Source organism: Cucumis melo, chromosome 12 (assembly GCF_025177605.1).
Source record: "Cucumis melo cultivar AY chromosome 12, USDA_Cmelo_AY_1.0, whole genome shotgun sequence".
NCBI classification, from domain to species: Eukaryota; Viridiplantae; Streptophyta; class Magnoliopsida; order Cucurbitales; family Cucurbitaceae; genus Cucumis; species Cucumis melo.
The window spans coordinates 5,671,487-5,815,665 of NC_066868.1; the positions used below are offsets into that span (position 1 = coordinate 5,671,487).

Sequence of the window (144,179 nt, forward strand, 5' to 3'; positions counted from 1 at the left end):
TTTTTTAGGGCATATTTGACCTATTCTGTTTTCCTTCCTATCAAATTAAATCAAAATTTTCTAGACAATCAAATCAGATTACAATTTATTTATTTAACATAAAGATCAAATCACAATTTTTTGGCATTTACTATTATTATTATTATTATTATTATTATTATGATTATTATTTATTACATTTAAAAGAAAAAATCGAGTAATCCCCACAAATTGAAACATTCAAAACTCAAAAGGACGTTTTATAGAATTTGTGAACGTTGCAAGCAAATGATTGTAAAAACCTACATCTTACACTTTATTCCTTCGTTTTCTATCTAAAACATTGACATCAATCATAGTTTATTCACATTATTTCAAGAATTTAATAAACTACACCATTAAAATGTGGTCAATCAATAATAAAAAAAAAGATAAGTATGCTCAGATTTCTCACAATTCAAACTAATAGTAATAGCAAATAAAATGAAACAATAGGTAAAAAAGAAGGCTTATCAAAATTTCAGTGTCTTGATAAATTTGTCTAGCCATATGCACAAGTTTGGGGCGGCAGAACAAGTAAGAGAGTAAACTAAGAAAACAATAAGCTAAGTGGGCAAAAATCTTGGGGCAGCAGAACAATAAGCTAAGCTAAGGTAACAAGTAAGAGCACCTGATGGAGCTTGTAGCGATAGAATATAGGCAAAAATCAGAAGAAATCTGGTAGTGGGTTTGGCAAGAAAAAAAACAGAGGGGGGAGGCTGGTGGTAGAGGAAAGCTGGCGGTGGGGGAGTTCAATGAGAGTAAGAAAATAGGAAAAAGTGGAGTTTCGGTTAATAAGAAAGTCGAAAAGGGGGGGGGGGGTTGGTGAGTATTAAATTTAATTTGTTTTGTTTTGGTGATTTCATATACGATGTTCTAAACTTTTGAAATTGTTTGAAATAGGGCCCGAAGACAATTTCTTTATTTTTGGATGTTTAAGGATTTTAAATAGGTTTTATGAAATCTTATATTTTGATTAAATGTCTTAGTAGTAAAGTAATGACCTCAGCTTAGTCTAAAAAGTTGGGTCGTTACAATAATGTCTTCATACACTAAGATACTATCCACGAAGTTGCCTATCTTTGAGAATTCTTTACAACGTCAATAGTACATTTATGAATATTGTAAAACTTTCGAACAATCCATAAAGAACTATTCTTATAAATAGAGAATCTAAGAAACCATTAATAAGAAGTGTGTTTGCAAGAAAGTTCAAGAGAAGTTTGATTGGGGTAGATAGTCGTGAACTCAAAATTATGTTGAATAGCAAACAAATATATAGCTTTCTTCAAGGCATCTTTGCTATTAAAAATTAAACCTTCTTTTTATGTAGAAGTTTACAGCACACGAATCAAAATCTACTAAGTCAATGACATTAGATGTGCAATCAGAAGTTCTTGATGAGGAAACCAAAAGAGGAAAATTTGATGAACAAGATGAGACATGGTTGATAATAGAAACATGATCAGAAAGGGAATTGGAAATAAGGGACAACAACCACAACACATCTTTATCTTCAACAATTAGTAATGACATCAGAATTGCTGCAACAATCATGATACAATGTAATTCTAGAAATTAAATATTCATAAGAGGGAAAAAAAATTAGATTGAATTAAATAAACAAGTTGGTTGAAAGATGTGTTTAATGAGACATGCACTTCACCCAAATGAAAGTTATGATAAAGGTAGTTTTCATCCCCCTTTTTCCGACTTTCTTACTAACCGAAACCCCACTTTTTTCTATTTTCTTACTCTCATTGAACTCCCCCACCGCCAGCTTTCCCCTACCGTCAGCCTCCCCCCTCTGTTTTTCTTCTTGCCGAACCCACCAGATTTCTTCTTGCGAATACCAGATTTCTTCTAATTTTCACCTACGTTCTGCCGCCACAAGCTCCATCAAGTGCTCTTACTTGTTACCTTAGCTTAGCTTATTGTTCTGTCACCTCAAGATTTTTGCCCACTTAGCTTACTGTTTTCTTAGTTTACTCTGCTCTTACTTGTTCTGCCGCCCCAAACTCGTGCATATGGCTAGACAAATTTATCAAGACGACACTTAAATTTTGATAAGCCTTCTTTTTTACCTATTGTTTCATTTTATTTGCTATTACTATTAGTTTGAATTGTGAGAAATCTGAGCATACTTATCTTTTTTTTTTTTTTTTTTAATTTTATTGATTGACCTCATTTTGATGGTGTAGTTTATTGAATTCTTGAAATAATGTGAATCAACTATGATTGATGTCGATGTTTTAGATAGAAAACGAAGGAATAAAGTGTAAGTAGTAGGTTTTTACAGTCATTTGCTTGCAACTTTCACAAATTCTATAAAACGTCCTTTTTGAGTTTTGAATGTTTCAGTTTGTGGGGATTACTAGGAGATCTCTTGGTAATAGTAATAGGCTATATCAGTAAGGGCATAGTGATAATTAGCTACAAGTACATTGGTTATAAATAAGATAACATTGAGTTGTTCGACAAGGTTATAGATAAAATAATTAGCTATAGGTGCTTTGGTTATAAACAACTTACAAATAGTGATAATTAGCTAAAGTGTCAACATTGATCATTTTTAGAGATTTTATGTATGGTTTTGAGTTAGAAAGATAGACTTAGACATATTGTAAGTTGTTTTGAGTTAAAATGAAACATTGACACTTTTTAGGTCTTTTTTAGGTCGGTTTGACATTGAATTATCTCTTATCCATTTAAGCTAATATTTTGTGGTAATTCCTACAGGGTTAACTTTTTGTCCATTCTATTTGAAGATTAATAGGGATTGGATTAAACTGAAAAATAGATTTTCAAGTGATTATATTCTTGAGGTTGCTCAATTTATAGAAGTGGTTAAGTGTCTTGTAAATGATGTGGGGAAAGCTAGGTGCCCATGTAAGTATTGTCAAAATTCAATGACACAAACTTGGACGGAGTAGAGCGTCATTTATTTATGTATGAAATATCCTCTGTATATAATAAATGGGTTTATCATGGAGAAGCAACGAACTTAGCTCGATTTGAATGGGGTGCTACTTCATCAAAAGGTGATAGATTAAGTAGAAAATCTAATGTTAGTGACGCGAACGATGATATTTTAGGTCTTTTACTTGATTTGCAAGGATCAATGATAGCAAGGGAAGAAAACTTTGATGATGGGGATGGTTTTGATGATGAATTTCTAGAAGATGTCAATGAAATTGATACTAGTAATGTTTTTAAGGAGTTGATGAATAAAGCACGTAACCCGTTGTATACTGGATGTACAAAATTTTTCTCATTAAACTTTTTGGTGAAGTTAATGCATATCAAGGTTTTGAATTATTGGAGCAACAAATCATTTGATATGCTACTAGAATTATCGAAAGATGCATTTTCAGTTAGTACATATTACCTCAATCATTTTACGAAGCTAAGAGAAATTATGTGACTTAGGGTTAGGATATGATTCCATCCATGCTTGCAAATATGACTGTGTACTATTAATTTTGTAATTATCAAAGTTGTCTAATATGTGGTGAATCTCGATATGAAGCAAATAAAGGAAAAGGAAAGAAGATTCCAAATAAGGTTCTGTATCACTTTCCATTAATTACAAGGTTGAAACGATTGTTTTTATCAAAACATATTGCTTCTGAGATGAGATGACATAAGGATAAATGAGTCGACACAGAGGATGTTTTCGACATCTAGCGATGCTGTAGGATGGAAGCACTTCGATAGAGAATGTCCTCAATTTGCTTCAGAGCGAAGAAATGTTTGTTTAGGCTTAGCTTCAGATGGTTTTAATCCGTCTGGGAATATGAGTACTGCATATAGCGTGTGGACAGTAATGCTTATACCATACAATTTTCCCCCCTGGAAGTGCATGAAAGAATCTAAATTTTTCATGTATTTGCTTTTACTTGGACCCAAATCTCCTGGAAAAAAGATTGATGTATATTTTAGCCGTTAATTGATAAGTTGAATGAGTTGTGGAATAATGGTGTGCAAAACTTTGACCATACAAATGAGGAGTACTTTCGATTACATGCATGTTTGTTGTAGACCATCAATGATTTTCCTGCATATGGTGACTTGTCGGGATGGAGTACGAAAGGATATCAAGTATGCCTACTTGTAAAGAAGATACATCATCGTTTGGGATAAAAGAAAAAATATCTTTTGTGGGACACCGATGTTATCTTCTTTCTGATCATATTTGGTGCCGAAGTCGACAACATGATGGAAAACCCGAATGCAGGCCTCCACCAACTGTAATGAGTGAAGATGAGATCTTACAACAAATAAACTCCATCAACTTTCCAATGTTAAGTAAGCATTCATTCAAGAAAAATAAGAAAAGAAAGCGTATTATTAATTGGAATAAGAAAAATATATTCCTTGAACTTTTGTATTATGTGTGATAGATGAGAAATAGATGCATGGAAGGTATATTTTCCTTAGTTCAAATAATTGTTTTACATGAATATTGTGTACTTCTTATTATCACTACTTTAATTAGAAAAAAATGAGAGACAAACAAAAGAAGTCCCTCTGCTATCAAGGTTAACCATGTCACTTGAGAGAAGTCATTTCTCCAAGTTCGACATGAATTGGTATGATGCATTGTAATTATCTTTCGTACTATTGTATTAGTCTTTTTTTAGTAATCTTATTTGCATTCTTTTTATAGAAAAAGAAAAAGCCTGTGATGTTGATGAGGTAGAGGTATTCCGTGAAACACACTTAAGTGAAAAAGAAAAGTGGATTAATGATAAGGCAAAAGATGGAGACGTAAGTTTGTTTTATCATGACTATGTAACTTCATATGTTATTAAATATATTTAATCTAATTAGATCTTTTATATAGTTGGAAATGCAACAAATTATTGCAGAGTCAACTAAAGCTGGTGCTCAGACGATCTTTAGTACGAAGGCATGAAAAATTTATTAGGTAGTCGCTCAATGCAAACTGTCAACCTAAAAGTGGTGAATCGTTAGGTAGTAATGTGTCATTTACACGTGAGAAAGAGAAGAATGAGATGGGAATACCTTAAAGAAGCAAATGAAAAGTTTACATATGAATTTGCAAAATAGGAATAAAGGTGGGTTGACATAAAAAAAAAGTTGGATCTAGGAGAGGAAGAGGAAGAGGAAGATGATGCATCTTCAAACACTTAGGTATTTTTCTAAACTAAAAATTAAAAGATTATATTGTTAAAACATGTCTCAATTATATTATATATGACTATCCTGCAGTTACGGTAGCCAATCATGCATACATTTTACATTTATTTTGTACTTGAGTTGAAATATTTTGTGACTATCCTATAGTTACGGTAGCTAATCATGCATATAATGACATTTCACAATTAGGTTTTTCGATGGTTCGTAGAAGTATCATTTTGACAATTTTTAGATTTATTGTAGTTGGTTTTGTGTTTTGTGATCACACTTACGCATTTGAAAGTATATGACATTTTTAGGTCTTTGGATACTTTATTCATTTGAAACAAGTAGTTAGAGTTAAGACACTTTTTAGCACATTTTTTAGTTAGACTTTAGTTTCAAAGTCGAATTTTGACCAACTTTTGATGAATGTTTGTCGATGTTCCTTACCTGCCAACTTTCAACTACCGTTTTTTGATGATCGCTGCTAACAACATCTTATCACCATTTTTGACAACTTCTTTTCGACAACCATTACCAAACAACTTCCAAGGACATCTTTTTATGATCGTTTTCTAGGATCGCCATAGGCACACCACCGACCATCGTTAACCATCACTGAAGAACCTCTAGTCACCTTTTTCTTCTAATTGTTTTTTCGTCACCCACTGATGGGAAACTTTCATCTACTATTTTTCCCACGTTCTCTGTCAGCCAATCTCCTTAAACACTTTTTGAAAACCATTTATAGCAAACTTTCAAGAACCGTTTTTTTACCTTCTTTGACCAAGTTTCCTTTATTGTTTTCAAGCAATCGTAGTCAGCCATCTCCAAGCATCATCTCCAGTGACCGATAACAACCTACTTTCAACAACTATTTTTCCAAAAACCCACGTCAGCCAACCTTTGGTGACCACTACGACCAACATCTAGTCCTCATTTTTAAGAAATCACTACCAACCACGTTTGACCACCGTCTCTCGAGATTGTTCTCATTCAACTACCAATAACCAATTTCCAATTTACAAATATTTACAATTTGTTTTAAATGGACAAAACTACTAAAAAAATATTTACTAGTGATGTCTCTTTAGTGTTAGTATATTTTCTTATATTTGTAATTATTTTGGTTCACTTTGCTACATTTGAAAACAATTTAGGTTTCAAAAGATTATCTTTTTTACGTTTGATTTTCGAGTTTAGATTCAACCAATTATTGACTTTGAAAATATTATATTTTTACTCTATCAATTAAAAGATCATAGGTCTAAAATACAACTATATATCTATTTAATTATTTATCTATCCTTGGGGTATGAAATGATGAAAAAAAAAACAAAGTAGTTAAATAATTCTAAGTGAGCCTATGCTTAAATTTTAAATTCTAAAAAATGGTAGTGAAAGAGTAAGGCATGGGCCATGGGGCAAATAATTTGGTAATGTGCTAGGAAAAGAGATAGGGGAGGGTGAGAGATTAATTTGACCAAAATCGTCTGCAAATATTAACAATTCAATTGTGTGTGTGTGTGTGTGTGTGTGTGTGTGCGTGTGTGTGTGCGTGCGTGCGTGCGTGCGTGCGTGCGTGCGTGCGTGCGTGCGTGCGTGTGCGTGTGCGTGTGTGTGTGCGTGTGCGTGCGTGCGTGCGTGCGTGTGCGTGTGTGTGTGTGTGTGTGTGTGTGTCAAGGAAGAAATAACAACCAAGTCAGCAGTAAAAAATAGCCTAACTGGTAGTCCAATGTGTACAAAATTATCAAGCAAGATGGTCACATAGGAAGATATTTGGATTCCTTTATTTTTTATATTTTTGTTATTTGTGGCAGATTATGTGCCTGTAAAAATGTGCCATGTGTCCCTCTATTTTACGTCTTCTTCCCATTGTTTTACCCTAATTGTAAAGGGTATCTATAATATAAATACAGACCAAAGGTCTCTCACATTAAGCAGTGAAAAATATATAGAAAATATTCTACAATTTTCTTTGTTCTTGACTTGGTATCAGAGCGGAATGGCCAACGCCAAAGGAAATCCTAGGAACCTCAACTTCACTAGTCCACCTCTCAATCAATTACTCAATCAAGTCACAACTTCCAAGCTAGATTGAAGCAATATTTTGCTCTGGAAACATCTTGCTCTTCTAATTCTGAGAGGATACAAAGTGGAACATTCTTGGACACATACCATGTCTTCCGATGTATGTAAGTCAACCTGTTGCCACCTCTACAGCATAACCAACTATCAAGACGGTAAGCTCCCAAATCGTGGCAAACAGCTCCACAAGTGCCCAAAACGAAGAAGTCGTTAATCCTACCTTTGAAGCCTGGTTAGTCGTTGATCAAATACTCCTTGGGTGGATGTATAATTCCATATCGCCCGAAATAGCCACTCAATTGATGGAATTTTAGCACTCCAAAAGATTTGTGGATGCAATCCAAGAACTATTTGGTATTTAGTCGAGAGCTGAAGAAAACTATCTTCATCAAACTTTTCAGCAAACTGGAAAAGGTAATAATTCTATGATTGAATATTTAAGACTAATGAAATTACACTTTGACAACCTAGGCCAAGCTGACATACCTATTATGACAAGGGCATTGATCTCACAAGTCCTACTTGAACTAATGAAGACTATAATGTTGTGGTTAGGGGTGTAAATGGGTTGAGTTTGGTTGGGTTGGGAGACATTCTCAACCTAACCAATATTTTTAGTTTTTCCGAGTTGGCAACCAGAATAACCTAAACTAAGTTTTCAACCCAACCCAATCCAACCCGTAAAATATGGGTTGAGTTGGATTGGGTTGTCAAGTTGTTTTTCCTTTTGGGTTTAGGGTTTCCTTCAATCTTCCATTTTTTTTTCAATTTTTAGTGTATTTTGAGGCTAATGTCAAATTAATGTCAATCTTGAACTTAACAAACTAAAAATATCCTGAACATAATGATTTAAAGGAAAACAAAAAAACATTTAAATTTTATTTATACTAAAAACAATAAATAAATAATTTTATACCTGATTTGAGATCACCGTCAGAAGCTGACTGAAAACACTAACCGAGAAGATGAGGAGACGAATGACTGAGAAGAGGGAGATGGACGGCGAGGAGAGGGAGGAGATGGACGCGAAGAATGAACCCCGAAGACAGGAGATAAGCGACGGACAATGAGGAGATGAATAAATGACGAAGATAGGAGACATGAGATAAACACGGACAAGAGGTAGATGGATAGTGAGGAGAGGGAGGAGATCTGAGAAGAGGAGGAGATGCGGCCCAAGGAAGAGAAATGGAGAAGATAGGAAAATTAGGGAACACATACGCAAGGAAGAGAAATTTTAAACCTAATTATTATTTTAAGTTTTATTTAATAAATAATAAAATATATAATATAAATATAAATATAAATATTTTTATATATATTATATTAATTCGGGTTGGGTTGGGTTAAACCAAATTTCAACCTTCCAACTCGAGACTTAACCCAACTCGAAAAAATTCAAAATTTTCAATCCAACCCAACCGATATTTTAACCTAACCCAACCCAACCTATATAATATGAGTTGGGTAGTTCGGGTTGTCGGGTTACTCAGTTTATTCTTACACCCCTAGCTATGGTAGCAACACTTCAAGGTAAACCAAAGTTATCATGGTTGCAAATGCAATCAAAATTGTTGTCTTATGAAAAGTGGTTGGAAACTCAAAATGCTTATAGGAATGTAGCTGTGTGTTGAATTTTATGTCTTAAAACTCGTAGATAGTATATATAATCAATTGACCATTATTAATGAAGTGTTATTATTATAATTTCAATAAGTGTTATTGATTATATTATTAATTTTGTCTCAATAACCTAAATCCAATAAACTAACATCCTAAGTTATTTGATGAGTCTTGAACAATATATAGAGATATATAGGGCTCAATGTTCGAAATACAACTTAAAGGGTTTATAGTATAGGGATAAGGTTGGGTACTTTATTCTGACAATACTATGGATATGACTCACTTTGTCTTTGATACAAATACAATGATCTAACGCATTCATGTAGGTGACATACGAGTGAAGGTATCCTATGCAATGAGTTTGCATAAGACCGGACCACGAAATAGTAACCACTAGATGTAACCCCGTTAACTAGTTAGGTTTCTATTTCATTAGGATGACCTAAGTAACTTAGTCTTAATCTTGAGTGTATTATGAACTCTTGTTCTCGAGTGATTGTCCTTTGACTTGTGAAGGACTAACTTATTGGTATGAGTCTATATTTGTGGACACAAAAATATATCTACGGTGAGAAGAGTTCAGCTGCGAGTCTTTAGTAGAATGTACACACAGTTAACGAATATTGATTAATGTAGTTAACGAGTTAAGCCTATTAATCTCATATCGTTGTAGCTTCTGATCTGTAGGTTCATTAGGTCTCTTCCTAGCTTGTAAAAGGTAATGAGATTTATTTGTATTCGTTGTAATTTAAAATGTTCAAATTTACTTTGGGAATTAATATAATGTATGATGATACATTATAATATAAAATTTATATTAAATTTTATTATATAAATTTAATTTTTGATATGATTAAAAAATCAATTTGTGAGAGAATAAAATATTTGAATGAGTTCAAATATTAATTTAATATAAATTAGATTCATATTAAAACTATAGGTTAAAATTTAATGTGTATATGATACACTTTAAAACTATATGTTACGAGAGAAATTTATATTTAAATATGATTCAAATTTGGATTAAATTAAATATAAGATATTTAATTTAACAATTAATTAAGAGTTTAGTTTAATTTTATTTAATTAAATTTGATTCAATTAAATTAACTAAATTAAAACTATAGGTTGTGTGTGAGATATTCATTTAAATATGATTTAATTAAATATTAATTAAATATGATTTAATTAATTAGTTTAATATTATTATTAATTTAATTTTAAATTAATAGGGAACGTGGGTGGTTTTCCCACGTTCCTTAATTCTCTCCAACTTTCCTCTTCTTCAGTCGGAGGTATACGTAAGGCAAATTGAAGACAAAAGCGTTTTGTAACTTCTACTCTGCATATTCTCTCTACAAAAAAAAAAAAAAAAAAAAAAAACTCTCCAAAAAGGTTCCCTTTCCAATTATTGGCTCCCACAAACCAAAATCCATTCTCAGATAATATGAAGGTTTCTGAGTGGTGGTGCCAAAATTTTGGTGATTGACAGATCCAGAATCGTCAACGTGCCTAAGTATTCTTCCTTTCTCTGTAATTTAAGTTTAGAAATATGCTTAGCCTTATAATAGAAATTAGTTTCTGTATATTTTTGACAACGTATTGGTATTTTTAACTTCCCAATTAAAATGGGTTTATGGCCTCTATTAGTTTTCCGCTGTGCAAGGGTCTCATCCCTTTACTGTGAACAATAGCCCTTTCTGTTAATAAGGTAAGTAATAGGGGATCTTCAAACCATACACCGCAAGGTTGTAGAAACAATTTATCTTATGGAAATTGTGGCAACAATGGAGGACAATCAAGAGGACGAGGCCGAAGTAGAGGACCATTTTGCCCAACTTGCGAAGTGTGTGGAAAAATAGGGCACACAACAGATATTTGCTACAACAGGTTTAACAAGAAATTTGTTCCCAACAGTGGAAAGAATTCAAACAAAGGGACAACCAATAACTTTAGGAACAACAATGACAAATTATCCACCGCCTTTGTGACCTCTCATCCTGCTAACCCATTTAATGTGACTAGAGAAAATAGTGTTGACGCCAATTGGTATGCCAACAACAGAGCTATGAATCACATGACTGCCGATTATACCAACCTTGCTAATCCAGTGGAATATGGAGGTAAGGTACAAGTCACAATAGGCAATGGTGATAAATTAAAAATTACATCCATTGGTAACTCAACTCTCATGAATGGAGGTTACATGTTATCTCTTGATAATGTTCTATATGTCCCTGCCATTGCTAAAAATTTAGTCAGTGTATCTAAACGTGCAAGAGATAAACATGTTTTTGTTGAATTTCATGATGACTATTGTCTTGTAAAGGACAATGGTACAAGGCAAACAATTTTGAAGGGAATGCTTAAAGATGATCTATATCATTTGGAAGAAGCTGTTGTGAAACTTGCTGCTAAAGGAAAGAGGAATACCAATGACTCAAAGAAGGTTGTGGACATAAATAAAGTCAATCAGATAGCCCTAATTTTAGCAAATATTTTTGTAAATAGTTTTGTCTCTAAGAACACTTGGCATCGACGTTTGGGTCATCCATCATCAAGAAATTTTGATTTGATCACCAGAAGATGTAATTTGACTTTAAAAAATGAATCATACAATTTTGCCAATCCTGTCAAATGGGTTAAAGTCATTATCTTCCATTCTCTATGTCTGAATCTCGTGCCATAAAACCTTTTGACTTAATTCATACTAATGTTTGGGGTCCAACTCCTGTTATGTCTGTGGATGACTTTCGTTATTTCTTAATGATTTTAGTCGATATGTCTGGATATATCAACTTAGACTCAAAGGTGATACCACTACAACTTTTGAACACTTTCTTAATTTGATTAAAATCAGTACAGTGGCAACATCAAAACTCTTCAATGTGATAATGGTCGTGAGTATAGGAGAATTCATCATATATGTGGGCAACAAGGAATATTAACTCGAATGTCTTTTCCTCACACTTCGTAACAAAATAAACGTGTTGAACGTACACATCGTCATGTTGCTGAAATGGGTCTCACACTTATGGCTCAAGCTTCATTCCCCCATAAATTTTGGTGCGAAGCCTTCTCTACAGCAGCTCAGTTTATAAATGGTCTTCCATCCTCTGTTCTCAGTGATAAGTCACCCATGGAAGTATTACTCAATAAACGACTTGATATCAAATAATTACAAACATTTGGATGTGCTTGCTTTCCATGTTTACGCTCTTATCAAACTAATGAGTTCAATTTTCATTCTAAAAAATGTGTTTATTTAGGACTGAGTTTGAATAACAAAGGATATAGATGCTTGGGTTCCACCTGCCGAATATATGTATCACGAGACGTGCAGTTTAATGAAGAAGAATTTCCATTTGCACATCAATTTTCACCTTAACCCACAGCCCAAACTTTAACTCAACCCATATCTTTTCCACCTGTAAGTATGCTACCCCAATCTCTTCAAAGCTCATTACCCAGCTCACCCATAAATCATACAAACCCTCATTCATCAAGCCCACTTACAATCCCCAATTTAAATCCTTCAGCCTCACCAATTCAACCTAATTCCGCAATTCCAAGCTCACTTTGTTCATCTCCTTTGGCCCAAATTGAAGCTCATGACCCATCTCATATATCTAACCCATCTTATATCACTCCTACAGAATCCTACATTGATCTCTTCTCCCTTGCCGTCTCTAACTTCGCTGCCCTCATCACCATCAGATCCTTCACTTTCCGACACTCGTCCATCGGTACTTCCTCCCAAAAACTCCCATCCCATGATTACACACAAAAAGGCTGGCATATTTAAACCTAAGGTGTGGTTATCGAGTGTCAGAACTGATTGGACATTCACGGAACCGACAAGAGTGTTCGAAGCTCTCAAGACTCCTTAATGGCAATCTTCCATAAATGAAGAACTCACTGCTCAATTGAACAACCGAACGTGAGATCTTGTACCCCCCCAACCCTTATCACAACGTTGTTGGTAATAAGTGGGTCATCCAAATTAAACGTGTCGATGATGGCTCGATTTAATGTTACAAAGCCCGTTTGGTGGCCAAAGGATTTCATCAAAATCTCGGGGTGGACTTTTTTGAAACATTCAGTTTGGTGGTCAAGGTTTCCACGATTTAATTAATTTTGGGATTGGCAGCTTCAAATCGTTGGGCTCTCCAATATCTCACACACACTCAACCATACATTGTCTATATCGTCAATCACCTAAGTGAGTTTTTATGTGACCCTTCTGATGCTCATTGGCAAGCTGTAAAGTGTGTTTTATAGTATCTTAGTGGCACTAAACATTATGGTATTCATATTCAACCAAGTACTGATTTTAATGTTGTGACATATTCTGATGTTGATTGGGCCTCTAACATAGATGATCGAAGGTCTATTACTGCTTATTATGTTTTCATTGGAAATAATCTTGTGTCGTGATCAATAAAGAAGTAACAAGTAGTTGCTCGCTCAAGTAATGAATTTGAATATCGAGCACTTGCCCACACATTGACTGCAATTACTTGGGTATAATAATTACTAAATAAGTTAGGTGTTTCTCAGCATCGTACACCCGTCATATGGTTTGAAAATATTAGCGCCAGTGCTCTTGCATTGAATCTTGTATTTCATTCTCGAACCGAACAAATTGAAATAAATATACACTTTGTTCGGGATAAGGTACTCAGTGGCCAACTTGAAATCAGGTTTGTACCCTTCAATGACTAAATTATTGACTGCTTGACTAAACCACTGTCTCATACTAAATTTAATCATCTTCGTAACAATCTCAGAGTCCTTTCACTCCACTCTCGTTTGCGGGGGATGTTAAGGAAGAAATAACAGCCAAGTCAACAGTAAAAAATAACCTAATCAGCAGTCAAATGTGTAGAAAATTATCAGGCAAGATGGTCGCGTAGAAAGATATTTAGGTTCCTTTATTTGTTATATTTCTATTATTTGTGGCAGATTATGTGCTTGTAAAAATGTGCCAAGTGTCCCTTTATTTTACGTCTTCTTCCCATTGTTTTGCCCTAATTATAAAGCGTATCTATAATATAAATACAGACCAAAGGTCTCCCTATTAAGCAGTGAAAAATATACAGAAAATATTTCCACAAGTTTATTTGTTCTTGAATATATAGTAACATTTTAAAAAATTAATAAATACAACAAAAAAATTTCGACTATCAATGTTAGAAGCATATCACCCATGCAAATATTAGTTTATCGTTGATTAAAGTCTATCGATACTATATTCACAATTTGTTTAAAAAAACGTTGTTATACTCTTGATTATTATATTTTAAATTGTTGTCTATTATAATTGTCCATTTTAATACGCAATCATTTTAAATGGTAAAACTCTTTGAAATATTTTAAAATATATAACAAACTAAACATGGTCGTTAGTTACATTACAAAAAAAATGGAGATCTCCTTACGCACAAAGATGTTAGGAGATATATGAAAAAGCGCCGAAAAATCCTCTTCCGACGCATAAATCTGCGTCAAGATCATAGTCGGGCAAAATTTGTTGGTAGCGTAAAAGATTGAACATTTTGGATTGTATTTAGAGTAAATGAACAAGTAAAAGGCATAGTCTATGATGTCATGCTCCTTCTCCGTTCTTAGATTTGAGATTTATTAGTAATGTATATAACTTATTTTATTGATTATTTATATATCATAAAGTAAAATAAAGAGAGTTCATGGAAGCAATAATGGATCATCAACAAAAGGAGGAAATTGATTTTTTTTTTCTACACAATCACAAGATTAAGTATATTATAATTACAAAATCATTTCTTGAAATTAATAGAATGTTTATCAACAAGTAAATTCCCAATCCTAGTTCTCTTCTCATCCACTCTATAAAACTCCACTTCTGTCTTCAAAGTTTCCATATCTTCCTTGAATTTCTTGTATATATCCCCTCTATAAAATTCCCTGGTCCTTTGCACCAAAATCAATGATATCATCGCTACAATAAACGTTAATCCAGCCAAAATCAAGAACGATTGTTCATAACAATGAGTCCCTACACAATGTGACTTGTTTGGATTACTCCCAATTCGAGCTACTTCATCATACAATTTCCCAGTTACCATAACATTCAGAATATAAGACCCAATTGGACAAGAGAGTTGTCCAAAATTGAACAATGTCGAGTAATGTTTAAGGCCAAAAATTTCTGAAATCATAGCGAAATGTAATGGGACTTGTGAACCCATTGAGAATCCTATTATGATTGATGCAAGGTAAAGTGAATCATCAAATGGGAAAGCTACTAAAAGATGTCCAAGAGAGGAAATCAGAAGAATCAATGTGAGCATCAATGGACGAGGGAATTGGAATTTCTCAAGCAGGATTTCAGAGACAAACCCAGAAAAGATTCTACCAGTGAAATTGGAAATACTTATTAATGAAACGAATAAGTTGATTGTTTCAGATGGGTAGCCTTGTGATTCACCGATTTGACCTAGATTATCAATGGCGGTTAAACTCGCACCGACGCCGATCAACATAGTGGAGCATATAATAAGCATATCGATACTGAAAATGGCTTGAAGAACTGTGTAATCCTCGCCTCGTTCGGGTTTGTTGAAAATGTTGGAGAAACATGATGTGGGTTGGGTTTGAAGTGGATGTTGTGGGGTTGAGGGTGAATGAATTGGGGGTTTTGGTTGTGAGCTTTCGATTCCGATTCTGATAAAAGGGTTTGAAATTGGGGTCCGTTTGTTGAGATTCCAAATAACGACTTCTTCTCTAATGGCGATTAACAATGGAACAAAGAGGAGAGCAAGGATTGCAGCGACAATGGCGATATGAGCGGATTGGTCGAAATGGACACGTTTTTGAACGAAGATTAAGGCGGTGAGTAAGAGAGCTAAGAGGACGGTGACACAAAGGAATTGAACGAAAACTCTGAATTCATTTGGGTGTTTTACGAATTTGATTTCTCGGATAGTGTAGACGAAGATCAACGAGACTATAGAAGGGAACCAAGCAATTAGAAGAATAAGAGATTTTGTATCGTGGCCGTAAATGGCGATGTAAAGTTGAGTCATTATGGCTCCACTTAGACCCACGAAGCCCTTTAGAAGCCCCAACATTACTCCTCTTCTTTCTGGAAAGTTCTTCACGCACGTCACTAGCACTCCTGTTCCATACAAAAATATATATTGGATTTAAACAATACTATGAACAACATTAACAATATTCCAAATACACTTTTATAGTTTCATTAATTAATCTTGCACATTACCTGTGTTAGCAAAATTTTGAGAGTTAGCTCCAATCATAATGTAAAAGCAAAAGAAGGCGACTGTGGGGCGGACAATTTTTCCGGTAACGGCTTGCCAAATCTTAAAGTATCCGATAAAATTGAAGGCGGCGCCGATGAGAAGAACAAGCCAAGTGGGCGCCACCTCCGCCAGAAGTCCGGCAATAACGCCGACATTGGATCCCAAATCTTTATAAAACCCAATTCTGTTCAATGTCGTTTGATCACATTGGAGCGTCGTCTTGATGTCTCTAGAGTAATAAGCAAACAAATAAACTCCACCGGCACCGGTCATTACAAGGAACGAAGCGAAAAGCGAAAACCACCGTCCGACCACCACTTGCCCGATAAAATCCGCCAATTCTCCGCTCCTAATTCCGCCATTGGACCTCTGCCCTGCTGCTACAATCATTTTTCTTTTAAATTTCTTTAAGATTCAATTTAATTTTTTCTTTCTTATTTTCAATTAATCTCATGTTTATATATATATATATATGTATATATGAACTGTAATGGACAACAGATATAACAAAGTGTAGTTCAAGATAACAGTTAGTAAAAACTAATCAATTAAACAGAAAACCTATGGGAATTAATGTAATGTGTGATGATCACTAATATTCTCTCCTAATGACTAATTTTGGTTTTCAAATTCACTAATTTTTGTTATTTTGTTCTTAAACGAATCAGAGGAAATGAGAGAGAAATTTGTTTGTATGTGTTTTGATAACAGGGAACAACAAGAAAGCAAATTGAAAAAATAAAAACCTTTTAAGAAGTTCATATGATGAGATTGTGATTGAACTATTGTTGTAGGCTGACCTAAAGTACTTGTATATATGCTAAAATTTTACTTTTTATAAGGGATAAATTCAAATAGACATTAATTAGTATTTGTGGTTAAAGTAGTAGCTGTTTATTTGAGTTATATTTTTAAATTGGGGAAACTTCATTCAATATAATAAATTATTGAAATATTTACGAACGTGTAACAAAAATTATTTTTTAAATATTTCAAGTTTGTCTTTCCAACTTTTTCTTCTATAACTTTTTTTATGGTCTTCCTCCTTTACTCTTCTTTTTTTAGAAGCGATTTCTTCCATCTATTTTTTTACATCGTTTAGATTTGGATGACTAAATTTGATTTCTTTCTATCGTCTTTCTTGTTTTTCTCTTTTTTTTTTTTGTTCACTGCGTGTATCATCTTTCTTTCTTTTTTTTCTTTTCTTATTAGATTAAGGTAACCAAATCTAAAAGAGTGTATAAAGAATCTTGAAAAAAATCAATTTGGATTAGGGTAACCAAAGCTAAAAGATTATGTATAAAGAATCTTAAAAAAAATCGATTAGCCAAATTTAAACAATCTTGTACCAAAATTTGAAAAATTTTCAGATTTGGGGAGTCAAATCTAAACAATTGTATACCAAAATTAAAAAAAAAAAATCTAAACGATCGTAACTCAATTAATTAAACGATCGTGTAACCAAATTAAACAATTAAATTGAAAAAACATATCTAAACGATCGTGTACCAAACAATGGTCAAATCTAAACGATCGTGTACCAAATATATTATGCGCATTGTTGACAAGATATTTTTTGTATTTTTCATGATGGGCCTGTGAGTTTTTTTCGTTTTTATAATTGTTCTATACAGTATAATACTTGCCGTTTTGTTATATTTTTGAAAAGACCCCTTTAAATAACATGTTTTATTTTTTTTATTTTGTTACACTTGAAAATATTTTTAGAAAATATTAAAGAAAAATAAATGTCAGTGTGTTAAACATAAGTTTTAAAAAAACAAAAAAAACATCATGGCAAGTAACTAAGAGAAAATTCCTCCAAATTTCTCGTAACAATTGAAATTTATGAATTTTTTTTTCATTTTTTAAATCTTATGAGAAATTTTACGTAATGTATCTGTAAATGATCTTTTCAAAAATATAACAAAGCGACAAAATATTTACACTGTATAGAACAATTCCGAAAATAGAAAAAGCCCACATGTCAGAAAATACAAAAAACGAGCTTAATATATTTGATACACGATCGTTTAAATCTGACTATTATTTGGTACAAGATCGTTTAGATTTGGTCGTTTAGATTTGGATCCAAATCTAAACGATTTATTTTTTTCAATTATATTGTTTAATTTGGTTATACGATCGTTTAATTTGGTTACAAGATCATTTAGATTTGGTTGTTTAGATTTGGCTATGATCGTTTATATTTGGGATAGTCAAATCTAAACAATTTTTTTTCAAAATTTGGTACACGATCGTTTAGACTTGGCCAACCTATGTCGATTTTGGCGGATCGTGCTCCACCTTCGTGAATTTATGCGGTGGAGACATACCTAGAGGCCAGAGGTGAATCTGTTCACGGTCCATAGGACCAAGACCATTCTCAGATGGGTGGCCTGCCGCACCTAGAATAGTCATCTTTAGATGGGTTTACACACATTTGCTTACTACGTTGTCCCCCCTCACCTTACCCTAGCCCAGGGCCTTTTGCTCTTCTAACGTCAGCTCCAAGGTTCACACCAAGTTTTCACTAACATAATATGCATGCTTAAGTAGGGTAAGGAAAAACCCTTGTTGCCTGATGGGAACTTCCCTCATATTGCTATCAATGTCTTCATGTCGCACAACCTCTTAACACCACTAAATCGCGAATCCTTTGCTTGTTATGGAGTGATAGTACCGATATCCACTAATCTTTGTTTCCATATACGGTTGTTGGTTTACTTTTATTCTAATTCATCGATACGAGAAGAAAATTGTTGTGTGAAGGAATCAATATCTCGACATAAGCCAAGAGGTAAATCTTCTGCCACTCCACCTGGTCATATGAAACTGGCATGCATCTTGGCTCCTAAGACTCTTTCATAAAATTTAAATAATTTCTCTCGCTCCTCAAAAGTCCATAGGAACGGAGTTAATGCTCCCACATCCATAGCATCAGTAGTTAAAGCAAGTGAATGATCTAAAATTCAAATGATTTCACGGAATAAGACTCATATAGATTGAGCTCGTAATAGTACCTCGCAATTCAAAGGTCTCTCTGCAGTTGAAGAATGGGCATGTTCTTGGACCATCGTAGAAGCATAGGTAGGGTCGACGATAAAACGAAGAACTCACTTTCCTACAGCTTTTTCATACACGTTCACTTGCATCACATACACAAGTACTTTCTGAACCGTGCAATAAGGTCACCCGTAACACGGCTCTCCCACTTAAGTTACCCCAAGCCATGCTATTCAATGAGATTGGAACAATCAATGGCAGCATAATGTAACAAAAGGTATTTCAAGATGGTCGCCTTTGGAAGCCTGAGCCGGTAAGTAAGGCATCATCAATAGTTGTCCAAAGGACTTGTTTATATCCATATTAGCTTTCTTTGAACATTGTTCGCAAATTCTTTGCTCCTTCCATTTGTTTTGTTGTTGGACTGATATATGGAATATGATCTTTCCTTCTTTATGCTTTCTCTTTCCGACTACTTCTAAAAGAAGGCACCCAACAATAAAGAAGAAAAAGGTCTTGTCATCGAGATCAACCTCTTTTCCGAGCATTAGAAATCCAAACCAGCTCAGAGAATAATGTTATTTATCTTTTCATTTCGCTAACAAAGAAGTCATCATCTTTTCTTCTTTGTCGAACGACCTCTCTTTGCCATTCGAAGTGCTACTTCTGCTTCATAATATTCTTTATTCCTTCTTTCAATTCAATAAAGAAAAAATAATAGCTCTGAGTCTGTGATTTTACCAGTCGACCTCAGGGGAGTTTACTTAACCCATTCTCTAGTCTCCCACACAGAAAAATTCAGTGTGCGACTCCGCATGAGAATCTCTTTCCCTTTTTCCCACTCTCCGTTCACACGGTTCTCAAAGTAGAGGAGGAAGGGTTTGTAAGCACTACGAGCCCTCTATCCTACACATCTATCCAGAAGCAAGTGTAGTTCACTGGCTCCACCAAATGCTCCTATCTCTCGGTAAAGATAGTGTGAGTGTGTAGTTATGCTTCAGATGCTTCGCCATGGAATAGATCAACTCAGTTCCCCTTCTTTTCTGATGCACTCGTTTTATATCTCCAACATACAAGGAAGAACGTGGTAGGAAGAAAGTAGCACTAGCCTCTATCCGACCGATCATTCCGCTGGCATCTTAAGTCCATTTGACTACTGCTCATGGATGTAGTTGTAGATACGTTATTTTTAGTGGGCCGTTGGCCCCACCTTTTATCTCCTTCTACGACTTGTTATTGTCGTCGCCATATAGAATATGTAACTTAGTTATCTCTACCTCGCTGCGGATCAACACCTTCGAAAGAAAAGGAGGACTTCATTTAGTGACTCTACGATCGCCCTCTAAACGATCAAAATAAGGTAAAGCTTGAAGATAACTTTTGTACTCTATTAATTTCTCAATCTCTCTAGTCGAGTGGGAATCGGTCTTTCGACCAGATCCCCTTAAAAACCGTACGTGCAGGTCTTCTAACATGCAGCTCACACCATTCGAGGTGGCCCACCCAGCATGAATTTGCAAATCAATCTTGTAGTTCAGTATTGAGACTACTTAACCTTAGAAGCTAATTCACGTGTAGACAATGCTCTCTCTTGTACCCTTGAAATGAGATCTATTCATTGAATGGACTTTCTGTTCTTTTGTCTTTAAGAAAGATGTAATTGAGCTCAACCAATGGAGTATTCTCACCTCTTTTTCCAAGAATTGATGCACTTCCATAAAGATCTTTCGACCAGACGAAACCTTGATTGAGACCTTTAAAAATAGGGGAAAAACCTTCCATTTCTATCAAATGACCCAGCCTCCCCTAGCTCTTCCACCGTCCAACCTCCCTTTCCCCCTAATGCTATGCTCCCCTATGGTGCAGGCCTACCATGCTTCGCGCCTACATCGTTTTCTTCGAATGGTCTTTACTAGTAGTGTCATCCTTTCTACTGGCTGTATGGGCAAGGTTTCCCTTCACTGTTGCCTAATCTTAGGCTATGGATTATAGGAAGGAACAAATGTAGTTGAATGAGACAGCAGGTGGGTTACACGTTCCACTATGCCGAGATGTGAGGTACGGATGGTGATGATCACCCTTGACAGGCACTTCAGGACCTGCCAACGCTCATGAAAACCCTAGGGTTTTTTCTTGGAGGTCCTTCATTCATATGACTAGAGTGTGGATAACGAGGCCACCTTCACAACCTTCTCCCTTCTATCCCTATGTTGTAGTAAGATAGGGCGATTTGCTTGAGTAGAAAAACTACCCCTTAGCCCGTGCTCATGACGTGCCACGGAACCTCCATCGTGTCGGGGGACCAAGCAAGGCATAGCTAGCGACATAGGAGCTAACTCTACGTCAACGGCTTCGTGTCGTACTGGAGTAATCCAATATAGGGTTCTGCACATTCCACCACTTCTTCATTCATTTCCAATACTGATCGTGAAACATCATGAGTAGCAAGATGTTAAGGTCCGAAATTCAAAGTGAAAATTTTTATTTGCCTGTTCCTAGTCATCAAATATATCCCTTGTTTCATTCTAGTCATTGAATCAATTTCACTTTGATGAAGAACTCATTTCTTTCCTTTCTTTCCGTTATTCCTTTCTCCTTTTTAGTGTATTAATAAAAAAAAGGTATTTTTCTAATGTAGAAAATCCAAATTCCAATGGCTTTTACTACTATAACCTTCCTGACCACTCTTTCTTTTTTTGTTCTAATCACCCCAAAATACGAAATAATCTTTTGACTAGGTATAAAAAACAAAAACAAACATGAAGCCAAAAATCCAAATAGAAATGGATAAAGAAATAGTGGGTTCCTTCGTTTCTATGGTGACTTCTGAAACGGTGAGGTCCTCTCTATACACCAAAGCTCCTTCTTTTCTTTCATGAATGTTATTGTGAACTTGTACAGGTCACCTTCTTTGGCTCTACCCATTCATTATCTAGTAATTAGTCTTTCACAACGAGATCTACCTATATAATAACGAGATTTCATTATTTAAATTTATTGGGTAGCTGACCCTTTGAGTCCGTTCTTGGAAGAATAAGGTCATAATCCTTCTGTGAAATATGATTTCCTCTGCTTAATGGATAAACATTTGTTACCAATGGGGAATTCTTTCTCATCTAAAATTACAAATTAAGATGATTGGATTTGCACCAATATCAACCATCAATTTGATACACAATTAAAGGATACGAGAAATCTTTGTTTATTGATTAGAGGTAGTGAACTCCGTTCTTCCATTCATTCTATCCTATTTACTGGTACTTATCACTGATACAGGAAAAATTTTGTACTTTCTTTTGTCCCGGTCCATTGTCTAAACGAGTCGCACATGCACCCTAGTACATGTTCCTCGATGCTGAGGGCATCCCTGAAGGGCAAGCAATTTTGTGACATTTCTGATTGGCTGTCTTGTCTTTCTAAGAAGTTGTTTCATAGTTGGCATCTTTCATTGTATACATAATGAGTTGGTTTAGATCAATCCTAACAGGATGATTATGAATTACTTTTATATGAGATATGAATAATGAATATAATGAATAGTAATGAGTCGCTTTTCGCAAATTCTTTCCTTCTAGCATCGGGCTTAAAGAATTTAAGAGTTCTTCGGACAGATGAGACATTCAAAGGCGATCTTTCAGTCGCTTCTCCAATTATGCATGAAAAGGGGTCCAACTTCAAAATCCTAACTCTGACTCCTCTTCTCTCCTCTCCTTCTTAGTCGAGCTGCTTTGCACCTTATTTAGCAGCTCAACTTGCACTCTTAACATTGGCAAAATAAGGAATTCGCTTTTAAATTCTAAGATAATTCTTTGATTCTTTTGTTTTGAGTCGAGTTATTTAAAAAAATAAAGGGCTCTTTCGAATAAGGGATAAGAACTTCGCTTTCAGTCGAGTTATTTTATAACCTACTCCGCCTTTTGAACTTGTGGAAAATCTGGGTCAAGCAACCCTCCATTTGGAGCAAAGAATTTATGGAGGACTCTTAAATCTAGAGGACTAGTCTTCTAGAATATTCCACATCCTCTACTTCCCAAGGCTTTCCCCTTCTTCTCTCTTCTTCAATTATAATTACTCATCACATAAATCACAAAAATAAAAATTAATATAGATTGAACAAAAATATATATATATATATACAACCCTTAAAACCCTAAACCCTAAACTAATAGTACTAGTCTTATTTGCATGTGTGTCAACAAATCCTAAAACCCTAAACCCTAAACCAATTAGCAACCCTTATATAAGATGTTGTATACATTGGGTCCACAAAGGTTACACCCAATAAAAACTATCACTTGAATTTTTTTTATTAATTTTAAAAAATGATTACTTTTCTTTTGTATAAACAATTTTAGAGTATGCAATCCAAGTTGCACATAATCGATACCATTGACAAATTACCCACACCTCACTACTAAAAAAACAGACTCTCTCTTGACGTTTTTAGGAAAAACGTCAAGAAATGGGTGATCAGTTGAAAGATAAAACATCAAGAATTTTTATAAAAAGATAGAGATGGGCCAATTTTCGAAAACTTTTTCACACTAAGGCATTTCTTGACGTTTTAAAACCGTCAAGTGATATGTACTTTTTCTTGACGTTTTAAAAACATCAAGTAATATCTATTTTTTCCTTGATGTTTTGAAAACGTTAAGAATTTTTATGAAAAGCCAAAAGTGGGCGAATTAAAAAAAAAAAAATTCAAGCCAAGGCCTTTCTTGACATTTAAAAAACGTCAAGTGGTATGTACTTTGCCTTGAAAATTTAAAAATATCAAGTAATATCTAATTTTTCCTTGACGTTTTACACATGTCAAGAAGTTTAATTAAAAGCGGAGGTGGATAAATTTTATAAAAAATTTCCACACTGATGCCTTTCTTGACATTTTTTAAACTGTCAAGTAGTATGTACTTTTCCTTGATGTTTTAAAAACATCTAGCAATATCTACTTTAATATTAATATTGTACTAAATACTACTTTTTTCCTTTAACAAACAACAGAAATTAAATATTTAAAATTATTGGACTAAATTGAATAATCCCAAATTGTTACTGCATAGAATAAAATTGAATAATCTTAAATTATAGGACTAAAATGAGATGTAAAAAGGGAAAAAAAAAAAACACTTTTTTTCGCTTAATTCTTAATTGCTAATTTATGTGTGCATGGGTAGCTAAGAGCTAGCCATGCAGACCCTTTGCTCTCTAATAGCTAAAATTATGCAAAAATTTAGCTCGATCTCCTTGCCCACCTCTTAGCTCGACCTTCCATCAATGGGGTTGGACATATATATATACTTCTTACCTTTAATGGGTCGTGCTTACTAGGGTGGTCATTCTCCCTGAACTTCATGGTATTTGTTGAATAAGAAATTTTGGAACCAATCACAAATTGCCACATCATTCACTAAAATAATTGTATTTGGGATTAACTAAAAATTGGCATGTGTCCCAAATTAAATTTAAAGACAAATTGGACAATTCTAATGATGTGACATGTCTTTATTATGGCAATTTGATCAAATTAATTATTTTGGTTCAATAAAATATTATTTACTTGGGCTAAAGTTCAATTGAGTCCAAAATATATGCTTAATTTAGCCCAAAATAAAATATGACCAAAATCCATGTGATTGAGCCTATGGGTATGGTCCATGGACCAGACCAGACCGGACTCAAGTCCATAAAAGTTCACCAGGGAACTCTATAAATAAAAGAGTTCAATTTTTTACTTCAGAAGGTCTAGAGAGAATTCTCCCAAGAGATAGAAGACTCCTCAACTCCTAAAGTCGAACACCCTTGAAGATTGAATCTCCTTTGAAGATACAAGCTTTCTTCCATCCAAGTCTCCAATTTCAAGAACACCCTTGAAGATTGAAGCTCCTTTGAAGATACAAGCTTTCTTCCAAGTCTCCAACTTCAAGAACACCCTCGAAAATTGAAGCTTCTTTGAAGATACAAGCTTTCTTCCAAGACTCCAACTTCAAGAACATCACGTGCTTCACTTCCTCAAATTAAGCGTAAGCATTCAGCCGAGAGAGAATTAGAAAATCAAATTCTAGAGATCGAACCACATCGCATCAAATCAACGTAAATACAACATCAACACAAGTTCAACTCCACGAATCAAATTTCTCAAGAAATCTCGTGTGAACAAATTAGCACACCCAGTGGGACCTCTCTACCTTTCATCTCTCTCTTGTCATTCAAATCTACAAGAAAATCAATCGCATCAAAGAAGGCTGCATCCAAATCTTCTATTGCAAGCGATGCTTACACAAGACCCATCACTCGCAGTCGTTCTAAGGGAATCACTCAAGAGCAGAATCAAGGTTCTAACGTCGCTCAGAGCATTCTCAAGCAATTGATGGAGTCTCCTAAAGTTGACATTGTCCTAAAAAAAATCATTTGTATGATAATTTTGATTCTTCCTCTAGCAAGTCAAAGAAAGAAGCACACCCTTACGTGATGTATGTCATGATGGCTGATATAACGACCGAGGCTGTCATGACAGAGATGGAGAGAAAAGTTAACTTCTTGATAAAGGTTGTAGAGGAACGAGATCATGAAATCACAGCTTTGAGAGGGCAGATGCGGACTCGTGAAACTACTGAGTCAAGTCAAACTCTTGTTGTCAAAGCTATTCATAAAAGGAAGAATGTGGTGCAAGAAAACCAACCACAACAACAATCAGTTTCTGTTGCTTCTCTATTAGTTCAGCAGCTACAGGATATGATCGCGAATTCCATTAGAGCTCAGTATGGAGGACCGCCGCAAACTTCTTTCATGTACTCTAAGCCGTACACCAAGAGAATCGACAACTTGAGAATGCCACTTGGGTACCAACTTCCAAAATTCTAGCAGTTCGATGGAAAGGGCAACCTAGAGCAGCATATCGCCCACTTTGTCGAAACATGCAAAAATGTAGGATCAAGAGGAGACCAACTAGTCAGGCAGTTCATTTGAAGCTTAAAAGGAAATGCTTTCGAGTGGTATACTGATCTAGAGCCAGAAGTAATTGATAGTTGGAAGCAGCTGGAAATAGAGTTTCTCAACCGCTTTATAGCACTAGGCGTGTCGTCAACATGATAGAGTTAACAAATACCAAACAAAGGAAAGGAGAGCTAGTCATTGACTACATAAACCGATGGAGAGCTCTAAGCCTGGATTACAAAGACAAGCTCACAGAACTGTTCGCAGTAGAGATGTGCACCCAAGGTATGTACTAGGAACTTCTCTATATTTTACAGGAAATAAAACCTCGCACGTTTGAAGAATTGGCAACTTTCGCCCATGATATGGAGTTGAGTATAGCCAACAAAGGAGCAAAAGATTTCTTGGTTCAAAGAACGAGGAGTGACAAGAATGAAATCAGTGACACTAAAAAAATTGCAATTAGTGTCCTAAACGAGTCTATGATTGTTCAAAAGACTCCATTGAAATCTTTCTCTAAAAGAAAAGAAACAAAACATGAAAGAAATCATGATGGCGATGAAAAGCGACGCCCAACTCTTAGAGAAAGACAGAAAAAAGTTTATCCCTTTCCTGACTCTGATGTTGCAGACATGTTGGAGCAATTAATAGAGAAACAACTTATTCAGTTGCCAGAATGTAAACGACCGGAGCAAGCAGGAAAAGTAGATGATCCTAACTACTGCAAGTATCATCGGGTCATTAGTCACCCTGTTGAAAAGTGCTTCGTGTTGAAGGAGTTAATTCTAAAGTTGGCTCGCGAAAATAAGATTGAGCTGAATATTGATGAAGTAGCTCAAACAAATCATGTTGCAGTCAATATGACTTCAAGTGTTCCGCCATTAATACTGCTTTATGATCAAAGGGAAAGTTTGATTCAATTTGTGATTTTTGAACCTATACTTATTCGATTCCAACAAAAGATCATGACGTCGAACACTCAAAACAAAGAAGAGCCTATTGAGGATGAGGGCGAAGAATGGATAGTTGTGGCTCCTAAAAAAGGAGACAAACAAATTTCATTCGAACGAAGTTGCACTTCCATTAAAAGTATTCGAAAGGAAGCATCTCTCATAAAAGTAAGGGAAAAAGAAACAAGAAGATGTCGAAGCCTAGGCCTATTAAAGGAAAAGACGAGGACTTCCTTCGACCTCGACAGTTGATAACTTTGACAAAATTCTTTCCAATTAAGAAACTTCCTTGAGGATCATCCAAAAGAAATATTAGAAGTCACTGCATGTCATATTGTCAACATAGTAGAAGTTGACAACAACTATGTGTCTTCTAAAGAAGTTGACAATTCAAACGAAATTAAGCCAAGGACTTCTGTCTTTGATCGTATCAAACCTTCAACTACTCGATCTTCAGTCTTTTAAAGATTGAGTATGGCCACGAAAGAAGAAGAAAACCAATGTCCAACATCTACTTCCACTAAAACTTCAGCTTTCAAAAGGCTAAGTATCTCCACATTGAAGAAAGATCGACCTTCGACATCTGTTTTTGATCGTTTAAAGATGACAAACGATCAACAAAGAGAGATGAAAATGTTGAAGACAAAGATATTTCGTGAAGAAAACAATGATGATGGAAAGATTCACAGTCATGTCCCATCATGCATGAAGAGGAAGCTATTTGTTGACATAAGTACAGAAGGCTCCTTGACAGTGAAGCCAAGACTTATTATATACACCAATTCTACAAACGAAGAAGGTGAACAAATCCTTAATGAAAATATGAGCTACTAAACATGCAAAACTCCTTATCGCAAAAGCCTAAACTGCATGGTGCTCCTAGCCCACAAGAGCTTAAAAGGTGAATGACAGAAAAAACAAGTTGAACTACGTTATGACTTGATCCCTATGTTCTAAAAAAGGGTACGTAGGTAGCTTAAAGTTCACTTTAAGTTCAGTCACACGCAGAATATATATATATATATATATATATATATATTATTCTTCGTTGTGATGATGTAAGCACATAGTAAAGGATGTATAAACAATATAAAATGAAATTCAAAGTAGACACACCAGAATAAGAACATTTTCATTACCATTCAACAAAAAAATTGCATTTACAAGAATACAACGAAAGAAAAAAAAGAATGGGGTAAAAGTTAAAGCTTCCCCTTGAAGTTCTTAAAATCTTTACGTGTAATCTCTAGACTCTTATGAACCGTAGCTAGGCCTCGGTGGCTTTTTTAGTGACAACAGAGATGTTTAATTGTCTACCTTCTTAAGATAGCTAGCTTCGTCTTCCTCAAGAAACTTCGTCGTTGCTTCTTCAAGTTCAAGTTCAAAGGCTTTAAACTTCATCGTTGCAGGTGCAGCTTCGCCTCTCTCTAAAATGTTGACCAACGAGCTCTACTCCTCTTCGATATGTTGCAGATGAGGATCTTTCTATGTGTTGCAATCGAGAGGATCTTCATCTTCATCTTCTCACATGTGTTGCAGCCGAAAAGCTTGTCATCTCAAATATGTTGCAGTTGAGAAGGTTGTCATCTTAAATATGTTGCAGCTGAGAAGTTCGCCATCTTAAATATGTTGTAACCAAGAAGATCGTCATCTCAAATATTTTGCAGTAAGAAGATCTTCATCTCCAATAGGTTGCATCAAGAGGATGATCATCTCAAACATGTTACAGCCGATAAGGTCATTGTCTCAAATATGTTGCAGTCGAGAAGGCCGTCGTCTCAAATATGTTGCAACTGAGGCGATCAACATCTTCATCTTCATGTGGTGCAAGCGATCATCATCTCCGGTGCACGCGATCATCATCTTCAATGTAGAACGATGCAGGCGATCATCATCTTCAATGCAACGCGATGCAGGCGATCATCATCTTCAATAATGCAGCGCAGACGATCATCATCTTCATGGATCATCATATCTATCTTCAATACGGGCACAACAAAAACGATAATCATCTTCATCTTAAATGTGGTCGTCATCTTCATCTTCAATGCAACACAGTAGAGATGATCATCATCTTCATCTTCAATACCGCGCAACAGAGACGGTCGTCATCTTCATCTCAATGCGACGTAGTCCAGGTGATCACCATCTTCAATGCGACGCAGACGATCATCATCTTCAATGCGGCGCAGACGATCATCCTCTTCAATGCAACACACACGATGATCATCTTCAATGCGGCATAGTCGATCTTCATCTTCAATACGAAGCAGTCAAGTCCATCTCTCTCTTGGTTGATTTCTATCTGAAAATACTACGAGGTTTAGGACTCTAGAAAAGCATCGTTCTATGAAGTAAATCATCGTTCTGCCAATGAAGTTCACTAGAAGCAAGTTAGTGCTGATGACATGATCTTGGAGCAAAAAATATATGAAAGCAAAGTAGACGGAGGAGGGCGTCATGATAGAGACTCATCGACTATCATGAACAAACCCTAAGAAGTAGGAGGGCGTCATGATAGAGACTTATCAGTTATCATGAACAAACCCTAAGAAATAGGAGGGCGTCATGATAGAGTTGCATGTTTATCATGAACAAACCCTAAGAAACAGGAGGACATCATGATAGAGTTGCATGTCTATCATGAATAAACCCTAAGAAGCAAGAGGGCGTCATGATAGAGATGTTGGGTTTTATGTCTAAAAACTCGTAGATAATAAATATAATCAATTGACTGTCATTAATAAAGTGTTTTATTATTATAATTTCAATAAGTGTTATTAATTATATTACTAGTTTTGTCTTAATAACCTAAATCCAATATACTAACATCCTAAGTTGTTTGATGAGAACAGTATGTAGAGACCTACGGGGATCAATGTTCAAGATCAGCTTAAAAGGTTTATAGTATAGGGTTAAGGTTGGGTATCTTACCCTGTTAACACTATGGATACGACTCACTTTGTATTTGATACAAACACATTGATCCAATGCATTCATGTATGCAACATGCGAGTGACGGTATTCTATGCAATGAGTTTGCATAAGACTGGACCACGAAATAGTAATCACTAGATGTAACTCCGTTAACTAGTTAGATTTCTATTTCATTAGGATGACCCAGGTGACTTAGTCTTAATCCTGAGTGTATTATGAACTCCTGTTTGCGAGGGATTGTTCTTTGATTTGTACGAGTGAGAGTGGCCAAATTGCCGACTCAATATTCTTATCATTTTGGGGACAAGACCGAGTGGGGAGCTAGGAACATAATCACATAAGATGGAATTCATTCATTCCCACCTTTAGGGTAAGTAGATAAGTGTTCCCTTAAATGGTGTCTCTGGAACTTGAACAAAGGGTCCTACCCTCTCTCTTTCTGTTTAGTGGTTGGACCATAAACAAGTTGTTCATTAGAGGAGCACTGGTATTTAAGGACTAAAAGTAACCCAGGGGTAAAATGGTAATTTGACCCAGCTGGTGTTACGAACATTTGTGAAGGACTAACTTACTGGTATTGGTCTATATCCGTGGACACAGAAATATATCTACAGTGAGAAGACTTCAGCTGTGAGTTTTTAGTGGAGTGTACACACAGTTAACGAATATTGATTAATGTGGTTAATGAGTTTAGCTAATTAATCTCATATCGTTGTAGCTTCTGATCTGTAGGTCCATTAGGTCTCCTTCCTAGCTCATAAAGAGTAATGAGATTTATTTATATTGGTTGTAATTTGAAATGTTCAAATTTACTTTGGGAATTAATATAATGTATATTAATACATTATAATATAAAGTTTATATTTTAATTAGACTTTAGTATATAAATTTAATTTTGGATATGATTCAAAATTAAATTACGAGAGAATAAAATATTTGAATAAGTTCAAATATTTGTTTAATGTGAATTAGATTCATATTAAAACTGTAAGTTAAAATTTAATGTGTATATGATACATATTAAAACTATAGGTTATGAGAGAAATTTATATTTGAATATGATTCAAATTATGGATTAAATTAAATATAAGATATTTAATTTAGAAATTAATTAATTGGATAATTAATTAATAGTTTAGTTTAATTTGATTTAATTAAATTTGATTTAATTAAATTAATTAAATTAATTAAATTAAAACTATAGGTTATGTGAAAGATATTCATTTAAATATGATTTAAATGAAATATTAATTAAATATGATTTAAATGAAATATTAATTAAATATGATTTAATTAATTTTTAAATTAATTAATAATTTAATTAAATTAATTAATTAGTTTAATATATATTAATTTAATAATTATTATTAAGTTAGTAGGGAACGTTGGTGGTTTTCCCACGTTCCCATTTATTATCTTCAACCTTCCACTTCTTCCGTCTGAAGAAGTGGGAATACTTTGCCTAAAAAGAATGGTGGTGAGTTCTGTGGAAAAAAAAAAGAAAAAAAGCTCTCCCATTTTCTCTCTGAACAAAAATTCTCTAAGAAAAATTCCCTTATTCCAATTTTGGTTCCCACGAACCATCTCAATTAGAGAATAGGAAGGTTTCCAACTGGTGGTACCCAAATTAGTGATTGGTAGATTCAGAGTCGTCAACGAGCGTAAGTTTTTCTTCTCTGTGTTTTTCTTCAAAGCATGTTTAACCATAAAAATTGTTTTTCTAATTTTTGCCAATGTATTGGTATTTTTAAGGTTCCAATTAAAATTGAGTTTCTGTAATTTTTCCGTCGTAAAGGGTTTTCATCCTTTCAAGAGACTCATTGGCTATCATGAACAAACCCTAAGAAATAGGAGGGCGTCATGATAGAGTTGCATGTCTATTATGAACAAACCCCAGAAGTTGACGGTCAAAGAAGTAGGACGTCGAGGAGATTGTAACCTAATATATACTTGCATGGGACCTTCAAAGGTTGAGGAAAAGAGAAGTTGTTTCTCTCGTACCTTTGTTCTGGTAAAGAATGATCAAGATATGAGTCTATTTATAAGGCTAACAAGTCCAATTCCTAAGAGAATTTGAAATTATTAAATAATAAAATAAAATTAAAAGTGAATTATCTTATGTTATTTTATCTTAGAATAAAATATTGGATTTCACTTTTGAGATATTTAAACATATTTTAATAATTTAATTTTTTAAATAAAATTAAAATTCAATTTTCTTGTGTTATTTTTGTTTTTGGAATAAAATCTCGAGTTCTACTTTTTGAGATAATTAAGCATATTTGAATATTTCAAAGTTTAAATCTTACCCCCAAATTAAAATTTAAAATTTAGATTTTATCTCCATTTGTTTTATCTCAAATTTAAATTGGAGCCATAAATACAACTTTATCCCAAGATTGAGATTTCATATTTATCTCAAAATTAAATTTGGCCATTTTATCCCAATATTAAAATTGGTAATTCCAAATTCTGGTCCATACTCAAAACAAATTAGGTTATGATAGAAACCTCATTCTTATCCCAAACTAAAATATGGTTCCAAAATTTTATCTAAAAAAAATCAAATCATCATCAAATTTAAATTTTTATCATCAAATTAAAGTAAATTTAGGATAAAACCTTAAAATTTTCTCAAATTAAGGATCGACCAAATTTAAATCAAACTCATGTACTAAATTCATAGTTTAATTAATTGGATATGTCAAATTGAGCAAAAAAAAATGCTCGTATTTGGACTTTAAATTTATCTTTTCGAGATTCACCACCCATACACGTGCATAAATCTTGAAAGAGGCCATTTGTTGAATGAACCAATCACAAATTACCACATCATTTACTAAAACAATTGTATTTGGCATTAACTAAAAAATGGCATGTGTCCCAAATTAAATTTAAAGACAAATTGGACAACTCTAATGTGACATGTCTTTATTATGTAATTTGATCAAATTAATTATTTTGCTTCAATTATATATTATTTACTTGGACTAAAATAAAATTAAGCGCAAAAAATAAGCTTAATTTAGCCCAAAATAAAATATGACACAAATACATGTGATTGAGCCCATGGGTATGGTTCATGGACCAGACCAGGCTCAAGTCCATAAAAGCCCACCAGGAACTCTATAAATAGAAGAGTTTTCTCATTTGTAGAAACAAATTTTTGACTTCAGAAGAACTAGACAGAATTGTAGATAGAAGAGAAGCTCCTAGATTGAAGGTCTTTTGAAGATACAAGCAAGATTGAAGCTTCTTTGAAAATACAAGTTTTCTTCCAAAACTCCAACTCTAAAACATCATATGTTTCGCTTCTTCAAATCAAGCGCAAGCATTCAACCGAGAGAAGAAAACTTCAACTCCAAGAACATCATATGCTTCACATCTTCAAATCAAGCGTAAGCATTCGACCGAGAGAGAATCAGAAGATCAAATTTTAGAGATCGAACCACATCGCATCAAATCAACATAAATACAACATCAACACCAGTTCAACTCCATGAAACAAATTTATCCGAAAATCTCTAAACAACTTTGTCATGCACGTGTCTTTTACTAGTTATTTTTATATTTATATACCCTTATATTATGATGTCTCTTTTTCCTAATAATTCATATGATTTAAAATTTTGAAATTAAGCATGTGTATTTTAAAACGATTCAATTGCAATTTAGCTTCAAAGTAAAAAAAAAAATTGTTTGGTTTGGCCAAGTATATACATATAAATATGGCCTATCTTTTTACCTTCTAAAATTAGTGATCATAGATGTTGTTATTGTTAATGACCATCACAGTTCATAGGTCTTTTGTTGGGATTATTTGTCAATAGCTTTCCAACCACATGTTGTTAAATTTGTTACCCATCATTCAATATATATAATTAAACATAACAAGAATTGAAAGAAACAAAATAATTCTACACTCCCTCTTCTTTTCTTCTTCTTAAGAGAAAATGGCTGTGTCGACCATGTTATCGGTTGGCAATGACGGAACGAGGAGTGTAGAGATCTTGAGTTTTGCTCAACAAGTGGTACTCGGACGATGGTTCGCTCTTTTCGCTTCCTTCCTCGTAATGACTGGCGCCGGTGGCTTTTATTTGTTTGCTTATTTCTCTAAAGACATTAAAGAAACGCTCAAATGTGACCAAACTACACTCAACAAGATTGTTTTTTACAAAGAACTTGGATCGAACATCGGCATTATCTCTGGCCTTATGGCCGAGGTCGCTCCGCCTTGGTGCCTTCTCGTTCTCTCCTCCGCCATTAACTTCATCGGCTACTTCAAGATATGGGAAGGCGTGGCCGGAAGAGTCGTGCAGCCAACCGCTGAGTACTTCTGCTTTTACATAACAGTTGGGGGAAACTCTCAAATCCTAGCTAATACAGGTACTTAAATCTTCCCTATACAAATGCACTCTAAAACTTAAAATATTAGTTATGTTTAAATTCTAGTACGTACATTCTTTTTGCCTTAAACTTTCATGAAAGTAAATAAGTTAGTTCTTTATTTAATAATTTCCCTCCTATTCAATTTATAGCAATTTAGTTTTTAAACTTTAACGAGAAATAATTTTAAGTTCTAGTACTTTATAATTTATAATGTTTTAGTCCTCATTGTGAATTTTTTTTTCTCAAAATTGTATATTAACTTTTATCTCATAAGAATTTAGGGGACGTTAGTGAAACGTTGAGTTGGTTATTATAGTTAATGGTTATCATAGTCTGTAGGTTAATAATAGATTGTATCTCAGAATTAGAGACAATCTTAGTTTTTGTAGGAAATAATAAATATTATTTAAAAGAATGGGAGAGAGATGATATTGAGAAATAGTCAACACAATAACAAATTAAAGATGGATTTCAAATAGTATCACGCTATGGATATTTGTTGATTATAAATAGTTGTAAACACCATTATTATATTTGAGAGCCACACAAACATGGAGTGAAACCAACTTTTAAGTTGGAGGCCAAACAACTCCTCTTAATTTATAGTTTATAAATAAGTATATTTGTGGATAACAACCATCAAGATATTATATTGCCTACTTTGGGCAAAAGCCCTCGCGATTTTATATTTTATTTAACCAAGATTTCGTATTAATTATAGGGTAATTAGAATGGATAGCAATTGTTAGAATAATTATTAACTATCTAGCAACATTTTAAAAAAATTGCAAATATAGCAAAATCTATCGGTGATAGACTTCTATCGTTGATAGACTCCTATGGTTTATCAGTGATAGACCAACATTTGCTATATGGTCTATCGGTGATAGAGTCTTATCATTGATAGATTTTGACAAATTTTGCTATATTTGCAATTTTTTTAAAATGTTGCTATATACTTAATTATTTTGAATATAATTGCTACATTGTCAACTATCCCATTATTATATTAGAGATAGCTAGTTGTCTTTGTATACTAATGATCATCCCTTATTTAGAAAACCTGGAACTTTGGGTTGCATTCCAATAGTAAAAAATTTCATTAAATCATCGTAATATTTTTTCGATAAGGACTAAAGTATTACAAATTTAAATAACTAAAACTATTAATATCTCATTACAAAAATTAACTGTAAATTTAAACTATTTGTATCGTTCTAGTATGTTGATATATAAATTTATTTGTATTTTCTTGAGTCCGTAAATAATCAATTTAAAAGAAAACTATATTGACTTTGTTTGGTACGATGTAGTTTTTTTTTTATTTAAATTTAACTTGTAGACACTACTTCTACTTCTACTTTCAAATTTCTTCTTTTGTTATCTACTTTGTAATGTGGATGATCTTAGGCTCCCCCTAAGACAGAGACTCCCTTTCAAAGCGTTGTATCTTTTTGTTGAACAAAATCCCCTTTTTGTTCAAATGACCTAGGCTCCCTCTAAGTTTAGAGAATCCATTATCAATGAGTCACAATGCACAATAGTGAGAAGAATATGAAGTATGTCTTCAATACTTGTAGTGTTCTCTTCTTCTAACACAAGTTGAAACAACTACAATAACAAGATAATACAAATATTGCTCTTAGATAAATTGAACGACCGACCCTAACTGGAAGGACTAAGTGTCTGTTAAATAAGCACAATAAAATTATAATGAGCAACCCCTAACTTCCATAACAACTAGACATTGAATAAAGGAACATGTGCAGGAAAAACAAAAAAGACAACCATCGATATAAAGAAAGTATTTTACAGAATTAGCATTTCTATAGACCAACCTCTTTTCAAAACAACAACAATGTAATGAGATTTTCGATGCCTAAAGCAATAAACAAATTAAATATTGTCAATCTCATAATTAAAAATCTAAAACTTTAAATAAATTTATCATTCTACTTTAATTTAGAGTTATTTTTTTAATAAGATATTAACAATTTTAGTTCATATATCGATTATAAGAATAGTTTTTAAAGTTTTTTTTAAGTTCAAAGATATTTTAAAACAAAACCAATTGTTTCTATGAAAACTCACCAGTAATGCCAATTTTTGAAGTTCGAGCCTATTTTTGAAATTTTAGAATCCCGAAAACTTAAGTGAATTTTTGATTGGAGCGTATTTTGAACAAGAAGCAATTCCTATCACCAAAAACTTAAAATATTTAGAAAGAAGATACATTACGTTGAATCCCAAAATTTTAAGTATGTGTTTCCAACAAAATTTTAAATTTTAAAATGTTTTTAGCATATTTTTTAATAAATTTCAATATTATGTCTGATTGGTAGGTGACTTATTCAATATTTTTAAGAAAATTTGGGATGAGTAACACTTTTACCCTAATGACTAAAGTTTATAGCAATATTTTAAAATTTCATAAATATAGTAAAATCTATTGATGATGAGTCTATCGTTAATAAACTTCTATTGATGATATGATTATCTATTATAAACATAATCGAAAATCAAATCTAAATTTTGTTATATTTATTTATTTATTTTTGGATTAGGTTGTAGCTACAAATAGTTTGGGTATGATAATATATTTGGAATTCTTCGTATATAATATATCTAACAATACATATCTACACGAAATGGCAACTAATTTTTCAAATTCTCACTAATATTTTTGTTGTTGATTATATTTGAACAGTTGTGTTAGTGACTTGCGTGAAGAACTTCCCAGAAAGAAGAGGAGTAATCTTGGGACTTCTAAAAGGATTCTTGGGAATAGGTGGAGCTGTTCTAACCCAAATTCACTATGCAATTTATGGCCATGAAACCAAATCTATCATTCTCTTAATCGCTTGGTTGCCTTCTTTAATTACTCTTCTTTTTGCTTACACAATCAGAGAAGTCAGAATAGTAAAACATCCAAATGAATTTAGAGTCTTCTTTCAATTTCTCTATGTTTCTCTCATTCTTGCCTTCTTTCTTTTCATCTTAATCATCCTTCAAAAAAAAGTTCATTTCGATCATTTAGCCTACACGTTCGTCGTCGTTGCAATCATGGGTTTGCTCTTAATTCCCCTCTTTATTGCCATTAGAGAAGAACTTGTTCAATGGAATCTTACCAGAATCACTCGCTTCGTTAAATCTCAAACAGTCACTATTCATAACCGTTTCATTTCAACTCCCCTTCCTACTCCAAAAACTTCTTTTTTCGAAAACGTTTTTAATAAACCCGAACGAGGAGAAGATTACACTTTTCTTCAAGCCATTTTGAGTATTGATATGTTTATTTTATATTTGACAATGATCATTGGGATTGGTTCAAGCTTTACAGCCATTGATAACCTTGCCCAAATTGGTGAATCTCATGGCTACTCAACTGAATCCATCGATTTAATCATTTCCATTGTTAGTATTTTCAACTTCTTCGGTCGAATCTTTTCCGGGTTCGCTTCGGAAATCTTGTTAGAGAAATTCAAATTCCCTAGACCATTGATGCTAACTTTCACTCTTTTGATCTCCTGTATTGGACATATCTTAGTAGCATTTCCTTTCCATCATTCACTCTACATTGCATCAGTCATAATTGGGTTTTGTTTAGGTTCGCAAATCCCGTTGTATTTCGCTATGATTTCGGAGATTTTCGGTCTCAAACATTACTCTTTGTTGTATAATTTTGGGCAACTGTCTTGTCCCGTAGGGAGTTATGTATTGAATGTGTTAGTGGCTGGGAGATTCTATGATGAAGAAGCTAAAATGGTTGGTAATAATTCAATTGGTTTTACATGTAAAGGGGAATTGTGTTATCGAAATTCTTTTGCTATTTTGACTGGGATGTCATTGTTGGGAGCTGTGATTTCATTGATTTTGGTGAAGAGAACAAATGAGTTCTATAGTGGAGACATATACAAGAAATTTAGAGAAGATATGGATTCATTGAAGACTGAAGTCGAACTTTATACGATTGATACTAAGATTGAAAGTGATAGTGTCAATGTTGGTAGCCAAAGTACTGATACCTCCATGTGAGATGATGGTTTTTGCTATATTTCTTCGTCAAAGTTCCACCAATGAATATCGAACACGGAGTTCTTTTTCATTTGCTACAAATGTAAATAGGAGCAGTTGCAAATATAGGTCAAGCACAATGTAAAAGAAGTTGCACATACATTAGTACCAATGTTAATATTGAGGACAGAGGGATAGGTTTTGCTATTATTGCAAATTTTAAACACATTATTGTACATTTACAATTATTTAACGAATTGTTTAATGTGAATATTTATATGCATTTTAGTACATGTACGAGATCTTGTTTTTCTGAAATATGTATCTAGTAAACACAATATTGATTTTGTTCCCAAGTTAGATATTTGGTGCCAAAGAACTTCATCATCTTCATGAATATGTCTTGCATTAGTATATCCCTATTCCCTACATGCTCTACATATATACATCGATACACCCATTTCCATTTAATACCCAAACTTGAGCAGCACCACACCCACACTCATCGTCCCAACTTTCTTCTCTCTAAAGTCTCCTACTCCAACATTTCTTTATCTTTTTCCAATCTCACTTTTCTTTTCTTTTCTTTTTTTTCTTTTTTGAGAGAATTGTTTGTTTTCCATTGATACTTATTTATCTAACATATATATCATTAATTTATAAATTTTCCCCTTTCTAAACTTTACTTCTCTTAAAAGCATCTCTATCTAATATTTCTCTAAATTAATAAATATTTTTATTCCATCCCCTTTAAATATTTATGGTTTTATTTCTCACTATAAAATTTTGATTAATTTAATTTTAAGGAAATGTGAGAAACATTATAGAGAGATAAAAAGAACTACATTATAATTTCTCACAAAGTATAACAACAATAAGAAGACATTAATTACTAGACTATTACATAAAGAAGTAAACCAAATTAAATAAGTATTAAATTTTAATACTAATACTCTAATTGACACATTTGTATCAATGTTTCTATTTCTTTTATATTTAAACATATTTTGTGTTGGAGTTATTTTGTCAAAATAAAAATTCAATTGATTCTTTTTATTTAAAAAGAAGATAAAAATCTCTTAGTTGATTAAAGGAAAGATAAAAGATTTTTTAATTGATTGAAGGAAGGATAAAAGATCTTTAAATTAAGAGGAAGATAAAAGATTTTCCTCATATTTAGCAATCTTTTATCATAAAGAGGGGTTCTTCCATTTTCTTCAAAGAAAAGGCTTTTTTGGCTCTCTAAAAGTAGAAGTTCTCTGGTGGTAAAATCTATTTTTCGTAGATGTTGTTCAGAAGTTTACATTTTTGGTGATAAAGAAAGAATCTGTACGAAAGCAATCTGGTTACCTTCTTTATTTTATGATGAAAAATCCTTGATATCTTCATTAGTGGTATCTGGGATAAGAGATTTAAAGAAACTTTTCTAAAGAGGAGTCCGATCATATTCATTAGACTCAAATACAATTCAGGGGAAGCCTGATTATTTTTAGTTTGTGTTTATAACTATAAAGAGTACTAGATCTAGAGGGAGTATCTTCTAAATTGTAATTAAAGTGTTATACTCATTTGGATCTTAATAAAATCTGCTTATCTAAGTTAGAATAAAGCTCTACATACGTAATTTGGGTTCACCGAACCAGGTCAAAACAAAGCCTTTTGTGTTTTCTACGTTTTTTATCTTTTTGCTTCTCTACCTATTCTTCAAGTTATCATATCTACAGTAACAGGTACAAGAAAATTATTTCACTTTTTCAATTGGTATCAGAACATATTGACAAGTTCATTGAGTCTTCAATGGTCATCCTCCAATTTTAGATGACACAAATTATGCTTATTGGAAGGCTCGTATGATAGTTTTTCTCAAATCAATTGACAATGATGATGAAGGAGATTATAGTCAAGCTTTTGTCGGTATTTTTTTTGAAAATCTCTAAGAATCGAATATTGAAGATTCCTCTATTAATAAGGAAAATATCTTGACCTATGATCAGCTTCACCATCAATGGGAGGAAGACTCTTCGGCTCTTAGAATTAAAAAAAAAAAAAAAAGAATTTAGGAGCTAATTGAAAATAATCAACGTCTATTATCTATTATATCTTTGTTAAAACATGAGACGAAGAAAACAAAGACTGAATACGAAAATATATCTAAATCAGTTAGAATGTTAAACTCTAGTATTGATAATTTAAATTAGATTCTTAGAACAGTGAGTAAACAAATAAGGTATTGGATATAATTATCATGATAAAAAGGGTAAGTAGAACAATTCGACTATGCTTATTCCTGCCAAGAACAAGAAAGAAGACGAGTTATCAAGAAACGCTCTTGTGTTTGTTCTTGCCAAAAACAAAAAAGAAGAGAAGTTATCAGAAGGAAATCAAGCCCAAAATAAACTTGTTCACAGGACACGTCATTCCATTATGTTATAAATTACAAAAGAATATATTCTCATGTCAAAAGGTCTCTTCCAAGCAAATATCAACCTCCTCTCATCAAAAACCAAATATTCTTAGTTACAAGCCAAAACAATCAAAGATGGAGTAGAGGATAAAAAAAGTCTTCTTAAATGCAATGTTGCCTTAAAAACTATTCTTCCTTCTTCCAGTTCAGCACCTAAAAGCCAAGATCGATTCTTTTATGTTAAAAGCGGAGAAACTGTGATTGATGATCCTTCCTTCCTTCTTTCCATTCTGCACCTAAAGGCCAAGATTGATTCTTTTATGTTCAAAGGGTGAGAAACTGTGGCCGATGATGACTATGGTTGATGATGATTATTTTTTGAAGGATTGGTGTATGGTTAATGATTATATTCTTGGAGAATTTATGTGAAGTTCTTTATTACTTTATATTTGCCTATGCTCTTCTGGATGAACTGTGATTCATTTATTATCTTTTCTATAAGACATGTGATTAAGTTGAACATTAAAAAAAAAAAATCTATTTGTTTTGACAAAAGGAGAGTTTAACGGAGTTCTTTTGTCAAAAAAAAAAAATAGATTCTTCTCGTAAAAAAAATAATATAAACGATCTTTTAGTTAATTAAAGAAAAGATAAAAGATCTTTATTTAAAAAGAACAAAAAAGAATATTTTCCTCATATTTAGGAATTTTTTATCCTATAAAGGGGTTCTTCCATTTCTTCAAAGAAAGGCTTTCTTGGTTCTTTAAAAGCAGAAGTTCCATTTTCCATAGTTGCTATAAAGAAGTTTATATTTTTGTGGTGAATAATCTGTACAAAGGTAAACCAGTTAATTATTTTACGAAGAATTCTTGATATTTCATTAGTGGTTATATTGTATCCGAGATAAGAGATTTAAAGAAGACTTTTCTGCGGGGGAGCCTGGTCATCTTCCTTAGATTCAAATACAATTGAGGAAGAGCCTGATTATTTTTAATTTCTGTTTATAACTAAAAAGTACTAGATTTAGGGAGAGTGTCTTCTAGGTTGTTAAAGTATTATACTCATTTAAATTTTAATAAAATCTATTTATTTAATCTAGAAAAGCTCTCCAAACATAGGTGGGTTCACCGAACTAGGTGAGCAAAGCTTTGTATTCTCTTGGTTTTTTATCTTTGTGCTCCTTTAGCTATTCCTCTAGTTATCATAACCATAGTGATAGCTATAGGAAAATTATTTCACTTTTTTGTTTTGTCTCTCTAAAACATCTCTTCATCCCTATTTTAAAATTTTGTAAGCTAAAAATTGTTATCAAACAACATTCATTTTTGTTTTTTGAAAACAAAAAAGTGAAATGAAGTTATCAAAACATATGGAATATTTTCTTTTAAAAAAATGGACAATCCAAAAATAGAAAAGTGAAAATTTTAAAAACTAAAATGGTTATTACACGAGGCATATCTTTTTTGTTTCTATAACTGAAAACTAATTACGAAACTAAAAACCAAAGATCTATTATCAATAATTAAATCACCACGTTGGTAACCATTTCTCTTTTTTTTTTAAAAAAAGGTTTTTTATATTCTCTCAATTTCTTACGATTATTTGCATCTTTTCTTAAATTCAAGAATTGAGTCTTAAAATTCAAAAAACGAAAACATATTTTTAATTGTAACTTGGTTTGGTAAAAAGTTGATACAAGAAACTTAGAGGTGGTTCGTAGGAGTGTTTATATGCTTATTTTTTAAAAAAACAAATGTAGAAAATCAAGTGTTACCAACGGGGACCAAAATGTTATCAAAATGGGGTCTTAATGGGTTAGTTTTTAGATGTGAATTGGGTTGCTTGTTGTTTATAAAAGTATGGATAAGTTGGGTGGAGGGGTTTGTTTGAATATTAAGTATAATTTAATGTATTTGTTGCTTTAGAATGGCCATTGGCCAATTTTAATTATTTTAGTTTTTTATAGTTATAAATTTGGATAAGTTAAGAGTAGTTAGTTAAGTGTATTATGTAATTATAAGAGAAATGACCACATTCCACATTATACTTAAATGTATACTTAAATGCATAAATGTAAGCAAAGTGATGCAATCACCTTTTTAAATGATCTAATAATCAAAGTTACTGTGATGGAAATGAACATCCAACTAATTACATTGAAATTAAACTTAATTTACATTAAATTAAACACAAAGCAACATCAAGTAAACTAAAGTTAAACAACCAAATTGCAAACTTAACCTAAATCAATAAACTAAAACTTAAGATTAAACTAAACTAGAACTTAAATTTAAACTAAAGTAAACTTATACTTAAACACAACTAACTGAAACCTAAAATAAATAAAAATAAACTATCTTAAACTTAAACACTGGAGTTAATTGGCTCAAACATGACAAATTCATAATGCTAAAGTGCCATTGAAGGTAAAACATAACTTAAAAACGATTGCCAAAACATTGATTTAAGTTAATACCATAAATGTATAACTACATGATAATCATTCCATTCTAATATTATCAATCCAATACACTTAACTCATTCCTCGATGTATAAAGATATATATTTATAACATTATCAAAACATTGATTTAGGTTTTACAAGATCGAAAATAGATTTTACTAAAACTAAAACTGCTAATCAAAATTAATTTGTTTTCTAAAAACAAAACTAAAAAAATTTAAGCCAATTATTTAATATTTAAATTTCTAAAGCATTCACACAAAATTATGCCAAAAAAAAATTCATAAAGTAAGTTAGTGTTATAATTAGTACAAAATCTAGGGATAAAAGACGATTAAACGTATAAGATCTAGAGTTAAAAGGGCTCAATGACAATGGTAACACTAATCGGGCTCAACAACAGCAATGTATTTCAAAGTTCATCAAAGATTGTAAACGACGGAAGGCAAGGGCTTGACAAAGATGTTGCATTCTTGGACATCGACCAGCATGACAACAACGAAAATGTTGACAAGGGCTCAATAGCACGAAGGCAAGGACTTGAAGGTGAAAACTTGATGGCAATCTTTCACTATTGCAGATCGATTGACCTACTATAGTGACAACGCTAGCAAAGGCTCAATAGCACAATGACAAGGACTCGTCTACCATGGATTAGTGCTTTGACAATGATTTACACTATTGAAGATAGATGGTAAGGTTGAAGCTCGACAACAACTAAAAGTAGAAAAGTAGACACTTTAAGTTCAAGGCTGGAAAGAAATGAAGGTCGATTTCAATAAAGATGCCACTGAAAATGTTAATTGATATTCTACACTGATATACACCTGAAAGTATTTGTTGATCGATGATAGGTATACTTCTTATATACTTGGAATATTTAATACTTGTGTTCATCAAAATCTAATCGTATGTTGATGAACCAAAGATTTAATAGATTTGTTTATTGATATCTCATACACTAATAATTGTACTCGAAAACGTAATACTTCTGCTAATTGACATACCTTACAACTTTTAAATATTATTTCTATACTAACAAAATTGATTGGACTTAAATACATTAGTAGAAATAGTATATATCAAAGTTTACGCTTGTAATCTCTTTGAGTATATCAAATTTTACTAGTGTATATATTTAGTATATCTACATAGTTGTTTGAGTTGGCTTCTTTTTAGCAAATAAAAGTGAGTATTGAATATTTGTCACAATGTGTACGCGTTTATACAATTGATTTATTTTAAATTTAATATATCAATTTCTAGGATAACTTAAATCAAAGAAGAAGAAAAAAAACCCCACAAATCAAAGAAGAAAAATACAAATCTAGATTCTAATGTCCAGCAAGTATGTGAACCATAAAGAATAAGTAGGCCACCATTGACATGACAAATTTTTATCAAAACATACCATGCTCAATATTTCATAAACTTATTTTAAATGAACCTATTTCATTCGACATACCGGGCAGGAACCATCCAATTTGACCAACTTTTGGATGGCAAGAAGGCAAACTACACAAAATCAACCTTTTTGGATCATGGAGAGATAAACTTCCTTCTCTTTGCAAATGTAAGCTAGATCACATTTTGGACCTCCACGACGTTCATCATTAACTTCAGCATTCTCAAACCAACATTCAAGTCCTATACAAATCTTAGCTATAAAAGAAGAAGCTTTAGGAGTTCTATAGAATGGAACAATATACATAAATTCTCTAACCTCATCACAACCCCCTAAAGAAAGGAAATCCAGAAAGATAAACTGACTTGTCATGTTATCCATAGTGATTCTAAACCACAACTTCCTCTCACTTGGAACATTGTGTAGGATAATTTGGCAAGGAATACCAACAGGTAGTCCTGGAACAAAATAGAGAGGTTTCTCATAGTTGTTATCAGAAATGACTAGTTCTGCTTTGATGTGCTTAAGTTCTTCTGAAATTTCTAGATGGCCAAGGGTGAAATATTTTAGCATTTGTCTCAAATCAAGTGAGGTGCAAAGAGCTTTAGGAGTAATGGTGCCCAAGTTCGACAATGATCTTTGAACTTCACATACAAAAGTTGATGGCTCTTTAAATTCTTCCTTAAGGAGATTTTCTATGTTGGAAGCTATGGTTGACAACTTTCTCAAAGATGTGAGATGACAGCAAACTTCTCCACTAGACAATCCGAGTATACAAGTGACCAACATCAGTTCTAATATATGTTGTTCTTCTTCTTTAGTGAGTCCAATGAATCTACTTCTCAACTCTTTCAGCCCCCTTTCTAGCTTTCCTAATAGGAGCCCCCATTCTCCAGTTCCATGAGGATAACTATGTTTCAAGGACATCAAATTCCATACCTTTGCAACTAATTTCAGTATCTTGAGATACTGCGAAGTAAAAGCTAAAGCACCATTGTATTTGTTTGTTCCATACGTCAATACTCCCAGAGCTTCCTTGCAGAACCTGAACTCCAAAAAAAGGAGGAAGTTAAACCAAAGATCGATTTTATATTACTCGTCTGGAACGGATAAGGTTGAGAACTAAAGAGAACAAAATAATCATAATGCTAATAATAAAGCAACATATTTCGAACGGTTAATAGAATAAAAGCAAGCCTTGTTTTGATGTTGGAAGATGAAAACAGAAAACAACTTTTATTGGTATGATGGAAGATGCGAAAAAACTGACACCAACCAATCGAAAACAAACATTCCCCCAATAATCTTACAAAAAGCCAGAGTGTTAGAAAAGTGAGAGTATAGTGACAAAAGCACTATCTAACGCAATCAAAAGGCAGAACAGAATTGTAGTATAGCTAAGCTCAAAAACTTCAATGATCATTGAACACTCCATTGTTTCTTTCCAACCTAAGAACAAAATTTATGAGCTCAAAATTTACAGGTAAATCATATTGATTAATTTTAGAATAAATGGTGACTTTATCGTAGATTTTTAACAAAATCTTCATAGTAGTACCATACCATATCTAAAGAAAAAGTCATTTGAAGTATGAACTGAAAAGCAGTTAGACAAAGAACTGATCTACAAACCTCAAAGTCCTTAAAACTTCATGCAAAACTCCTGATTGTATTAGTGGCCAAATATCTTGCACCTTTAAGAGGATGGTCTTGATAGATTCTATGGCATCATCATCTTTCTGCCCCTGCTCATGTACCATTGCAGGTATCTTAAGGGAGGCAATGGCAGGTATGTCGTTGACAGAACTACCGCATGTAGCTGAGCATGAGGCTCCCTCTGAATTAAACCCCAGATCAGATAATCCAATGTGTTTACTGTTGTGCAGCAAGTAAGCAAAAATGGTGCTTTGGTCCATAATGTCGCCTAAAGCATGAGAAATCCTTCCAAGTAATGTAGCTGCATATGAAAATACTCTTGGTGGAATCCTAAGAGTATGATTGTCCAAAGCAAGAGCTGAAATAGCTAGAACAATGTACGCAAGCACCTTCACACTATCAAATTCAAGTTTCCCTTCAGATGTTGGGTCTATCTGAAGCGAAAGACAAGTACAAGAGAGTTAACAGCATCATCATCGTCCATTTAGCTTCACAAATTTTATTAGAAACAATTTCACTGATTGAATGAAATATACAATGAAAGCCTAATCAAAGAGTATAAAAAAGACGTTTCCAATTTGCAACAAGGAAAAAAAAAACTATGGCTATTTATAGCTGGTCTATATAGCTAGCTATCTAGTTTCTATTAATATACATAAAATGTTGAAATAAAAATATGGCACAAATGCACTACTTAAAACAAGATTAAGCAATAATGGCTGAAAGTTAATCCTTAATGAATATTTCAAGTCTGTCTGCATAAATTGACATCTGGTTTGTTTAACTAGACATCAGTTTTTAAAACTATAAAGAGATATTTTTTAAATCAAACTAGTAACTTAATCAAGAGCTTATACTATTGACTAGAATCTCTTATAGCATTGAAGTTGAAAGTTAATACGGCACAAAAGAACCAAACTAACTGTTAGATACCTCAATTAGTATAGGTCAGGGGTATAAAGGTAATTAGATATGTTGGCAGTTAGATGGTTAGGAAGTTGGGGAGAGAAGAGAGGGCAGGAAGATTTTGGTGAAGGCAAGGGACTGCTATACTCCTTGAGAGAGAGGGGAAGCAGAAGGCCAGATGCTTTTGTTCTAAGTTCTTTTTGTGATTTTCTTGTATTGAACTGTTCTTAGTTTTGCTGGTTAGGAGAGGTACTCTTTGTTGATTGTGAATTCTAGTTATTGTGATTCCTTTTGTTGTGGATCACTAGTTATATCATATTGTACATTTTATTTAGATATCAAGAAAGTAGAAATATTATATCAGTGTTCTATCACTAACCTGTTCAAAAACATCCTTGATAATGGAGTCAACCATATTTACATGATTCTGACCCATATGAAACAGTACGGAGAGCACATCAGACTCATCCTAGCAATTAATGAAGTTGGCAATTTCATGTCAATAAGATGAAATTATGTTGGATGTAGATTCTACAATAAAAAAATCTATAGAAATTAAAAACAATAACATAAAGGAAGAAGGAACACAAGGGATGGGTCAAGAGAGGTCAAAACCTGTGGGTATGATTCTAAACTTTCGAGAAGACCATTAAAAGACAATTGAAATGTCACCAAATCTGGCAGCTTCACTAATTTAAGAAGTTTCCTTAAAGCAGATCTTACGTGACCATCATTGTCTTTTAAAGCATTAAGAAACTGCAAAGAAAACCCCAATAATGATAAGAATAATATGAACTGAATATAGACATTGTTCTTTATACTCCCATCTTAAGTATTGACACAAAATAAATTGATTCATTGGATGACTTAACATGTGGTGTGGTGAATAGCTTAGTATAATATCGTACATTTGAAACTTTCAACAGTAAACTACTACAGATACAAAAGTTATATACATATACGACCATTTATACCTTAGACTGCAATCAATGAACACCTATTATGAGTAACTGAAATACTCAGGAACATAGAACAAGGATTGATTATACCATGTGCATATGAGCTTCTTGCAATTTCAAACAATTGGACTTTGCCATATGATGTAATGTTTCCAAAGCTTGCAAGCGGACAGGAACTGAATCATCATTCAGCATATCCATCAATAAGCTTAATGCCTCACCAGCAAATTTAGTTGATAGGATGATCAAATTAAACATAGCATCACATGCAGACCTGCGCACCTTGAGATTGAGACAATGTCAATATCACGATCACATTTAGTTGCAGAAACGTTTAAATGATCAAGAGCATATACAATTCACTCATTCGCTTAACTTGGAAGACAGGAGTTCAATCCGTAAAGCTTCTATTCATTTCTCTCTTGAAAAAGGTAGTGCATGTTCACTTAAAAACATGAAAGGCTCCTATGTAATAAAACAATAAGCTTGCTGGAAAGTCCGGACCATCATGGTATTGGTATGGTGCTGAAACAACTATCATTGATGACCTCGACATAAAAGACGAGAAAAGTACAAGGTTAAAATTTGAAATGTAAACTATGCCACAACTTATGAGTGATTACAAGTATGCTGGAGATCATTAAACTTTAAAATCTACAATATTTGAGATATAGACGTATGTTTCAATCAAAACATGCATACTAATGAAAGAGATAAAGAGAAATAACACCAAGTTACGTGGAAATCCTAGTACGTGTAGAAAAATCACAATCGAACTTCTCTTATTATTTTCTTATGAATGAAATAATACCAACGGGGAAGAATTAATAGGCGACAAGAGCCCTAGTGAAAAAAGAAAGAAACTAAGGTATAATAATTTACGTAAATACCCTTGGGCTTTCAACATACAACAAGCCCATACTTTCTAACACATACCAACATAAGTTACCTGATAGAATTCATCTTCTATGCCATGCACAAAAGCCCCAGCAACATTCAACGCCAACAGTTCTAATTGTTCCGTAGAGCATTGAACAAGAGATTTTTTACCCTTGAAGATACTCAAGACTCTCTTGGACACACTTTGTAAAAGAAGATCCTCGGAAACAATTTCCAACCTCCTTATTGCATCAAATGCATTAACTCTGACCTTCATGTTCATATCTCTCGTCATGGAACAAAGCTGATATTACCAATATAAACATGTCAGAAAAGGCACTTTAAACCTACAAGTTCAAAATTCAAAGCATTCACTTTAAGACTTGATATAGAGGAACAGGAAGAACTTCAGTTGGCATGGGAAAATAGTGATGATCATTTCCTTAAAGATCTCCTAAGGAAATGTGACCTGTGGACTTACAACACTATTCAAAATGAAAAGTTTTAAGCACTAGAACTGAGAGAGATGAACATGGAAAAGAGAAAGCATATCCGAAGTTGCACACAACCAAGGGAGTTAAATACGTAAGAAAAATTAATCCATCACTAGCAAATAACAGAAAGAATATCAAATCACAACACAGGACTAGTTCCAAGTAAGTTTCACTCGATCTGCACGCCACAAGAATGCTATCCAAACTATTTTTCCCTAATATGAACAGTAACAGAATGAGTATCCATACATGAACTTTAAAAGAACAGGGATACTCGTGAATGTGTGAAAAATCCACAATATAAAATCTACGTTTTTCAAATTTTTCTTCAATCTTTCCGAATAAATAAATGGAATGTACAATCTCAACCAAATATTCAAAATCCAGTTTTGCAATAATGATGTCATAAATGAGTGTGAAAAAATGGAACAGACCAAAAAAAAAAGAAAGAAAAGCAGGTTTCCAGACAAAAAGCAACCTAACAGAGTTTAGGAGAACTTACATTAACGGATATTTCATCAAACAACTTACATTAACGAACTTACATGGAATAGACCAATGAATTTCAAAAATCCAATCAACAGTTTGTTAAATTTAAACTTACATTAACGAATATTTCATCAAACAACTGTTGTTTCCTCTCTGGATTATGCGCCGCAAGCATTAGACCCCAAGTTATGACCTGGATCAATAGTTAAGAGCTATTACTAATAAAGGAATGTGATATTCTATCAATCCGAGAGTGAGGTGGCTTGATCTCAATAATTAAAAAATTAAGTCTATTAACTGGAAATTGTCGTCAATTCATCAAACACCTACACGTACATCAAGTAATGCATAAATCTTAAGGAACTGTGACTTACTACCAAAACAAAATGATTTCACCAAATTTTTTGTGTAATAAAAGAAAAGAAACAATGGAGAGATATCTACAAAACAAGTGACTTACGACGCGTATTGCAGCTGACCTAACATAATCCTCCATGTCGTTTAGAAGTTCAATGGCACGGCAATAGCAACCTTCAATCATGCCACCATCCTCAAAAACAGTGTTCCCCAAACTCGATAGGCCATCAAGAGCAGCTTTCCTTACATATGGATACGGATCCTTCGTAAACCCTAGGAAAACAGTGAATAGCAAGGATGGCCTTAATTGGAACCTCTCAGCATTGTTGAGAAGCCAAGTCCTGATGGACACTGAAGGACCAAAGCAAAGCGAGAGGAATGACTGCTCGTCGATTTCGTTAAGGGTAGAAATAAGTTCTAGGTCCTGCTCTGCCATTTATTCTGTGAAACAAAGGGTTTGCTTGGCTTGATCGTCAACTCCGGCACGATGAGAACAAATTTGATTGTGGTGCATTTGGTTCCGTTGGCAAGCAAAATAGAACGAAGGTCAAAGAGTATGCCATTTTGCAGGCTGCTATGACAATAGATGAAGAGAAGTCATATAACAAAACACAAATATCACCGCACGTAAGAATTCTATAATGAGTTCGTATAAGTCATAACACAACATAAAGGAAGCACATAGCATGCTAGCACACAAGTAATTAGACTCTACAAGTAAGAACTAATTAGTTGACGTTGTGAAGTGCTTCTAAGCTATTCAAAAGACTCGTGAAACGATAAAAACAAGGTTGCCCAAAAACTTAGCTCAAAACTTTATTCAGAGTGGCCCATAAACCTCAATTCAAACAAACTACAACCAAGAGAGTTCCCAAGAGTTGCAAAATAGACTTGGACCTTTCAGAATGGTGTTCAAATGAGTCCAATAACAACCTAAAGCTACAAACAGAGTAGTTCTAAAGATATTATAACCTTCACCATATGGAATCTTTGTTTTCAAGTTTCGAACTTCCATTGGTGGTGGAAAATCTCTTGGGTATGCTTTGGTATATGATTATGCTAAGAATGCAATGTACTATGAACCCAAAATAGCAAGAGCATTCTTTTGTGATTTCGAATGGGTTGGTCTAGCAGCTGAAGTTTAGTAAAATTTGAAGTTTTGATTTTTTTTTCCTTTTTATGGACAAAATTCAATAAATTTGAATAACAGACGTCAATGTTACTAATACACTTGAATATTAGTTAAGCTAACCTTTTATTAACGATACATTTTAGTTTTATAGTTTGCAAAAATGTATAACCTATGATGACATTTTGCTCTTACTTCTTTTAAAAATTTCCACTTCGCCTTTTTGCCCTTCCATTTTGAATTTTTTTTTAAATAATGTGATTTTTAAAAATATTAATAATAATAGGATAGTTTCAAAAGTATTGTCAAAATATATTAGCGAAGTCGTGTACCCGGTACACGACTTCGCTAAATCGTGGATTGGGTCTACGTCTTCGAGCCGAAAAAGGACCGAAGTCGTGGACCTAGTCCACGACATCTGACTGGAGTCGTGGACCCGATCCACAACTTCTGACTGGAGTCGTGTACCCGGTATACAACTTCTGACTGAAGTCGTGTACCCGGTATACAACTTCTGACTGGAGTCGTGTACCCGATACATGACTTCTGATTGGAGCCGTGTACCCGGTACACGACTCCGGTACATGCGTCTGACAAGTGTACCAGATGACAGTCAACAGTAGCGTTGACAGATTTGTTGCGTAGCGGCAAAGTCGTGTACCAGGTATACGACTTCGTTCACATGCGTCTGCAGACACCTGTCCTTCATGTAGTGAAGTCGGGTACACAACTTCACCTCTTTAAAAGACCTAAAAATTGCCCATTCTGCCTTCATTCGAAAAAAAAACTTCAAAGTCTTCTGCCTTCTCTCGATCTCCATTCTCTTCTTCGCAAATCTGTTTCCATCCTTCACAAAATTTCTCTTCCACTTCCATCCTTCAACAAAATTTCTCTTCCACTTCCATCCTTCAACAAAATTTCTCTTCCCCTTCCATCCTTCAACAAAATTTCTCTCTCATTCATCCTTAACCAAATATCACCCACCCTTCCATTCTTCACACCGAAAAAGGCCACACTTACACCAAAAATGTGTGGCCTGTGGCTACAGATTCTTTCTTTTTCTTTCTCTAGGAAGAATAGCACCAACCCTCCACTTAGTTATTCCTTTTCCGTCGATTCATATTTGTAAAGAAGGTTATGGTTTTCCCCCAAAAAATTAAGGAATGAAGTTGATATGCAATTATGGGAAGGAGATGGAGAATGCATTGAATATTGTCAATGGACTTTTGCTTAATGTATCTTTCTTTTCTTACTATCCTTGCCAACTTCTATAAAAGTTTACCTTTTTTTTAACCTTCTTCCAATTCAATACTCCATTTTCTGTCCATTGAGATAAAAAGAAAATGATATTCTTGTAGTGGAATATTAAATGGTGCTACACTTTGTAAAGAAAGTTTCTATAGCTTTTGGATAGGGCTTTATTTTTATCTCTCCTACTATTCAATTCCCTTAATTATTTAATAAAACCAATTATTTCTTATTGAAAAACCATTAAACCATTTGGAGAGCAATGATAATTTTAGAAAAGTCATGATAGAAAACAATAAAACAAAAAGAAACAATGAAAGGGGTTGACCGGTGGAACTTGGATTCAGTCTATAAAGACCGAAACACATGAAACTTCCTTGTAATTACTATACTGTTTCCCCAATCAACGTGGTAATTTTCCAGCAAACCAACTATTTTCTTTCAACCTGAACTTTATTTGAATATGTGCAAAAATTCAAAGTCGAATTTTGTACTCATTTTACGTTTCAATCTGAAGAATTATACTTTATATATAATGTTCATCTCACCCCCACAAGTTCTAGTTTCAATATATTATCAGAATAAGCAGAGATAAGGATGTATTATCAGAAGCACTCAACAAAAGGAATTAGGTACAGACACAGCGTAGAAGAGATTACTTGAAGAAACTTACAGAGACAGCGTAGAATGAGATTAGGTAGATCGTCGTCGTCGTGGATCGTCGTCAGCTCCGTGGGTTGCCGTCGGATTGAGAAGCGTTGATGCTCGATGGGTTGATCGTTGGAGCAGGATGCCGGATCAGAGACAAAGTTCGGCCGTTCGAGCAGGAGCAGAATGCCGGATTGAGAAGCGTTCGGTTTCGGGGAGGGGGTGGTGGAAATTTTTGGCCGACCGGTGGAGGTGGACGTTTTTGGGGTCGAATTTCGACGTCGATAGAAAGAGAGGTGGAGGTGGACGTTTTTGACCGACCGGTGAGAAGTTCGCCGCCGATAGCCACGTTTATGGCCGTCGATGGAAAGGGTGGTGGGTTTTGGGAGTAATTTCGGCTTGTGGGGAAGAGGGAAAGGGTTAGGGAAAAAAAATTAATTAATAAAAAACTAGGAGGGGAATTTTAGTTAAGTTTTAGGGAACATTCATGTTTGTTGCTAAACTCTTTCCTTTTTAGTAAAACTATGGTTGTGGTGCTATTACTCTCGTGGGTTATAAATAAATTTTTATAGATAAAAATTAATTGCACCATTCAAACTTTGTCACTAAACATTCAATATTTTATAGTGTATATCATTGCTTCCTGTTTGATGTCATAATAGTCCTGCGGTGTGAACTTACGTGGATTCCATGATTTGCTTTCATATCGTTGAGAAACATCTGATCGTGTGTTACTATAATTCGATTTGTTGCAAATACCATCAAGTTTAGTTTCACAGATCAGATCCGACCTTGCACCAAATTAATTTAAGGGACAAGCATGATTAAGGTTGGCGTAGGATTCATGCGGACCATATAGCAATGTGGCATTCGCAACATAATTTTGGTGTAGAAGCAGCTAGCATATACGAGTCGACTATGGTGCTTACCATTATCGTGTGGTAAGAATTTAATATGCTTTCTTTTATACATTTAATACAAGTAAAAACATTGATTTTATTTATATTATTTGCAATCGTTCAGAATAATTTTGTTGAAGACGTACACGCTTACTCTATGGAAAACAATATACAAGATTTGAGCGAAGTGTATGACTAAACCATGGAAGATATATAACAAATTGTTCAGCAGACTCGACGACTAAATATTGTTGACACGGATCGTAGACGCATTCGACGTAAACGTCGATGCCATGAAGAAAATTAAAAGTTTGTAACTTAATTTTTAACTCTTGTAAATTTCAATTTTAAATGTATAAAGGTTTTGTTAATTAATTAGTTAAATATCTGCGTTTTTTTTAAATATGGTAATTTTTTACTAAGAAATTAAAACATAACGGTTTCAATATTAAGTTTTCTTTTTAATTATTATATTTCATTACATACGTTTTTTACAAATTAAACCATAATGGATGAATTATGAAATTGATTAATTAATATTTAAAAAATTAAACCATAGTAATCATAATAATTTTTTATTGATCAATTAATTAAATGTCTAGTATCTTTTAAAATAAGGTGGTTTTTTTCTAAGAAATTAAAATATAATAATCATAGTAAACTCTAATTTTAATTTGAAACTAATTATTATGATTTTAATTTTCTTCAACAAAGCTCTAATCTTAGTTGGACAAATCGTACGCTCTATAGCTAAGAAGGATAAACAAACATGGTAATAGTAATTCAACCATTTTAGTTAGATATATTACATTTTCTATAAATTTAATTATAAAATTAGTGAAAAATATATGACAAAATTGACCCTTAAAATCTCAAACTTATCTTTCACTAATCATACGAATTTATTTTTTATTTTTCACTAAGATGGTGACCAAAAACTTTTACAAAATGCTTTCTTCAAACTAGGGCCTAACTTTTTTAGCCTCTAAGTATTTTTTAATACTACTAATACATACATATATATATATATATATATATATATATATATATATATATATATATATATATATATTTTGTTAGAAAGATATATCTTAAAAATTGATCCAAACTATTGTATGGTTCTTTCATAGAAAAAAAAAAAAGATACTTAATTTTCATGGAGTAAATTTGAAAAACATTAATTTAATTCATACGTATAAGGTTGCTAATTAGGTATAATCATAAGGTATAATATTGTAAAACAAAAAATATCTTTTTAAAGAAGTAGTGTAGCTAACACACGACTTCCATACTGACTTTTATATTAGTCGTGTATCGAGTACACGACTTTTTTCGAAAATTCGAAATCACTCTATTTTTTTTTTTTTTTTTGAGATAGTTTATCTAACTTCTCTATACTTGTCATTTTTTCACAAACTACTTTATTTTTTCAAAGAAAAATAATGTGGGTGTATTTGGGGAGGGAAAGAGTTATGAGGGAAAAAGATTATGATAATCGTAGTGTTATGATAATATGATTATAAATACTTATAAATACTCCTCCCTTTCGTCTTTTCACCTTCTTTTCCTTAATTTCGTTTTTTTATTATATCAAAAAGTTGGGCTATGGGCTTGGAATCAAAAGCTACCGATTACTTCCCCTACGGGCCTTCGGGGGATTCATCCAACCCTGATTTCATACTCAGAAAGCAAAGCGTTAAGGTTCAAACTAGCTCCGCTTTCAGTCTAAAAAACGATCTTCATGAAGCTCGTTGGGTATCGTCGATGGCTGAGAACTCCCAATGTAGACGGAAGAAGATTCAGAAAGTTTTGTACAGGGCGGAGGAACCTCGAAGTGGACAATGAAAATGAATCGCATTTCGTTTATGTGCTTGAGCAAATAGTAAGAGGAAATCAGAGCTGGAAGATCGCCTTCAACAACTCATTGATTTCAGGTAATATAAAGCCCCATCACGTAGAAAGGGTTTTGATTCGAACTCTTGATGACTCCAGGTTGGCTTTGAGATTCTTCAATTTCTTGGGACTTCATAGAAATTTCCAACACTCCACTGCGTCATTCTGTATTTTAATTCATTCCCTCGTTCAGAACAATTTGTTTTGGCCTGCATCTTCGCTCTTGCAAACGCTTTTGCTCCGTGGTCTAAACCCAGTTCAGACTTTTGAGAATTTTTTGGAATCTTATAAGAAGTACAAATTTTCTTCGAGTTCAGGTTTTGATATGTTGATTCAGCATTATATGCAGAACAAGAGAGTAATGGACGGTGTTTTGGTTGTAAATCTCATGAGGGGTTATGGGTTATTGCCTGAAGTTAGAACTTTAAGTGGTTTGTTAAATGCTCTAGCACGAATTAGGAAATTCCGTGAGGTATTGGAATTATTTGATACTCTTGTGAATGCAGGTGTTAAGCCCGATTGTTATATTTACACGGTAGTAGTTAAATGCTTGTGTGAATTGAAGGATTTAAACAAGGCCAAGGAAATAATTAATCAGGCTGAGGGGAATGGATGTAGTTTGAGTATTGTAACATATAACGTGTTTATCAATGGTCTCTGCAAGAGCAAGAGAGTTTGGGAGGCCGTTGAGGTCAAGAGATTACTAGGTGAAAAGGGTTTGAAAGCAGATTTAGTTACGTATTGCACGTTAGTGTTGGGATTGTGCAGAATCCAGGAGTTTGAGGTTGGGATGGAGATGATGGACGAAATGATTGACCTGGGTTATGTTCCAAGCGAAGCTGCTGTTTCGGGAGTCATAGAGGGGTTGATGAAAATTGGGAGTACTGAAGGGGCTTTTGAGTTGCTAAACAAAGTTGGGAAACTTGGAGTTGTGCCTAACTTGTTTGTTTATAATTCGATGATCAATTCATTGTGCAAAACTGGGAAATTGGAAGAAGCCGAGTTACATTTTAGTGCAATGGCTGAAAGGGGTTTGAATCCAAATGATGTCACTTATACTATATTGATCGACGGATTTGGAAGAAGGGCCAAACTGGATGTTGCTTTCTATTATTTCAAGAAAATGATAGAGTGTGGCATAAGTGCAACTGTGTATTCGTACAATTCTATGATAAATGGTCAATGCAAGTTTGGGAACATGAGAACGGCAGAGCTTCTCTTCAAGGAGATGGTCGTCAAAGGATTGAAACCAACAGTGGTAACTTATACTTCATTGATTAGTGGATATTGCAGAGATGGGTTAGTTCCAAAAGCATTCAAGATATATCATGAAATGACTGGAAAAGGCATTGCTCCAAATACTGTTACCTTTACTGCTCTTATTTGCGGTCTGTGCCAAATTAGTAAAATGGCCGAGGCCAGTAAATTATTTGATGAAATGGTTGAACTGAACATTCTTCCAAATGAGGTAACTTATAATGTTTTGATCGAGGGGCACTGTAGGGAAGGTAACACCACAAGAGCTTTTGAATTGCTAGATGAAATGATTAAGAAGGGCCTATCACCAGACACATACACCTATAGGCCCCTAATTGCTGGTCTTTGTTCTACTGGTAGGGTTTCCGAAGCAAAGGAGTTCATTAACGACCTTCACCACAAGCATCAAAGGTTGAATGAGTTGTGTTATACTGCACTTCTGCAAGGTTTCTGCAAAGAAGGAAGAATTAAGGAAGCGTTAGTTGCTCGCCAAGAGATGGTAGGACGTGGACTGCATATGGATCTAGTAAGTTATGCTGCGCTTATCTGTGGAGCTCTGAATCAGAATGATAGAATATTGTTCGAACTTCTAAGGGAAATGCATGGTAAAGGAATGCAGCCGGATAATGTAATATACACCACTTTGATTGATGGGTTCGTTAAAGCAGGAAATCTCAAAAAGGCATTTGGATTTTGGAACATTATGATTAGTGAAGGATGTGTTCCCAATACTGTGACGTACACGGCATTGGTGAATGGATTATTCAAGGCAGGATATGTCAATGAAGCCAAACTGCTTTTCAAGCGTATGCTGGTTGGTGAGGCCTTTCCCAATCATATAACTTATGGTTGTTTTTTGGATCACCTCACGAAAGAAGGAAACATGGAGAATGCTCTACAACTACATAATGCAATGCTCAAAGGGAGTTTAGCAAATCCTGTCACCTATAATATACTTATCCGGGGTTATTGCCAGATAGGAAAATTTTGCGAGGCAGCCAAGCTTCTTGATGCAATGATTGGAATTGGTATGGTCCCAGATTGCATTACATATTCGACATTTATCTATGAATATTGTAAGAGGGGTCACGTGGATGCAGCTATGGACATGTGGGAGTGTATGTTACAAAGAGGCTTGAAGCCTGATAGAGTAGCATTTAACTTTCTAATACATGCCTGTTGTCTCACTGGTGAACTGGACCGAGCTCTGCACTTGCGCAATGACATGATGTTAAGGGGTTTGAAACCAACTCGATCGACCTATTTATTATTCCCTGATGGTGCAACTTGCTCAACGAGCTAGGTTGACACAAGTTCAGTAGTTGGGGAATTGATGACAATGCTCGAAGAAAACCACGCAGCGGACTTTTAATATCTACAGTTGCAAAGACCGGAGGCTCAACATTGTAGTGAATAATACCCCATGTAAAATAGAAGCAGGAATGATTGTTGTGCATTAGTGATAGATGATGAGCAAAATAAGGCGTACAAATTTTGTTTTGTTCAGGCTGTCTTTTAAGTTGATTCATTTATAAAAATTTAGAGATTGGTTTAATATAATAAGAAGTTCCATGTGACTGTGTTTTCAAATGGAACATAAAGAAGGATACAAAATTGATATACTTATGAGAGCGAAAGTCAAATAAAAATACACTTACAAAAGCAAAAGGTTAATTTATTTAATTATTAGTTCAAATTTAAATTGATACAACCCCTTAAATCTAGGATTGTATAAAGTGATATTTTTCTTTAAACTTTTTATTAGTTAGGTAAACATAAAATATTAATTGTAAATCTATTTGTTAAAAGAAAAATGGTTGTAAATAATAAAACTGTTGAAAATATTTACAAAATATATCAAAATTTTATATTTTATTATTGATAGACACTTGAGAGGCAGAGTTTCTATCATTAATATAAAATCTAAAATTTTATTATATTTTATTAATTTATTTCTGTTATATTATTTGAGAAAGCCCTTAGTTAAAAATTATTAACTTTAAATAATATGACTAGATTTAATAATTAATTAGAATTAGGGATATTTTAAAAATATAACAAATTGGCAAAATATTTATATTTGAAAACGAAAAAAACTCATAAGCCCACAATGAGAAATACAAAAAAAAAATGCCCCATGATTAATTGGCACCCAGCGGGTATATTATATTTTGTAAAGGATCACCCAGCGGGTATATTATATTTTGTAAAGGATCGTTTAGATTTGAATATTTTTTGGTAGATGCCAAATCTAAACGATCTTTTTTAAAAAAATTTGTGCACGTTTAGATTTGGTTTAGATTTGATAGTTTAAATTTGGATATCCAAATCTAAACAATTAGTTTTTTCAAGATTTTTTGAAAAAAAAAATAGATAATTTGTATTTGGTACACGATCTTGAACCAAATACAGTTTGAAAAAAATAAAAGAAAATTTGTAGAAGAAGAGGAAAAGATGATGGAAAAGAAAATAAAAATTGTAAAAGATAGAAGATGGAAAATGAAGGGTAGACTTGGAATACATAAAAATAATAGCCCGCTTCATGAGCTTGTTGATTTTACACGAGCCGTAAATACTTTTGTGTTTTGTTACATTTATGAAATTTTCCCTTAGAATTAATAGTAATGATTAATTGATATTAGTTTAGGTTAATTTTCATAAACATAACAACACACCAAAATATTTACGGTCCGTATAGCAAAATAAAAAACCCATGAAGCCGACAATTTTTTTTAAATATTGTAGGTTTGCTATTCCTTTTCATCTTCTTTCTTTTCCTCTGCAATTTTTCATTTCCTTTCAATCATCTTTCTTATCTTCTTCTGCAAATTTTCTTTCTTTTATATCTTTTTAAAATATTTGTTTTCAATCAATCATATATCTTATATTTTGTTTTCAAAGTGGATATTGGTTTAGATTTGGTGTATTAGATGTAACAAATATAAAAGAACTTGAAAAAGATCATTGGGATATTAATACACGATCGTTCAGATTTGGGTAGCCAAATTTAAACAATCGTCTATACCAAATAATCTTGAAAAAAATCATTTAGATTTGGAAACAATCATGTACTAAAGAATCTTAAAAAAATCGTTTAGATTTGAAAATGATCGTGTAGCCAAATCTAATAACTCATGTAACTAAATGTAAACGATTGTGTACTAAAGAATATTGAAAAAAATCATTTAGATTGGGGTAGCCAAATCTAAACGATTGAGTACCAAAAATCTTGAAAAAAAAAATTGTTTAGATTTGGGTAGCCAAAATCTAAACAATCTTGGTATAAGATCGTGTACCAAATGTACTATGCGCGTGAGTGGCCAATTAATCATGTATTGATTGGGAAATCTTTGATATTTTTCATTGTGAGCCTATGTGCATTTTTTGTTATCGAAATTGTTCTATAAAGTGGAAATATTTTTCCAAATATTTTTCTGCCCATATATTTAAGTGTGCTGTTGTGTCTGTCCATTCAACTTTTTTATTGTCTGGTGTCACCAAATGAGTATCAAAAATATGTTGTCAAACTATGCAGTCTGGTTTATTGATTCCAGTCTTGAAGAACAAGTAAAAAAAATTAGTCAGAATATAATGATGCAGTTTAACTTCTATACAAAAAAATTAAAGAATAACAACTTACTATAAACGCGGAATCTAATATTCTAAAAGTACGCTTGCAAAGTTGCTTGAGATGCAACATTTTCTCCTGCAAGTGAGATAATAGCAAATTCATGGTCTACAAAGAAAATTAAACGATCGTTTAGTAAATAAAAAGAGAGTATAAGTGATCGTTTAGAAAATGTACATGTGATCATTTACTTACTAAGCGATCATGTAATATATATAAACGATCGTTTAGTTAATAGAAGCAATCGTTTAGTTAATAGAAGTGATCGTTTAGTTAATAGAAGCGATCGTTTAGAAAATACGAGTGATCGTTTACATATAAAATGAAATTTGAAAAGAGTACATGTCTCCAAGTATCCATGTGTTTTCTTCAAGCAGTTTGAAAAAAAAAATTCTGGTTGTGGAGACTACTTCCTTTCTTCATGAGTTGTTTTTCTTGATCTTTTCCATTCTAAGTATGCATTCCATAATTTGGAATCACTTGCCACATGAGATTATATCTATGTACATCTCTGATTTCGACATCTGGGACAGGTATTGTAGATTGTAATATGATCTTAGTAGATATTGTGGGTGGATTAACTAGTTCATCTTCATCAGGTACCTTTTTATTTGCTATTTTACATGCTTTCTTCTCTTTATTGGTTTTTGTTGTTCATCTTTTTCAACCAAAGTAACTGCTTCATCATTTTTTTGAATCTCAACCTGTTGTTTTGTTGTTTCCTGCAATGTATGATATTAGACAAGTAACAAACTATCGATTCAAAGGACTACAAATTTGTTGTGTATACATACCAGTTGAGATTCTTCATTTACAATTGAAATTGATGGTGGCACTTCATGAATTTGTACAGTTTGATCCAATGGAGCCATTTCACAAAGTGCAAGAGGTTGGCTCACAAGTGGAAAGGTAGTATTCATTTCTGGCAGGTCTTTTTCTTTCTAACTTTGAGCATTTAGATTATCCGATATATCTCTTATAGTCATTAGCAAGTCTGCATCCCTGCCGTATATGCTTATATCACTACTAGATTTCTCTAGATGTTCCCTAAACAAAATGAGAAAAAATGAGAATAAGAAAAAAAAAATAGAATTATTACTTATTTAGAATATAAGCAATTTTCAACATTATAAAACACTAAACAATGAATGAAATGCTAACCTTTGGGTTTCCTCTTGATGTTCAGTATGTTGTTCTTCAACATATGCTTGGTCACTGGTGATCATATCTTCTCTATTATGATCATCATCATTGTCATTTTGATGAGTATGATCATTCCCTTGATTTTCATTTTGGTTCTAATAAACAAATAAAATTAAAAATAAAATTAAAAAATAATGTATTGTTAAACGATCATGTATATAAAAGTAAACGATCGCGTAACTTTGATAAACGATCGTGTAACTTTGATAAACGATCGTGTATATAATGTATTCTGAAAATAAATTTTACCTGGACTAATCTCTCGAGCATCTGCTTCATTTCAGACAGCTCCAATGACTGCTTTCTGATTATGTCATCCATCCTACAGACTATAGAAGTCAGTGTAGATAAATCCTTACGAACTTCTTTTATTTTGTTCTTCAGTTTCTTGTAGGATTTTGAATGACTTTGTTGTTCTTTGTCATTGGACTTCTTTGATCTGCAACATTTCTTGTTAGTGATTGGATGCATTTCAGACTGGTCAGCCATGTTTGACTTTGTTTCCTTTGTGGAGATGAGTTTGATTGCGCCAATGATTTGTTGTTCATTGCATGATTAAGAGTATTGGTATCATTGTTGTTAATATCTTGAATGGATTCATCGTCCTCCATTTGCATATTATCATCCCCTCGAATTCGACTCTCCATGAAAGCTTTATCTTGGGTTGACACTTCAGTTTAGGTTTAACAACAGTCTGCAATGTAATTGTATTAAACGATCGTGTAATTGTATTAAACGATTGTGTAATTGTATTAAACGATCGCTGACAAGTTTTACTTACATTTTTGTTGTCAAATATGTTCTTCTGCAACATTTTGTAAGATGGAGCTTGTGTACAATTCCATCTCAATATCCTAGGGATTAATCCCTTACTGTTTCTTGTGGCCAGGTGCTCACTTGCAGTTGAGAGTACTTCATAAGCCCACACCTACAACATTTAAACAAATATTTTAAACTTTGATGTTTAATTTGCATTTAATTAAAGTGTATAAACAAATAAAAATCACCTGAAAAAGCAAGCACGTAGCCTTTGATGTTGTAGTATGCCACTGCTTTGGAACTTGTTGTCTTCTTTAGCTCATATGCTTCTTTTTTGCCTTGTAGACTTGTCTTTAAACTGTTGAGCAGACGAGTGTAGAAGAAAGTTGACCAATCGAAGCTTTTAAATACTTCTTCATCATCAACTCTTCCCAAAATATCCATGTCAAACTGTGTTTTCTTATCCTTCCCAACCATCACAATTTCTATAAAGACAGCTAAGGCGACCTTCACAGCATCGTCATCATTTGTAAACTTAAAATTCTTGAAAATTTCCTCAATTTCCAAGCATGTTATTAGTTTCTTATCTTCTGATCCGAATAGAAGGCTTTGTAGGCACTTGTTATCGAAATCTTTCTCCAATGTTTTGGTTGTTGGCCACAATCCAATTATGATGTTGAATTCTTTTTGGGTGAAATAGACGTTCTTTCCTAAAACTGAAAAACAGATTCCATCTGCATTACCGTCTTCAGATATCTGCCTTAGCAAGAAATGATGGATATGTTGGGTTTTATGTCCTAAAACTCGTAGATAGTAAATATAATCAATTGACTGCCATTAATAAAGTGTTTTATTATTATAATTTCAATAAGTGTTATTGATTATATTATTAGTTTTGTCTTAATAACCTAAATTCAATAAACTAACATCCTAAGCTGTTTGATGAGTCTTGAACAATATGTAGAGACATACAAGGATCAATGTTCAAGATCAGCTTAAAGGGTCTATAGTATAGGGTTAAGGTTGGGTACCTTATTCTGTTAACACTATGGATACGATTCACTTTGTATTTGATACAAACACATTGATCCAATGTGTTCATGTATGCGACATGCGAGTGAGGGTATCCTATGTAATGAGTTTGCATAAGACTGGACCACGAAATAGTAATCACTAGATGTAACTCCGTTAACTAGTTGCGTTTCTATTTCATTAGGATGACCTAGGTGACTTAGTCTTAATCCTGAGTGTATTATGAACTCCTGTTTGCGAGGGATTGTTATTTGATTTGTATGGGTTAGAGTGGTCAAATTGCCGACTCAATATGCTTATTATTTTAGGGACAAGACCGAGTGGAGAGCTGGGAACATAATCACACAAGATGGAATTCACTCCTTCCCACCTTTAGGGTAAGTAGATAAGTGTTTCCTTAAATGGTGTCTCCGGTACTTGAACAAATGGTCCTACCCTCTTTATGGCACGAGAGGGGTTTCTGTTTAGTGGTTGGACCATAAACAAGTTGTTCATTAGAGGAGCATTGGTATTTAAGGACTAGAGCTAACCTAAGGGTAAAAAGTAATTTGACCCAGCTGGTGTTACGAACACTTGTGAAGTACTAACTTACTGGTATTGGTCTATATCCGTGGACACAGAAATATAACTATAGTGAGAGAGTTCAACTGTGAGTCTTTAGTGGAGTGTACACACAGTTAACGAATATTGATTAATGTAGTTAATGAGTTTAGCTAATTAATCTCATATCGTTGTAGCTTCTGATCTGTAGGTCCATTAAGTCCCCTTTCCTAGCTCATAAAGAGTAATGAGATTTATTTATATTGGTTGTAATTTGAAATGTTCAAATTTACTTTGGGAATTAATATAATGTATATTGATACATTATAATATAAAGTGTATATTTTAATTAGACTTTATTATATAAATTTAATTTTGGATATGATTCAAAATTAAATTACGAGAGAATAAAATATTTGAATAAGTTCAAATATTAGTTTAATTTGAATTAGATTCATATTAAAACTATAAGTTAAAATTTAATGTGTATATGATACATATTCAAACTATAGGTTATGAGAGAAATTTATATTTGAATATGATTCAAATTATGGATTAAATTAAATATAAGATATTTAATTTAGAAATTAATTAATTGGAGAATTAATTAATAGTTTAGTTTAATTTGATTTAATTAAATTTGATTTAATTAAATTAATTAAATTAAAACTATAGGTTATGCGAGACATATTCATTTAAATATGATTTAAATGAAAATATTAATTTAATATGATTCAATTAATTATTAAATTAATTAAATATTTAATTAAATAAATTAATTAGTTTAATATATATTAATTTAATAATTATTATTAAGTTAATAGGGAACGTGGGTGGTTTTCCCACGTTCCCATTTATTATCTCCAACTTCCCACTTTTTCCGTCTGAAGAAGTGGGAATACTTTGCGTAACAATCAAAGGGGTGAGTTCTGCGAAGAAGAAGAAGCTCCGTTCTCTCTGAACAAAAATTCTCTCTAATAAAAATTTCCTTATTCCAATTTTGGTTCCCACAAACTATCTCAATGAGAGAATAGGAAGTTTTCCAAGTGGTGGTGCCCCAAAATTTGGTGATTGGTAGATTCAGAGTCGTCAACGAGCGTAAGTTTTTCTCCTCTGTATTTTTCTTCAAAGCATGATTAACTATCAAAATTGTTTTTCTAATTTTTGCTAACGTATTGATATTTTAAGGTTCCAATTAAAATTGAGTTTCTGTAATTCTTCCGCTGTAAAGTGTTTTCATCCCTTCAGGATCAACTGGCCGTTGAAGACCATGTTGACATTCAGCAATGGACCAAAAATTATTTTGTCAAACATTTGCGGCTGTTGCTTGGTTAGTTTATCCTTAATAAGACTGCCGATCTTGTGCACTTGGCATGAGACAGTGGCAGGGAAATATTTGTCGCTAGGTACAGCCATCCTGAAAATATGGTTAATCGACAAGTAATAAATTTAACAATATGGAGAATAGAAGTTTAACGAATCGAAACCTTAAACCTTAAACGCTTGACAATAAGAATTGAAGAACAAAACGATAATTTTTCAAGATAGAAGTCGAAACGTTTGAAATATAAAGAAAGGAAAAGTGTAACGTTATAGTAGGAAAAGTTCAGGAAAATACCTTTTGAGGTTGAGGAAAAAAATGGACTGAGAAAAAAATGGTCTAATAGAAAAATGGACTGAGTGATTAGTGCGGTTCTGTATTGCGAAGTGACGGAAAACGAAGAAGCCGGAACGTATATATTGGTTGTTTTTACCAAATGGGCAATATTATAAATTCACATACTTTTTAAAAATGTTGAATCGCATTCTTGGTGTTTAACATATATATATATATATAAACGATCGTGTAATTATTTCAAAATGATCTTTTAAATATGTATATACGATCATGAAAGTAGCTATGTAGCAAATAATTAAAAATATATAAATTAAAGAATTACAAACTAAACGAACAGTCGTGTGAAATATAAAAACGATCATTTAATAAAATTAAACGATCGTTTCGTTATTTTAAACGATCGTTTAGTTAATTTAAACGATCGTTTGGTTGTTTTAAACGATCGTTTGGTTGTTTTTAAACGATCGTTTAGTTATTTTTAAACGATCGTTTAGTTATTCTTAAACGATCGTGAAACCAGTTTTTTGTGTTCCTAAATGAATAAGCCAGTTGTTATTTTCGTCTTCGTCATCTATCTGGAAGCACATAAAGTAAGAATGTTGGGAGACATCATTAAGAAAACACATCATTAACAAACATTCATTAATTAATTAGTGTAATAATTAGTACATTGGTAGATAAATTTTTAATCTTGTATGCTCGACTTCTCGGTATATGAAATTAGATTCATACACGTTAATCTGTTGTGACCTATTTGTTTACACCGACCACACTTATGTAATTTTGGAGCTTCCCCAACACTTGAAATCCTCTTTTTCTTCAGTCGACCAACTCTTTTGACTACTTTTAGAGGTAAAATAGTCATATGTACGTAGTCTTCGCTTGTCTTCCAATTTGATTGATTCCCAACTGGGTAGACGGCCTCCGCATATGCAGCCAACAAACATTCATTAGTGTAATAATTAGCACATAAACTATAAAAATTTATATTGCGATCTCGTGTTGCAGCAATGGCATGTGAGCATGGTAGTTGCTCAACTTGAAACTCCTTGCAAGTGCATTCTTGAGTCTGAAGATTTACGACCTCCTCCTTATCTAAATCTTTGACATGAAATTGGTAACAGTCAATTAGGTTGACTTTCATTGTCAAAGCTCATTCTTGTTTCTTTTGAATAACTAACTCTGCCCATTTGGTCAATGTAGACGTCACTTTAATGCCTTCTTCTCGACGCTCCCAAAATCAACGTTGTAGCAAAGCTCGAACATGTTCAAAGAATGAAATAATAGGCAAATCTCTAGGTTCTTTCAGTATAGAATTCATGGACTCTGCTATATTTGTTGTCATCATGTTATATTGTCTTCCTGGACAGTGAACACGAGACCACCATTCTATTCCAACATCATTTAAATATTTCCCTGAACCATTAGGAAATGCAAGAAGATGTCTCCACGCTTCTAGAAACGTCGATTCACAATATGCGCTCGATACATTGTAAAACAAAGTAGCAACCGTGTCATTCTTATATTTATCATGCAAATTTTGAGTCAAATGTTGGACATAAAGGCCGTGGAATGCAGAGGGGAAAATTGATGAAATACCCTTGGAGAAGCATGTTTTTCGATCTGTCACGAAGCCTAGATTAGGCACCTCCCCTATTGCACCTTTCAATTTTTCTAAGAACCACTGTATTGAGTCATCTGTTTCTCTATCAACTACTCCAAAGGCTAGAGAATAAATTTGATTGTTACCATCTAAGCAAATGGCCACTATCAACTGATCCCGATATTTGTTCTTAAGAAATGTTCCATCCATGACTATGACCGGTCTAATGCAATTTAAGAATCCCCTGACACATGGACCAACAACCATAATAAGATATTTAAAGAAACGATCATCTTCGAGTTCCATGTGAAATATTGTACCTGAATTTGTAAGTTTGAGTGCTTCACCATATCTACGCAAAAGATTATATGACTCTTCAAGAGACCCTCGCACTCGTTCATATGCATTTTCTCTGGCACGCCATGCTTTTTCATAACTCATATTTATGTCATAGTCTTGCCTCATGTCTTCTATGATATCACGTGGTTTGTATAGGCGACCGGCTCCCTTGAATTTGGACTTTATTAATTCTCCAACAACCCAAGATTTTGCTTGCCTATGGTTACGATTTAAAAACTCAAGAGAACATGAATGAACTTTGACATATTTTTTTAATCTTGAATATATTTGAATCCTTCAATCTCACCGCTCACAATCTCCAACCACACTTGTTGTCGATGCATCTAACAAAAAGAACCTCTTTTGTAGACTTTTTTACTACAAACTGAATTTTTTTTTTCATTGCCAACACACTTAATCTCATTGACAAATCTCTCTTGCAAAAAAATATTTGTCCGACATCCAACTCCTTACTTGTAGAGCTTTCTTCAGACCAACCACTTCCTTTTGTCTTTAACTTCTGACTAGAGGAGCTGTAGTCAACTTTACCTTTTCCTTTGCAATCTTTTGTAGGAGCATCTCTTTGTTGTGGGATGTCAAACAATTCATTGTTCATCTCAACTGACTCCCATGTAAAAGTATCATCTTTTGAATGATATGACTCATATGATTCCCATATAGCCGAATTGGTCCCTATCATGTTATCACACAAGCCAACCTGAACTTCACCAATATCAACTTCATTGTCATGTAATGTATCCATTCTAATTGGAGGATGAGGGTTTAAATTTTGAACTTGGTTGCTCCTAGATACTAAATTGTAATCTTTGTTTAACACTTTCTTGCTCTGATTGCTTGTATCCTCAAATGATAGGTATAGGGGGACCTCCAATGGATTTGCACTAAGAATATAAAACTTTTCAAATCACGGTCATTGCTTAACTCAAATGGAGGAGCTTCCTTTTCCCCTTTTATCTCATATATACATCTTATCTTTATGTCAAACTTTGTAGGGTCAACTTTTGCAAGGTCATATAATTCATCCTGTAAATCTTTGTGTGTTATTTCTTTACTGACAACAATGCATTTTAACACTCCTCCTTCATATTTTGTTCGTCCCTCATCCCATTCTCATGCACCACCGTAACGCATTAAAATTCGAACATGTGCCATCCTTAAACTACCTTAAGTTTTTTAGTTCCTGCAAAAATTGATTTAAACTTAAGAACGTGCAAGATGTTTGCGAGATGCAAATAAATAACAAAAATAACTGCGAGATGTGTGCGAGATACGTGCGAGATAAAGTATGAGGGCCTAAGAGACTTACTAAACATGCAAAGAATAGCTCTAAATGGATTAGGAGGTGTACCAATTTGATTTTGAAATAAATAGTGAAAGTTTGGAACGTGCGAGATGCATGCGAGATGCGTGGGAGATACGTGCGAGATAAAGCATGATGACCTAAGAGACTTACTAAACATGCAAAGAATAGCTCTAAATGGATTAGGAGGTGTACCAATTTGATTTTGAAATAAATAGTGAAAGTTTGAAACGTGCGAGATGCGTGCAAGATACGTGCGAAATAAAGCACGAGGGGCTAAGAGACTTACTAAACATGCAAAGAATCACTGTAAATGGATTAGGAGGTGTACCAATTTGATTTTGAAATAAATAATGAAAGTTTGGAAGGTGGGAGATACGTGCGAGATAAACCATGAGGGCTTAAGAGACTTACTAAACATACATAAAAATAATTCAAACTAATTAATGCTCACAATATAAGATAATATAGAATAGATAGAAGCTAGAGTGGTTTGAGAAGCATCCATAACAGTAGCATGAAAAATTGCTCACAATATAAGATAATACAGAATAGATAGAAAGCAATGTATATATAAAAAAAAACCTCTATTTCTTCTATTCCTATTGCTTACTCCTCCTGTATCTGACCTAACTAAATCCTCTGGTTCCATTCATTTTTCACTACCCATTGAACTTTCTAAGAACCTAAACCAAACTTTGACTAAACTAATTTATAGCAAATAAGTCCATTCCAAAAACCAGACATTTACGGATGAAATTAGCAACAAATATCCCAACCAAACATTTATAGCAAATAAATTGAAAATGGGTTAGAGATGAAACTCATCGAAATAAGAGAAAACGCTCAAAGTTGATTGAATGGTTCGAAGAGGAGCGACGAAATGCACTGGACGACCGACGAAGGGCAAGCGACGAAGGGCAAGCAACGAAGGGCAAATTATGAATGGTCGGAGTATCTTCAGGTGTTCTACACAAAAGTGAAGGAAAAAGGAACTCTACGCGAAAGAGAAGGAAAATCGATTGTGGAGAGAAGGGAAAGCGAACGTGGAAGAGGGAAAAGAAAAGAGAAAGAGAAATTTAATGAAGGGCATTTTTGTGCATTCACACCTAAATTGTCCTAAAATTCTTCACTTTGAAAATTATCCCAAAAGTCATTTAACCCTCCTTTTTTAACCTATTTTTGGCATTTTTCCAAAAAAGTCCATTGAGTTCCATGGTTCTATTTTTATTAATTACAAAAATACCCTTGATTTATCTCCTTTTATTTAGAAAAAAAACTCTTTTTTCATCTTCTTTCTTCTCTCTACTCCACCTTCGTTATCATTTTCTTCTTCACCCCATATCGACCAAGACCCACCTCCCACCTCCACGACGCCACTGTCGTGGCTCACTTTATCTTCCTTAACGATGTTGTCGTTTGTAGATTCACCTAGATTGTCGCTGATAGGAAAGTGTGAGAGTTTGAGTTTCCTCTCTCTCTCTCTCTCTATCTCTATCCACGATTCATTATAAAGACGAAGAAAAAGGGATAGATTGAAATATGCACTACTCTATCATCTGTGTCTATATGTGATAGAATTCTATCTGTATCTATGATCACAAATTAACAAAGATACATGCATATCTCTATCTATTTCTTTTTCTTTGTCTTCTACAACGAATCGTGGATAGAGATTGACAAATATAAACATATATCTCTATCTATCTGCATATAGATAGAGATAGAAGTCTATTTCTTTCTATGACTATTGAATACATAGTTAATTTATTTTCTTGCATAATCTTGTTTTCATTTTACAACGTCTATTCCTATCATTGTTTTTTTTTATAGAGATTAGTGGAATGGAAATTTGTAACTTTCTTACATAATTTTTTTTCCTTATTTTTATGGCTTATGAGTGTGTATCTCAGATAGGCACAAATAGATTACTATTTGTGTCAATCAGAGATAGGCATAAATAGAATTCTATCTATGTCTATCTCATATAGACATATATAGTATCTCAGATATTTGTTTATATTGATTACTTTTCTCTTACTTATCTTATCTATTAGATTCATCCCATTAGAAGTACCGAGTACAAGGTAATGGATGGAGATGAACAGTTCATAGTGAAACTAAACTTTGGTATATTGTAGTTGTCAAGTATGAGATTTAAGGAATTTTCATATGCACGTGCCCTTGCTGTTCTACAAATGCTTAATTTAGATACCTATTCTTATGTAGTTAAGTTTTATTATAGAGAAACATTGTTAGCAACATACAATAGTTGTTTTCGACCATGAGTTTATTTGGATTGGAGAGTCAAAGATGATGTGTCATGAAAACATTATCGCCTATTGTCAAACATCAAGTTGAATAAAGAATTCCATCTGTAGGCAATTTTAAAAATTCATCTCAAGATGTTTTAATTGTAATCATAAAGGTCACAATAGTAGGACTTGCAAAGTTGGAACAATTAGTCAAAAGATGTACTCATTCTTTTTGCATTGTAATACATGTATATACAAATGGATTGACATTACACTTTATGGATGAAATTTTCTGATTTATTTTGTTCTCTCTCTTAAATTGTAATTTATCACTATTTATTTCTACAGTCTATTTCACTATCTACTCCTACGAATTATTATCATTTTCCTAGTTGGGGTTACCATTTATGGATAGACAATGATAGAGCTCTATTGCTATTTATCTCAATTATGTAACGTAAAGTTATATATTCTTGTATTGCAGCTTCTTCGTCTTCTTTTTCTTTTTCTTCTAGTATTCCAACTTCTTTTCTTGTTCTTCTTCTATTTCAATCTTTTCATCTTCTTGAACTTCAACTTCTTCTGCCTTCAAGCATATAATGGAAGCATTTTTTTTTTTTATCTCAGATAGACAGTTATAGACAAGTATCTCTGTCTATCCCATATAGGGGTCTACCTTTGTATGTCTTAGATAGATACAAATAGAGGACTTTTCATTGCGTTCATCTTCCCACTACAAAATCTCTACTTGTAATGGAGGGTAGTATTAGAAAACTGATCTTGCCAGATAAGTTTCAAGTTTATTAGATAATAATATAATCTCATAATGAAATTCTTAGAATGAAGAAAACAAGAGAATATTAAATATTTGTCTAAAAACTCATGACAAACCACGTGAAACAAACAGGAGCAAAGAAGAAAAGGAAGATGCAAAGAAAAAAGAGGGACAAAGAAAGAAATAGAGACCTGAGAGAGAAGGGATACAAAAACAAGGGGACAACCTACTTCGTTGGAAAATCAACAAAAAATTGTGGTCATCCAATTTTCATTTAGATCCATTGAAAATGGGTCATCCCTGCTTTTTTTATAAAAACTTTAAAAAGTGTTTAGTAGGTTTCTAGAAATCAATTTTATTTCTAATTAATTGACGTCTAAAGTTTTAATTAATTTTTTTTATGTCTAATAGTTCATGAACATATGTTCAACATTTTATAAACACTACAAGAAATTTGGCCTTTAATGTCGGTTTAAAACCGACATTAAAGGCCTTTAATGTCACTTGGCGACCGACATCTTTGTAAGCGTTATTAAAGGCCTTTAATGTCGGTTGGGCTTTAATGTCGGTTTATAACCGACATTAAAGATGTCTTTAATGTCGGTTATAAACCGACATCTTTGAAGGTGTTATTGAAGGTCTTTAATGTCGGTTCATCTTTAATGTCGGTTTATAACCGACATTAAAGCTGTCTTTAATGTCGTTTTTAAACCGACATTAATGTCGCTTAGTGCACATCTTTAATGTCGTTTTTCCACCGACATTAAAGACACATTTAATGTCGTTTTTCCACCGACATTAAAGACACATTTAATGTCGTTTTTTAAACCGACATTAAAGACACATTTAATGTCGTTTTTAAAGATTCATTTCATGTCGTATTTATAATAGTTTTTATGACGGTAAAACCGATATTATTTGAGTCGAATTACGTCTGGAAATGTTCGTCATCGTATATTGTAAAAAATAAAAAAATGGCTTGCACACTAGCTATAATGCCTACTACTCAATGCACACAATAATACCTAAAATTCCAGCATACACTTCCATATAGAACTACAACAAATACACATCATCCAACACTTACATATAATCACATATCAATAAACACAACTATATTCAACACTATAAGTCCAACTACTCCAAATCCTCCAATATATACACTTATATATAATCACACATATCAAACAACACATCCTACCATCCATGGCAAACCAATAGTAAACACCTACAATGCATAAGATCCAACACTAAAATACAAGCACACTTTTCCACACTTCCATATAGAACTACAACAAATACACATCATCCAACACTTACATATAATCACATATCAATAAACACAACTATATTCAACACTATAAGTCCAACTACTCCAAATCCTCCAATATATACAGTTATATATAATCACACATATCAAACAACACATCCTACCATCCATGACAAACCAATAGTAAACACCTACAATGCATAAGATCCAACACTAAAATACAAACACACTTTTCCACACTTCCATATAGTACTACAGCAAATACGATCATCCAACACCTAAAATATCAGCACACCTTTCCACCCTTCTACATAGTATTACAACAAATAAAATCATCCAACTCCTAATCATATATTTAAATAAACAACCAACAACTGTAAGTGAAAACTAAAAAATATAAAGATAATATATAAGATCGTGATTTATAAACACAATAGAAAGTTCCTTCACTAACTAAAGTATAGGTACAAACTATCTAACAAACAACAATTAGTACGGGACCACCTGCCCTTCAAAAAACTATAGGACTGCCCGTCCCCTACAAAAACTTAACTCGACCAACTACTAACCTAACTACAAAAATCAACTACTAACCTAACTACAAAAAGCAACTACTTACACAAATCTGCTAACAAAAGCTGCCCATTCAGTTCGAATCTCATCAATCTCCTCTTGCCTATATGCATTTTTGGTATTGAACTACACACAAAGAGAAAGATATGGAAAGTATGAGTTTGGATCATAAATTGTAATATGTAAAAAGTTAAAGTAGAAACTTACAAGGTTAGTAATAGAAGTACTAGAATTATGCACTATCTCATGTATGTACTTTTGCACGTAGTACCCGCACCCTACAGAATCCAATTGACGAGGGCACTGCATGTATATCAATTGAATACAAATTAATCTTATGTTTCATAAAAAATAATTACCTGTAAATGCAAATTACCTTTACAGGTCTCCATTTTGGAGTTGATCGATAGCGTTGTAGATCGTGTTTCGCTTGCCATGTCTTCAACCCTCTAAATATTTTGAAACATTAGAAGACAAGAAAGTTAAATAAGAAGTAATAAAGTAAATACACTTACACATTTATGATTCCATGAATGTCTTCATTGACTTTACTCCGAAGAGAGTCCAAAACATAAACGCAATTTTCACGAAGATCGATAACATGCAACATCCAATGAAAACTACAATAAACAACATCTTCAATGTGAGTACACATTTAAGCTCAATGGAAATATATTAATGTGTTTCTTTTCTTTATTTACCCGGTATTATATGGAATTAGCACTTTCTGTTCCAAGTTAACTGCTTCTAGCTGGGTGGCTAAATTTCTGGATCGAAGATCACGATCTTTGATATGTGACGATATTTTTGATTGGTCAATGACAAAAAAATTCTTTGCACAGTCACATTTATCCCAAAGACATCTAAGTAAAAGCAACCATAGTTACAATATCAACAAACTAACTACAAAAGTGGTATTGGAGATAAAGATGAGTATAAGTTGTCTACTTACGTAATATACGCTAGTATACACATATAGCCGATTTCAACCATGCCGCAGTAATGCAACAAATCTTCACGAGCTAAATAAACAAATTTTGTCACTTCCAAATATTAGCTCGTTCATTGGGATGCGAATCATGTCTACATCCTCCATGTTGTTCATGGCATGTCTATTTAAAAGCTTAATAATCCCGTTAACGTCAGTATAATTTGAAGGGTATACGACATCCTTCCTAGTTGAATGCTCCTATCACAACCAAGGTTCTAAATTCAAAATACATATACAAATAAAATCAAAACTTAAATAGTAAAAAAAGATACACACTTGTTTGTCATTGATCGTAGAAACAAGCCGACGAGGCCATTCTATAATAATGTTACCCAATGCTTGATTTAAAGTCTCTATCTTTCCTTTCACTGGATTGGGTATAGTCAAATTTTCTCCCGTAACCACGTCTACTAGAACTTTAACATTGGGACATCCAATGTTATCCTCAACTATCGTGGCTACTGCAACAATATTATTAATGGATCCTATAGACAATTGGCATGGTGTTCCCTTTACAAATATTAAAAGCATAGTTAAGAACAATTGATCCTATATAGTTAAAAAACTAAAAGTGACAACAAAGTCAATTACCTCCACTCCTTTGTTGGTAGGTGTGTCCTCATCGGCATCAAGATCTATATTAATACTTCCAATGGATGACCTCGAGTGATTACTTCTCTTCTTTTCACTTTTGCATCTCGAGTCATCCTCTTCTTTATGACACATTTTCTCCTTCCCTTTTACTGTGTTGAAATATTGTGATTGAGAGACGAAAGCACCCACGCCTCTTACACGTCCACCATGCTCCTTGGAACCCAATGCGTCAGTCAAGATGTCCTCATTTTTATTTGTTGCAACTAATTCATCCTATAAAACAATACAAGTATAAAACAATTCATCATCAATTAGGTTAACAAAAGATTATATATTGTAATCATAAGTATACTTACAATCCGAGAGGCACAATCTCGAGTAGCATCATCAAAATAATCATTATTTTTTCCTTTCCGTGCTTCTTTCCAAAGAGTTGAACGATAGGAAACATCATGCGTTATTTTCTACAACAAAAGATAGATATTTAATTAACAACAACATATTAAGATAAATTCTTCAATTTAATTAGAAATACTCACTAGTTCATCGGCAAGATTAGCATATCCCTTACGTGACATGTGGTGATTGTATACGCATTTCGACCTTCTTTCCCTTTGAATACGACTATAATCCTGTACAACGTATTAGTTTGTAGGTAGATATCAAAACAATTCTAATTCCATTGAAAATTTAAACTTATTTACCTCCCATTCTTCACTTAGTCTAGCATCCACAAACGATTCCCAATCTTCTTGATTTATATGAGAATAGATTTTGGGAGGAAACTGCAAGAGTGATGGTTGATCCTTAGACAGAAGTATATACTTCTGAGTTAACGTGGTCTTGAACGTTCGAAACTTTCTTGATGCAGACATAAGTATAGAATGTTTAGCATTGGGTTGTAAATCGAACGACATCTACACAAAAAAAAGAAAAGCTTAGTTAAACTTAGAGTGTAAAGCAAACTACATTATATGAAAAACATAACAATAGAACTCATACCGATATACAATCATATATTTTATTTTTTAGCTCATTCGGAACTTCTTTCCAAGAGTTGTATGTGATAGGAATCTGTTGTCGAACGCACACACCAATGTAACTTTGCATTTTCTTAGACGTGGCTCCAACAGGTTGTCCGTGTTCATTAAATTGAATGGGCAACTTTTGCCCAGAATTTCTCACTAAGGCCAACTCAGACATAGTAGTTGGCCCACGTGGAACAAATGATTTCTTTCTTACTTCTGGAAGCATTTCTCTTTCATCTCACTGCTATCCTCCATCTATGAATCTGCAAAAAATGGAAATACATTAATAAGCAAAGTCAACATACATAAGCATAACAATTATGTTACGAACTTAAACATAAATACATTATAAAGCAAAGTAATGACATACCATAAATATAGCAGTTATATTACGAACTTTAAACATAAATACATTATAAAGATACCATAAGCATATCAATTATATTACGAACTCTAAAATTAAATACATTATAAAGCAAAGTAATGACATACCCTTCTCTACCCATCTACCCTCACAATCATGTCTAATATAAGTTGAATTTGTATCGTCAGTCTCATTAGGTGTATCAACATTGGGCATCCTTTTAATGGTTTCGTAACCACACTCTTGAAGCATATCTCCTATTTCATCTTCAAAGAAATCTTCTTCAATAGTTCTTTGTGGAGATGTTAAAACCACCGACCATTCAGGATTTGCAGAATCTTGGACATAGAATACTTGTTTTGCTTGAGTGGCTAAAATAAATGAGTCTGATTTATGTCCAATACGTTTGAGATCAACGATGGTAAACCCAAGCTCGTCCACTTTGACTCCACTTTTATTGTCAACCCAATCACACTTAAATAAAATAAAAGATAATTGATGGTAATCAATCTCCCATATCTCTCGTATTACACCATAAAATGTCATATCTGACATGACAGGGTTTTTGTCCTTAGAACTAGAGACTTGCATCGTAGTAGCGGTTATACTAACTCCACTATTTTGAACTCTCCTAATATCATCACGCCTTTTTGTGTGATAGTGATATCCATTAATTATGTAACCAGAATAAGTGGCCACATCTGCAGAAGGTCCGTGAGCTATCCATCTTAAAGAAGGCGTGATAGAATTTTTAGGTACTTCGAGAGCAAGTGCAACCTACACAATATATTGGATTTAGTTAGATCCAAAACAAACATAAAAGAGTATGATTGTAGTGATTACCCGTGTGGACAGCCAGCGACTGAATGAGCGATTATGCTCTTCTTGAATCCACTTTTTACTTCGAGCTTTACCAGAGTTAAGCTTACGCAAACTCTCCATATGTTGTCTGTCGTAAATAACAAGTTATTAAGTAATTATATAAACAACTTATATAGAATGAGAATAGATAGGATTTAGCACGTACTCGACGTATGGTAGAACATCATTTACATTCTGAATGACATAAAGATGAGCTTGATCTAACTGCTCCTTACTCGGTCTGATAAAAGAAGAAGCTGATAATGCTCTATCCATGTTTGAATTCTTTTTTATTACAGATGAGTTAAGTCCAATAGAACTAACTCCAGCAATAAATTCAGAACAGAACTCTATAGCCTCTTCAACAATATAATTTTCTACCATACATCCTTCTGGTCGATTTCTATTTCGCACGTAAGTTTTTAGGACTTTCATATATCGTTCAAAAGGATACATCCACCTTAGATGAACAGGTCCACAAAACTCAATTTCTCTTACGAGATGCACTACAAGGTGTACCATTATAGTGAAAAATGATGGTGGAAAATACTTCTCCAATAGACATAAAGTGACAACTACATCTTCTTGCATTCGTTTCAATTGTGATGTATCAATTGTCTTCTTACATATAGCATTAAAGAAGAAGCATAACCGAATAATTGCAAGTCTTACATGTTTCGGTAGAATACCACGAATTGCCACAGGTAGCAATTGTTGCATAAGAACGTGATGGTCATGCGACTTAAGTCCATACAGTTTCAAATCTGTGAGTGACACTAAACTTTGAATGTTCGATGAATAGCCTTCTGGTACTTTCAATTCAGATAATGTCTTACAAAAACTCAACTTCTCTGCTCGAGATAATGTATAACATGCCGGGGGTAAAAAGATCTTTTTCTCCCCTACTTGAGGGGCTAGCTCTGATCTAATGTTCAATTCAACCAAATCTAATCGACTTTTTACTCCATCTTTGGTTTTACCGGGAATATCAAGCAATGTGCCAATGAGATTTGCACAGACATTCTTTTCAATGTGCATCACGTCTAAACAATGTCGCACATCAAGAAACTTCCAATATTCTAATTCAAAAAAAATAGATTTTTTCTTCCAATAAGTTCCTGAAGAACTCATTTCACTGTTCTTTTCGTTCATAGTTCTCTTACCAAATGAGTGTTTGTACTTACTTGTTTGTATGAAACTTTCTTCCCCACTCAATGGTTCTGGAGCCAATTCTAATTCTTGTGCACCATTGAAAACTTTCTTTTGTTTCCTATATGGATGATGACGTGGTAGAAACTTGCGATGCCCAATATATGCCATCTTCCTTCCTTTTGGCAAATAAATTGATGAAGTTTTCTCCCCACAAATTGGACATGCATGATATCCTTTGACTGTACAACCACACAAGTTACCATACGCAGGAAAATCATTAATGGTCCATAATAAAATAGCCTTTAGCCTGAAACATAAATCTTGATATGCATCGTAACATTCCACCCCATCATGCCAAAGTATTTTCAAATCATCAACTAACGGAGCTAAATAAACATCTATTTCATTTCCCGGTTGTTTGTGTCACACCCCCTCCCGGACTACCTGCTACCTTAGACCGAAAGATGGCGTGAAGCCGACGAACAACATTTTTCTGTACCTGTATCTGTCGACTCTGCTTAAAACTTTCCATGTGATGAACTTGCCAATCTAGTATATAAACTATTGTACATGCCACAAAACACAGCGGATCCTAGGCTAGTCAAACACAGCTAGTCAAACACATACATGAAGTGTACCTCAAAATTTACCGATTTCACGAGTAAACCTAAAGACACCTTAATCAAAATATAACCAACAAAATTTACACAACTACAGCTCCTAAAGCTTATACAAACTGTGGAGTATCTATAACATACAAGGGTGTGAATACATCACAACACAACAGACTTTATGCCCAACTCAAAACACGTACTGGCAATCGATAATGAAGCTTCCGCAGACTAAGGCAGTCTATCAGGCACCGGGAAGTCGATCTCTACCTGGAAAATGGGTAAAACATTTTGGAAAGGGTGAGCTATGGAGCTCAGTGAGTGACTCAGTTTAAAACTATGAATTTAAAGATAAGAGCACGTGAAAACTTTACACATATAAATCTGTTTATACAAGTCGTAAATGTAAATGTGTAATAGTAAGAATAGCTTCCTTAAATACTCAGCATGTTCATCATTGAAATCTAGCAAGGCATATCAAGTATATCGAAGCATTTTAACTAACATGACGAATCTACGTTGTGTAGGGTACACCTAGTACAACAACGTTTACAAGCACTACGATGTAGTGGGGCCCGCCCAGCACTCCCATCGTCTTTGTCGTAGTGGGGCCCGCCCAGCACTCACGACAGCATCGTTGTTACGGAGTACACTCAACGTCAACAACGAAATCTAACAAGTGTGCACACGGTAATCTCTAGCCTCAGGCTCAAGATCTCAGTCATGTAGTTAATGAAAATTTCATAAATCATCATAAAATATTAAAACATGCCTGCTTATAAATTTTACACAAAGCTCGAACTTTACTCAGCTCTTTCGTGGAAAATTGTAGTTCTTAAAACAAAACTTCATACTAATTCATGCTTTGCTTAAAATATTGTGGTTTAAATACTTTCCAAACATTTAATATCTACGTGCCAGCATAAATTTCTTTAAGAAATCTAGTCTCCAAATGTATACTTGAAAATAGTCATGAAATTCAAATACCTTTCATGGCTTCGTAAATAAACATTTATCGCATTCAATCATAATAACAGTTATGGAAAATATTTCAAAGTTGGTTTTGTCACTCACAGTCTTGGGCTAGATCCTTGGTCTATAAGCTCGGTTTAATTCTTCTCGGCCTGCCAACAACCCAACCGAGTATTAAAACCTTAAACATTCTGGTTTCCTAAAGATATACATAACATGTCGCACCAAAGATGACGCTCACGAAAACAAAGCTTAAGAAATAAAATCCTATTTCAACAATTCTCTAAAATTTCCAGATTTCTAACATAAACTTCAAAGAACTATAACTTTCTCAATACTTAACCAAAATGAGTGTTCTTTATATTAAACTCTTCATTTTGAGATCCTCTAAAACTTATCTGAAGACATATAAATCTGATTCCCCGTGCATAAACACATATAACCCTCAAAATAGAACTACTTCCAGAATCGCGCGCACACGACCTCTTTAACTTGTTCCTACAATTTAACCAATTTTTAGTCGTTTTTGGTTTACAATTTCTTCATGAAAGTTGTAGTAAATTGAATAAGCTTTCCAACCATACCAAATAGAAATTCTAACTCCACCGATACACTCTGAAATACAAGAAAAACCAGAGACCTCCTGATTTCGAGTGAAAACCAACTGCCCTGTTTTCTTCATCAAAAAGCACCAAATGAAAATCCGAATTTGCTCCAACGTTCTTCATAAAGTTTGTTTAAAAATGAGTTAACTTTCAGTAAATGTAAATCTCACCTCTTAATTCCTTTTGAAGAGTTCAAACCGAATTAAAAACCAGTGATGTGCAGAATGAACTAAAATTCAGCCATTGATACACTTTGCTTGAGTTCTCCTCCTCTTCTTCAACCTAAAAATTCTAGTAAAATTTCTCTTCTTCTTCCAAACTCTCTCTTAGAAGTTCTCTGCAAATTGAAGAAGGAAAAGAAAAAAAAAATAAAGGAAACTTGGATGTCTTCAAACTTGGCGGTGAAGGGAAGAGAAGAAGAAGAAGAAAAGAGAAAATGAAATTTTCTTCTCCTTTTCTTCTTTTTGTCCTTTCTTTTCTTTCTTTTCTTTAATTAATTTAATAAAACTATTTAATATATAAATATATATATTTATATTTACACTTAATTTCCATTTTTTTTTCTTTTTTTTTCCACATTTAAAGAAATTAAACCAAGAAAATATCGGGTTTACAGTTTGGGACCAGATATTAGTGCAGTCAACATCAAAAATTTTCGCTTCATACACAACCATGGAGGTAAGTTGTATGTCACTAACATAACTGGCCAACAACTATATCTACTGCTAAGATCTCCATGCGGATTTACCCTATCTGTGGAAAGAGCAAGACGTAGATTTCTAGGTTCTGACCCAAACTCTGGCCATAAATTGTCTATTTTTTTCCATGATAATGCATATTTTGGATGTTGTAATAGATCATTCACTTCTCTTTTTCTGCCATGCCACGTCAATAATTTTGATGTTTCTTTGCTTCGAAACATTCTTTCAAATCTTGGAATTGGAGCTAGAGAAATACCACATGACTTTCACCGGAACATTCTTAACCTCCTTCTTTGAATTTTTAGGAATCTTCCATCTTGACATACCACAAGAGGGGCATACATTTGCATCAGACAGTTCTTTCCTAAACAAGCAACAATCATTCCTACATGCATGAATCTTCTCGTACTTCATTCCAAGAGTACACAAAATTTTTTTTGCTTCATAAGTGGAAGTAGGGCATTCGTTGGGGGTAGGTAAGATGTCAGAAATTAATTGTAATAACTTAGTGAAACTCTTATCACTCCATCCAAATTTAGCTTTCAAATTATATAACTTTATCAACGTAGATATTTTGGTAAAATTCGTACAATTAGGATATAATGGTTTCTTGGCATCATCTACTACTTCCTCAAAATTTTCTGACTTGTCATTAAAATAATTATGTGCAGCCTCAAACATTCCAATTGTGTCATCAACATCATCCTCGTCAATTTCTTCTTTTACACTACTAAAGGCACTTTCATTGTTTCTCTTTATTGGTAGTGATTCACCATGAAAAATCCATTCTTGATAACTCTGATCGATGCCGTTAAAAAACAAGTGATCTCTAATTGTATTCACATCTAAAGTTTTTGCATTCACACACTTTAAACAAGGACAGGCCATAACATTTGACGTCTTTGAATGCTTCAACCCATTTTTAATAAACATCTCAACCCCATAAGCATACTCAGATGACGTTCTATTCTTTTGCATCCACGACTTATCCATATTATATAAGATGCAATTTAATCTACAAAAAAAATCGAGAAAACAACGAAATTAAGTAAACTTAAACTGAACCCACATTCCAAAAACTAACAAGTTCTATATAAACCGAAAAGAAACTACAATAATATTAAGCAAACAATCTAAATTAAGACTATGACATTTTCTTTTAGTTTTAGTTTTGGTTTTGTTATGATTTGGAAAAGAAAATGTATGGCTAATTTTAGAAGTAGACCAATGTCAACCTAAATAATAGGGTATAATACTTGACTAAAAGAAAAGCAATCTAAAAGAGTTTGGGTTATATATAGGAGAAGCTTGAGGTAGCAAGCAATGTCAAGTGTCAACCACCAAATGAAAAGTCCAGGAATATATATATATTTTTATTAATATTTTCTTTTTCTTTTTAAGGAATTTATACGAGACCAACTTTAAGATCAAAAGAAACAGGGAATTACCAAAAATTACATCCATATGACTCAACCTAAAAAGTTAGATATAACCAAGATGAACTTAGTTGAATTGACATTTGTATGTTTTCGAGGATAAAAGGTTTTAGGTTCAAATCTCCCACTCTTAATTGTACTAAAAAGACATTTTAAAAAAAAGTAAAGAAATTAGATATCCAACATTTTCCAGCATAGTCTTTTGAATTGGAAGAGGGAAAAAAGAAAAGAAAATAATAATAGTAATAATAATATAACATAAAGCCAACAACATAACATGAGTAACTCCGATGAGGAAACAATTCACCCAACTCAACAACGACTTAGCTACATTATCTACCTTAGCAAAATCAAACAAAAAGTTATTAACCAAATTCACCACCTTCCCTAGCTAGCATCAAATTCAACCACAATAGAATGAAGGAGAGAACACATAGAAGATGAAGATAGGAAGACTAAACATCTACGATAGCTTGAGTTTCGAACACCTTGGTAGACCACTCATAGGATATATTCCAAAATCCAAAAATTTAGAAGAAGAATTCAGTTAATATTATTAGTAATTACGAAGTCTGTGGTTTGAATCTCTTTTATCCTAATTGTTGATATTGACTTGATTAGTTATATTAAAAATAAAATAAAATTCAAATTAGAAGTTTGATGACATTATATTTGGAATTGGAAGTAATTATAATACAATATAAAAATTTGATGACAGAAGAATGACAGGTTTGTTGCATGAAAATAAGTTTTTTTTTTTGTTATTGGGTTTGATACTGAGGCTTATGCTTTATGTGCACAAAATGAAAATTAAGTATAACAAAAGATAAGGAAAGAAAGGAATTTTCACAAACATATATTAAGAAAGACAGAAGCTGTAGCAGATAAGAAGGTACAATTATTTTTAAAGGCCACAAATTATACATTTTCTTTTATCTGGATTGAATCTTTTGCAAACAATCTTGAAACCAAATTAAGACTATGACATTATGTTCCTGCATCAATAATCTCTACCACTGTCGAACTAAAATAGTGATCAATTCAAACCACAGCCTAACATGCAAGATGTAATTTAAACCTACTCTTTCAAGCAAGAATGAAACCATGGAATCATTCAAACCTTGATCAAATATTCAAAAGAATTAAAGACCAGTCATGCTAGAAAGTGTAAATGTAAATTACCATTCAAAAAGAAAAACTTTCAACAAATCAAACATAAAAATTCATCTATCCCTAAAGCAATGTGAGAAATTTAGCCTAAAATTTCTCCTATAGACAAGACCAACATCTTCCATATAAACACCTTCATATTCTACTGTCTTGTATTACCAGCCACAGTGGTAGTACAAGATGTTGAAGTTCCTAAATGGGGATATGTTTACATTCCTGCTATAATGTAGATAAAAAAACACACATTCAATTACCACAACAGCTCAAACCTAAAACTAATACATTGTTAATACTCAATCTTCCATATATATCATGGTAACAGCTAAAACCTAAAACTAATACATTAAAATTTCGAATTGATGAACAAGAATGAACAAGTACAATACATTAAAACATGCTAAAAATCCCAAATTAAAATCGCGACCACTTGAAAGAAGATGGAAATTTTACCGTCGCTGCTGTGAATGTGAGAGGGAGAATGAGAATGTGAGAGGATGTTTTTTGTGAACGCGGACGAATTTGATTCCAAGGGTGGGCGAACCTGGTTGCTGGTTGTTGTGAACGCGGACGAGCGGATGAGTTTCTTTAGAAGGAGAGAAATGCGGCCGAATTTGATTCCAAGGGTGGGCGAACAGAACAACAATCGTGGCGGCGATAGAAATGGTGGCGACGATAAAAATGGTGGCGGCGATAAAAATGGTGGCGTCGATGAAAATGGTGGCGTCGATCGGAGAAGAAATGGAGGGGAATCGTTCGGAGAAGACGAGAGGGAGATGTCGAATATGGTTTCGTATAGCAGACGGTCGAAAAGGGTAAAGTAAGAGAGAGAATGTTATTTTTTCACAAAAAAAATTATTAAAAAAAAATTAAATGGACCTTTAATGTCGGTGGAAAACCGACATTAAAGTGTCTAATTTATTCAAAAAATAAAAATATTAAAATTAAAATTTAAATGGACCTTTAATGTCGGTTTTCAAAATGGCGGACCTTTAATGTCGTTTTAAAACCGACATTAAAGCTTTGTCTTTAATGTCGGTGGAGAACCGACATTAAAGATCCGCTTTTTCAAAACCGACACCAATGGTCTTTTTTCATTTTTTCCAAGCGACATTAAAGCCTATATTTATTCTAGTGAAAATTTAGGAAACTAACATGGACAAAATTAAAAGTTTATGAGCTCATTATACATAAAATTCAATATTGTAAAAGTCTTTGAACTTTTAAAGTTTAATTAGTGGAAATAAATTTTATAAAATGTTAAATCAAAGATGACAACATACATTCTACAGGATAAAATATTAAAAATAACCTAGTTAGCATGTTTTCAGTGTAGGAAAAAAAAAAAAGAAAAAAAGAAGAAAGAAAACTCATCCTTGAAAAGCTCATTGCATTGCTAAGTGGGCTTCGAACAATATTAGAAGTAGCCGTGGGTGGAGGATGTTTTGACCTAGCGTGATAGTTCTTGTGTAAACCAGATGGTCTTATTTAGTTTTTGTTTATGTTTGCTTGGTTGGGTGCAGGCAATTACTCGACCACCATCAGCCCAACCTGCTTCTTTGAGGAACTGCAATTAGCAGATAATGTAATAACAAAATTAACAAACAAACTAAATATAGTGAAGGTATCAAAGTTCAATTGAACCCATGGAATCATTTCTTTTCAAATCAAAAAGAAAATAGAAATAAAGAGCTTACCTGAAGAATTTGAGTGGTTTTGCCACTTCCCGTCTCACCAACAATGATAGTTGTGGCATGAGTTTCAACTAAATAGAGAATGGCGATGCTATCTACTTCTTAATACTTGAAAACCCAAACCTATTCCACAAAGACATACATACAAGGAAAGTCGTTATAAATAGGGGAGTGAAGAGAACTATGATAAAGCTTTGCCATTGAATTTTGTAACACTTTTTTCACCCTTCAGCTAGGGTTCTCTTTAGGCCTACCGCATTGTGCATTGCCTTGACCTTACATGATTGTTAGAAAAAATATATATATACTATTTAGAGAGGAATAAGTGACAACCTCCCACCTCAACTAATTAATTAACTTTATATATTTTAATTCTAATATGTATCTCATTTACATTAATTTTAATCTATAGATTTATATGAGTCCAGTTCATGAGAATCTTAATATTCAAATCTCATTCAAATATATCTCTTTCATATATAGTTTGAATTATAGATGATATCCTATAATGTATCAAAATAGACTATACTTCATATTGATCATATTAATAAAATATTTCCTTAAATAATTCAAATAAACCAAACATTGTAACTCGTTATTATCTTTAGTGAGCTAACAAGAGACCTTATGGACCTATATATTAGAAGTTTCAATCGAATGAGATTAATCAATTAAACTCTTTAATCAAATTAGTCAATAATCATTAACTGTTAATCACTCCACTAAAGAATGATAACTGCACCATTCACACTACAAATATATTTATGTACCCATGAATATAACAAATCATCAATGAGTTGACCATTCCCAAATTGCTCATAATTAACTACAGTTTGGTTAAAATTATAGTTCCATCGGACCTCATTGTTCAAGAGTTAGAATCAGCTATTAAGGAAGCAATTCATCTACTTTTCCTAAGGATGAAAATGGTGAATTTCTTCTTATGTAGTTGTGTGCTCCCAGCTCCCTACTCTGACAAATCCCTAAAATGGTTTACTTGTGGGGTTGGCCAACATGACCACTCTCACCTATAGAGATCGAGGGATTGTCTTCATAAACAAGAGTTCTTAACTCATTTTTAGGATTAAGATCAAGGCACCTATATATGGTCATCCTAGTGAAATATTGGCTTCTTCAAGCAACAATGTATTAAGAGAAACCAATCATTTTGTTGTCCAATCGGTAATGTTACCAAGATAAGACACCCAACCTTATCTATTTATTACACATATATATATATCTTTTAGGTTATAACTTAAAACGAACCACTTATATGTCTCATATACTGTTCAAGCGGCATCTTATAACATTGAATCTTACTTTAATTTATTGGATTAAATTGATGTAACCTAAATGGCAAATAAAAGATATCTTATTTTATTAAATAAAGAATTTTTCTACAAAGTACAAACTACAAGATATACGAGATTTAGGACACTACAACAGTTACCTCTTTCTTGTTTAATATTTGACCATTTATTTATCTCATGAGAAAACTTTGCCCCTTTCAACTGAGGTATATAGACTATAATAATAATAATAATAATAATAATAAAAAGACCTATTAAAGCACCATGAGAACTTTGAATTTGAAGGTTTTAACAAGAGTTTAAATGTGTGTGTGTTTATGGATAGCCAAATTTGCCATTTCTGTACTTAACTGGTTATTGTTTTGGTAGGTTTGAAGCTGAGACTGATATCTTGGAATTTTGTCGGATTTTAACTTGATATTTTTTGGTTATATATTTTGTCGTGAAAAAATTGGAATAAGAATTCGATATACAAGAGAAAAAATGAGAATATGTATCTTAGAAAAAAAATATAATTTGTTTTAAAATTAGTTCTTTTAGAACTTAAGAAAATTGTTAAGCAAATTCATCGATATACCAACAATAGGAACATTTTTAAACTTTTATTTTTTAAGATAAAAGAGATACTAATCCAAGTTTTGAAAGTTTAAGGATATTTTCTTAATGAGTATTGGGAAATTGCCAAAAATAGCTTAAAAAAGGAGGGTTAAATGACTTTTGGGATAGTTTTTTAAAATAAAGAGTTTTAGGACAATTTATGTGTGAATGGACAAAAATGTCCTTCATTAAATTTCTCCTTCTCCTTCCCTTTCCCTTTCCCTTCTCTTCCACGTAAAAGCTTTTAGCTTTCGCTTTCCCTTCTCTTTCGCGTAGAGTTGTTTCCTTTTCCCTTCTCTTTTGTGTATAACACCTGAAGTAAAAAAAAAAAAAAATCGCTCTGCTCCGATACTTTGCTCTGCTCTAGTGTCGTTCGAAGATACTCCGACCATTCGTCTCTTGCCGTTCGTCGATCCTCTAGTGCATTTCGTCGCTCCTTCTTTTCAAACCATTCAATCAACTTTGAGCTTTTTCTCTTATTTCAGTGAGTTTCATCTCTAACCCATTTTTAATTTATTTGCTGTAAATATTTGGTTTAGGTATTTGTTGCGAGTTTCATCCGTAAATGTCTGGTTTAGGCTATTTTGGAATGGAATTATTTGCTGTAAATTAGTTTAGTCAAAGTTTGGTTTAGGTTCTTAGAAAGTTCAATGGGTAGTGAAAAATGAATTGAAGTAAAAGATTTAGTTTGCAAGAGTGCACTTGCAAGGAGTTTCAAGCTGAGCAACTACCATGCTCACATGCCATTGATGCAGCACGAGATCGCAATATAAATGTTTATAGATTATGTGCTAATTATTACACCAATGAATGTTTGTTGGCAGCATATGCGGAGGCCGTCTACCTAATTGTAAATCAGTCAGCTTGGAAGACAAGCGAAGACTATCTACATATGATTGTTTTACCTCCAAAAGTAGTCAAAAGAGTTGGTCGACTGAAGAAAAAAAGGATTCCAAGTGTTGGTGAAGCTCCGGAATTGCATAAGTGTGGTCGATGTAAAGAAATAGGTCACAACAGATTAACGTGTACCAATACAATTTCATATACCAAGAAGTCCAGCATACAAATTTAAAAATTTCTCTACCGATGTACTAATTATTACACTAATTAATGAATGTTACTTTTCTTTTAGTTTGTTATTTATCTATCTGGATGTGTTTTCTTAATGATGTCTCCAAACATTTTTACTTTATGTGCTTCTAGATAGATGAAGAAGACGAAAATAACAACTGGCTTATTCATTTAGGAACACAAAAAACACAAACGTATTGACACAGATTTTAATTTGTTTAATATACAAACTGGTTTCACGATCGTTTAAATATAACTAAACGATCGTTTAGTTACGTTAAATGATCGTTTAAAGTAACTAAACGATCGTTTAATGTAACTAAAAGATCGTTTAACGTAACTAAACGATTGTTTAAAATAACTAAACGATCGTTTAATTGTATTAAACGATCGTTTATATATTTCACACGACTATTCGTTTAGTTTGTAATTCTTTAATTTATATATTTTTTAATTCTTTGCTACTCAACTGCTTTAATTTATATATTAAGCGATCGTTTATATGTAATCACATTAATGTAAAAGATCGTGCATATATCTTTAAGCGATCGTTTAGTAAAGTCTAAACGATTTTCTTAATAAACATAAAAAATATTAAGCGATCGTTTACCTACAAGTAGTTTTACAAACAAATATGATATTTGAATGTCATCAATTGACCATTCATAAACTACGTTTATTCTAATTTATATAGCATCTATACTTGTGCATTATAGAGAAGAATCGATACATATTTTGCAACATACATGATATACAACTCCTACAAATCTCGCAACAAAGTTCAATACATAGGAGTGTTGGTCCATAATTGAAATGCCAATTGTTTTCTAAAGTAGGACATGTTTTCTTGACATAATGTATCTAAATCAAAACCAGCAGCTATGTACTCAAAATACTTAATGGTGAATACGCCACAATCACTATTATTTCGTTGTAGTGGAATGGAGTCGACAATGACAACTGGCCAAGGATGGGAAGGATTAATCTTGTACGCAGGTCCATCAGTCGATGTCGATGTCATAATTGAAGCCTGAACAAAAAAGAACAAATGAAATAATAATTGCATAAGAGACTGACTAAACATGTCATAACAGCATGGTGAAAGTTAAAATAAATAGTGAAAGTTTGGAAGGTGCGAGATACATGCGAGATAAACCACGAGGGTCTAAGAGACTTAACAAACATCAATAGAATCACTCCAAATGGATTAACAGGGGTACCAATTTCATTTCGAAATAAATAGTGAAAGTTTGGAATGTGCGAGATGTGTGCGAGATACGTGCGAGATACGTGCGAGATACATGCGAGATAAACCATGATGGTCTAAGAGACTTACTAAACATCAATAGAATCACTCCAAATGGATTAGTAGGGGTACCAGTTTCATTTCGAAATAAATAGTGAAAGTTTGGAATGTGCGAGATGTGTGCGAGATACGTGCGAGATACATGCGAGATAAACCATGAGGGCCTAAGAGACTTACTAAACATCAATAGAATCACTCCAAATGGATTAGTAGGGGTACCAATTTCATTTCGAAATAAATAGTGAAAGTTTGGAATGTGTGAGACGTGTGTGAGATACGTGCGAGATGTGTGCAAGATGTGTGCGAGATACGTGCGAGATAAACCATGAAGGTCTAAGAGACTTACTAAACATGCATATAATCACTCTAAATGGATTATGAGGTGTACTAATTTGATTTTAAAATAAATAGTGAAAGTTTGGAAGGTGCGAGATAAACCATGAGGGGCTAATACAAACTAAATATGCATAGAACAATACAAACTAATGCATATAAACATGCATAGAATCACTCCAAATGGATTAAAGTGAAAGTGATCAAAGTGAAAGCCAGAGTGGTTTGAGAAGCATCCATAGCGGCATGAAATTGCTCACAATATAAGACAATAATACACAATAGATAGAAAGCAATGTAGATAAAAAAAACTCACTGCTAAATAAAAGAGCTTCAATTGCACTTCTAAGAGGTAGCCAATTCAGATTTAAGGAAGGGATCCCAAGAAAAAGAAGCAAAATGCCAACTATATTTAACTTCAATTCATTTCACTACCCATTTAACTTTCTAAGAACCTAAACCAAACTTTGACTAAACTAATTTCCAGCAAATAAGTCGATTCCAAAAAAGCCTAAACCAGATGGATGAAACTCACAACAAATACCTAAACCAAACATTTACAGCAAATAAATTAAAAATGGGTTAGAGATAAAACTCACTGAAATAAGAGAAAAGACTCAAAGTTGATTTAATGGTTCGAAAAGGAGAAGCAACGAAATGCAATGGAGGACCAATGAACGGCAAGTGATGAACGATCGAAGTATCTTCGAAGAGCAGAGTGTAGGAATAGAGCGGGAAATTTCAAAAGCCAACAAAAGGTGATTTTTTTTTACTTGAGGTGTTCTACGCGAAAGAGAAGGGAAAGAGAAACAACTGTACGCGAAAGAGAAGGGAAAGCCAAAGCTGAAAGTTTTTACGTGGAAGAGAAGGGAAAGGGAAAGAGAAATTTAATGAAAGACATTTTTGTACATTCACACCTAAATTGTCCTAAAACTCTTTATTTTCAAAAACTATCCCAAAAGTCATTTAACCCTCCTTTTTTAAGTTATTTTTGGCAATTTCCCATGAGTATTTATTATCTGTATTCATATATTACCAGTAAGGATATTCTCGAAGGTTTTTGTTTTCTAAGTTTAGAGGTGTTTTAAAATTTTGAAAAATTAAAGAGATATTTTTTAAATAAAACCCTAAACTATCCAAAATAATAAGAGTACTTTTGTATATATATTGAGTTCTTATATATTTGTTACTACATTAAAAAAATGCTAAATTATACAAACTAACTCTAAAATTTGTGAAATATAATGCCTATTAATTATTAACAGTTTTCGTCCGTAAATTAATTAACATAAGAACACTATTTTGAAATTTTGTTTTGGTAAGCCAAAGAATAAAAAAGTAAAAACAAGTTTATAATTTAGCCTAAAATAACACTCAAACACATTGGTTTGAACTTTTAGATGAAATCAATAGGTAGTTTTAAGAACACGTTTACCAAAAGTAATAGAACTTAATCTTAGATTCTGACAAATTCCAGTGGGTAAAGATTTTAGTTAGCTTAGGTGTTTGATTAACTAACCAAAAATTGATGGACCATTCATAACAATGAAGATGATGAGGCAGTTTCACTTAGTTTTCTTGTCCATTAAATTTTACCGATGACTTAGGCAGACATATTACACAAACTATAGAACTGAATTCCTTTTAAATAGTGTAACAATCAACAACCCTCTAATTAATTTTCCATATTCTTAAGTATTAATTAACATTCATTTTTTTTCTTTTGTATTCCAAAGTAATTAGAATCCAAAGCCAGAACAACGTAACATGGGAACTAAAGCTTGGGATTACACAAAACAAGTCATACAAGGACGATGGTTTTCGGTATTCGCCGGTTTGATAATGATGGTTGGCAATGGCTCTACTTACATCTATGGAACATATTCAAAAGTAATCAAGACTGAATTCAATTACAGTCAAACCCAACTTAGCATATTAGGATTTGCAAAAGATCTCGGTTCCAACGTTGGAATTTTTGCCGGTCTTCTCGCCGAAGTCGCTCCGCCGTGGGTTCTCTTCTTAATTGGTTCTGTTCAAAACTTCACTGGCTTCTTCTTGATATGGCTCTCTATCACACACCGTATCCCACAACCAAAATTTTGGCAAATGTTTCTTTGTGTTTGCTTAGGTACTCATTCTTCTAATTTTGCCAATACAGCCATTATGGTCACTAGTGTTGTAAATTTCCCTGACCGTCGTGGTATCATTTTAGGCTTACTCAATGGGTATGTTGGTATTGGAGGTGCCATTTTAACCCAAATCTATTTAGGTATTTACGGCCCTAAAGATCCATCAAATCTTGTTCTTCTTTTTGCTTGGCTTCCCTCTGCGGTAATCCTCGTTCTTTCTTTCTCTATTCGACCAATCTGTATTCATAAACATCCTGAAGAACTCAAAGTGTTTTACCACTTGCTTTATGTCTCTGTTATTCTAGCTATGTTCATTCTCTTTTTAACCATTGCACAAAAAGAAGTAGCTTTCACTCGACGTGGATATACGAATGGTGCGGCCGTCATCGTTGTGTTACTATTCCTACCTCTTGTGATTGTATGTAGAGAAGAACACGTATTGTACAAACTCAACAAACAAAACGAGGATTCTTCCTTTAATATCTCGATTAATGATCATCAAAAGCCTCATAGCTCAATCACCACAGAAAAAACAGAGAACTCGCGGTCGTATTTCTCAAAAATATGGAACAAACCCGAAAGAGGAGAAGATTTCAGCATCTTGCAAGCTATTTTCAGTATAGATATGACTCTTATCTTTTTAGCTACTTTTTCTGGATCTGGTTCTGCTCTTACAGCCATTGATAATTTAGGCCAAGTCGCTGAATCACTTGCCTACCCGTCAGAAGCTATAAGCATCATCGTTTCTTGGGTTTCCGTATTCAATTTCTTCGGTCGAATCTTCTCCGGTTTCATCTCCGAAAACTTCATGATCAAATACAAATTACCTCGTCCTCTAACGTTTGCTGTCGCCTTCTTCATCACTGGCATTGGCCAGCTTATTGTTGCGTATCCATCATCAGGTTCAGTCTTCATTGCTTCAATCGTAATCGGGTTCGGATTTGGAATGCAAGTGCCATTGCTATTCACCATAATCTCAGAGCTATTTGGGCTAAAACATTACTCAACATTGTTCAATTGTGGGCAACTGGTAGTCCCAATTGGGTCTTATATACTAAACGTGGATGTAGTAGGGAGAATATATGATAAAGAAGCATTAGTTGACGGTATAAAGTTGACGGGCAGGGGATTAATTTGTACCGGAGCTCATTGTTTTAATGGATCTTTCACAATTTTGTCTGGAGCGACATTGTTTGGTGCTATAGTTATGCTTGCATTGGCTTATAGGACAAGAGAATTCTACAAAGGAGATGTATATAAGAAATATAGAGACGACGTGTGGATTACTCCAACTGATATGGAGTTCTATCACTTAGATAAGAAGAAAATTCGTGATTAAATTACATTCATTTTGTTATGAACTCAATAGAGAGTCATTTTAAAATTATTGTTTATAATGGTTAAATTGCAAATTTAACCCCAATGTAACTGACAATCTTAGATAGTCCTTACCCTAATGACTATTTATTAGGTTTCGTTAGATCCTTGTTAGGACTATATTATTTTAGATTTCGAACTAAATTTGTAATTTAACGGTCTTTAATTCAAAAAATGAAAAATTCTTTTATGTTAGTATGAAAGGCATCATATCTCTATATTTTGGTTATGTTGCGAAATTATATTGTTCCACACCGAAACACAAATACATATCTTCCTTATGTAATTAATTTGTGTTATATGTTTGAGTTTGTTGTATGACTTTCATGTTATTTATGTTAGGAGTCTTTTCAAAAATATAAAAAAGCGGCAAAATATTTACACTGTATAGAACAATTCCAAAAACGACAAAAACTTAGAGGCCCGCTGTGTAAAATACTGAAAATGCCCCGTCAACCACGCCGTCAATAATGTGCGCATAATATATTTGCGATCATTTAGATATGGCTATAATTTATACGCGATCGTTAGATATGGTTCAATATATACGCCATTGTTTAGATATGGTTCAATATATACGCCATTGTTTAGATATGACTATAATTTATACGCGATCGTTTAGATATGGCAACAATTTATACGCGATCGTTTAGATATGGCTACAATTATACGCGATCGTTTAGATTTAGTTACCCAAATGTAAACGCGTAAAAAAAAAAGAAGAAAGATGATGGAAATATTAAACGACATAAAAAAGAATCAGAAAAGAAGAAGATGTAAATATTAAACAATGTAAAAAAGAATAAAAAAAAGAAGAAAGACGGTTGAAAGAAATCACAAAATCAGAAAAGAAGAAATACGATGGAAAGAAATCACAATGAAAAAAAAGAGAAGAAATACGATGGAAAGATTTAACGACATAAAAAAACAATTGAAAAATAAGAAAGATGATGGAAAGAAATAGCAGAAAAAAAAGAAGAGGAAAAGAAGAAAGACGATGAAAGAAATCGAAGAGGAAGATGATGAAAGAAATCGAAGAGGAAGACGATGAAAGAAATCGAAGAGGAAGACGATGAAAGAAATCAAAGAGAAATCGCGAGGAAGAGAAGGGCAAACCTGGAATATTTAAAAATTGGCTAACTTTATGGGCTTTGTTACACGGACCGTAAATAGTTTGATGTTTTGTTACATTTATGTAAGTTTCCCTTTATGTTATTGATGTTGTAGCGTAATTATCGAATATATGTTAAAAATTTTCTTTTTCTATTAATCTTTGAATTTTCCAATGTTATCAATCAATTTGAGACTTTGTCATAAGTCCGTTTGGATTGTAGACAAAGGAAAAGGAAAATTGATCTTTATATGAAGATTAAGGTGAATCACCATTAAACTAAACTCATTTTGGTTTGTAAGGGTTCAACGTATGAGAGTTAGAGCTTGTATTTAGACTTTAAAAATAATATATATATTAACTATAGAAAATTTGCTCATTCACATTCATTACAATTAATGTCCAAAATTATATTACACAAATATGACTTTATTGCAACTCATGAAGGACTGTCCATATTATAACCTTGACGTAGGCCTTTCTCTTGTTCCATCGAGGAAATATCGCTTCGCCCCACCTAAACTAAAGAGTCGTGGTTTCCACTAGTGGGATATCTACCTGAAGCGAAAGAAGGAAAGAAGACTCATGACTCTTGATGGAACAAGAGGAGAGTTGGGCTACTTTCTGACTGAGCTTGATTTTAGTTTTTTGAAACACTATCACATACATCAATGCTGATATCAATGATAGATTTCTATCATGGATATAAACATGTTAGGGAATATAAATTCACTTGAATCATGGATTTTGGGTGGTTGTTGGATGTTGATACGAATCTATTGGGAAATAGACAAAACTAGCACCATTTTGGTTTTATATTTCAAAAGTAGCAAGGTTTTAGAAAACTCGTAATTGTGTTTTTCTCGGTCAATCTTGCCTGAAATCAACCCTGATATTCTTCGCAAATTTAAAAAAGAAAATTTATCGATCTCTCTCGACCGAATGTGTCACCGAGAATGTGCATTTTTTATTAAAAAGTTGAAAATATATGGATATAACAAATTACCAAAATACCCCTAGAATACAAACCGTTTGATATTCTCACAAAACCCTAAACTCTAAACACTTTTCTCATTTCGTTTGAAAACTAAGCGAGAACACTCCCAAAATAATTCGAATTTCCCTAATTCTTGCTTCCCTAAATTTGAAAAAGTCACACTCGAACTCAAATCGATCAAGGTGAGTTACTTTGAACGATTCCATAGTTCAGGTTTTAGTTTTTAGACTATGTTTTTTGTTTTTTAATTTGAAATATGAGACAGACAGGAAACTTTGTACTTTTGTTATTATGATGTAGTTATTGTTGAGTTAATCTGGGTCGATGTTATTGTTTTTCCTCATCTTCTTTGATGAATCTCGATGATTTCATGAATTTGGGTTTGTGCAGATGATGAATCTCGATTGAGACCTAGAAAATTGCCTTGAGATTCATTGAAGCAGTCTCGAGGTTAGATGAGTTTCACATGCATTTTATAGAGTAGTTTCAAGGACGATTTCACTCGAGATTAGATCGAGATTACCACACAAAATGCATGCAAAACCTAATCTCCTGGCATCTTGGTGCAATGTTGTCTGAGTTCAATTACTTATTACTGTTTTATCAATCGGAAATGCCCGAGATTGCCCCAAGATTTATCATAGAATACTGATTTACATATGTTTTCTTTTTCTTGCAGATGCCTCTTGTCGCAAAGATAAATTCTAAGGACTTTTTCTTGGGCAACCTCACATGTTGTTGGCACTTAGCAAAGATAGTATCAAACATAAAAGACAAGCTTACACCCAAGCAAGTACACGTGTTTAGGAAAATAGTATTTGGTCACTTCCTGGACGTGAAGTTGGTTTTTAATGGATTGCTCTGCTACTATATCCTCTTGAGAGAGGTTGAAGACGAACATGAAGACATTATCGTCTCATTTAAACTATTTGGTCAAAAGATCTTCTTTGGGTGAGAGGACTTTGATACAATCACGGGATTGAGGGCTAAGCCGAGACATCCTATTTAGTTTGACACTGATAAAGCCTTAAGGTTAAGACCTTGACGATTAGTCCAGCATGAATGGGTTGGAGTTGGACAAAGATTATGTGACCCTTAATTTTGAGAGCGACGAAGATGCCGTGAAGATGTCGCTCTTCTACTTCATTAAGTTGGCCATGATGAGGAGAGAGGGGAGGCAACACATAAACTAAATTGTATTGGGCCTTATCGATGACATTGAGGACTTTATGAGCTATGATTGGGAGGAGCTGATATGGACCAAGACCCTATCTAGCTTGAAAGGGGCACTGAGGAGGAAGGTGGCTTAAAAAGAAGCCCTCAAACAAGAAGACCCCAGAGTCCTACAACCTATATAGTTTCCTATTTACCTTCAAGGTTAGAAACCGAATCTTGCTTATTATGTTTTATTTAGTTATATGTCTTTTGATTTTTGTTCTTCTCTTTACCTTGTTCTTGCATATTTAGGTTTGTGCATACGAAATAGTGTCGTCTATAAGTGGGCGAGTAGCAAATATGACTTCACATGATCGATTCCATGCATCACGTAATGGAGTTGCACATACTCACCTCAGTTGAAGGTGATTAAGTCACAAGTCTTCGGGTCCCAAAAGGTAAGTCCCTGTTTCTTTTATTATTCTACTGTCATATTATGGTTTAGGTTTTAATTAGTGATAGTTTTTGTGTCACGCCCACCCTACAACATGTCCTGACCCTCATGTTACGACACTCAATGTGCCTGAGTAGCCTTGACGATTGCATGCAAAATGCCAGAATGCTTAGACTAAAACTTTAAACCTTACTCTTAACACTTAACTTGAACTTAACGCCTAGTTTAAACTGAACTTAATACCTTTATCTTTTAACTTAACTCAAATATGATACTTAAGCTACTAGATGACAAAGCTAAGGTTCAAGATTAAGAGTGAGCAATCTAGCGTTTCATTTTGAGGCATAAGGGCTACTCAAGTCATGTTCGCGTGCTGCAACAGAGGTTCAAAACGCGTTACGAGGTAGGGCGTGACGACTTGATATCAAAGTAATACGATCCTTGGGAATGAAACCTTGCAAGTTAGTAAGATTATTCTTTTGGAAAAGTTGAGCTAAAAATTTAAGATGTCTTTATAGGAAGTTTTGGAAAGACATCATGCCTAGAAGAGAACGAGGATGAGCTGGGAGTAGATCACATACTACAACTAACCCAGTATGGACTTAGAAGCTCATTCGATAAATCTAGATGTTAGAAGAGAAAGAGAAGATGAATTGTAGAATATAGTTGGATAAAGGTTGATTGAAGGATTGTTAAGAGCATCAGAGAAAAGTATGGAATAGAACTGATCAAAGCATTACGAGCCACATAATTCATAGAAACGGTGGAACTAGAGTAGGAGAAAAAATGGATAAGAACTATAGAGAAGTGTTTTAGAGTGGTGCAGTTTCCAGAAGAAAAAAAAGTAGATTTAACATTATTCCTACTTCAAGAAGAAGTAGAAGACTAGTGAATGTTAGAGGAGAACAAGCGAGGTAATGTTTGCTGGGAAGAGTTTAAGGAAATATTCAATGAAAAATATTTCTTAGACACTTACGAGGAAGAAAGGCAAGATGAATTTTTACATTTAGAATAAGGCGAACTCTTGATCGTGAAGTATGAGAAGAACTTTATAGAACTAGCTAAATAAGCAATGATAATGGTGGCAACATAAAGAGGTAGATGTAGGTGTTTTGAGTATAGTTTAAGACCAAAATAAGAACACCGGTCACAGCCTTAGCTATGCGATCTGATTATGTAGAGTTGGTGGATGCAGCTCTACGAGTTGAAAAGATTTGGGGGGAAAAAGATCAAGCTCTAGGTGAGTGGAGAAGAAGAAAAGAAGAGTTAAAGGATTTAGTAAGCGATCTGAGTACAATTTTAGCCAGGGATCGCATTGGAGTTGTTGGAATTTATGTCTTAAAACTCGTAGTCTGTAGTTAAAAATATATTCTATTCAATAAAGTGGTTATTGATGATTTATTAATAAAAATAGAATACTATAATATTGAATTCAATAAATTAAGGTCTTGAGACTATCTAGTGTAGACTTGAACTTTATGTAAAGACATAAATGTGAATCGAGTTCGAGTATATAGCCCAAATGGTCTATAGTATATGAATAAGGTTGGGTGCCTTATCCTGGAAACACTATGGATGTGGCTTGTTTTGTAGTTAGTACAAACGATGCGATTCTAAATCGTTCATGTAGAGACATGAAAGTGGAGGTATCATATATAAAGAGTTTACATAAGACCGGAACTATGAAATAGTCACTTTTAAGTTATAACACTGTTGACTATATAAAATTGACTATTTCAATTATGATGACCTAGGTGATTTAATCTTAATCCTGAGCTAACTATGAACTTCTATTCAAACACAATTATCTAAGAATTTAGTTGCTGAGAAGTTAAGTCACCAAGCGAGAAGAAGGGTTCTGGTGTTAGACATTCAGAGAAAGAAGGCAACTTAGTGTTTTGTGACTGATTTTTTTTTTTTAAAAAAAAGAATAGTGTTTTGAAAACATTCTTTCTAAGTCTTGTGTTGTTATGAAATGTTTAAATGCATGTTGCATATTCTTGATGGTTATTGAACAACTTGTTTATTTGACAAGGATGTTCTAAAGCTAAAGTTGTTTTATGATGATTGTGTTAATTCTATGTATACGAGTAAACCATTAGCTTTATTCCTATCATAAGCTAATTATTATGTACACATAATGAGTTAAGGCAACGATGGGGCGAAAGGACCACATGGAAGTAAGAAGCTGGTCAATGCATTGAAAGGAGCATATTAAGTTAACAGTATGAGCAATGAGAAATGAATCGCCCTTGGCGAGTGAGAAGGACAAAAGGAAGTTCTAAAAAGTCGGAAGTCCTTAGATTGTTGATTTTTTTTTTGTCAAGTTTGTTGAATATGCTGCAGTTGATGGTCCAATCCAATGTTTATATCAAAAGCCCATGAAATTGTTTAGACAAATATACGTCGTCGAGTTATGGGCGAATAAATATTTTTCGTCTGATTCATGTTAATTTTTTATTGCAATAATCTCATCTGCTTCTGTTGTAATTAGGTCTTGTAATAAATTCAACCTTGTAATTCTTCATTCTTGTAATAAAATCACTCTTTAATAAATTGATTTTTGTAATAAATGAGTCTCTTGTAATCAATTCATTCTTCTAATAAATTCATTCTTTCAATTATTACCATATTAAATTCATTCTTCCAATCAATGACCATAATAAATGCCTTGTAATTAATTTCAATTATATATCTCAGTTCATTGACATCCCGAGAATCACCAAATTCTATCACAAAATACTTTAGAATGCATGTTTTGATGTAGGTATCCTGCGTTCCACTGAGTTCTATCAGAAAATGCTTCAAAATGCATGTCTCGGTGTAGTGGTATCTCGAGTTCCACCAAGATCTATTACCTAATGCTTCACATACATAACTCGGAACATCATTGGCTTGAGATGCCCCGAGTTTTACATTAGAAAATAACATAAGTGATATCTTAGGGCATCGTTGGCCTAAGATGCCCTGAGTTTTAAAGGACAAAATGGCATAAGGGATATCTCGAGGCATTTTTGGCCCGAGATACCTTGAGTTTTAAATAAGAAATTCATAGAATGCTTATCTCGGTACAACATTGGCCCGAGATGCCCCGAATTTTAAATCGGAAATTCACATAATGCATTTCTTGGTGCAACATTGGCTTGAGATCAACCGAGATCTAAAACACACTTCTAAATGTTTTATGGATATCGATCAAATTTGGGCCCAAGATATATACTTAGGACTCGGGCCTTATTCTGCCTCATTTGGTGAAATCTATATTGGAATCCATAAAAAATTGATGAAAATACCCTCATGGACCAACTATTTTGAATTTATTATTGTAGTAGTTAGTGGTTTGTTGAAGAAGTTTTAAGCTTTCAAGTGTTCCACAACAAATTACAAGAAAGAAAGTGAGTTTCTAAAAGTGCTCTTTCCAAAAGTGTTCCCCAAACCCTCTCTCAAAACAAGAAGCGTTTCAGCCTTTTTTAGAAGTTCGTTAGGAATATTTCAAGTGAATATTAATGTTTACTTTGTAGCTTTCAAACTGATGATGATGTCTATCGGATTTGCAATGGATTTTCTTAAGTAATCTTAGTGCTCATTCATATATCTCAGCTGGGGACTATATTGATTTATCCCGAGATCATGTAGGATTTCAAATCTCGCCTACGAATTTTATACTTTTACCCTGAAATTAAACCTGCGTTCATTATTTTTCTTTGTATATTTGTAGGATGCCTCATGTGTTTATTGGTTTTGGTAGTGAAAGGAAGGAGGCTGAGAAAGAATACGTCGGAGGACAACTAAAAGGGTTAAATGTCAATGTAAGTATCAAGTATGAGGATTTTTTAAGGAAATATATAGAATAACTCTGAGCATGATTTAGACCTTAGATGTCTATATAATGTCAAACTGTTGTGTGGGCTTTCGTTATTGTCAGTTAAGAAGACCTTGAGTTTTATTTAAATGGGGATGATGTGTCACAAGTTGTCGTTTTGGTTTCAAAGGTATTGAAATAATCTCCTAGGAGTTTTACGACAGAAGTGTTTAATATTCCAATGGTTCGCAAAGTGTGTCATTCCTTAATTGCTCACATGAATCGAATGAGTCCTGCGATGTAAATCTGTTGGCTACGAACGTGTATCCTTTAGAGTTGAGAGACGATAGAGATAGATTAGGTAGTATTGGCAATAAAGAGTTTGTAGAAGATGGTGGCCATGAAAGTGACATTGAATTCAGAGTTGATGGTGATGTTCATGGTCTTCATATGTCTAATATTGAATTAGGGGGTAGGATTTATATGGGTTAGTATTCTATCTGATTGGCATAAGAGTATCGCCAAATCCATTGCACAAGTCTTCCTCGATAAGTTACACACACTATGTATTCATTATTTAAGTTTGAATCTGACAACGAAGTTCAATAAAGATAACATGTGTACGAATTTCATGCTAGCCGCCAAAGTATGTTGGGAGTTCGTATTTAAGTATTATTGGAACAAATTAGCACGCTACCCTAGTGGGTTTTTCGAGGTGGGCCCGTGGACATCAAGGGACATACAATATGATTAGATGACGACCAATATCGCAGAATGCGTCAACGCGATTTTCAAGGACGCACGAGCATTGTCGATAATTGCTTTTTTGGACCACATAAGATCTATGCACCAGGAATTAGAGGTGATCATCGATCGATCGAAGTTGGTTTTTAAAAAATCGACTTCGAACTGACCATAGTCAGTTTAGTAAAGTGTCAAACTGACCTTGACATCGACGAGTAAGGGTCGATCGGTCGGTTTTTGTCGGGTCGGTTTAACACTTAAAATACGTTTTAAAAATTCTCTATTTAAAACTTTACAAAATCGCCAAAGTATGACCTCTCTCATTTTTCAACTAACCGACTTTGATTTGATCGGTTGACTTGATGTTTCGGTCTATCATGCTCACCCCTAAAGAGGTATGGCAACCCTAGAGGGGATTGAATAGAGTTCAATTGAACTTTTTATCAAATAAGCCTAAATTAAACTAATTAGATAATTTTTAGGGGTATTTTCAAAAATATAAGAAAGCGGCAAAATATTTACACTGTATATAACAATTACAAAAACGAAAAAAGCCCACTGGCCTGCCATGGAAAATACCAAAAATGGCCTGTCAATAATGCACGTAATATATTTGGTACACGATCATTTAGATTTGGCTATTGTTTGGTACACAATCGTTTAGATTTGTTTTTCAATTCTATCGTTTAATTTGGTTACACGATCGTTTAATTAGTTGGGTTGCTCGTTTAGATTTAGTTACACAATCGTTTAGATTTGGTTACATGATCGTTTAGATTTGGCTACACGATCGTTTAGATTTGGCTGTCTCAAATCTAAATGACCTTTTTTTTTAAATTTGGTACACGATCGTGTAGATTTGGCTACATGATTGTTTCGATTAGGCTAAACGATTTTTTTTAAGATTCTTTAAACACAATCTTTTAGATTTGGTTACCCTAATCTAAATGGCTAAACGATTTTTTTCAAGATTCTTTATACACGATCTTTTAGATTTGGTTACCCTAATCTAAACAACGTAAAAAAAAGAAAAGAAGAAAGTCGATGCATACAATGAACGAAAAAAAAGGAAAAAGAAGAAAGAAGAAGAAAGACATGCACGCAGCGAAAAAGAAAACAGAAAAACAAGAAAGACAATAGAAAGAAATTAGATTTGGTTACCCAAATCTAAACAATGTAAAAAAAGAAGAGAAAAAAAAGAAAGATAGAAAGAAATCACAACTAAAAAAAGAAGAGTAAAGCAGGAAGACAATAAAAAAAAATCGAAGAGAGGAGAAGAAAGATGGAAGGGCAAACCTGAAATATTTAAAAAATGGTAAACTTTATGGGCTTTGTTATATGGGTTGTAAATATTTTAATAGTTTGTTATATTTATGAAAGTTTGTATAATTTTTAGCAAGTTTTGCAAAAATAGAAAAAAATTTTATGAAAATAAAGCTCATGTCATTACATTTTTTAAATTGCAAAAGTAGCAAATTTAAAAGCGAATAACCCTTTGATAGTCCTCTAATAACTCTCTAATAGTCATCCGAACACCCTTTATAATCGTCTGATAGCCATTACATTTGTCATATTCACAATATGCAAAAAAGATGTGATATGAGCTTTTTTTTCTAAACTTTTTTGTCATCTTATGCAATTTTCCTAATTTTTAAATTAAATAAAAAAATCTTTAGCTAAATTATGTTAAATAACAAAATTGAAAAAAAGTATGTAATAAAGTATGCAATCAAACTCAACCAACAAGAATATGTAACTAAAATTAAATGCAAAAATAATTAGAAAAGTGTTAGAGAAGAAGACACCGTAATTGTATAGTGATTCGGTCAAACTCTACCTACATCCACTTTTCCAAGCACCTCTTGGGATTTTGATTGAAAACCTCATTTTGACTCTTTCCACGAATTAGAGTTGAACCACTACTTGCTATTTTTTAGGGTTCAAGAGCAAACTCAATCATTTCTACAGGTTAGGATCCAACTGTCACAATATGTTGAAGTTTTAAATTACAGAAAAGAAAACTCTCTAAAAGAGTGAGTATACAATTTTAAGCTCACAATAAATAATCCTCACAATACAAAAATAATTCTCTCAAGGACAAAATGAAAAGAATGAAAATTGTAAGCTTTAGAGAGATCAACAATGGTGGCTTTTTGCACTTTTTGAGGATTGTAAAGTGAAAACAAAAGTTCTAAAAAATTTAGGAAAAATGAAGTATTTAAAAAGAGGGGAAATATATTGAAATCCAAAACCTTTTTGGGTTATTGGATGTAAGTAAAAGAAAAATGAATGGTTGAGATTTACACAAATAATAATATAATAATATGTCCTTTTTAAAATAATTTAATTTCTTTAAAGCCAATAAACAATTTCACCGCCTTTTTAAAAAAGCTAGCTGTTAGACACAAAGATAAATAATAATATTAAATTCATTTTTTAAACTCAATTTCTTTTTAAAAGCCACATTTGTTACTCCTCTATTACTCCAAGTGGCTTGCTCTAATTGGTTCGAATTGATTACTTGGCCGCCACGTCACTATCCCGGGTATTTTTTCGTTAAGCTTCTTTCAGCAATATTTTCTTCATTTGAACTCCAATTTGGGTGATTCAAGAGGCGTTTATTGTTCCGAGCTCTACGTTATGGACTATTCAAAATAATAAAATTGTCAATAAAAAATTCATATTTGCTATCATCAAAACATTAATTAATAATTAATTTGAGATTAAAGGCCAAAAAGCCAACAATCTAGTCCTTTTTGATGATGACAAATCACTAAAGAAAAATAACTTAAAACACACATAACCATAGCAACTCATGTTATCAAGAAGTAATTCTGTTATCAAGTATGTATATCAAGAATGTATATTGCCATAAAGTTCATGTATATATTTCACCACTACTCGAAAAGAATTGAAAAGAGATACTTGTCCCCCTTAATTGATTCTCCCTCTAAAAAATATGCATTATTCAATAGAAACAATTACGCAACAAAATTCATAAAAACATATTTTTCTTATACTTCTCCCCCTTTGGAATCATCACAAAGAATAACAAGGAAGTAAACTCTCCCTAAAAAATATGAACACATACAAAATGTTGAATTCTCCCCCTATCAATATGCATTCGATAACATTATCAAGTAAGATATAAAATCAAGATGCATCACAACGAATAATACCAAGCTCAAGCCTATTTTTACAAAAAACTTTCTTCATTCAAAGACTTGGTAAATATATCCACTAATTGATTATTAGAGCTTCACAAACTCAAGAGTAATATGACCATGTTGCACATGCTCTCTAATAAAGTGATGTGCCTAATATCAATATGCACAGTTCTAGAATGATGTATGGGATTCTTAGTCAAATTGATGACACTAGTATTATCACAAAAGATAGGCACATTATATTATCAAATTTTAATCCAAAATCACAAAGAGTTTGTTTCATCCAAAGGATTTGTGCACAACAACTGGCACCTGCAATATATTCTGCTTTGATAGTGGATAAAGCAACCGAATTTTGCTTTTTACTAAACCAAGATACTAAGGAACTACCAAGAAATTGGCAAGTTCCACTAGTACTTTTCGGTCAAGTAAACTACTGGAAAAATTCACATCAAAATATCCTACCAAATTAAACTCAACATTTCTAGGATGCCATAATCCAACGTCAATAGTTCCAAGCAAATATTTAAGTATCCTTTTAACGACATGCAAATGTGATTCTTGTTGGGTTTTACGTCCTAAAACTCGTAGATAGTAAATACAATCAATTGACTGCCATTAATAAAGTGTTTTATTATTATAATTTCAATAAGTGTTATTGATTATATTATTAGTTTTGTCTTAATAACCTAAATCCAATAAACTAACATCCTAAGTTGTTTGATGAGTCTTGAACAGTATGTAGAGACAGGGATCGATGTTCAAGATCAGTTTAAAGGGTCTATAGTATAGGGTTAAGGTTGGGTACCTTATCCTGTTAACACTATGGATACGACTCACTTTGTATTTGATACAAACACATTGATCCAATGTGTTCATGTACACGACATGCGAGTGAGGGTATCCTATGCAATGAGTTTGCATAAGACTGGACTACGAAATAGTAATCACTAGATGTAACTCCGTTAACTAGTTGGATTTCTATTTCATTAGGATGATCTAGGTGACTTAGTCTTAATCTTGAGTGTATTATGAACTCCTGTTTGCGAGGGATCGTCCTTTGATTTGTATGGGTGAGAGTGGCCAAATTACCGACTCAATATGCTTATCATTTTGGGGACGAGACCGAGTGGGGAGCTGGGAACATAATCACACAAGATGGAATTCACTCCTTCCCACCTTGAGGGTAAGTAGATAAGTGTTCCCTTAAATGGTGTCTCCGGGACTTGAACAAAGGGTCCTACCCTCTCTATGGCACGAGAGGGGTTTTTGTTTAGTGGTTGGATCATAAACATGTTGTTCATTAGAGGAGCACTGATATTTAAGGACTAGAGGTAACCCAGGGGTAAAACGGTAATTTGACCCAGCTGGTGTTACAAACACTTATGAAAGACTAACTGACTGGTTATGGTCTATATCCGTGGACACAGAAATATATCTACAGTGAGAAGAGTTCAGCTGTGAGTCTTTAGTGGAGTGTACACACAATTAATGAATATTGATTAATGTAGTTAATGAGTTTAGCTAATTAATCTTATATCGTTGTAGCTTCTGATCTGTAGGTCCATTAGGTCCCCTTCCTAGCTCATAAAGAGTAATGAGATTTATTTATATTGGTTGTAATTTGAAATGTTCAAATTTACTTTGGGAATTAATATAATTTATATTGATACATTATAATATAAAGTTTATTAGACTTTATTATATAAATTTAATTTTGGATATGATTCAAAATTAAATTACGAGAGAATAAAATATTTGAATAAGTTCAAATATTAGTTTAATTTGAATTAGATTCATATTAAAACTATAAGTTAAAATTTAATGTGTATATGATACATATTAAAACTATAGGTTATGAGAGAAATTTATATTTGAATATGATTCAAATTATGGATTAAATTAAATATAAGATATTTAATTTAGAAATTAATTAATTGAAGAATTAATTAATAGTTTAGTTTAATTTGATTTAATTTAATTTAATTTAATTAATTAAATTAAAACTATAGGTTATGCGAGAAATATTCATTTAGATATGATTTAAATGAAAATATTAATTAAATATGATTTAATTAATTAGTTTAATATATATATTAATTTAATAATTATTATTAAGTTAATAGGGAACGTGGGTGGTTTTCCCACGTTTCCATTTATTATCTCCAACTTCTCACTTCTTCCGTCTGAAGAAGTGGGAATACTTTGCGTAACAATCAAAGGGGTGAGTTCTACGAAGAAGTTCTGCGAAGAAGATTGCTCTCCCATTTTCTCTCAGAATAAATTTTCTCTCTAAGAAAAGTTTCCTTATTCCAATTTTAGTTCCCACAAACCATCTCAATCAGAGAATAGGAAGTTTCCAAGTGGTGGTGTCCCAAAATTTGGTGATTTGTAGATTCAGAATCGTCAACAAGCGTAAGTTTTTTCTTCTCTGTATTTTTCTTCAAAGCATGTTTAACCATAGCATTTTTTTTCTTTTTTTTTGCCAATGTATTGTTATTTTTAAGGTTCCAATTAAAATTGAGTTTCTGTAATTCTTCCGCTGTAAAGGGTTTTCATCCCTGCAATTCTTTAGGGCAAGATTGAAATCTAGCACAAAGACATACACTAGACATGATATCGGGTCTAGTAGCGGTCAAATAAAGTAAAGATCTAATCATACCTTGATAAGTCACTACACAGTTACCTTTTTCATCTTTATCAAGCTTAGTGGTACTTCTCATAAGAGTTTTTGCAATTTTACCTTCACTGAATTTGAACCTCTTGAGCAAATCCCTTGTTTGATTTGAAGACCAAGGAAAAAACTAAGTTCTCCCATCATACACTTGGAAAATTCTTCGTATAAAGATGAATTAGTAGAACCAAATATAGTATCATCCACATAAATTTGCACTATAAGCATGTCATTGTTTTTAACCTTAATAATGAGAGTATTATCGAATTTTCCCATCTTAAAGTCCTTCCCAAGTAAAAACTTGCCAAGTCTATCATACCAAATTCTTAGAGCTTTTTCAACTTATAAACATATGATTAGGTAAATCAAAACTTTCAAAGTCCAGAGGTTGTTCTACGTGTAGTGACCTAATATTGTCCGATCTTATTTCAAATTAATCCAATTACTATATTAGTTTTTGCCTTAATTTGGCTATTCTTTTTTATTTTGTGAATAACCAACTTTTGTAAAAAAAAAAAAGTGTTATTTAACTACTTTTTAAGTTTTGTAGGTAGTTGGGTTAGAGTAATTAAATCAATTAGTTAGTCTAACTAAGGTAGATAGAGAAATAACGAATATGGTAACTTTTTTTAATATGATTTTTGTTATTTAAGGCTCTATGCCATTTTGATATGAATGCTAAAGTTGGTATTATTTTCAAATTGAAAAAAACTTGCCATTTTAAAGTTTTAGCCATTTGAAGAAGCATTTATGGCTATAAATAATCCATTCTTCTTCATCCATGGGGACACAACACGACATAAAGAAAAGCCCACACATAAAAAGAAAAAAAACCTAGAAATTTTTACAACCTTCGCATCCTCTCTTCTTCATCTAAATCTCTACCCTCCATAGCCCCTACTTTTCTTAACCTTCATATGTTCTTTAGAAAAAACCAAAAGATCTACAACATCCATTTTGTCTTCTCTTCTATCAACCCTTAAGTCTTCATCTTTCTCCCTACCATCCAACACACAAAAAACTCTAACTTAGTTGGAGGTATATAGTAGGGTTTGGTTCCAAGTATCTAACAACAAGTAAGTTTAGTGTGTTGGGATTTCAATTTTTCTTTTTTTCTTTTTTCCTCTCTTCTAGTTTTTATTTTGTTTATTTTCCTTCAAGGTTTTTTTTCTTATTTTTACTATTCTCATTATTTTATTTATCTTTCTTCAACCTTCTATAAAAAAATGAAAAACAAAATAAAAAAAAGGACTAAATGATTAAATATTTGCTTATTATTTTTGCTCTTATTTCTCTGCTTTTATTTCTCTTATAATTATTTATTCATAATCTTGTGAGCTTCTCTTTTATAGCTTTTATTTATTTATTACATATTTCTCCGTACCTTATTGTTATCTATTTTTTATTTATTATTATGTCTTTCTTTTTTTAATTTAGTCTTAAACTTTATTCTCTACATATTGTATCTTTACCTTTTTTATTATATAATTAGCATATTTATTTATTTAATTATTTTTTTCTTTTTATAATATTGATTATTGCTTCTTTATTATTTTCTCATTTTGATTATTGCTTCATTAATATTTTTCTCATCTTGATTATTGCTTCTTTAATATGTTCTTGTCTTTTATATATTATTTAATATTTTATTTTTTCCCCTTCTTTTGTGGCCACTTAATATGTTATCGCTAATATTTGTTTAAATTTGTTAACATTTTAAATTATTTTTCTTTAAAAACATCTGACGACAGAATCTAGGAAATTTGGGAGTTCAATTTCTTAGGATTATTAAGGTGAGAAAATTGATTCTTTGGAAGTCCGAGATCGATCTCCAATATTGTTTTTATTAAAATCTCAATATGTTATTTTATGTTTGCATAATTTATTATGGTGCTTCTTTACTCTTGTTTCTACTTATCTAATTTTTCTATTGAGCCTCATTTTGTTTCCTATTTAAAATTTTCAACTCTTTCTAATTAAAAATTTCAATGTTTTAAAGTCCTTCTAATTTAGAACTCTCCAAGTTTTAAAATCTTTCACAAAACTATTTTTTTAAAATCATTTAGAAATTTTTTCTTTTAAAGTTATAATTTTTATGTTTTTTCAAACGTTCAAAATTTAATCTATGATTTTATAAGGTTTCCTAATCAATATTTTCTAATAACTTATACCATTTTTCATAAATGAAATCCTACGATGGAATCTAGGAAATTTGGAAGTCTGATTTCCTAGAATTCTTGAGGTGAGAGATCACATCTTTGGGAGTCCAAGATTTGATCCCAAGGAAAAATGATTTTAATTAATGTTTAAAAAAAATTATTAGAAGGCTATTCCTATGACGGATTTTGAGAAATTCTACTAATTTCTCACTCTCTTGAGATGAGAAGGTTTTCTTCAACATAGTCTAATTGATTGAATGCTTTTCACTTATTTTATGAGATCATTACTTCAAATATTGGAGTATTGAGAGGTAAAATAAGACATTAGTTTTCAAAGAAATTAAAGAATATTTTCAATTCAAGATTTGAAATTTGACCACCACTTTTTAAACGGGTGTTGTGAGGTGCTAACACCTTTCTTATACACAAATAACCCCCGAACTCAACTATAGTTTTGGCAGACCATATTATTTTTTATTTATTTAAAATTGTTTAGTTTATTCCAGTGTCCAATCACATTGTAAAAAGGATTAGTGGCGACTTATATTTTGTTTTAAAACTAACCCATTTTAAGGACGACCTTTAGCTACTAGTCTAGCTTTATTTCTAACGATATTTCCATTTTCATCCATCTTGTTTTTAAAAGCTCATTTAGTTTCGATTATAGATGTATTAGAAGGCAATGGACTAATTCCCAAACTTTGTTCCTTTCAAATTGATTTAATTCTTCTTGCATAGCTAAAATCTAAAACTCATCACATTCGACATCTTTAAAACTTCTAGGTTCAATTTGAGACGCAAGATTACTAAATACCCATTATATTATGATTGGAAATTGGGCTTAAGATTCGAGTTATGAAGTTTTGAATGGTGTTAGTATGTTGTCCAATTGGAGTTAGGGTTCAATTAGTAAATTCTCGGTGAGTATCGAGACTTTGGTCCCCTTTGAGTTTTTGTAGCTGTGATTTTGGGTCTAACCTTTAAAATTTTGTTGTATTTAGGTTCATATTGTTTCGATGAGATTTGAGACGGTTTCAAAGTAAAAGATAGCTCTAATAAACTCTTTGAGCATTTTTAGTGTAACTTACAAAATGTTATTGTGTTATGCTAGAGACTGATTGAGCTAACTAATTTGTTTTTCTACTTCTTTATTCTAATTCTTTGTACATTGCCTTCTGCTCTCTGTTTCTAGCTCATTTTTGGTAGAAGTGGATCTACTTGGTGTAAATGTTGGTTATATTTGTTTTGAGAAACTTAGTTTGGAATCCCCTTTTTTTAAAAATATAGATTTGTGGATTCTTCCGTTTATGGAATTGTATGTCTTTTCTAAAAATCAATTTTATATTGGTTTTCTTTTTAGTTTGGAACTAAAAGTGATGATTTGGGATTTTGAATAACTTTTATTCTTGCTACTTTCTATTTCACTGGAATAGATAAAAGGAATAGAAATGGACCTTCAAGATTTCTCTGGTTTCCTCAATATATATGAAAAGAAATATTACTTCTTTCTGGTTGCTTGAAAATCTCCTTAATAGTTATATGAATTTTTGACTAGTTTGATTATCCTTGTTTATGTCAATATGATTTGTTAATCTAAGATATTAAGTGAAGGGTAGGGTAGAAACTTAAAATCTTTTTTGATCTCTTACATTAAGGGCTTCCACATCTTTGGACATGTAACATATATTTTTGTAACTAGTCTGTATAAAATGAGGTTCGTGCTATTGATAATGTACGAAGGAAGCTGCATTATGTTAGAGAGAGGTATTTACAACATCAAATGTGTAAGATTTATGATCCTGAACATAGTGAAGGTTAGCTCTAACCATTGAAATATTTAATGCATTGAAGTTGCTAGGATGTGCCACATTTTTTTTCAAAGTTGCCTTGTTAGAATTCTAAAGATTAAATAGTTGATTTAGATATTGTTTGTAGAATGATTGAAGTCATATCGGGTTGAAAGCTAAGTGATTGTGAATGTTGAAAACTGTGAAGGCATTTAGGATTTCTTATTTAAGCCTTGTATTAGGATTTTGTTTCATGTACTGTTGTAGAATGTATATATAAACACCATATTAAGCTTTCATTTTGTATATACATATGTAAAAGAGAAATATTATATTTTATAAAAGAATATTAATTTTATTTATTTGTTGTTGTAAGAAAAAATATTTATCTACACGGACCCATAATGTCGGTTTTTAACAATTTGGCATCATAAAAAAATGGACAATTGTGCAACAATTTAATAAAAATAAATTTGTAAAAGTACCTAGAAATAAGGCTTTAATATCATTTTTAAACTAACATTATTAGGGATATTTAATGTCAATTTTAAATCGACATTCTTGACCTCTTTAATGTTAATTTTAAACCAACATCAAAGCCCAACCAACATTAAAGACCTTTAATAATACTATGAAAGATGTTGGTTCAAAACTGAGACCTTTAACGTCAGTTTAAGGGCTTTTATAACACTATAAAAGATGTTGGTTGCCAACGGACATTAAAGGCCTTTGATGTCTGTTTTAAACTGATATTAAAGTCTAGTTTTATACTAGTGCTCATAAATTTCAATGATAAACTTGTCAAGTATTTGAGAAAGCTATTACTCTTACACGTGTATATTTAAGGTTGTGATTAAACAAATTTATATGTATAAAGTTCTTCGTGTGCTATGATCCCTAGATTTACAATTTTAAATTTAGTTACTCACTGGGCTTTATAACTTACCCTTTCAAAATGTTTTTCTCACTTTCCAGGTAGAGATCAATATCCTAGTGCATGATAGACTCTACCCTAGTATGCTGAAAACTCCAAGATCGATTACTAGTACGTGGCTGAAGTTGTACATAAAGTCTGTTTTGTTATGTTGTATATGTCTTTATAAGATTTAGATAAGTTACAGTTTAGGTAAGCTCTGGGTGTTGTGGTTATGATGTCTTCATCCGATTTATTTGCTAAATGAGTTATTTCAGGACTTCACTTTATATGTCTATGGGTTGTCTAGCTTTCGTTGTGTTGTGTTGCATGTCAAGTATTATATTTATAAGATTATCTTGTTTATCAGGTTCAAGAGTTCAGTAGAGTCGACAGGAGTCGTTAGAGGAGAACGATGTCGGCTTCACGCCGTCTTTCGGTCTAAACTAGCAGGTAATTGGAAAGGGTGTGTGACAATTTGGTATCAGAGTAGTTAGCTCCGTAGGAAATGAGACAGAATAGTTAACTCTAAGAAGAAACTAGGAAGTAAAAGTCAGATGTGAAGTTGGTTCAGATAGAATTTGTAGAGTATCGTCCAAGTAGGTATAAGAGTAAATCTAATCAGGTATAGAATGTGAGTAGAAGTTCAATATCATACATCTGTGATAAGTATCGTTAGCATGTATGATGTATTGATATGTTATAAGAGTCATGCCACCCTGTACCAACAAACGACACAGTGAGATCAATACAGGATGCAGGATCTTACCCAAGGTCAATTTGAAAGGGGATCCATTACCCTAAAAGTTCAGACAGGGGTCGAAAATGAGCAATTTGCTAGATCTGCATAGAAGATAGATAGGTCAGAGAGAATAGGGCCTAGTGAACCAAAAAAGATGTATAGAGTAGAACGATTGAAGAAATTAGAAGCCACCGTGTTTGAGGGTTCCTTAAATCTGGCTGACGCCAAGGTTTGGTTGTAACGCCCCAAAAATGAAGATAATTTTGGAGTTAATTATCTTAATTTTGTTTAATTAGATTTAATTTATTGGGCGTTATTTTGAATTCATTTAATGAGAATTATTTGATTTATGTGGGAATTGAAATTAATTAAATATTTATTGGATGAATATTTGATTAATTAGAGGTTTTGACATGCGGTGTTTGTTGAGTTTTGATTAAATGGTATGTTACGAGGATTAAGTAAAGTTGTGGACTTTTTTGTGTTGTTGAAGTTGAATTAAATTAAATAATTATGGATGTTATTTAATAAAATTGTAGAGTAGAAAGTTTGTTGGAGATTTGATAATTATATGTATATATGGAAATATATATATATATATATATATATATATATATATATATATATTATATATATATATATTATATATATATATATATAATTATTATATTAAAGGAAAAGATAATTATATTTGTTGAAATATAATTATTTAAGGAGAAGATAATGAATTATTGTGGAAAATAATTAATTACTTTGGAGAAAGATGAATAATAATTAATTATTGTGGAAGATAATTAATTATTTCGGAGAAAGATAAATAATAATTAATTATTGAGGAAGATAATTAATTATTTTGGAGAAATATAGATAATAATTAATTATTGTGAAAGATAATTAATTATTTTAGAGAAAGATAAATAATAATTAATTATTGTGGTAGATAATTAATTATTCTGCCGAAAGATAAATATTGATTCTGGAGTGAAGTTGTTATAGTTGAGTTATAAGTTAATTTGAGATTTTTGAGGGAAAAGTTGGTTTTTGGTGAAATTGGATTTAAATAAGTATATATATATATATGGATATATATATTTAATTAATAATTAGGATTCTTGTGGAATACGATATTAATTATTTAGTTTTGTCTAAATAATTAATATAAAAAAGTGAAGTTAATTATCTGACGAAATATAGTTGGAAAGAAGATAATCCATGAGGAGAGAGATTATTGATTTGATTGGACGAGAAAATATATATATTTATTTAAAAGAGAGAATGATGATTTAAATAAATATATATATGTTTATTATAGATTTTGGTGAGAAAATAATAATAATAATAATAATAAAGAAGTATTATTATTATTGTTATTATTAGTTATAAATGCCTAAGATTTTGTGCATTTAAGGCATTTATTGAAGAAAGATAATGAGAATAAAGATATATGTATATTTTTGAATTTTATATATATATATATATATATATATATCAAGGAAATAATAATAATAAATATTATTGTTATTATTTGGGTCTATAAATAGCATTGAAATGTTTAAGTTGAAAAGAAAAGGAAAAAGAAAAAGGTTCTTTGTTTTCTTCTCTAAGATAACTCTTTGCCTCTACCACCTCACCAGTTTTAAATAAGATTGGTCTCCTTAGCAAAGCTTGAAGCAAAGCTTGAAGATTTAAAGTGATGAATTTTCCCATCAAGGATAAGAGTATTTTTCAACCTCCATCTAAGTAACCTTGGTAAGCCAATGAAATTAAATTAATATTTTATTAATTTAATTTTGGGTCTATTTGGAGTTTCTTTAAAGGTTTAATTGGCTCATTTTTTTAAGATTTAAATCTTGGATTTTTTCCAATCAAGGTTGAATTAGTTTCAACACAATTTTTAGAAAGTTAATTAATTTGGGAGAATTTTGGATGTTAGCCAATTGCTAATTTCATTAATTAAGATACTGAGTTTTTCCTTTTATGATTAGGATCAAGTAATTGAAGAATTTTTACTGTCACCTAGGGAGTATCTTGTTTGGCTAAAATCTCTAGATAAGAGATTCTCTTACTAGACCTTCGAACTGAATTTAAGAGATTGCATGTAATTATGATTATGGATTGATGGTAGCTAAAATGCATAACTTGATGCTATTGATAATGATTGTCATTATATTAATGATTGATGATGATGACTGATGTTATGTTATGACTAGTAGTATGTTGATGAGGACAACTGCGTTATGTTTATGATTAAGATATTTGGTTAAGTATGCTAGATTGTTAGTTATGTCATGTTTATGGTGATGTTATGTTATGCTACATGCTATGGATGAGCGTTCTGTTAACTTTGTCTATTAGAGTCGTACGCACATGGGTGTTCCTCGGGATCACCACCTTTTTATGACTGTGCAATCTGACGGGATTACCAGTCCATTATGACATTGACATTGACATAGACTCGTAAAGACATCTTTAATGTCGGTTTAAAACAAAATTAAAGACATCTTTAATGTCGATGGAAAAAAACATTAAAGATATGTCATAAACAACATTAAAGATATCTTTAATGTCGGTTATCCACTGACATTATAGACCAACCGACATTAAAGGTCTTTAATAACGCTCACAAAGATGTCGGTCGCCAAGTGACATTAAAGTCCAGATTTCTTCTAGTGTAATGAGAATAATAAGTTTTATTAAATAATTAAACAATAAACCAATTATCCATAAAATTATTATATAGCACAATAAAAAAACTAACAACCATTGTCCCTAAGAGGAGAATGAGGATGTTGGGCAGGAGAAGGGGGAGGGTCATGCGGGCCTTCCTCGTAACCTTCCATCGTTAGAATTTCAAGATTCCAATAAAGGTAAGTATGCTCGTCATTTGTAGGTTCAATCTCATGTATCTGAGCCTTAAATTGGAACATTAACAGGTACTAATTAAAAGACAAAACCTAGAATATTATAGTAAATGTGGAGGAAGAAAATGAATCGTAACGTACTATTTCCGACCTAAAGACCTGGGACTCAATCACTTTTAATCCAGATGAGTATGTGCAACTCCATTGCATGATGCGTGAAATTGGAGATGATGACTCTCTATGGACAATGCATCCACTGATGGATGACTGTCTCGTAGGTCCAAACCTATAAATACAATGATATCGTTTAACACAAATATATAACTAATGAAATCAATAAAACATAGAAGCATATAATCACAAACCTAAAAGGCGAAGAGAAACTCGTAGAGGCTATACGACTCCGTAGGCTTGTTATTTGCAGGTTTCTTCATGTGCAAGACCACCTTTCCATAAAGTGCCTATTTCAAACTAGCAAAAGTCTTGGTCCATACCAACTCACTCCAATCATAGCTAATGAAGTCCCCTAGGTCATTAATCAAGCCCAACTTTGTCCAATCCATGTATTGCCTCCAATCTCGACGCAAGCTTGATGAAGTAGAATACCGACATCTTCACGCATCCTCATCATTTTCAGACTAAAGGATTGGGCAATCCTTCTCAAACTTAGACTTGTTCATGCTTGTCATAACCCTCAAATATAATCTTCTTAATCCAAGGGCCTTGTCCTGGTCAAACTAGTCCTCACGTCTAGGCCTATACTACAACCTTGTTATTATATCAAAGTCTTCCTCCCAAAGAAGACATTCTCACCCAGTAACTTAAAACTAATTGTGTTCTCCCGTCCCTCCTCGACCTTTCTCAACAAAATGCAACGGTAGAGAGGTCCATTGAACACCAACTTCACGTCCAAGAAGTGTCCAAAGATGATTTTCCTAAACATGTGAAGTTGCCTGCGTGTTAACTTAACTTTTAAACTTACAAGGTCTTCGATAGATGTGAACAGTAGGTCAAGTTTGTAAGGAAGAAGTCCTTAGAATTGATTTTGGTCACAAGAGGCATTTGCAAAACAAGAAAATTTAAACAAAAGAAGTATTATGTGTTAAAACTCGAGGTAATTTCGGGGCAATTTCAGTCAGAAACCACATAAAAGTCCAATTGAACTCGGGCAACATTGTCTGAAATGCCACGATATAGGGGTTTTCACATGCATTCTATAAGGTAATCTCAGTCCCATCTCGGATGAAATCAACTTCAAAATTGCCTCAAAGATTGCATGTGTAACGCATCATATCTCAAGACTCCTTCAACGAATATTGGGGCATTGTCATAGATCTTGATCGAGATTGTTCGCCTGCACGTTTCCAGATTGATGAAATGCTCGAGATTCATCGAAGAGGACCACATGCATTAACTGAAACCAATTTTAGATTTTATCAAATGATAAACACTAATAGACATTTATTGAATAGAAGTCTATCAGTATCTATCATATTGATAGCATAGAATCTACAATTTTACTATATTTCGTAAATATTTTGGTTCATTTTATTATATCTAAAAATGTCGTTAAATATATACGTATTACAAGGAATTCAATTATAACAAAATTAAAAATATAAGGACTAGCAGTCGAAAACTAAACTAATACTCACATATAGTTACATTAAATTGTATTAACTTAAATTTATCTATATATGGTTCCACTGTTTTTTTTTCTTTTTCTTTTTTTTTTTTAATGAAATTGTATTATCCCGCTTTTATTCTTATTTATAATCTTTAAGATGAGAAAGGCATCACTTACATCCCTCTCAATAATTACAATAAGTGATAATAATGAACGATGATAATAACAAAGAACAATAACTTTGACAATCAATTTGGTTAATTAAAGAACATTAACTACTTAATTTAAATTTAAACGTAATAAATTCGTAATTTCTCAATTATGAAGTTATAATAACTACATGTTGGTTAAATTAAAAATTTTGGGTAATTATAATGGATAGCAATTCTTAAAATAATTATTAAGTATGTAGCAATACTTTTAAAAAATTGCAAATAGCAAAGTCTATCGGTGATAGAGTTCTATCATTGATAGACTCTTAAGGTTTATCAGTGATAGACCAACATTTGTTACATGGTCTATTAGTGATAGAATTCTATCATTGATAGATTTTGACAGATCTTGCTATATTTGTAATTTTTTTAAAATGTTACTATATATTTCATTATTTTGAATATAATTGTTATATTTGCAACTATCCCTTAAATTTTTTGTTAGTATAATAATTAGCTCTTACAACTATTAGTTTCTTTTAAAATAAAGTCTATACATTTATACGAGTTTCTCAGTCTTGTTATCTACTTAGGAACAATATATAAGAGTTTCAAATCCAACATCCAAATTAATTATTATATGAAACAAATGTATAAAGTTGGCATCATGAACATATTATGCTTGTGCCAAATATGTAAATATAACAATACATGCATGCGCTAAATAAGTCTTCAAATCTTAGGCCTTAGTCGATCCCTTAAGCTAAACTAACAAATCCAAAAGCAGGCTTCATATCCCAATGATAAATCTTACTAAGAGAAAATATTATTATTAAAAAAAAATGGTTCCCTAGACTAATCAACTACGTCAGTTACTAGGACACAATCATTATGCATATGGATATCAGAACATCACTTTCTAACATGGTCACATGTCTGTAAATTGTTTTGAATAACAAGCCATTGAATTAAAAAAGTGTCAAGATATATTATGTAACACCCCAAAGTGAATTTTTTTAAGTTTAAGTATTCTAAGTTCAATTTTGAAAATTTGTAATTTTGGGTGTTATTTGGTTAATTGGTTGAATTATTGGATTTGTTATTTGGAAGAAATTTGGTTACTTATATAAATGATTATATAATTAATTGATTTTGAAGTTGGAATAATGATATTTTTTTAAGGAGAAATATTTATTTTCTTGGGAAAGATGAAAGTGAATTGATTGGAGAGAGGGAGAATATTTGATTTAAAAAAAAAATTTGAGGAGTTTTAATTGAAGTGAGAGAAGGTTTGGTGGGTTTAATTGGGAATTAAAGAAAAAGAAGAAAGGAAATAATCATAATTTATTATTATTATTAAATAGGTATCGGAAACACCACCATTCATCATCTCCCTCACAAAACATAGTTTTACAAACCCTAAAAAAAGAAAAACCCTAGTAAGTTGCCGCTGCCGCCACCTTCTCCGACGACCATCGTCCGTTGCTATCATCGTTTGCAACCGATCGTCCTCGTCTGCCTTAGCCTCCCGTCGTCTTTGCTGCATCGTTCGTCAAGTCGATCCACTTCTCAGTCCGTCATTCCGTCAAGTCGTCAGCATTCCCGTCGCAAGTCGTCGATCATTTCCTCGCTGTCACTGTTCGTCGCTCGGTGTCGTTAACAAGCGTGCTCCGTCAGTTCAAAGAGTCGCATTCATGCGTAGTTCGAGTCGTGAACGTCTTTACCCATATCGTCGACTTACTCTTCGAGCCGAGCGCGCGAGCCCACTCCCAGCCACGTCCCATCCCCAGCCGTGCATGCGTGCGAGCCGCATCCCCCAACGTGTCCCTCAGCCGTTCGAGCCCAGCCAAGCCGCATGCAAACCTTTACTCGAGCTGCCCCTGTAGTCGCAAGTTGTTTCCTGCCTTCAGTTGAGCCGAGCCCCCTTGACCAAGCCATTTGAGCCGCCTAACCTATTTTTGGTAAGTTTGAGTTGGGTTTTGGTTGTTTCCCATCAAAGATCAATATTGGACCCTAAATAATTTAATTATGGACTTAATTGAATTATTTTTCATGACAGATCAATTGGGAGTTGAACCGAAGAATTTTCCTAAACCAAGGATAAATTTGGATTTATCTTTAACTTTGGGTAAGTTGAAATAATTGGAATTTGGCCACTAGGCAACTGTTATTAATTTATTAATTTTAGTTATTGGGTTCACTTGTGTTTAGGGCGTGACTGTTGGGAGCTTGATCGTCACTGTTACGATAATTTTGGTGTGAGCTAATCTCCAGGAAAGAGATTCTACTACTAAACCTCCGAAACGAATTTAAGGGTCCGTTTGGTAACGTTCTTGTTCCCTGTTTCTTGTGTCTGTTTCCATTTTGTAAGAAACAGAGGTGTTTGATAACATTCCTTGTTTCTCGTTCTAAAAAAAAGTAGAAACGTTTCTCATTTTATAAGAAATTATTGGAAACAAAAAAAAGTAGTTTCTTCTGTTCCGTTTCTCAATTGCTTCTATTGGTTTACTTTTTCTCAACATATTTCTATTTGTTTGGTTTTCCTTGTTCTCAATTATTTTTATTTTTTTCCTTTCATTTTTCTCAAATATTTTTATTGGCTTTTTTTTTTCTTTTTCTCAATTATTTTTATTGGTTTCCTTTTCATTTTTCTTAATTATTTTTATTTCTTTTCTTTTCCTTTTTTTCAATTATTTATATTGGTTTCATTTGACTGTTTCTCAATTATTTTTATTGGTTTCCTTTTCTTTTTTCTCAATTATTTTTATTGGTTCATTTTTCTTTTTTCAATTATTTTTATTGGTTTCCTTTTCCTTTTATCTCCATCGTCTTCTCCAAATAATCATCCTCTTCCTCTTTCACTCATCGTTTTTCTCTGCACACTGTCTTCCTCTTGACCTCTCATCGCCTTCCTCGACAACCCGAACTCTTCCTCTTCGTCGGATCTATAGTTTTTGCCTGATTGTTCCTCTTCGTCGGATCCATAGTTTTCATCTTCCTCTTTGTGCAAATCTGGGTTTTCGTTGTGGGTTTTTTCTCTAAAGCATCATAGGTTAAGAGTTAAAGGTTAAATTTTGTTTTGTTTCTTTCAATTCTGAATATTGAAGACATAATAACTTACTTTAAAATTAATATTAAATTCTAGATGTCACGAAATAACGATGAGATTGTTGAAATTGATGGATTAAAAAGACAAATTGTCTGAGTAAGAGATGATATTGCCAATCAAATTTGGCAACATTTGAAGGATAAATATAATTTATGTTTATGTTATTATTTTTATTCGTGCATTGATACTTCTACATATTAAATGAATAAACTTTTGATAATTTTATTTGTTATGTTTGATGGATAGACTTATATTTTTGTTTAATGTTTAATTGAAGTAGATGTGAAAAATAAAAAATAAATCTAGAAGAAAATCAATAAACAAGAAACAGTTATCAAACACATTTTTTGTTTCTGTTTTTTTTTTTTCAAAAAAACAAGAAATAGAAATAGTTATCAAACGCATTACTGTTTCTTGTTCTAAAAAAAAGAAGAAACAGGGAACAAGGAACAAGAAACAAGAAACAGAGAATAGGAACGTTACCAAATGGGCCCAAAGAGACCGCATGTATTTTATGGCTATGCATTAATGTTAGCTAAGATGCATGATTTAATACTATTGACAATGACTGTCATCACGCTGGGTCATTGATGACAATGGTTGTTAATATGTTTATTACGGGTAGTATATTGATGATGACAATTATGTTTTGTCTTTGATGATAATGTTTGATTAAAATGACATGATCGATACTTATGTCATGCTTATGATAATGTATGTTATGTTACATGTTGTGGTTAGGTTGTGTTGTTAGCTTTAGCTATTAGAGTCGTATACACATGAATGTCCTTCAGGATCACCACCTTTTATGATTGTGTAGTCCGATGGGATCACCAATCCAGTATGACATAGACATAGACATGATTATGAGTGACTCGACGTGGTCACTCAAAGCCCGGTTGTCTTAGTGTTTCCTTCGGGTACACTAAAGACCAGTTATCCTAGGTATTTCTTTGGGTTCACCAAAGACCAGATATGTTCCTACGGAATCACATATTTACACGTGTTTGGGAACATGCCAGTTTAGGGGTACCACTTTACAGGACTCTAATAGGAAGTTAACAAGCACCTAGCGGGACTAGTAGTAGGTCCCTTACTGAGTATATTTTTATACTCACTCTTCCTTATTTAATTTTTTTCAAGCAGAGGTAGAGGCCGTAAGGGCAGAGACAAGCTGGCGAATGACAAGAAGTGATCGTGGCGAGCCATAAGGATCTCTTTTTGCTTCCGCTTTATGTCATTTGATCTGATGCATTTTCTATTTTATTTTTATTTTATTTTATTTTTCTTTAAAACTAGATAGGGCCGAAGTTAGGATTTTATTAAATTTTATCTTTACAGACATTTGTTTATGATTTTAATGAGTATTTGAGGTTTTGTTTTATTTTCTATATTTTTAAATTTATGAAATTTATTTATCTTTTAAATTGGTAATAACTTCGACTTAGTATAAGGAGTTGGGTTGTCACATATTACCCTTAAACCATATAGCACCAGAGGAAGCCTAAGACGTAATGACTCTCAAGCACTAGTGACTGAAAAACACACCAGAACAACAAGGAGGCCAAGTTACACATTATGCTTCTAACTAAGCTGATGCCCTAATCGTACATGGAGAGGTCGACCAACTATCTAAAGTTAGAAGGCCAATTCCAAGTTCCATCAAGAGTACAAGTAATAGGTCACCTTTGCATGAAGGAAACTATCTGCAGATAATCCAAAGATAACTATAGTACTAAAACTATTGAACAATAGGCCCCCTTCTAACTGAAGGGTCCTGAACAACAACACTCATTACTAAAAGAAATTCGAAAAAATATCCTTAAAACTATTTCAAACACAAAGGATAACCCTTCAACACACAAAGAAAAAGACTTAGAAGCTCTGACCCCCTATATACTTCAACCCTGCAAAATATACACCTTCAACATTTCAAGGAATATGAGGAGGACCATCCTTGCAACACAACTAATAAAAATCTGCCCAAAAGCAACACTCCATCCCTCCCAACACTTTCCTACTTCCCTCTCCAAAGAAAGGAGCGAAGCAAACAATCAAAGCCCTAAGTAACTTTAACATTGCAAAACACACACACTACCTCAACAAACCTGAAAGCTTTGTACAACAGATTCCTATATTTTGTTTATATATTCACTCTAGAAAATCTAATTCTTTGTACATATACTCAATATATACTAATTAATTAAATAAAAACACAAATGGTATCAGAGTCTAACATGTTTTAGATTTTTCTTTTCTTTTTGTCAATGTTACAAACCAGGCCTCCGTCGTCCAACTAGCCACGCTGATCATTGTTCCATATCTGCATTGCTCAGAATTCTTGCTTGTGACTGTCGTCGTCCAATTTGTTCGAGAAGTTCGTCGTTCCAACTAAGATTTGACAACTGGACCCTACCATCCTCGATTAAAGGGTTGATTTGGTATAGGATGGTAATTACAACTTTAATTTGTACATTAAATTACGCTCAGATGAGTAAATAAATAATTGTTTTTATAGGGTTATTTGATTGTCCAGGGCAAGTAAATATTGTATTAAAAGAGAGAGAGACAGTAATTCACAATAATGAAGCTTTTGAGTCTACTATTATTGTTTATAAATAATGAACCACTTGTTTGGAATTGCATAAGATGTGAAAAAGCAGAAAAAAAAAATTAGAGAAATGAAATATTTTTGGAAGTGCTATTGTTATAGCTTCATATCTCTCATCCTTCTTTCATTAGCAACATTGGGATGTGGGAGTAACAATATGGAAGATTTTGTTGATTGTATTTATGTTCATTCCTCAAACAACAATGACTCAAATTCAACCCTCATTCACACTCCATCTTCTTCCTCTTATTCTTACGTTCTAAATTTCTCCATCCGAAACCTCCGATTCTCCGAACCTCAAACTCCCAAACCAGTAGCCATCATCACACCATCCCATGCTTCCCAAGTCCAAGCCACAGTTATTTGCTGCAAAAGCCACGGCCTCCAAATCCGAACTCGCAGTGGTGGCCATGACTTCGAAGGCCGTTCTTATGTTGCGAATGTCCCATTTGTGTTGATCGATTTGATTAACCTCAATTCCATTACCATCGACGTCGAGGACGAGACTGCATGGGTTCAATCAGGGGCGACGGTGGGCGAACTATACTACAAAATTGGTGAGAAAAGTCGAACCCTCGGATTTCCGGCAGGGTTCAAGGCCACAATTGGACTTGGAGGGTTCTTGAGCGGCGGGGGGATCGGGATGATGGTTAGAAAATATGGTCTTGGAGCGGACAATGTGGTGGATGCTTATGTTGTAGATAGAAATGGGAGAGTTGTAAATAGATATTCAATGGGAGAGGATTTGTTTTGGGCCATTAGAGGAGGTGGAGGAGGAAGCTTTGGGATTGTTTTAGCTTGGAAATTGAGGTTGGTTCAAGTTCCTTCAATTGTTACATCCTTTGCTCTTCATAAAACTTGGGATCAAAATGCAGCCAACTTAATCTATCGTTGGCAATACATTGCACCATGGGTAGATCAAGATCTTTTCATCTCTGCTTGGGTCACAGGTTTGCCTATTTCTTTCTCCACATGAACCAACTAAGAAATTAGCGTTAGAGGTGCAAATTCAGGTTGTATCCACCTCGACGCTCTTTAATTAATCATAATTATAAAGGTTAAAACTTTTTTAACAATTATCTATTATTTCTCAAAAGAACTCATTTTTGTCCCGTAGTAACTTATGATTGGATTGCATGAAGATAGTAGGTATTTGAGATGCACTCAAGTATTTTTTTGAGATAGTTGCAAATGTAGCAATTATATTCAAAATAATTAAGTATATAACAACATTTTAAAAAAATTGCAAATATAACAAAATTTGTCAAAATCTATCAATGATAGGAGTCTATCACTGATAAACCATGTAGCAAATGTTGGTCTATCACTGATAAACCATAAGAGTCTATCAACGATAGAAGTGTATCACCGATAGATTTTGCTATATTTGCAATTTTTTTAAAATATTGCTACATACTTAATAATTATTCTAAAAATTGCATACTTAATAATTATTCTAAAAATTGCTACCTATTATAATTACCCTATTTTTTTTAGTTAAAATACCCATTTCGGTCCAAATAGTTATACCCGATGTGCATGAAAAAATAATATAAATAACGTGTTTTTTATATATAACTTGGAATTAGATAATTAATAGCAGTGATTTTAAAAATACAAAATAAATTAAAATATTTACAAGTTATAGCAAAATTTTGGATTCTATCAATGATAGAAATTAATAAACTTTTATCATTGTTTATCAATGTACTACTGATAGAAACATATCAGTGTATCAATATTTATTATCGATAGAATATGAAATTTTACTATATATTGTATATATTTTGTGAAATTTGCTATTTTTGACAATTTTCCTGATTAATATATGTAAGAAAAGTGCTAATCGATAATAACTACTATTTTTAAAACGTCAACAATAAACTAGCTACTCAAGGCTAAGCTTTAAGCTTAAGAGATATAATAAATGTAGAAAAACAATAACCAACTTCAAAATATTGAGATAACATTGAGAGTGGTTCTCAAAATTAATTAATTATATGAGTTAACACTTTATGCTTGTTTTAAGCTTAAGAGATTTAATTTATGCTTGTTTTCTAAAGGCATATCAAAACACACTCTCACAGAACATATGATTACTCCAAAATGTCTTTCATGTACTAATTGACAAATATATATGGTTTTTTTTAACAAGATACTAGCCAAGAGGAATAGGATAAATAGATACACCCAGATATCTCTCAAACACCTTTAATATCTTCATCATATTTTTGACAAATATATAGTAATAATAAAAAAATAACTTTGTGATTAACAAAGAACTATTCATACGTAGAAGAATAATTCTAATTAAACAACTTATAAGAAAAAAATAGCCACTAAAATAAGATTAGTTTGATATATACTATCTCTCTTAAAGGTAGATGTTCAAATCTCTCTCTATCTCATTTGTCGTGTTCTAATCTTATATTCTAATTAAAGCTGATTTCTCGACTAAAAACACATTTATCTTTTACCATAGCTTCAAATTCAAGCAAGGATGAAAGTGGAAGAATTATGGAGGCTTCATTCTTTTCCTTATTTCTTGGAAATGCAACCGAGCTTCTATCCCTTATGGAGAAGACTTTTCCAGAGCTAGGGCTAAAAAAAAAAGACTGTCTCGAAATGAGTTGGGTTGAATCAATGGCATTTTCAGCAAGTGGATTTGTTTCTGCTAAAAGCTTAGAACTTTTGCTCGATAGAACTCCAGTCGACAATGGTAGATACAAAACCAAATCTGATTATGCCACTGAACCCATCTCGGAAACCGCGCTCAAGGGCATGTGGGAAAGGTTCAAAGATGAAGAACTAGAAACTGTGCAACTCATACTAATCCCTTTTGGAGGTAACATTGGAAACATATTAAATTTTATTATATGATGTTTCAAATGACTAAGGTATGCGATCCTAAGGTTTAAGAAAGTACATTATATCAACTCTTTCAACCCTAAAGGCATCTCCGTATTCTTAATTGTTTTTTCTAATAATAAAACTTTCTTCTTCTACTTGTGGATGAAGCTAACATATCCTTAGTGAAACCATGTAAATCATTGTGTTGGTTTTCTATTGTTTACCCTTTTCTACTAATTATCTTTATTTATTGATTTCTTATAATAGGTAAAATGAATGAGATTTCTGAATCAGAAACCCCCTCCCCACATCGAGCTGGATATCCCATACATATTGGCTACTACCTTACATGGCAACAACCCAACGCCGATTCAAGAAATTTGGAGTGGGCTCGAGAGCTTCACGATTACATGACTCCTTTTGTGTCAAAATCACCGAGAGCAGCATACGTAAATTACAGAGATCTTGACATGGGAACAAACAATGACGACGGGGTCCCGACCAGATATAAGGAAGCAAGCCTTTGGGGGCATCGATACTTTGGGAATAATTTTGAAAGGTTAATGGAAGTGAAAATGAAGGTGGATCCATTTAACTTCTTTCGACATGAGCAAAGCATACCACCGGCACCACCAAGAGTAGGAATCTAACCAAAGATGGCTTCATGCCCGGATGTGTCTTATGAGACCCATCTCATGTGTAGTATACACAAAAATTACTAGCTATGTACCAAGTACGTAATTTCGGATTTGGATTATAATGTAATTTTGTTAATTTCGTATGCATCGTCAATAGAAAAAATGTTGGATTGAACGGTTAGAGAACATGTTACATGCAATTTGTAATTATTAAGACTTGAGTTTATAAGCTACTCATTTTCAATTTGATTAAAGTATGAGGAAGACATATATATAATGGGATATACATCAGGTTACTGAGAAACTTTTTAGAATTCGTAAAAGTTTTAGAAATATGTCATGAGTATGTAATTATCTAAATAACTATTTTTTTAGGTTAGTAACTAAAACGTTTTGAGTTTCTTTCACCTATAAATTAGAAAGGTGTTATGTGGAAGGCTCAGTTTGGATCCTCTAGGATTTGAAAATATTTGGTACAGAAGTATTAGGTTTGGCCAGATGTGAGATGTGGGTATCTCACATTGGTTATTTTGTAGCAGAGTGGGTGCCTCCAAACCTATGAAAAAAAAAGTCCACCTTCTTTGTTTAAAAATGTTACGATCCAATCTATTTTAAGGTTTTGTATATTAGCTCAAATTAAATTCATTTTTGGTTTTTCCAATTTGAGAATGAAAAAAGGGTGTGAATAGTCAAAGACTTTAAAGAGAGAATTCATTCAATATTAGGTGGGATTGTAATAATTTTTCACATAGAATTTTTCTGCTTCGTGGTTTTTCTTCCATTTGAATATTTTTTTCGTAAATTCTTGTATTTTTTTAGTTTTTATTGCTTTTTTTCTTTAATTTTTCTGTTATTTTTATGCTTACTTCTTGCTTGGAATTGGAACCTCCAACATTTGGAGATAAAAGTCATGCTAACCCGAGTAACCCGACAATCGGATTACTCAACCGATTGAAATTTTTTATCTTTTTCGGGTTGTCTTCGGTTGTAGGGTTGAAAAATTCAGGTCAACCCAATCCAACTCGAATATATATATATATATATATATATATATATATATATATATATATATATATATATATATATATATATATATATATTATATTTTATTATTATTTATTTATTTAGTAAAAGTAAACAATCTTATGAGTTCTGAGGTTTTTTCTTTTCTTTACTTAACTTGATGCAAAACATATTTGATTTATGTTTGATGATTTCTACTTACAAACATTAAAATTTAGGAACGAATAATAATAATAATAATAAGACAACCTGACAAACCAACCTAACCCATATTTTATGGGTTGGGTTAGGTTGGAAACTTGATTCGAGTTATTTGGGTTTGGGTTGACAACCCAACCAACCCGAAAATATGGATTGGCTTGCAACCCGCTTACACCCTTAAGCACTAAGATGAGTTCACTTTAGCCAATGAAACGAAAATTAATTTTAGTTGGTAATAATACTAATATAACACTAAAAGAATCAACAACAATGTTTGAGATGAATCTTCAGTTAACTACAAAGGATACAACATACAGGACACTAAGTAGAGACAGAAGAGATACAAGATATTGTTAACCTGGTTCGATGAAACAACATCTACGTCTAGGGGGTCCTTGACCCAAGAATAGAGATTTTATTTTTTTTTATAATTAAATCATAAACATACACTTAAGATTTTTAGTACAGAGTTTAACACAACTATTCTTCACTCCGTACTATCAGTGATATAATGTTACTTAAAGTAAATCTATCACTAAACTATTCGAAGATAACTTGGCTAACCAAAACCTCCCCCTTAATCAGGTTTCCCATCAATCAACAAATTAAGGTAGAATACTAGAGGAACTTACCCGAAATCACGTCTAACATTGAGACGTAAACAAAAAAAATTTTTATTATCGTTCAACTAACTTGAACTTCAAAGCAATATATCTTCAGTTCATATCATCACTACAAAAGAGCAGCAGCTACAAACCACATCAATGAAAGAGAACTTACACGCTTCAGGTTCTGAGATTCTTTCTATAGTTGAGAAAATGTTCTTTGCTTTCACTCACATAGACTCTGTGAATTATGCTCTTACGATCCACACTGATTAGACCTCAGGAATATTAAAATATTGGCAGGCAAAAATATACTTGGGAAATTATTAGAAATAGGATAAAATTGGAAGGAGGAAAGAATTTTGGGATGAATTTTAAATTTAAAGAATTGTAAGACAAATGAGTGTATGAAATGTCAAAATTTCCACCACATAAAAAAAAAAACCCTAAAGTTCCCTTTTTCTCTTCATTTATCTCACGGACGGCTTGGTTCTCCTTCAAGCTAAACACCATACAACGGTCAACAGCAACTACAACTGAAAGTTGGGAGCTCATGTTTGTAATTCTTCTTTCCTTCTTTCTCTGACCTATTAACTAGCCACAATCCTTCTCACAATCTTAGTATGTCAGTAATAGTTTGTTCCTTATTGTCCTTGAAAAAGAAAAAAACCCTAAAATATCAAATTGAAATTGGTCCTCCACGATTGAACTCTCCCCTTGCACGCGACTGTTGTTGCACCACCATTGAACACACACTTCCCTCAAGTAGCGATAGTGAATACTTTGCTTGTTTTTTCTTTTGGATTTTTTTGGGCTTTTTTTAGATTTTGGGAGAAAATAGAGTGTAAGTATGCTTTATGTATTTGGACAGTGATTTCTTCTAGATTTTTTGGGTTTTTTTTTTAAGATTTTGGGAGAAAAAAGAGTGTGGGTATACTTTATGTATTTGGATAGTGGTTTGAATTGAAAGGAGAATGTAATTATGTTTTTGTTTATCCATGTCAAGAACAAAAAAGAAATAAAGTCCATAAACTTTTTGGATATGTTTTATATAGTTTGGGCAATGGCTTGAATTGAAGTATTGGATGAATAATGTTTCTTGGGTATACAAGATTGGTAAAATGAACTTACAATAGTAGGTAAAATTAAGAACTCTAATCTCCTATAGGCTATGAACAACTACAAATTGAACCATAAACTCCAGAAACCGAAGCAATGTACCAACTACTAAACTAAGTACAGAATTCATTTGAAATTGGGTATTTTCAAGTTTAAATCAAATGTTTGCGAGAGGTAGAAATTCGATCTTGGAACGCATAGTAAAAATTTGGAATGTGCAAGATGTGTGAGAGATATGTGCGAGATGTATGCGAGATAATACATATGTACCTAATAGGTTTTCTAATCATGCGTAAAAGCACTCCAAAGAACATAAGAGGTTGAAATTTGATTTTAGAACACAGAATAAAAGTTTGAAATGTACGAGATGTGTGCGAGATAATACATATGTACCTAATGGGCTTTTTAAACATGTGTAAAAGCACTCCAAAGAACTTAAAAGAGGTAGAAATTCGATTTTGGAGCACATAATAATAATTTGGAATGTGTGGGATGTGTGCGAGATGTGTGAGATGTGTGCGAAATAATACATATGTACTTAATAGGCTTTCTAAACATGCGTAAAAGCACTCCAAAGAACTTAAGAGAGGTAGAATTTCGATTTTGGAACACATAATAAAAGTTTGAAATGTGTGAGATGTGTGCGAAATATGTGCGAGATGTGTGTGAGATGTGTGCGAGATATGTGTGAGATGTGTGCGAGATATGACATATGTATCTAAAAGGCTTCATATCTTGAACATATCTTGCACATTTAAAATTTTTACTATGTGTTCCGAAATTGAATTTCTATCTCTCTTAAGTTTTTACAACTTTTTATCTCGCAAGGAACAAATTTTTATCTAACGGATTTTGAACACAGATACCCTTGTGTGTGACTACCCAGCAGCAGCGATGAAAAGTATATAATTGATTTGAAGTTAGAAATTTCAAATTTGAATATTGCGAGATGTCTGCGAGATACAAAAATAGTAGCTAAAAACTTCCTTAAACACGTGTAAAGCACCATACATCACCTAAACAAGTATTTAATTGATTTTAGATTGAGCATTTAAAGTTTGAAAGTTGTGAGATACTAAAAAAAAAAAAAAAAAAGAAGCTAAACACTCCTCTTAAAACATGTGTAGAATCATCCTAAATCACATAAAACAAGTATATAATTCATTTGGTATTGGATATTTAAAGTTAGAAAGTTGTGAGATGTTTGCGAGATACAAAAATAGTAGCTAAAACTTCCTAAAACATGTGTAGAATCATTTTAAATCACATAAAAAAGTATATAATTGATTAGGGACTAGACATTTAAAGTTTGAGATTTGTGAGATACTTGCAAGATAAAAAAAAATAAATAACAAAAAAAATTCTAAATATATGTCAAACAACCCTAAATCACTTAGAACAATTGTAAAATTGATTTTGGATTATACATTTAAAGTTGGAAAATTGCCAAAAATAGGTTAAAAAAAGAGCTTTAAATGAATTTTGGGACAAGTTTTCAAAAGAAAGACTTTTAGGACAATTTGGGTGTGAATGGACAAAAATGCCCTTCATTAAATTTCTATCGCTCTCTATTGATTTTTCGCCTACCCACGTTCGCTTTCCCTTCTCTTTCGCATGGAACACCTGAAGTAAAAAAAAAAACATCTCCTTTTGTTGGCTTTTGAAATTTCCCGCTCTGCTCTTCGAAGATACTCCGACTGTTCGTCTGTCGTCAGTCCTCCAGTGCATTTCGTCGCTTCTCCTTTTCGAACCTAAGAATCAACTTTGAGCGTTTTCTCTTATTTCAGTGAGTTTTATCTGTAACCCATTTTCAATATATTTGCTGTAAATGTTTGGTTTTGGAATCGACTTATTTGCTGGAATTTGTTCCTTTTTCTTCAAGCTTCAATCATGACATCGACATCGACATCGACCGACGGACCCTTGTACAAGATTAATCCTTCCCATCATTTTTATTCCCTAGTAAGTTGTTTGTCTCATTTAGAAAAGACAACACATAATATTAAGGCCAAACTCAAACCTGATCAATTAGCCTTATTTAGGAAAACAAAGTTTGGGCACTTTTTGGACCTAAATATTGTCTTTAATGGGCCACTCATCCACTACTTACTGTTAAAGGAGGTGGAAGATGAAGGAAAGGATTCTATAAGTTTCTTACTAGGGGGCGTTGTTTGTACTTTCAGTAGGAGAGAGTTTAACATCATAACTGGACTATGGGGTTCTAAAGAAGACTATATTCAGTTGGTTGGGAATAGTCGACTGTTGGAGAAGTTTTTCAAAGACAAGGAGTATATTTATGTTAGCGACTTAGAGGATATATTTTTGGAATACGAGGGTGATGACGATGATATTGTGAAATTAGCTTTAGTCTACTTTATAGAGATATCTTTGTTGGGAAAAGATAGGCGAACCAAAGTCGACATTGGTTTTTTCAAGATTGCTGATGATTGGAATACATTTAATAATTATGATTGAGGTCGGATTGTTTTTGTACGCACGCTAAATGCCTTGAAAAGAGCCTTGGACAAGCAATATGCCAAGGGAAAGAAGAAATCAACACAGACAAAAAAATATACTATCAATGGATTTCCGCATGCATTACAGATATGTGACTTCTTACTTCTTACTTCAAAACTTTTAAACGATCGTTTAGTTATTTTAAACGACAGTTTAGTTATTTAAACAATCGTTTAGTTGTTTTAAACGATCGTTTAGTTGTTTTTTTAACGATCGTTTAGTTATGTTAAACGATCGTATAGTTGTTTTCAAACGATTGTGAAACCACTTGTTTATATATCTATATATATCTTGTGGCACTTCCTAAACTTGTTTGTCAAATGTCGAATAGGTTTGGGCATATGAGTCTATACCAACCATCATTGGATGTGGTGTAGATAAAGTAAACGATCATGTCATACCACGAATGTTGAGGTGGGTGCGCCAACAATCACCAAAGTCCCAAACTATAAGCCAGGTGTTTGACTCGCCAATGGTAAGTAGCAAGCAATAGTAACTTACTTAAGGATCGCATGATTTTGTGCTTATTTCTTTGTCCTAAATACATTTGCCTTTTTCTATTTGCAATTTATAATTAAGGCAGTCATTAAGATGACACCTGAAGAGGAGCAGTTGAAAATTGCTTCAGGTGAACTTTTTGAAAACTTTCGCTCATCTACCATTATTCAGTCGAAGAATGGTGGTTCAAAAAGAGTAAGAGAAGTTGTTAATGATGAAGATGACTTCAAAAAGAGTAAGAAACAGAAGTCCAAGATTAAGATGAAAAAGGTTATTTGGAATCTCCAAGATCGAGTAGCGGTTGTTGAAGGGCAACTTAATAGTATAAAATCAGATATTGACGAATTGAAGGGCATGATGTCAACCATATTGAAGCACATTGGACTTCAAAGAAAGGTTAGGAATGAAACTGTTAAGTGTATTGACGTTAGTTGTTTCATATTTGGTAATTACTCATACGTTAAGTTGCATGTTCTCGCTAATTCATTTTGAGGTTCCATAGGGTGACAAAGGGGACCACAAGGTGTCCGAAGGCTTAGTAGATCATACATTAGAAAGTAAAGAAGTGGACAATGCTAAGACCGAAGATGTTGACACAGGCGGTACCCCTAATTGGTTGAGGATGCCAAAGGAGGATGAACACATTGAAGTTAAAAAGAAGGTTTGGTTCCATGTTCTTGCTAATATTGATGTTTAATTTCTATCATTATCCACACTAATGCATTATGAGCTTCCATAGGGCGACGAAGATGTGTTGAAGAAGAACGTTGATATTGGTTTAGAGGAGCCAATAGATGTCGTTGACGATGAGGACGTCACAGAGATAGAACCATTTCTCACTCAACGACCACATGTTCGACCCGCCCGTAGGAAGCGTGCAAGTGTTTACCTATCAACCCCATTCACAACTCTACCTAAACGGTCTGTGACATCAACCACCAGCACCTCTCAGTATGAACCAATTTTTTATGATCCTATGCACAAAATACTTAACGTCCATTTAGATAGACTTCGAGCTTAGATTACAGACAAGCGTACAGACGATGAGCTGCGTGAAAACTTTCATGGGAAAAAATCGAAGGCCTTTTTCAGAGACTTGTTTATGTGTCGCCGGTGGTTGGCGGATGAGGTAAGGGATTATCTTATCATTTATGCAATTATAATTTTTTCATTGTTATGGTTCTATACATTTACTGCTTACTTTTGTTTCTATTAGCATTTGGATGCACTTTTTCTTTTCATTCGCTTGAAGATTAAGGCAGCCGGGATACCTTCTTCTCAAAACTTCACAACTGCAGACACAATCTTTATGGTTTGGAATCGTCACGTTACTTTATGTATGTATTTGCGTTTGATATTTGTCTTTCGGTCTGATATTTGCGTTTGTATGTTTTTCTTTGCAGCGCATTTTAGTTTCGAAGTGGCCCCTATACAAAGAATGTATTAAAGAGAATCGCCCGTTTGACTGGGACGAAGAGTATAGGTTGGTTGACTATGTTGTCGGGTCAAAAAAGGACTTCCAAGATCCTTGGGCAAGTGTTGATTACGTTTACTCTCCATTCAATGTCCATGGCAACCATTGGGTTCTATTATGCTTGGATTTGGTAAGTTGTCAAGTGAAGGTATGGGATTCGCTTCCGTCACTTTCAACTGCCGAAGAGATGACAAACATATTACTGCCCATTCGACAGTTGGTGCCAAAGTTGTTAGATAGTACTGGCTTCTTTGATAGGAGAGGTAGATCATCGACATACAAGGAACCTTGGCCAGTTATCATTGTTGACTCAATTCCACTTCAACGAAATAATAGTGATTGTGGCGTATTCACAATTAAGTATTTTGAGTACATAGCTGCTGGTGTTGATTTAGATACATTATGTCAAGAAAACATGTTCTACTTTAGAAAACAATTAGCATTTCAATTATGGACCAACACTCCTATGTATTGAAATATTTACATAAATCACAAGTATCAATTGGCTATTCGATTATTCTCTATGTTTCATTTCAATTAGTATCAATTGGCATTTCAATTAGTAGTATCGATTATTCTCTATGTTGCAAAACTACTTGTAGCTAAACGATCGCTTAATTTTTTTATGATTTTAAGAAGATCGTTAAGACATCGTTTATTAAGAAGATCGTTTAGACATCGTTTATTAAGAAGATCGTTTAGACTTTACCAAACGATCGTTTAGACTTTACCAAACGATCGTTTAGACTTTACCAAACGATCGTTTAGACTTTACTAAATGATCGCTTAATATTTTGACGTTTATTAAGAAGATCGTTTAGACTTTACTAAACGATCGCTTAAACATATGTGCGCGATGAGTATTTCTTTACACGAATATTTTGTGATATGTATCTAAACGAATACAAATATTAACTCAAATATTCTTTCTTAATTTTGGCCGCGTTTAATTGAAAATATCACAAAGTATTTATTTTATAACAAAGTTTAAAATTATAATATGTTATTCTCTCTATAAAAATTAAAAAATTATATAAACGAATACAAATATTAACTCAAAAGTACAAGAACGAAATATATATTTTTTTATTTAGCAAAAGTATTTATTGGCCCAAAGTTCTAGCACATATTGTTGTCTAAACAGTTTCATGTTTGGCACAGTTAGACAACCAAGGTCACTACCAGTTACAAGGCATTCAACAAATTTAGAACAGAAAATTCCACAATCCAATGAACGCCCTTTCTGTAATGTGGCCTTTGATCTGCATATTGGCCAAGGGCCATATGTGAAATAATCTGAATGGAGGTTGACTCCAATTGCAATCGCGAGTGAGGGGATGCATCGTGCAGGCATTTGAAGAGCTTCATCAACAAGTTTCTGCTCAACATAATTTGGCATTGAGTCGAACACGTAGATCTTGCATTTTCTCATGTCAGCTGCAATAGCCAACCAGTGTTCTTTTATGTTGATGCAGCTAATCACGTAGTTGACATCTCCCCACCCTGGTATTTGGTCGTAATCACCAACAGCAGTGTTGAAATAGTATTCCACATCTTTTTCTGTCCATATAGTTAGGTGTGTTGTTGGGTCTGTCCATTCAGCTTTCTTATTATCTGGTGTCACCAGATGAGTATCGAAAATATGGTTCCAAATAATGCAGTCTGGTTTATTGATTCCAAACTTCAAGAACAAGTCAAAAAATTTAGTCAGAATATAATGATGCAGTTTAACTTCTATACAAACAAAAATTAAAGAATAACAACTTACTAGAAACGAGGAATGTAATATTCTAAAAGAACGCTTGCAAAGGTGCTTGAGATGCAACATTTTATTCTGCAAGTAGGATAATAGCAAATCCAATGTCTACAAAGAAAAAATAAACGATCGTTTAGTGAATGAAAGGAGAGTACAAGCGATCGCTTAAGAAATGTACATGTGATCGTTTACTAACTAAATGATCGTGTAATATTAACTTAACGATCGTTTAGTTAATAGAAGCGATTGTTTATTTAATAGAAGCGATTGTTTAGTTAATATAAGCGATCGTTTAGTTAATAGAAGCGATCGTTTGGGAAGAGTACTTACGTCTCCATGTACCCATGTGTTTTCTTCAAGCTGTCTGAAAAAGTCTTTCTTTCTGGTTGTGGAGACTACTTTCCTTTGTTCATGGGTTGTTTTTCTTGATCTTTTCCATTGTAAGTATTCCTTCCACAATTTTGGATCCACTTGCCACATCGGATTATATCTATCTACTTCTCTGATTTTCACATCTGGGACAGGTAATAATTAGCACATAAACTATAAACATTTATATTACGATCCCGTGCTGCAGCAGTGACATGTGAGCATGGTAGTTGCTCAGCTTGAAACTCCTTGCAAGTGCATTCTTTAGTCTGAAGGTTTACAACCTCCTCCTTATCTAAATCTTTGACATGAAATTGGTAACAGTCAATTCGGTTGACTTTCATTGTCAAAGCTCCTTCTTGTTTCTTTTGAATAACTAACTCTGCCCATTTGGTCAATGTAGACGTCACTTTAATGTCTTCTTCTCGACGCTCCCAAAACCAACGTTGTAGCAAAGCTCGAACATTTTCAAGGAATGAAGCAATAGGCAAATCTCTAGGTTCTTTCAGTATAGAATTCATGGACTCTGCTATATTTATTGTCATCATGTTATATCATCTTCCTGGGCAGTGAACACGAGACCACCGTGCTATTCCAACATCATTTAAATATTTTCCTGAACCATTAGGAAATGCAAGAAGATGTCTCTACGCTTCTACAAACGTTGATTCACGATATGTTCTCGATGCATTATAAAACAAAGTAGCAACCGTGTCATTCTTATATTTATCATACAAATTTGGACTCAAATGTTGGACACAAAGGTAGTGGAATGCAGAGGGGAAAACTGATGAAATACCCTTGGCGAAGCATGTTTTCCGATCTGTCACAAAGCCTAGATTACGCACCTCCCCTATTGCACCTTTCAATTTTTCTAAGAACCACTGTATTGAGTCATCTATTTCTCTATCAACTACTCCAAAGGCTAGAGGATAGATCTGATTGTTACCATCTAAACAAACGGCCACTATCAACTGACCCCGATATTTGTTCTTAAGAAGTGTTCCGTCCATGACTATGACCGGTCTAATGCAATTTAAGAATCCTCTAACACATGCACCAACAGCCATAAAAAGATATTTAAAGAAACGATCATCTTCGAGTTCCATGTGAAATATTGTACCTGGATTTGTAAATTTGAGTGCTTCACCATATCTACGCAAAAGATTATATGACTCTTTAGGAGAACCTCACACTCGTTCATATGCATTTTCTCTCGCACGCCATGCTTTCTCATAACTCATATTTATGCCATAGTCTTGCCTCATGTCTTCTATGATATCACGTGGTTTGTATATGCGATCGGGTCTCTTGAATTTGGACTTTATTAATTCTCCAACAACCCAAGATTTTGCTTGCCTATGGTCACGATTCAAAAACTCAAGAGAACATGAATGAACTTTCACATACTTTTTAATCTTGAATATATTTGAATCCTTCAGTCCAACCGCTCGCAATCTCCAACCACACTTGTTGTTGATGCATGTAACAAAAAGAACCTCTTTTGTAGACTTTTTTACTACAAACTGAAAAAAAAAATTTCATTGCCAACACACTTAATCTCATTGACAAATCTCTCTTGCAAAAAAAGATTTTTCCTACATCCAACTCTTCACTTGTAGAGCTTTCTTCGGACCAGCCACTTCCTTTTGTCTTCAACTTCCGACTAGAGGAGCTGTAGTCAACTTTACCTTTTCCTTTGCAATCTTTTGTAGGAGCATCTCTTTGTTCTGGGATGTCAAACAATTCATTGTACATCTCAACTGACTCCCATGTAAAAGTATCATCTTTTGAATGATATGACTTATATGATTCCCATATAGCCGAATTGGTCCCTATCATGTTATCACACAAGCCAACCTGAACTTCACCAATATCAACTTCATTCTCATCTAATGTATCCATTCCAATTGGAGGATGAGGGTTTAAATGTTGAACTTGGTTGCTCCCAGATTCTGAATTGTAATCTTTGTTTAACACTTTCATGCTTCGATTGCTTGTAGGCTCAAATGATAGGTATAGGGGGACCTCCAATGGATTTTCACTAAGAATATAAAACTTCAAATCACGGTCATTGCTTAACTCAAATGGATGAGCTTCCTTTTCCCCTTTGATCTCATATATACATCTTATCTTTATGTCGAACTTTGTAGGGTCAACTTCTGCAAGGTCATATAGTTCAGACTGTAAATCTTTGTGCGTTATTTCTTTAGGGACAACAATGCCTTTTAACACTCCTCCTTCATATTTTCTTCGTCCCTCATCCCATGCACCACCGTGACGCACTAAAATCCGAACATGTGCCATCCTTAAACTACCTTAAGTAGTTTTGTATCTTCAAAAATTGATTTGAACTTAAGAACCTACAAGATGCGTGCAAGATGTAAAGAAATAAAAAAAAATAACTGCAAGATGTGTGCGGACCTAAGAGAGTTACTAAACATGCAAAGAATAGATCTACATGGATTAGGAGGTGTACCAATTTGATTTTGAAATAAATAGTGAAAGTTTGGAACATGCGAGATAGGTGCGAGATGTGTGCGAGATGTGTGCGAGATGTGTGCGAGATACGTGCGAGATAAAGCATAAGGGCCTAAGAGAGTTACTAAACATGCAAATAATAGCTCTAAAATGGATTAGGAGGTGTACCAAGTTGATTTTGAAATAAATAGTGAAAGTTTGGAACGTGCGAGATAGGTGCGAGATAAAGCATAAGGGCCTAAGAGAGTTACTAAACATGCAAAGAATAGCTCTAAATGGATTAGGAGGTGTACCAAGTTGATTTTGAAATAAATAGTGAAAGTTTGGAACGTGCGAGATACGTGCGAGATGTGTGTGAGATACGTGCGAGATACGTGCGAGATAAAGCATGAGGGCCTAAGAGAGTTACTAAACATGCAAAGAATAGCTCTAAATGGATTAGGAGGTGTACCAAGTTGATTTTGAAATAAATAGTGAAAGTTTGGAACGTGCGAGATACGTGCGAGATAAAAAAAAATACGTGCGAGATAAAAAAAAAACCTTCATTCCTTCTATTCCTATTGCTTACTCCTCCTCTATTTGATCCAACTAAATCCTCATCCTCTAGTTCAATTCATTTTTCACTACCCATTGAACTTTCTAAGAACCTAAAACCAAACTTTGACTAAACTAATTTACGGCAAATAAGTCCAATTCCAAAAACCAGACAATTACGGATGAAAATAGCACCAAATACCCCAACCAAACATTTACTTACAGCAGGTAAATTGAAAATCGGTTAGACATGAAACTCACCCAAATAAGAGAAAACGCTCGAAGTTGATTGAATGGTCCGAAGAGGAGCGACGAAATGCACTGGACAACAACCGACGAAGGGCAAGCGACGAAGGGCGGAGTAGGTTCAGGTGTTCTACGCGAAAGAAAAGAGAAGGGAAAGGAAACTATACGCGAAAGAGAAGGAATCGATCGTGGAGAGAAGGAAAAGCAAACGTGGAAGTGGGAAAGGAAAGAAAGGGCATTTTTGTCCATTCACACCCAAATTGTCCTAAAAGTCTTTCTTTTGAAAACTTGTCCCAAAATTCATTTAAAGCTCTTTTTTTAACCTATTTTTGGTAATTTCCCTTTAAAGTTTATGTTTCAATAAAAGAACAAAGGAGAACAAATGCCAAAAACTAAGAGGACTATCTATTATCTATAATAGTAAAAAAAAAAAATACTAAAATAACAAGAAAGTTATTAAAAGAGTGGCTACTAGTATTTAAAGGAGTTGCAAAAGAACTCGGGGAGAAAAATAAATTAAAAGAGAAGTTAGACAAAGATGAGAGAATGTGAAAAAATAGCATGATTCACATTTTTTTTTCTTTTTTCTTTTTTTTTTTTTTTTTTTTTTTTTTGTAGAAAAAGAGATGAAAAGAAGATTTTCATGTAGAGGGCATTGTGGACATTTTATACTCATATTTGTCCTAAAACTCAACTTTTCAAAAAGTAATCCCAAAACATCTTACCCCTCCTAATTTTGTCTTATTTTTGCCAATTTTCCAATATACTTGAGTATCAAATCATCTTCTGAGTTTCAACTAGAGTTCGTTTTGGCTTTGCATTCACAAGGTCAACTTCTTGATCAAGTTCAGAGCATATTTTTCTTGAGATAAGATTCTAGAATTGCAATGATTAATTTGAAACCCCAGAAAAAAGGATAATTCGCCTACCATACTCATATCAAATTATTTTTTCATTTGTTCAACAAATTCAGAAATTAAAGTTGAAGGTTGACCATAGAAGATAATGTCATCCACGTACACTTAAGCAACTAGAAAATCTTGTCCTTTCTTTTTGATAAACATGGTTTTATCAGTGCCACCATACGCAAAACCTTTTGTTAAGAGAAATTTATATAGTCTTTCATAACATGCGCTCAGAGCCTGTTAATACCATATAAGGCCTATTCAATTTGTAGACATAGGATGAATGGGATCAATTAACCCTTTTCGGCTAAGCAACGTAGACTTCTTCTAATATATACCCATTGAGAAAAGCACGCTTAACATCCACTTGAAACAGCTTGATTTTTCAAACACAAGCAAGACCCGATAGAAGACGAATGGCTTCCAAGCGAGTCACAGGAGTAAAGGTCTCATCAAAATCAATGCCTTCAATCTAAGCATATTCCTGAGCAATAAGATGTGCTTTGTTTCTTGTGACATTTCCTTTTTAAAATTTTTTTTATCTATTTTGTTTCTAAAAATCCACTTGGTAGCAATGATGTTTGCGTTAGATGGTTTTGGAACTAACACCCAAACTTTATTTCGTTGAAATTGAAGAAGTTCTTCGTGCATATCTAAAAGCCATTGGTCATCTTTCAAGGCTCTTCAACTGCATTTTAGGTTCAATTGTGGAAGTAAAACAAACATTAGCTGCCATCTTGGCATAATCTTGTTTGTCTTTCTTTCGAGTAGTAACTCCACTACTGATTTCATCTATAATATTACTGGATGGATGATTTTTCTAAACATGAGTCGAGGGAACTAAGCACTAAGTATCGGATAATTTTGTTCCAACAGGAATTGCATTTTTGGTGTTTTAATAGACTGTGCTCTTCAACTCGACCCTAGAGATAATACTACTATCATTCACATTCTTATTTACAAATGATACAGCAGAGGCCTCATCTATGGGATGTTTTTCAAGATCAGTGCTACAGATTCTCTCATTGAAATCAACAGAAGCTGAGTGCTCCAAGGAAGCCTGTCTTGAATCATCATCTTCATAATTGCTTACATCTTCGGTGTCATACACAATTACATTTATAGATTCAATGACAGTTTTAGTCTTCTTGTTCGGAACTCGATAGACAAGGAGGCAGTCGGTAAGGAGTCAGGCCTCAGGTAGCGGTAACCACTTCATCCTTTTTTATAGGATTGAATCCCTTTCTTTCTTTGTCGAGCGAGAAGTAGCAAGTGAAAAGAACGAAACCCACACTATAGGAAGTTAGTAGCTCGACTTCCAAGGTTAGGTCTTAGTAGCTCTTCTGGAAAAGGTCGTAAAGGAACCCTACCGAAGCCCCCACCTAGATTAATCGTCATAAGAAAAGATTTAGAAGGTCGACAGAAGCGAGATCGCTACGTGAGATCTTTCGTCGGCTCTTTCTATTCTTGTTGCATAATCCCAAACCTAAGAAAGCAGCCCACGAAACAGTGGGACGAGTAGGAGATCCCAAAGACGGCTAATTCCATCAGGTTAATAGTCATCTAATAAACGATTTTTGGGTTCAACAAGAAAAGATCCAATAGTTTTGAAATGATGGTATCATTGAAATAGACCGTCCTAAGCAACATGTGGTCACCTCCAATCTGATACATGTCATAGTTGGAGATATTCTTTGCCCGATAGCTGAGATCTCGCCAAGCATAGTCTATATTAGTTCTAGCACCGGAAGAGCAATTAAAGAGGAAAAAAAATCTTGATTCAAGATATTCAAGAAGAATTGAGCACTTGACTTAGCCATAGATGATTATTATACTTAATGCACATTGTCATCTGATTTTGAGTCTCATTTTTTATGATATTCTTTCTCAGTCATTGAGGATATGACATTTGCTCCTAAAGATGTGGAAATATTTAACATTTGGTTTTCTACCTTTCCACAGTTGATAGTTGGTGAGGTTTGTTCAAGGACGAAGAGCAATTCAATTGTGAATGTGACAAGCAGTATTAATTGCTTCTACCCAGAAATAAAGTGGGAGGACTTTTTGCATGAAACATAACACGTGCCATTTCTTGTAGAGTTCTATTTTTCCTTTCAACAACGCCATTTTGTTGAGGAGTCAAGGGTGTACAGAATTCATGGAATATTCCTTCTAACTGATAGACTT

At 33.2% G+C, this 144,179-nt stretch overlaps 6 protein-coding genes, 2 long non-coding RNA genes and 1 pseudogene across 10 annotated transcripts; 6 read left to right on the top strand and 3 right to left on the bottom strand.

The window, feature by feature from the left end:
- Positions 1 to 14,586: 14,586 nt before the first annotated feature.
- LOC103502605 (uncharacterized) lies at positions 14,587 to 16,571 on the bottom strand. The gene is made up of 2 exons (XM_008466587.3): positions 16,142 to 16,571; positions 14,587 to 16,036 (listed from the first exon to the last, which is right to left on the bottom strand). Exons 1-2 carry the CDS (start codon positions 16,569 to 16,571, stop codon positions 14,676 to 14,678), a joined length of 1,791 nt encoding a protein of 596 aa, XP_008464809.2. The 3' UTR covers positions 14,587 to 14,675.
- Positions 16,572 to 19,237: 2,666 nt separating this feature from the next.
- LOC127144414 (uncharacterized) lies at positions 19,238 to 20,546 on the top strand (annotated as a pseudogene).
- A 13,414-nt stretch (positions 20,547 to 33,960) lies between these two features.
- LOC103502596 (uncharacterized) lies at positions 33,961 to 38,431 on the top strand. Its single transcript, XM_008466574.2, has 2 exons — positions 33,961 to 34,393; positions 37,104 to 38,431. Exons 1-2 carry the CDS (start codon positions 33,961 to 33,963, stop codon positions 38,429 to 38,431), a joined length of 1,761 nt encoding a protein of 586 aa, XP_008464796.2.
- A 6,152-nt stretch (positions 38,432 to 44,583) lies between these two features.
- On the bottom strand, positions 44,584 to 54,032 carry LOC103501508 (protein SIEL). 3 transcript variants are annotated; one of them, XM_017047549.2, is made up of 9 exons: positions 53,473 to 54,032; positions 50,526 to 50,993; positions 50,181 to 50,258; positions 49,153 to 49,386; positions 48,294 to 48,485; positions 47,860 to 48,000; positions 47,624 to 47,713; positions 46,315 to 46,772; positions 44,584 to 45,727 (listed from the first exon to the last, which is right to left on the bottom strand). In XM_017047549.2, exons 2-9 carry the CDS (start codon positions 50,856 to 50,858, stop codon positions 44,803 to 44,805), a joined length of 2,451 nt encoding a protein of 816 aa, XP_016903038.2. In that variant the 5' UTR covers positions 50,859 to 50,993; positions 53,473 to 54,032; the 3' UTR covers positions 44,584 to 44,802. The 3 variants fall into 3 exon arrangements, with proteins under 3 accessions (XP_016903038.2, XP_008463329.2, XP_008463333.2); XM_008465107.3 differs by having other exon boundaries at positions 50,526 to 50,996; XM_008465111.3 differs by lacking the exon at positions 47,624 to 47,713.
- A 1,882-nt stretch (positions 54,033 to 55,914) lies between these two features.
- LOC103501502 (putative pentatricopeptide repeat-containing protein At5g59900) lies at positions 55,915 to 59,009 on the top strand. The gene has a single exon (XM_008465098.3). It carries the CDS (start codon positions 56,088 to 56,090, stop codon positions 58,797 to 58,799), a length of 2,712 nt encoding a protein of 903 aa, XP_008463320.1. The 5' UTR covers positions 55,915 to 56,087; the 3' UTR covers positions 58,800 to 59,009.
- Positions 59,010 to 79,938: 20,929 nt separating this feature from the next.
- On the bottom strand, positions 79,939 to 82,168 carry LOC127144218 (uncharacterized). Its single transcript, XR_007815793.1, has 2 exons — positions 81,570 to 82,168; positions 79,939 to 81,483 (listed from the first exon to the last, which is right to left on the bottom strand). It is a non-coding gene; the product is annotated as an uncharacterized LOC127144218 (long non-coding RNA).
- Positions 82,169 to 88,717: 6,549 nt separating this feature from the next.
- Positions 88,718 to 89,626, top strand: LOC127144219 (uncharacterized). The gene is made up of 2 exons (XR_007815794.1): positions 88,718 to 88,979; positions 89,320 to 89,626. It is a non-coding gene; the product is annotated as an uncharacterized LOC127144219 (long non-coding RNA).
- A 3,346-nt stretch (positions 89,627 to 92,972) lies between these two features.
- Positions 92,973 to 94,673, top strand: LOC103502588 (uncharacterized). Its single transcript, XM_008466562.2, has one exon. It carries the CDS (start codon positions 92,973 to 92,975, stop codon positions 94,671 to 94,673), a length of 1,701 nt encoding a protein of 566 aa, XP_008464784.1.
- A 30,154-nt stretch (positions 94,674 to 124,827) lies between these two features.
- Positions 124,828 to 128,548, top strand: LOC103501494 (tetrahydroberberine oxidase-like). The gene is made up of 3 exons (XM_008465085.3): positions 124,828 to 125,726; positions 127,259 to 127,621; positions 127,894 to 128,548. The coding sequence occupies exons 1-3, from the start codon at positions 124,847 to 124,849 to the stop codon at positions 128,274 to 128,276; spliced, it is 1,626 nt and encodes a 541-aa protein (XP_008463307.3). The 5' UTR covers positions 124,828 to 124,846; the 3' UTR covers positions 128,277 to 128,548.
- Positions 128,549 to 144,179: the final 15,631 nt, after the last annotated feature.

Excerpts from the sequence above, each read along its gene's own strand:
- LOC103502605 (XM_008466587.3), bottom strand. The coding sequence starts at position 16,571 with ATGATTGTAGCAGCAGGGCAGAGGTCCAATGGCGGAATTAGGAGCGGA. Across the intron at positions 16,037-16,141 it reads TCAAAATTTTGCTAACACAG|GAGTGCTAGTGACGTGCGTG; the intron begins GTAATGTGCAAG and ends TGTATGGAACAG.
- LOC103501494 (XM_008465085.3), top strand. The coding sequence starts at position 124,847 with ATGAAATATTTTTGGAAGTGCTATTGTTATAGCTTCATATCTCTCATC. Across the intron at positions 125,727-127,258 it reads CATCTCTGCTTGGGTCACAG|CTTCAAATTCAAGCAAGGAT; the intron begins GTTTGCCTATTT and ends CTTTTACCATAG. Across the intron at positions 127,622-127,893 it reads CATACTAATCCCTTTTGGAG|GTAAAATGAATGAGATTTCT; the intron begins GTAACATTGGAA and ends TTCTTATAATAG.
- LOC103501508 (XM_017047549.2), bottom strand. The coding sequence starts at position 50,858 with ATGGCAGAGCAGGACCTAGAACTTATTTCTACCCTTAACGAAATCGAC. Across the intron at positions 48,001-48,293 it reads AAGAAGCTCATATGCACATG|TTTCTTAATGCTTTAAAAGA; the intron begins GTATAATCAATC and ends TTTTCTTTGCAG. Across the intron at positions 45,728-46,314 it reads GAAGTTTTAAGGACTTTGAG|GTTCTGCAAGGAAGCTCTGG; the intron begins GTTTGTAGATCA and ends TTTGGAGTTCAG.
- LOC103502596 (XM_008466574.2), top strand. The coding sequence starts at position 33,961 with ATGGCTGTGTCGACCATGTTATCGGTTGGCAATGACGGAACGAGGAGT. Across the intron at positions 34,394-37,103 it reads TCAAATCCTAGCTAATACAG|TTGTGTTAGTGACTTGCGTG; the intron begins GTACTTAAATCT and ends ATATTTGAACAG.
- LOC103502588 (XM_008466562.2), top strand. The coding sequence starts at position 92,973 with ATGGGAACTAAAGCTTGGGATTACACAAAACAAGTCATACAAGGACGA.
- LOC103501502 (XM_008465098.3), top strand. The coding sequence starts at position 56,088 with ATGAAGCTCGTTGGGTATCGTCGATGGCTGAGAACTCCCAATGTAGAC.